Genomic DNA, 142,329 nt, shown 5'->3' on the forward strand with positions numbered 1-142,329 from the left:
GAGGAATTTATCACCAAGGTTGGAAGATACTCATCAAAGGAAATGATTCGGTAGACAAATCAGGGAAGGAAAACACTGAATATTGGGATTGAAGTGGCACAATTAGGTTCCCCAAGAATACCCTTATTTGAGAAAAGGCTACGAGTCTCAAACATGGAGAGACAGACTTCTTATCAGACACATATTGGTGAGGAAGTTTTTGGAATCAATTTCTTATCCTCTGATTGGATAAGTTTGCCAGGGGCAGTCTCTGAATATGATGTAACAAATTGGAAGAAGAAACTACAATTGACTTACTAAGTCACCAGGAAAGAGAATTAACTCAGAAATCTACAATCACTCTAAAGTTTTATCCAACCAAAAGCTTCATGTCTTACCTGTCTGAAAGAGATTTAGCAGTAGAAATTTACAAAATGTTTTTCTTTCCCTATAAGCTTTAATGGGGTTTAAGACAACTTGGTGAAAGTAATTTCTTATTGGGGTTTTATCATTATAATATAATAGCGCAATATGAATAAAATACCAAACAATATTAAGTTTTAAATGTCCAAAAGGGCCATGTATTTAGATGCCTGGATAATTTTTCAATTAAGAACATGGCAAAATTAGCTATATTTGAGATTATTCTGTGTGTCAATAATTCCCCTTTTGAATAAGATTGCCCTTTTGGAACCTTTAGAGATTAAGTATGTAAAACCCCCTTACTTCTTTTTATTAACCCCAATCTTTTTACTCTGATTTCTCTATTTTTCTTTTTGACACTTTTTCAACCTTCTGAAGATAGTGATTTAATCTGATTTTAGAATCACCAATAAATGGTTAGTACAATGTCCTCCAAGAAAATTGCATTATGTTCTTTTCTAGGATATATCCAACCTGAGTTGTGTGAAATACATACTATTTCTTATTCCTCTCACATGTAATATCTAGTCAGCAGGTGGAGTTTTGCTAAGCCATGGGCATGGAAAATCACTCATAACTATTTTCCTTACTCTTATGTAATTCTTTTCCTTTACAGATGACAAGATATTATGGCTCCTCATAGTCTTCCTTCAAAGTTGTACTCCTTTTAATCCTCCTATGAGTTGATAATTGTCTTCTTTTTTGCCAGAATTCCTTCATCTTGTCTTTATTATGAACTTACAGCTCTGAGGATAAAGTATTTTAGCAATCTAATTAGGTTTTGTTATGACTAAAGTATTTCTCCCAACTAATAACTGTCAAGATTCTCTTTTTAAACATCTTCAATGTTAGTTACTGACAATTCTGAATATAATGGGGAGGGCCCCAGTTTTTTCAATCAATATATCCCCCAAATGCAGTAATTTATGTTCCACCTTTTCTAAGGGCTTGGTGAATTACAAGAGTGCAATCCATCCTATTTTCCAAAGAAACAGAGCTAGAAAATTTTAATAAAAGAATGAATGTAAACTTAGGTCAAAAAACAGTCTTGGAAGAAGTGTGATGGCAAAGGAATCAAGTAAGGAGATACTTGGCTGTGTTATATACAGTCTTTACTTTGCCACTAAAATCAACAACACCAAAATAAAACAACTGACGTGGTAACAATGAGAAAATGTATTGGATAAATTTAGTAAAAATGAAACAATTGGAAGAGAAGAATTTTCTTATAGTACAAAGAATGTGAGGGTCTCTTAGTATAAAATTCTACTCCGACCACTATTAGTGGATTATGTTATATTCAGCATCATACAAAATTCAACAGAAGGTTGAAGAGGATGTGGAAACCTAGGGGAAATGTGTAACTGTTATCATGTACCAATGATGGGTGATTTGGACAACTCACTTCATTTTTTAAATTTTCTTGAATCAAGTCAATAAATATGAGAGCTGGTTTAAATTTGCCAACAGAGAAATTAGGGTTTTTAGAAAGAATGACCTCCTAATGGTTTAAGTGATGTAAATATTGAAGGAATTCCTTTTAGATATACTGGTGTCTTGAACATTGAAAGAAAGCACAAGACCTGATGTATCTTGGAAAGATTAGTTTTTGGTAGGAATGGTTGGGTCTTCACAAAGCTCCTGGAATAATGTTTGATGACAGGAGTGTTTGTGCCAATATTATTCCTTGGCTGGGGTGTATGGGGTGCTCAGGGAGGAGTAGTATCTTTGGTATGGAGGCCTTGTCGTGCCCTCCAAGGGCAGCTCTCCAGCCTCTGATCCTCAACTGATGCCTAGCTCTCACTTGTGGCTCCCAGAAGCTGTTAGCTTGTGGCAGCGGCCACACTCCGGGCAACGGCTTTGACAGGCCGGATAAACCTTGTGAGGGTAGCCATCAGGTCATCGTGGACCCCTGGTGAACTAGGGCTTTGCTCACCCTGCATGTGAAGACTGTTTTGGCCGAACAGGCGGAAGAAACGAACAAGAAGGTTCAACGGTTGAGATGGCGACGCAGCAAAGCACTGTGGAGTGCTTAGGGCGTGTTGGAGCACAAAAGACAACATGGCCATCCAATGCAGCTGAGGAAGTCTCCAGGTGTAATGACTTATCGTACCACTGGACCCAGGCTTCCAACAACGAGAGAGTGGGGCTGTCTCTGTGCATCAACTTTTCCACTTAAATCTTCACACATAAGTGTCTTTGTGCACAAAAATATACAAAGACAATTGTCATCCTCGGTTACCGAGAGACGACTACTATTCCTTGGCTCCAGGTAGAAAGGAACATCAATGGCTAATTATGGCCAACAGTACCAAATTAGAGCTCATCTATTGCAGTTTTAGAGCTTTTCAGGCTATGACTCAAAACAACTTTTCCTTTAATGATTTATTGCAGAACACTCCTTTTCAAGTTTTAGACAATGAGTCAAAATTGATTTTCTTGCTTTCCTTCACCCATGAAATCACAGCTCTTTCATGCTATTTCAACACAGTCTGTTACCTATGTCTAAATGATGCTCTCATGATTACTCTTTCTATCAAAATACTTTTTCTTCCATTAAAGCTGATCATGTGTACTACTTACAATGAGGATTTTATTTTGAGTCTTCAAGTTCTTTTAACTAAATTCCTGAAATTTCTTTGTTAACTTTTTTGTTTATTTAATTTGTACATTTATTGCATGTATATGTGTGTGTGAGTGTGTGTGTGTGTGGTATAAGTATATAAATTATTTCCTATAAATCAAATATATAGAGAAATATGAATAAGAATTTAAAGTTTATATTTAAAATTCTGGCTCCAAAAATGGTGTTTGGCACAGGAAAGGTATATTACAAATAAATATGTCAATAATATATGACGAAAAAAATCAGAGAAGAGGACAAGTGGTTATTCCTTTCCACTGTGGAATTTATGACAGCATGGCATCTCAAATAACAACAATCACTCATTTAAGTATTGTCAAACACCTACCCCAGATTATTATTAGCAATTATTGCTTTTCCTCCTACTCAGCTTCTTTAAATAAAAATGAGAATATCACAAATAGTTGCAGACTGATTTCACTACAAAATTACAAATGTACTGCTGTATAATGCTATGGGTGATTTCTTTTTCTTTTTTCCACAATAGCTATTCTAAATCTTATTCTAGGCTTTACAAACTTCCAATATCTCATTATTGTCCTAAACTTCAGTTGTGATCATTGCTTTACTACATGCTGAAAACAAAAGCCTTAAGGTTTATTTCCTAATCCCCCCACTCCATTCCAAATACACTATTCTCACAGCTGTCTCTCATTTATTCATTGATTTCAGTGTCTCATGAAGAGGTGTATACACTTACTTGCACACTCATAATTTCAACCAATATATTGTAAATTTTCCACTTACATATTTTTTCCTTCACTCAATGACAGCCCTATAAGGATCAGTCATGGTTTCTATATAGTCTTTGAAACATTCAGCTAATGACGCATATTTTATCCATCGTGATGCTTTGCCATTCCTGTGCCTGCCAAGTTGTGCCTAATTCTTACTTTTTCCTTGTCACATTAGTTACATGCTCAAACATTACCAACATTTTCTCACTGTCCAATTTGCTGTGGATGAGATCAACAAGGACCCCCATTTGCTGCCCAACATATCTCTGGGATACCAGCTGCTCAATAACTTCCATGAAAGTCGATTGGCTGTGGAGAACTCATTGATGTGGTTGTCAGGGAAGGGGCCAACGATCCCTAACTATAGCTGTGACGGGCAGCACAAATCAATGGTTGTCATTGGAGGGATGTCATCTACACTGTCCATGGCCATGGCCACTTTGTTAGGACTATATAAAGTCCCACAGGTAAGTGAGGTAATACTATTGCCCAATTTCAACCCATATGCTCTATGAGTTTATAATACACAATTCTTTATATAATCTGTACTGGCACCAGGGAGTCAATTCACATTCATCAAGAAGCCCTAGGCACAGATTTGAAATAAGAAATAGAAAAAGTAGAAAAAAATGTCCCTTCCATGAATGTACTAATTCTGTTCTTTAATTGAGGTGATACATCATTTCGAGCGATGATTTTGAATCAAATTTTCCCAAAAAGTAGTCCTATCGTCTCAGTTCACCTTTTTATTTGGGAGACAAATTCTGAAGAATTTGGAGAGTTCATTTCTTTTCCAGTTTCAAAACAGAAATTTGCCAGGGTAAAGACTATGCTTCTATATATTGTGAAATTAATTTGTACATTTATCCTACATATATGAAGCATTTGTCCATCACTTATGCTCTGTTTTAATAATTATTATCTAATTCTGTTTTTACAGTGATTTTAAAATTTCAGCTGAGAGTTTGGTCTCTTCTTTAATCTGGGCCTGATTTGTTAAATATCTGATGTATTCTTTAGACACAAATTTTTTATCTCTTCAAGTTAATTTATTTCTGGGGACTAAATAGCAAGTGCCTCATATGCATTTTCTAATTGGATGCTCAGAGAACATTATGATGAAGAAGAAAAAAAAAACCCTGGGTGTTCTGGATATAGAGTCATCATCATGACAATGAAGCAGAATCAAGAGCTGATTAAGTGCAAAGGCTGGTCTCCATTTACTTGGTTGTCCAAATGCATCCCTCCATAGGCAAGGAAGATGGGTATTTGCATTAGGAAAGTAAGAAATTACATATTTCAGCAAATTCCCTGATGTTTCCCTGTCACAACTTACTCATAATGTCATTCTTTCTTTACATTGCCCTTTGGTAGTTTCACAGTTTTCATTCTTCAAAGATCATGATGATGGTGATCCATCATCCAATTTTTTTAGCAAGTTCCTTTGAATAGCAATTGTGAATATCAACATTCCTTTGAAGTTAGTGTCAGTCAAATAAATGACTAATTTCTCAATTAGGATTCTGTACAATTGCATTCAAACCAAATTGAGTATACAGTGTCATGTGATATCCATAATACCAAAAATCACTAATATGGAAAATATAATTACTAAAACATAAAAGTATCCTCATTATTTTATGTAGTTTTTATTATTCTGTTGGGTCATAAAAGGGTACACTAATCATGTTATACCCATAAATTACTTTTGTACCACCTTTGAACAATAGCTACTGCATTAGCTGCCTTCATGGCCTTTGGAACCAATTGTTCTCATCATCCAATTTTGATGCAGTAGATTTTCATTCCTAACTGAGTCTATGCTTTGAGGCTGGACACATACCCTACACCAGGTTTAGACTGTCTGCCAATAAAGTTTTACTAGTATGTGGTCACGTTGCATGTTAGAGCTCCTAGTAGCTACAAATGAGTGTTGATAGACATCAAAAAGGTATTGGGTTTTCAGGGGGAGGATTAGCAACTCCTGTCAAGGCTGTCTTATTCAGGGTTGCCCAAATTATTCTTATATACATCTTATATACACTTGATTTGGAACTTTTGTGGTCCAGTGATTAAAAACTCTTCATCCATCAAATTTTCCTTCTTACCTTGACATGAATAAAATGCTTGACGCAGAAAGGCTGGATAAAGGATGGTTGTTGTATAAGGTTAAAAAGTGATGAGATCAATTAAGAGGACATATATCTATGCTATTAAACTCATGAGTTCATTCAATATACTTAGAGTCTGTTCTGTTTGCATCACGATAAAAGAATTTGGAGCAATGAGCAGATGTTCCAAAGAAACTGATTTTGAAAATGATGAATGTAAGAAAAAAGGGACTAATAGGAAGAGTTGTATAAAAGTAGAATAGTGTTTTTAGTGGAAGATGATATTACCTCATTACAAAGTTTCAAACAGAGATAATTGTTTGAGGAGATACAAGTAAAATGATCTTTTATACAGTAGAGATTAGGAGTTTCTTTCAAAATGTCTCACTTCTTAATTCTGTCATTTTGTGATCCAAATCTTGAATCCACCTAGAGAATTGCCTTCTGTTAAATCTATTCTAGCCAAGATCTATCCAATTATATTAAAGATAATTTATCAATACCTTCGATGTATGAGGCTTTGATATTTGCTTGAGATGAAATTTAAAGAATTCAGATATTGCTTCTATATCAGCACTTCATTTATTTCTTCTTTATATTCATGTAGCTCAGCTATGGCTCATTTGATCTTCTCCTCTCTGATGAGGTCCTGTATCCATATGTCTATCAGCTGGGCAGCAGGGAATCCACTCTGCACCTGGCAGCAGTTCAACTGATGCTACATTTTGGTTGGACTTGGGTGGGGCTGATAATTTCAGATGACCTGACAGGGGAACAATTCTTCAGGCATCTAAAAGAGGAAATGGCCTGGAATGGTTTATGTCTGGCTTTTATAGAACAAGTTTCTGAAAAATTTAAACAACAAGATGAAGATATTAAATTCTTGTCTAGGATCCTTGTGTCCTCATCCAATGTGATTTTCATCTATGGAAATACAGACTCCCTTAAAATTTTTTCTGAATTATTGATGATCTTTGCATTTTATGGGAAGATGTTCATCATCAGTGCTTCCTGGGATTATTCTGCATATTCTACTGATGAAATGATGAGCAATTTTCATGGTACATTAATATTTTCACAATACAAGAGGGAGATTCCTGGTTTCACAGATTTCCTAAAAAGTGTGCATCCCCGTGCCAACCCTGAGGACATTTTCCTAAAGTCTTACTGGGAGTTGGCCCTTAATTGTTTACTTTCAGAAAGAAAGAATTTAAATATGACTTATCGACAATGCGATGAAAGTTTGACCTTTGCAGATGTACCTCCTATTTTTTTTGACAAAACCACAATGGAACTGAGTTCTAATATCTACAATGGAGTTTATTTATTGGCTCATACTCTCCACCAAATGCTTCAGACTGAGGCAAAAGATCTATCAGAACTTCTAGCATACCCGCTTCTTTCTTGGAAGGTAACCATCCTCTTGCAACCTAGAATTTGGCACAGGCTACTCTCAACACTTGTTTTTGTATTATCCTTATTTTATTTTACTAACAAATTTTCATTTGTTTTCCAAATTATATTATTCATGACCTCTCCCTCTCTTTTCCCCTTCTTACTCCTAGAGTTGAGAAACAATTCAATCTGGGTCATACATATATTATTCCTCAAAATATATTTCCATAGTATACATATTTGGAAGGGAATAATCTTATAAAACCCCAAATCCAAACCATATACTAAAATACAAAATATATTATTCTATGATAAATAATCTATCTTTGTGTGACATTGCAATGATCTGAGACTTCAATATGACAACTTGCTCCCTATTTTTGTCTATTTTATTTGATTATATGACATTCTGTGTAAAAACCATGGCATTCTCTTAAATAATCAAATTTACTCCAATTCTAATATAATGATCTTGGGGGAAATATTGATGTTCTTCTTTATACACATTTTTTAGCATATAACTCTTTGTTGTAGGAGAGTTCCACTAACTAAACTCAAATTTAGGGTGTTTATTCTGTGCTGTATCACAATACTATTGTAAAAAATTAATTATAATTTCTAATAATAGAAATACTATATTTTAAGAGATTTATTAATAATAATTAGAAATCAAAGAATAAAGAATATACAAAATATAGACCATGTGTCCATGGCTGATCAGCCAGTTCAAACAACCCCCCTTATCATGATCAAGCTTAGGACAATAAGTAAAGAGCTGGGACCTTCCACATCCCCACCTAATGTCCTTTATCCAAAGGTAGAACATAATGACAGGAAGTCAGTGGGCTCCTAGGAAATGTAGGGGATTTTTTAGGGTAACAGATTTTCAATTACATATCCCCCCCAAGGAACAAAGGAAGACTGATATCTCCAATAGATCTTGTAAACATAAGCAACTTTGAAATCACCATAATTTGGGGAAAAAAGGAAAAGAGAACAAAATCAATTATTGCTAAGTGCATTTACAGAAACGCAGTTAGGAGGCAATGTCCTTTTGCATAAGAGGATACATACAAAACAAATAGATTCAATCCCACACAATTCAAATCACCATATCCCAAAGTTCACTCTGGATCTTCTGGTGAAATGTGTGGTCTGTGCAGGCATTTTCATGGTGCCTTTTCTAAACAGTTCACTTTCTGGATTTGGAGAGGTATCATGTTTCTTAACCTAAAATTTCTCTCAAAAAATAATTTAAACTTTGCAATTTAAAATAATACATTCCCCCCTGAAGAAGATGTTGAAAAACAGGGATCACTTAGGGATACATGACTGAGTTATGAGGTATATGAATCACTTATTAAAAGAAAAAAAGATGAACATAAAAGAAAAACAAATGGAAGAAAAATTAAAAATTTTTGGGAGAAAGAAAAAGTTCAAAATCAGAATGAAATAGCAAAAATTTATGTATATACCAATTTGAATAAACAAGAATAAATTGATAATACATCCTTATATTAGGATCCAATCAAAGTAATTTCTATCCCACAAATCTGTAGGACAAACCACAGTACTAATTTACTTGCAAATTTGCAGCCAAGTCTATAGGAAGTTACCACACTATGAAAGACAGAATAGAGACTAGATTATAAAAACCAGGTAGGAGCCAAATTTGAGATACTTGGTAGAATGTAGGAAAAGGAACACCTGCCTCTGATATATGTCAAACAGCCTCAACCTCACACCCCAAACAAGCTCAAGTCCTCTTGTCTTGCCTCAAAATTACATCAATCCCTTTTGGATTGGTTGGTCTCTTTGACTTTATGCTCAATTGGCATATGCAGTTTAGCTTTGTGTTTCTATGGCACTGTGCAAGGAGTCTTTGTATTCTCTTGTCCTGGAATCAGACAGGATCATTAAGCAAAGTCCCATAATTATTTTTAATAAATGGCAGGTTTCTATACACTAAAGGTTTTGGGTAAACATTCATATTATAGAAAATATATTTAAAACTTATATTACTCCTAATTAAAAAAAAGTAAAAGAAAAATCTTCTATATACTGTTGGCATGTGCTTCAAATAGTAAAAGGAGAGAAAAAATAAAACTGAAATAATGTATTGCACATGCAAGAAAAACAATAATAAAAGTGTTTTAAAATTCAAAAATATGTAGCTTACAATCATTAATACACTGTGTCAGCTAAGGAAATGTAGAGTACAAAGATTTTGCACCCAAAACATGAGATGCATTTCCTTTTTAACTTAACCACTGTGTGAGTACAAATGAATTTCAGAATAAAACAGTAATACAGTAGATAATGTGCATTCAAAGAAGTGCCAGAAAACCCCAAATACACATTAGCCCATTTAATGACAATAGCAAATAAACCCCACTATCATATTTCAAATAAATTGCTGTATAACAAAAAAAACCTATGAACTGATGGATATTTGTTATAATTTTTACAGATAAAGCAAATCTTTCAACCTTGGCAAATATATTTTTAAACAAAGTAAAACTTATTTGTGTCTAGAACATCACCAAGAAATCTACATTTTTCTGGTGAAGTAAACTAACTTGAAGAGATTTTTCAGGATCTCTCTTTTTGGTTTCCTTATTCATATAAACACTTTGATAGGAACATTTCTTTCTTTCTCTAACTTCAATACAGTATTCTTTAAAATATAAGTATGAAAAAGTTAATCCATTCAGAAACCACTAGTTAATTAAAATTATTTCTGAAGACCCCTTAAAATCACCATTAAATTCTTAGCTTATTAAATTCTCTAAAGGTTGTTAGCCAGGTTGAGTGTATCCAATATCAATGTGACAATTAAGAAATGAAAAATGGGGGAAAAACTGTTTATGGGCTTTTACAATATTTTCTTCAGTAGCCCTAGATGAAAGGTAACAGAATATATCTAATAGTTAAGACACAGTAGTAAAAATGATGCAGTTTAACAAAATAGTATAGAATACATTAATATAGGAACTTAAAACAAAATTAAATATTAAAGAAAACAGTCATAAAAATACAGTAAAATAAAGAGGATTTTATAAAACATTGGAGTCTGAAAAGGCCTTAAAAATTTCACCTCCAGTCTCTTTAAAGTTCCTTTTTTATCCCTTGAGATTCCTTTTATCAGTACAGGGAGAACATGGGTTTTAGAAATCTCAAACTGGGCAGTCCCAAATGGCAAAAAGTTGCAGGGAGATAAACTTCTCCCCTGAATCCCAGGTAATATAAGTAAAAGGATCACTGCACTCATGAATGGTAGAAGCTGATTGAAATAGGCAAAACACTGCTCTTTCATAGAAGATGCCATGCTTATAATCACATTCCTGTTCGGATGAGTCTCATCCTTCTCCTCATCCCCCCAACCTCCCCAAGTACCCTGCCAGGGGGAGGCTAATTGTTGCCTAAGGAAAGAACACCCCAGTTTTTTACCATCTGCCCTGACTCCTAGGTTCTTGGTGGCAACAATCAGTAACAGCAGTAGGGGTCAGGGTCTGTTCAGAAGGCCAATTTTATGAGCAGAGCCACGGAGGGACTGGGAATGGGGGTCAGATAAGTGATTGTGGTCAGGGACTGGAGGAAGTAGTATCAGCAAAGCCAGGATCATCAGCAAGGAACAAGGAATGAAGGAGGAACAAGGAATGAAGGACTCAGGCAGATGGGCAAGAGTAGTGTTCTAACTCTTCTTCACCAAGAGCCCCTGACTAAAAATAGCCAGACCAGTAGAGCCAGCAAGCAACCAGGCAAAAAGTAGGAAAAAATTTAGCAACAGTTCCAAAGAGATTTGGAGTTTGTGGGGGTGGTTAGGGAGGGTAAAAAGCCTTTGCAGGAGTAATGTGAATTTTAAAAAAAATTATCTAGGTTATCTTTAAAAAAATGAAAGAGGGGCAACTCAGTGGATTGAGAGTCAGGCCTAGAGATGGGAGGTTCTATGTTCAAATCTGGCCTCAGACACTTCCCAGCTGTGTGATCCTGGGCAAGTCACTTGACCCCCATTGCCTAGCCCTTACCACTCTTCTGCCTTCTGCCAATAATATGTATTGGCTTCAAGACAGAAGGTAAGGGTTTAAAAAAATGAGAGACTTTATTGTCCCTTTTGTTTGCCAACTCCAAAAATTCAATTATAATCACTAATAATAGAAATGTTATATTTTAAGAGATTTATTAATGACCATTAGAAATCAAGGAATAAAGAAGATATAAAATGAAGACCATGTGCCCATGGCTGATCAGCCCTTTCCCCACCAAAATCAGGACAGGAAGTAAAGAGCTGGGACCTTCCCTGTCCCTGCCTATTATCCCATATCTACAGGAAGTACATAATTACAGGAAGTCGATGGACTCCTGCGAAATATAGCTATTTTTTAGGGTAATACATTTTCAATTATACACTACCAATACTATGATGCTTATATACAGTATCTCATTGATCAATTTTGTTTTAACTTCTAACAACAAATGCATGCTGACCAAAATATGTTATATTTACACATGAATAATTATACACACAGTTGCAAGAAGGATACATTTATTTCTTAACAGGTAGAGAACCCATTAGTGAAAATTGTATTCTATGTCTTATTCCTACAGGCTAGAGTAACTGGTTGCTTTGGTGGACATGTTGGGAATCTGGAGGTGTATGGAATCATCTTAGCCTGGTAGAATTCATAAAATAAGTTCACGTATCTGGGTACAGAAAGCCTAGACTTTGCATCAGCATATTTAAAATACAATTATACAGAATATTTACTATGAACTAAAATTCTGTGGGATCAGTCACCACAGAACTGACTGGAAGATCAAAGAATTTTATTCATTGGTGATTAAGCAAAATTTAAGGAAGAAACATATGTCATTCTTATATACACTAATGATGAGGCAGAGAAACTTATGTACCATAGGAGATGTTTGTTACAAAATTAAGAGAAAGAAGTTTACCCAGGTAACAGATGATCCAGAAAAACAAAAACAAAAAAAAATGATGAATATCCTTTCCTTTGTGTACTGACTTCACTACCTCCCATCTCTTAAGTGACCAGTGTATTGATTTAGAATCTTGGACCTTAGAGACTACATTTCCCTCAATACCCTTTTCTTTTTTCTGTTTGTGTGTCTCCTTACATGGAGGGAGTTTTGAGTTCCTGTTTCTACCCACCAGTCTCTTGGATCCATGGTGGAGGAGGTAGGAGCAGTTCTTGGTTTTTGTTAGCCTTAATTCCTTATACTTCAAGATCAATATTTAATAAATATTATGAAATAGAATGCCTGGATTACTGGATATTAATTTTAATCTTTATATTTTTTGGCAGATGATGAAGAGATTTTTAAAGATTAAAAATAGGGAAACGAATTCAGGTAGAAATTAGTTTCTCTCTGCAAAGAGTACTGTATTTTTAGAGTTTTATTAAAGGCTGAGAATTTAAGAAAATACAAGTAAGAAAGCACATGACTAGGCACAGAGAGGCATAGACAACCTCTCCTACATTATGAAAAGAAACTCATCTGCTTGGAAGCAGCAACAGGAAAGAGAAGAGACCCTGCCTAAGGCGGAGACCCTTTAAATAATCATTTGCTCTTGGCCCAGATTAGAATTCATTGAGATTACAATGCATTCTGGGGAAGTAGAGTGCGACAAGGAAATCACTTTAAAAGACTGATATATATTAATTTAAGTTCGCCAAGGAATTCAGCTATGTAATTCTTAAATGAAAACTCAAGTCAGCCATCAGCCTTTTATAGAGTTTAATTACAAACAGGAGGAAGAAAGGAATGAGAGAGAGAGAGAGAGAGAGAGAGAGAGAGAGAGAGAGAGAGAAAGAGAGAGAGAGAGAGAGAAAGGGGAGAGAAGGGAATAGGGCTTAAATACCCCCTCTGTTTAGGCTGGGCCAAAAGGCCCAAGCCCTTAGATAGCTGGGGCAAAGAAAAGAGATCAGTCCCTATTACTCACGTGACCAAAATGGAGAAACAGTCTCAAAGGCCCCCACCTTCAGCTTCCTTCAGAGCAAGCTTCTCAGAGCACACTCCAACCACTCAGACAAACTCCTCAACCAACCCCCCTGAGTCTTCAGACCCCTCTATCTTTAAGGAACCATCCATGTTCCCTCCCCTCAGTCCTCACATCTACCAATCACTGTCCATCAATTTCCCTGTGCCAATGGAGGCTCTAGCTTAACCCAGGACCGCCCAGAGGTCTGGGCTTTGCACATGTCTGTTGGAGGTCATATTCTCAAATAATTAAATTTTGATCTATGCTGCAGCCCTTCCTAAATCCTGTTAGGACTGAGTGGGGTGGAAATTGTATTTTCCAAGACCTGATTCTGTCATTCCAAGTATCTCTATTGTATCAATTCTAAAATCAATCATGACTCAAAGAAATTCCTGTTCTGTGCTTAAGCATAGGTCAAAGCCCTTTCCATTGTTCAGCAAAAGGTTTCTGTCCTAAAGTAATCTTAAGAAGGGAGGAGAAGGAACCTCCCATGCCAATGGGGTTCACATTCCAATACACTATCAGTAAGAAATTTTCCAAGTATGAAATTTCCCAATGGTGAAATTTCCAACATTTATAAGTCTAAGAAATTTTAAGGTTTACAATCCCCCCTGATGATCATTGGGAGACTAGTCTCCCCATTGATCATTTAACATAATCATTTTGTAGTTCTAAATTCACTTCTAACTAAAGATATACACAATATTCAATTTTCTAAGAGAAATTAGAATAGTGAGAGAGGAAATAGAAAAGAAAAGAAACAAAACCAATGTTTGCTAGGCGCATTGACAGAAAGCCAAATTAGGGGCAGTCCCTTTTGGCATAAATGTGTACAGTTACAATAAATGTTCAATCAAAAGTTCAGTCCAATCAATCACATCCAAAGTTCATTCTTGGTCTTCTTGATGAAGTGTAGGTTTTCAGCATCTTTCTGCAACAGTTCATTCTCTGGATATAAAAGTTTCAAGCTTCTTTCTTGAAGATCTTTTCTCAAACAGAATCAAAATCTTTGAAATTTTTTTTTATAAAAGTAAAATCTTAAACAAAATTCTTGGATTTTTATAAAAATAAAATCTCAAACAAAAAAAATTCTTAGATTTTAAATTAAAATACAATCCCCCCTGAAGTAAGTATTTAAAAAAAAAATCAAGTTTAGCTCAGAATGCAATGTTCAGTTATGGGGGTGTATGTGTCAATTATCAAAAGAATAGAAAAATAATCAAAAACATAAGAAAAATTCAAAATAGACCTTGTATAGGTCCAGTTTAAAGTAATTTCTATCCCACAAGTATGTAGGACAGAATTCAGTAGTATTTCACTTAGCCATTTGTAGCCAAGACTACAGGAAGTTGCCATAATATAAGAAGAAAATAATTAGAATTCTATTTTGATGGGGAAATGTCATTCCCTTGTCTTATTTTTTCCTCAGGGATATAGGGAGCCAGCATGATAGTCAAGCTTTTGTACTTGTTTGAGTACTTCGAAAAGAGTGTAGATACAAGGAAGTCCTATGACTTAAATATAAGTTAAGCGTCGCAACCTCGAGTCTCACTTTAATATTTCTTGTGTGCTCTATTGGCACTATTCAGGTTTAGTCTGTGCTCCTTGTTTTTATTCCTTTTCCTGGGATCAGACACAAACATTAATCACAGTCCTATAATATTTTATCAATAAATGGCAGGTTCCCATAGTTTAAAGCTTTTAGGCATATATTGATATTATAGCAAGAGTATATATATTAACTTCTATTACTGCAGGGAAAAATAATATTAATATTAATTATGTGTGCCTTCAGTACAAAAAATGAGAAAAAAATCAAATATTCTGATCAAAAATAAAAGAAAAGAAATAAGAAAAAATAAGAAAAAATCAGTAATTCAATATATTCTTGAAAAAAAAACAGCATCCATTTGTCTATGGATTATTATCTCCAATTCATACGATAAGATAGAGTCACAATTCATATGATAGGATAGAGTCAATCAGTCTCAGCAGAAGATGCTTTCTTCACATGTGAGCAGTGAATGCAAGAGTCTCTTTCTCCAATCTTTATAGATGTTGGAGTAGTTAATAATATTTGGAATGGTCCTTCCCATGAAGGATGAGTTGCTCCAGTTCTCTTGAAATTCTTGATATAAACTTTATCTCCTGGGTTCAGGTCATGCAGAGAAAAGTCTAATGGTCCAGCTTGTACTGCAGCTCCGGATTCATGAAGTTCACGTAGTTTGTACTGTAACTCCTGTATATAGGAAGCAATAGTAATATCTCCCCCTAATAGCGATGTATAAGCCGGGGAGAAAGGCTTAGCCTGTATAGGTGGATGTCCAAAAAGCATCTCAAATGGTGAAATATGTAAGTCTCCTCTAGGCCTGCTTCTAAGATAAAATAGGGCCAGAGGGAGAATTTCAGGCCATTTTAAATGGGTCTCAGTGCATAATTTGCCAATCATAGTCTTAAGTTCTTTATTCATCCTCTCCACTTGGCCTGAGCTCTGGGGGTGATATGGAACATGGAATTTCGAAGTTATCCCCAAGCAAGAATATATTTGGTTTAAGACAGAATCGGTAAAATGACTCCCTCTATCAGAGTCAATACGTGCTGGCAGGCCAAAACGAGGAATGATTTCTTTTAAAAGTATCTTTGCAACAAAATCTGCTGTGGCTCGGGTCGTAGGAAATGCTTCCGGCCATCTGGTTAGTTGATCTAAAATTGCCAGACAAAATTTATAACGTCCAGCCTTTGGCATCGTTAGGAAATCTATCTGTAGATGTTCAAAAGGTGTGTAAGCCAGAGGACATCCCCCAAAGGCTTTTCCACAATATGCATGTTGGTTCTATGCCTGGCAGATAGGGCAGGCTGAACATACTTTAGAGGCTTTAGTAGTTATACCAGGGGCTATCCATACACTCTTGACAGAGTCCATGATGCCCTGGGTGCCAAAATGACCATTTTTATGAATAGATTGGCAAATTTGGTTATAGAAACTTCTATGGAGCAGGGGTTTTCCTTCAGATGACACCCATAATCCATTAATTTGTTTTGCTTTAAAATTTTGTTTCCATTTTTCCACTTCCTTTTCATTATAGGAAAGTGATACATTTAAATTATCAGTGGTTGTTAATGTTAAAATTAATCCAGGTCCTTCTATGGCTGCTAGATTTGCAGCGGCCTCTGCTCGGTCATTTCCTCTAGAGACAGGGTCAGAGCCACCTGTATGGGCAGATCAATGAACTACAGCTAGGGCTTTAGTCAGTTTGAGAGCAGAAAGAACTTCATTAATAATTTCAGCATTAGCTATGGATTTTCCAGCTGAGGTTAAAAATCCTCTCTGGAGCCATAGCATCCTGAATGAGTGACAAATGCCAAAAGCATATCTAGAATCCATATAAATTGTTGCCTTTTTATCCTTGGCAATTATACAAGCTTGTTTTAGAGCTATGAGTTCTGCTCCTTGAGCGCTAATGTTAGAAGGTAGTGAAGCTGACCATTCAGTGGCAAATTCTGAGACTATGGCAGCTCCAGTGTAACATATGCCATACCTCATAAAAGAGGAACCATCGGTAAATAAAATCAGATCTGCATTGTCTAAGGGAGTGTCCAAGAGATTATCTTGAGGCTTTTCTGCCATGGACACTAATGTTTCACAGTTATGTAATGGTTTTCCTGAAGTAGGTAAATCTGGAAGCAAGGTGGCAGGGTTAAGAGTTGAACAGCATTTCAAGGTAATATTTTCACTATTTAATAAGGTTATTTCATACCTTGAAATTCTCTGATCTGAGAATGCCTGTGTTCTATGTTTTATCAATAATGCTTCAATCTCATGTGGGCACATTATTGTTAATGGACATCCCAATACTAAATCAACGGTTTTTGTTACTAGTAAGGCTGTAGTAACTACTCCTCTAAGGCATGGTGTTGCTCCTGCTGCTACTGGGTCTAGCTGGGCAGAATAATAAGCAAATGGGCGCTGAGATGGTCCCAATGTCTGAGTTAACACACCAGAGGCTACTCCTCTTCGCTCATGCACATATAGAGTAAATGGCTTGTTGTAATCTGGGATGCCTAGAGCAGGGGCAGACAAGATAGCCTTTTTTAGATCTGATGGAGCTGACAAGTGTTCAGGCTCTAATTTGAGGGGTTCAGGAACCGAATCCTTTGTTAATGCTAAAAGGGGTTTAGTGATTTCCCCATAGCAAGGAATCCATTGTCTACAAAATCCTGTTGCTCCTAAAATTGCTCTCAGCTGTTTCTTAGTGGTAGGAGCACTCAATTTTTGAATGTTCTCAATTCGTTTTGGAGAAATATAACGAGCACCTGCAGTCAAGATGAATCCAAAATATTCTACTTTTTGGAGACTCCATTGAACTTTATCCTTAGAGATTTTATGTCCTCTTTTGTGCAATTCCAAAAGAAGGTGTTTGCTATCTTCTTGACATGTTTCTGCATCTGTTGAAGCCAAGAGTAGATCATCTACATATTTGATTAATTTGCTCTTTTTAAATGTTATATTGTCTGTGTCTTGGCTCAAAATTTGCTCAAATAAGCTCGGACTTTCGACATAACCCTGTGGCAGCCGACACCAGGTATATTGTGAGCCCTTCCAGGTGAAAGCAAAAATATGCCTGGAGTTCTCATGTATTGGTATGGAAAAGAAAGCTGAACACAAGTCTACTACTGTAAAGTATGTAGCTGTGCTAGAAATAGATGAAATAATAGTATGTATGTTAGAAACTACTGAGTGTCTCTTTATAACGTGATTATTCCCTGCCCTTAGATCCTGTACGAATCTATAGATGTGCTTGCCATAGGGCCCTTTTTTTGTTTTTTTAATTGGCAGGATGGGCATGTTGTATTCAGATTTGCAAGGGATTATTATTCCCTGTTCTATTAATGAGTTAATAACTGGTGTAATACCCTCAATTGCCTCCTTTGAGAGGGGATACTGAGGGATAGAAGGAGGTGGGATAGATTTAGTTTTTATCTGCACAGGAACAGCAGATTTAAGTAAGCCTACATCAGAAGAAGATGTGGCCCAAAGAGACTCTTGTATATCTTTAGGTATTTCAAAAATGGAAGGCTCTTTTGCCTCCTGGTTTTCCGAGAGAAGTACATGGAGTAAATTTAAAGATTCCTCTGGTACTTCTAATGATAATGAGCCATCTGAGGAGCAGGTTATTGTGGCTCTGAGTTTGCATAGAAGGTCCCTCCCCAGCAAATTTAAAGGGGAGTCAGGCATCAAAAGGAAGGAGTGTTGTACCTCTAGGGGTCCTACAGACACCATTCTAGGAGGAAGTCTTTTAACTCTTTGGGTTATTCATGATACTCCCATTACATTCTCTGAGCCAATAGAATAACATTGTAAATCAGGTGTTCTCTTTAATACAGACCAGGAAGCTCCAGTGTCTAATAGACAATCATAATAGGTGTTACCCACCTTTAAGGTAACATGGGGTTCATTAGTATGGGGAGGGCAGTGGATAGGGACAACGGGTAGTAGGATATCAGGGTCTGGGAAATCAAAGGTTGTATCCTCTGATTCCTGTGCCCCAGCCCCCCCCCCCCCGGACACCATCATTGTGTTTGGGATATTCCTTGGGCAACCCCTGAAGGGCACCTTTCTGAGGGTCATTAGTACCTCGAGTATTTTTTGGACGAGTGCCATTTCTCATATATTGTTGTTGTTCATTATCATTATAATTTTCTTCAATTTGAGCATTGTCATTAATTTCCCAATTCCTATTTCTATAATTCTGGTTTCTAAAGTTCTTATTTCTATATTCATTATAGTTATTTCCATAGTCATTGTTATAATTTCTAGAATTCTGGTTTCTATAACCATTATCATCATTTCTTTAGTTATTATTTCTAAAACTATTATTAAACTGTGTATTCCTTCCAAACATCTTAAGAAAGGTTCTACATTTCATCATTTTGTGGCCCTTCTTCTCACAGAAGTGGCAAGTAATGGATTGATAATTAGATTTCTGGAGAGGGGCAATTGTTGTTGGTTTATTATCTTGCCCATTTCTAATTTAGTCATCCTATCTATTAAATATCTCATTTTTTTCTTCATTTCCTCCATGTCATCATTATTTTCTTCCTCCTTTTCTTTGTTTCCCTTTAAAACATATATAGCTCTTTTTCGCTATTCTTCAAGGTTCATATCTGACCATCTTGGGCATTGTGTTCTAAAATAATTCTTAATCGCTTTGCAAGATTTATTGACAAAGATCCTTCTAACTTATCTTAAGCTATTCTCTTTAGTTAGGTCCCAATCTAAGTATCTGTCCCCAAACTCGATAATTCTATCCATAAATCTGAGGGTGTTTCTTCTTCCTTTTGCTTAATTTTTTCCTGTTCCATCCACTTATCTGTACTGTCTGCACATTCCTTCATGGCCATGAGGATGGCCTCTCTACAACGGTATAGTTGTAGATAATCCTCAGGATTGTTATAGTCCCATTTGGGATCCTGAGATGGCCAATGTGCTGCATTATGCCCCCGGGTTTTGTTGACATGAGCAATTATTTTATTTTTTTCACAATCACTTAAAAAAGCCTGTAGTCAGTTCTCAACGTCCTTGTAAGATGTATTATACTGAAAAAAATATGTCTCCCATCTTTTTTGTTACTAGAAAAGGATCTTGTTCATATGTGGGGATATTTCGTGTAAATTCATTTATATCTTGGGGAGTAAACGGTATCCTATGTCTTAAAGTCACCACATCCCCATTCCGTCCTATTTCAGGTACTTCTCTTAGAGGAAACAGGCCTCTAGTTGAATTTTGTACCTGTGGGTCAGTTTGACAAGGACAGGTTTCTCTAGGAGGACAAGATCTCCTTTGCTTTGGAATTTGGTTTTCTGTAGGAGAGGGAACATGAGAAACTGGGATTGCAGGGGAAGGGTTTTGGAGATTAAATTCAGTCAAGATTTGCACTGCATGAGAGAAGCAGTCTGTTAACTGGGCTATAGGAAAGATGTTTTCCATCTCTATTTCAGGGAAGGAAATTTCCTCATTCAAAGGTTCAGAAACAGGTCTGTTTCTGGTAGAGTGGTTGTTTGCCAATTGATCCTGTAAGAAACTATTTAGATCTTCTAATTGGGCTTGCATTTTATCCTCAATTTTTCCTTTTTAATCCTCCATATTTCCCATTTTATCCTCAATATTTCCCATTTTATACTCAATATTTCCTATTTTATCCTCAATTTTTTCTATTTTATCCTCAATTTTTTTTATTTTATCCTCAATATTTTCTATTTTATCCTCAATATTTTCTATTTTATCCTCATTTTTTAAAATTTTATCCTCATTTTTTTATTTTATCCTCAATTTTTTTTAATTTTAGCATCTCTAAATATAGTATTGAGGAGTACAAAGATGACAGTACCTATTAATATAAAAATTTGGAGGTATCCTGCATTCCTCGATGACCCTACTTCTTCAGCTGCCATATAATTGTCAAAGAATGTAGTACTCATTTATATATATATATATTTTGTAATTTCACAAAACACGTGGGGAGCAGGGCAAAGCCACAAACTTTCCACAAGGTTTTTTTTTTTTAATCCAGGAAGTTGTTCCTTAAGGGAAAGGATATTTAGAAACAGCTCTTCAAGCCAGGACTTTAGAGTCCTGTTGCTGAGATTTAAAAGAGCTGTTTTCTGTCTATCAGAGTCACACAGCTGGGAAGTAAAAGGGACTAAGTGGTGAGACGGTAGAGAAAAAAGGCAAGGAATTTCAGAATTTTATTGAGAGGATTCTTTAGACTCCCGTGTGGTCAGCCACAATGTGACAAGGAAATCACTTTAAAAGACTGATATATATTAATTTAAGGTCGACAAGGAATTCAGCTATGTAATTCCTAAATGAAAACTCAAGTCAGCCGTCAGCCTTTTATAGAGTTTAATTACAAACAGGAGGAAGAAAGGAATTAGAGAGAGAGGGGGGGGGAGAGAAAGGGGAGAGAAGGGAATAGGGCTTAAATACCCCCTCTGTTTAGGCTGGGCCAAAAGGCCCAAGCCCTTAGATAGCTGGGGCAAAGAAAAGAGATCAGTCCCTATTACTCACGTGACCAAAATGGAGAAACAGTCTCAAAGGCCCCCACCTTCAGCTTCCTTCAGAGCAAGCTTCTCAGAGCACACTCCAACTACTCAGAAAAACTCCTCAACCAACCCACCTGAGTCTTCAGACCCCTCTATCTTTAAGGAACCATCCAAGTTCCCTCCCCTCAGTTCTCACATCTACCAATCACTGTCCATCAATTTCCCTGTGCCAATGGAGGCTCTAGCTTAACCCAGGACCACCCAGAGGTCTGGGCTTTGCACATGTCTGTTGGAGGTCATATTCTCAAATAATTAAATTTTGATCTATGCTGCAGCCCTTCCTAAATCCTGTTAGGACTGAGTGGGGTGGAAATTGTATTTTCCAAGACCTGATTCTGTCATTCCAAGTATCTCTATTGAATCAATTCTAAAATCAATCATGACTCAAAGAAATTCCTGTTCTGTGCTTAAGCATAGGTCAAAGCCCTTTCCATTGTTCAGCAAAAGGTTTCTGTCCTAAAGTAATCTTAAGAAGGGAGGAGAAGGAACCTCCCATGCCAATGGGGTTCATATTCCAATACACTATCAGTAAGAAATTTTCCAAGAATGAAATTTCCAAATGGTGAAATTTCCAACATTTATAAGTTTAAGAAATTTTAAGGTTTACAAGAGCAAGGACTTCTGGGGATTGAAGTCCTGGATTCAAGTCTCCATTTTTATATCCCCACATTTGATCCTCTGGGAAGAAGGACTTCCCCAAAGGATCATAAAAACATAATCAATTTAAAGATTACATTAATTTGAGGATAAGAGAAAAAAAAGAACAAAACCAATAATTGCTGGATGCATTGACAGAAAGCCAGTTAGGGGGTAGTCCCCTTTGTCATGAAAGTATACATACAAATAAATGTTCAATCAACTACACCCAAAGTTCAATTTGGATTTCTTTTTTGTGAAGCTTATGATCTGGAGGCATCTTCATGGTGACTTCTCCAACATTTCAGTTTCTGGATTTAGAGAGGTAGCCTCTTTATTTACCTAAAATTCTTCTCAAAAGGAACTTAAACTTTGCAATTTAAATAATGATATATATTTTTTTTACTTTCCCTCCGTTAAGAGGGTGATTGAAAAAAAATAAACAACACAGGATTACTTAGGGATGCATGGATGAGTTATGAGCTATATGAATCAATTGGTAAGAGAAATCAAAAAGACATCAGAAAAATCCAACTAAAAAAATTTCTGGATGAAAATATAGACTATCAAAGTCTTATGTGTAAAAATTCTAAGTAAAAGAAAAAGAAATCTATAACAGGTCCTTGAATCAGGGCCCAATTAAAATGATCTAAGCAATGATGTATTTACCCAGACAGTAGCCAGGACTACAAAAAGTTACCATACTATGAAAGACAGAAAAAAGGGACTCTATTGTAGGAGCCAAATTTGAGATACTTGGTAGAATGTGGAATAAGGAAGAACTGCCTTTAACACATGTTAAACAGCCGCAACCTCGAACCCCAACACATTCAAGTCCTCTTTGTCTAGGCTCAAAATTACATCAATCCCACCAGGATTGGTTGGTCTCTTTCATGTTGTGCTCAATTGGCGCTATGCATTTTAGCTTTGTGCTTCTTTGGCACTGTGCAATGGCTCTTTTGTGTGTATCATGTCCTAGAATCAGACAGAATTATTAAGTAAAGTCCCATAATTTTTCTTTATTAATTAGTGCCATCATTTTTATAGTCCCAAGCTTTTGGGGCATGCATTAGCAAATTAATCTTAAACTTATAGTACTGCAAAATCAAAAAGTTAAAGAAAATCTTAATGCTGGTGACATGTGCTTCAAATATAAAAAGGAGAGAAAAAATTAAAAAATTACTGAAATAGTATATTGCACATGCAAGAAAATATAATAAAAGAGCTTTAAAAATTCAAAAATATAGCTTATAATCATTGACGCACTGTGTCAGCTATGAAAATAAAGATTACAAGGCTTTCTCACCAAAAATGAAATCCATTTCCTCTTCCTATCTGGCCATGATCCACTGTAACTATGAGCAAATAGATTGAATAAGGTAACATTTTCATTTTTAAAGAACAGTAGTACAAATATGTAGTTATCAATATCCCCAAAATTCTCAATAGCCTAATTAATTACAATAGCAAACAAACACACTATCATATTTCACAATAGTTGCTATATGACATTATAGAGCCTATGAATTGATAGATATTTGTCACAATTTTTTACAAACGTAGCAAATCTTTCAACCTTCGTAATAAACATATTTTTAAACAAAATAAAAGTCATTTTGGGTTTAGAACATCAAAAAGAAATCTAGATATCATTCTAAGTTAAGTAGTGAGCTGAAGAGTAAAAATGAAAGATGCTCCTTCTTGGAGGCTTTTTAGGGATACAAATTCCCTGAGATTAACTGCCCCAACTTCCATTCACATATTTAGAAATGCAGGAAGGTTGGGGTTTATAAAATGTATTTCACTTCAGCTACTAGAATGGGCCTTACCTCATGGTAGGGGCAGGCAAAAATTACCAGAGATTGTAAAAAAAATTTTTAAAATTCATGTTTAAAAAACCCTTAAAATCAGTTGAGATATTTAGCACATTAAATTTTCCAAAGGTTGTTATAGCAATTGTAACCAGTTCTGAAGTCCATCCATCCTCTATGTGACAATTTACAAAGGCAAAATAGAAAAACTGTTTTTTCATATATGGGATTAATTACAATGATATTTGTTCAATATGGTTATAGCGGAAAAGCAACAGAATTTAACAGTAGTCAAAACTCAGTACGTTAAAATGATTCAGTGTAACAGAGTAATATTGAATGCAGTAATATATGAATTTAAAATTACAAAGTTAAACCTTAAATAAAGCAAACAGTAAAATGCAATAGAAATACAGAGATTTATATAAACCATTGGAGTCTGAAATGCCTTAAAATATAGCCTCTAGTCTCTTCAAAGAACTTTGGGTGTTTCAGCCATTTAGATGTCTATTGTCGGAAGGCAGAGTGGTAAGGGCTAAGCAATGGGGGTTAAGGGACCCATCCAGGGCCCCACAGCTGGGAAGTATCTGAGGCCAGACTTCAACCCAGGACCTCCTGTCTCTCAGTTCTCTGAGCCACCTAGTTGCCCCTTCAAAGTTAAAGTTATAAGGAGTTGAATCTTTTTTCTGGCACACAGGTTAAATCAACGAAATTACCAGAACAGTCAAAAGGTATCCTTTTAAATAGTCCATTGCTTTTAAGTTCCTGTTTGGAAAAGACTGTTTCTTCTCCACCTTTAGTCACTCCACTCTGCCCACATGGCCAATACCCCTGCTTGTCACCAACTGGTATAAATGAGTCCTGAGCAAACTGTTCCAAGGATCTGGGTTGAAAAGGGAACAGGTGAGGGAGAGAGAGAGCACCGGGGTGGGCAGGTGAGCTGCAATCTGGACCTAACAGCAAACCATTCTGGAGCGGATGGCTGCAGCTGATAAAGATGGTTTTCTAAAAAGGCATCTTGGAAAAATGTGGCTTAAAAATTTTCTTGTCAGTAGCTATTAAAGGCTGAACTAAAGATCAGTAAAGAAAAGAATCAGAAGATTGAGATTATTTTGTTTTCCTGACTTCGTAAGCCAAAACTGTAAAGATTAAAAATAGGGAAACTGATGCTGGTAGAAATAAGTTTCTCTCTGAAAGGAGGATTATATTTTTAGAGTTTAATTAAAGGCTGAGAATTTAAGTAAATACAAGTAAGAAAGCACATGCCTAGGCCCAGAGAGGCATAGAAAACCTCACCTACATTATGAAAAGAGATGCATCTGCTTGGAAGCAGCAACAAGAAAGAGAAGAGACCCCACTTACAGCAGAGACCTATTAAATAATCCTTTGTTCTTGGCCCAGGTGAGAATTCAGTGAGATTACAAAGCATTCTGGGGAAGTGGAGCAAAGACTTCTGGGGATTGAATTCCTGTATTCAAGTCTCCATTTTTACAGATTTTAGACCTTGTTGTTTTTTGATTTTTATTTTTCCTTAAAAGGAAAGCTATCAGCCTGGGTCTTTAAAGCCTTCAGCCTGGTTAGAGCCCAGCATCCCAGCAGTTTTAAGACTGCTAACAAAGCTGCTTTTCAACTGGGAGTTTTCAAACCTTCTCTAGCTGCCCAACTGCAGCTCATTCCCATAGTTTTGCTTCTACCTTCTGAGCCTCTACATCTTCTGAGCCTATACATCAACATGTATATCATGATTACTAAATATAAAATGTGATTCTGAAATATAAAAAATGTAAAATATGTAGTATACTGTGTAATTATAAAATAGCATAATAGAAATATTACCCCCACACTATGACGATGATGATGACAATGATGATGACCACATCCACTATGATCACTACTTCTACCTTGACTAACACTATAAATATGATATTATTGCTACTACTACTATATTACTGCTACTACTGTGACTACTATTATATCTACTACTTCTAGGCAAGCAAATTTGTCCTTGAATCCTTGTAAACTTCTAGAATAGATTATCTTTTTGCTTTTATTTGAACTCTTGACTTATTGTTGACATTTAAAAATATCAATATATAACACTTTAAATTTAGAAATGTGTCAATGGAAGAGATTATGGAGAGAGAGAGAGAGAGAGAGAGAGAGAGAGAGTTGGTTGTTTTTAAGTATATTATTAACAGATATCTCCAGGGTTTTTACCCATAATATTTTAATACTTAAAATATATTGTTTATTTAATTGCAACATTCTTTTTATTTTATAGTTTGACTTCTGTGACAAGGAAATCACTTTAAAAGACTGATATATATTAATTTAAGGTCGACAAGGAATTCAGCCATGTAATTCCTAAATGAAAACTCAAGTCAGCAGTCAACCTTTTATGGAGTTTAATTAAAAACAGGAAGAAGAAAGGTATTAGAAATAGAGAGAGAGAGAGAGAGAGAGAGAGAGAGAGAGAGAGAGAGAGAGAGAGAGAGAGAGAGAGAGGAGAAAGGGGAGAGAAGGGAATAGGGCTTAAATACCCCTTCTGTTTAGGCTGGGCCAAAAGGCCCAAGCCCTTAGATAGCTGAGGCAAAGAAAAGAGATCAATCCCTATCACTCAAGTGACCAAAATGGAGAAACAGTCTCAGGGGCCTCCACCTTCAGCTTCCTTCAGAGCCCACTCTCAAAGCACCACCTCTCAGAGCCAAAACCTCTCCAACCAACCACCACCAGTCCTCAAACCCCTCTATCTTTAAGGAAACCATCCAAGTTCCCTCCCCTCAGTTCTCACATCTACCAATCACTGTACATGGCTTCCCTGTGCCAATGGTGGATCTAGCTTAACCCAGGACTGCCCAGACATCTGTGGCTTTGCACATGTCTGTTGAAGGTCATATTCTCAAATAATTAAATCTTGATCCTTTGCTGCAGCCCTTCCTAAATCCTGTTAGGACTGAGTGGGGTGGAAATTGTAGTTTCCAAGACCTGGTTCTGTCATTCCAAGTATCTCTGTTTTATCAATTCTAAAATCAATCATGATTCAAAGAAATTCCTGTTCTATGCTTAAGCATAGGTCAAAGCCCTTTCCATTGTTCAGCAAAAGGTTTCTGTCCTAAAGTAATCTTAAGAAGGGAGGAGAAGGAACCTCCCATGCCAATGGGGTTCACATTCCAATAGAGTTCCCACTATCAATAGGAAATTTTTCAAGTATGAAATTTCCCAATGGTGAAATTTCCAACATTTATAAGTCTAAGAAATTTTAAGGTTTACACTTCTGAACTCTCTCCACCTTCCTACCTTCCACCCCTACTTCCATTCACTAAGAGGAAAGATAAATAATTAAATATACATGTGAAATCATGCAAAACTGGTCTGTATTAGCCTTGTCTCTGAAGAAAAAGCAGGAAGAAGAAAATGAGTGAGGAATTAAACATCATTTTACAGTAGGAGTTCATCATTAATCTCTCTAGTAGTATGTAGTATGTTTTCATGTTATTGATCAGAGAAGTCAATTCTTTCACAATTAATCAACACAGCTACAGTGTTATACTGTGCATAATATCCTGGTCCTTCTTGTTTCACTTTCCAACAGTTCATAAAAGATTTTCCATGTTTCTCTAAAATCAACCCCATTGGTATTTCCCTTAGTACAATAGAACCCCATCACAACGATTTTCTATAATTTATTCAGTTTTTTTTTCCAATTGATGAACATTCCCTCAATTGGTAATTCTTTGTCACCTGGAAATGAGCAGCTATATACATTTTTATAAACATAGATCCTTTTTCATTTTCTTTGATATTTTCACCCAAAGATGTAGTATTTTTATAGATGGGTGAATGGGTATTAGTAATTTATATAAATTTGGGCATGAATACAAATTGTTCTGCAGTGTAAAGGGAGATGTTCATTGCTCCACTAATAAGTTACTAAATTATTTCCCTCATAATATTCAGAATATGTTTGTTTTTTCAATAATCTTAAATTGGCATACCCCAGATGATTCAAGATCTACTTTTTTAATTTATACTGAGATAGAGCATTTTCCCATATGATTGTGTTTAACTTAGATTTTTTATTCTTAAAAAAGTCTTTTTGAATTTTCTGACCATCTATCAAGTGAATATTTTAAATGTTATAATATTATTTCAGTTGTAGACTAAATGTATATTTCAGAAATGAAATCTTTACAAGAAAATCATGATGTTAAAAATTTTTATATTACTTGTTGCCCTTTGGCATAACATGATTTACCTAATTGTCTCTTTTAATTAGGTCTATTTTAGCTTTTGTTCTGTCAGAGATCTTGATTGGTACCTTTTGATTTTTGACCTAAGCAAATTTCTGTACATTCTGCTAAAGCCCTTATTTTAATTCTAAGAACTTTTTGGTTCCTGTATTTTTATGGCACACAATATATTGTCTGATATTGATTCCTTATGCATTGTGCTTTGATGCTATCTATGAGTGAATCTATATGATTTACACTCTTATTCATGATTACACTACTGTCTATTTCTCTCCATTATATATATTTTCTGTTTTTCTTTTGTATTCTTTTTGTGTCCTGTCTTTTCCTTAAAATTCTGTTTTCCCTTCTTTTTTTTGTATTTTACATTCTTTTATTCCCTTCCCTAGTACTTCTCAGTGGTTCAACCATTGCTTGCTCATTTTTCTTTTATTTCCACTGCAACAGTTCTTTCTTGGGTGCCTTTTTATGTAAATTAATTTCTCTATTTGTCCTTTTACTTCCAACAAAATATTTATTTTGGTATTTTTAAAATTGTTCTCTCTTAAATCTTCCTCAATTTTGTTATTATTTCATTTTCTTACAATCTATCATAATGCAACAACATCTTTCCTTTTCTCTTTTACTGGAATTATTTTCCTTTATTTTGTTTCAATGAACTTTTTCAAATTGTTTACTCTTTTAAGTATTTGTATTTTCCTTTTCTCCTTTACCTTGAATTTCAGCAGTATGAATTGAAAGAGTTCTTTAATCCTAAATTTACCTAATCAAATATTCTATAGATCTTGGATAGACTATTTTTTTCTTAGGAAAAAGACTTCTTGTTGAAAGCCATCCATTGTCTGTGAATACAGATTTTTACAAAAGAACTTGAAATGCCAGATATCAGAAGTATTTCAAAGAAATTCATGATATGTTGGAGGGAAGTTAAAATTATATCAGAGATTGGTTCATCATCTAGAAGATTACTCTTATGGCATCTATGACTTGCTAGGAAAAAAAAGTGAAATTGAGTGTGGAATGCTGGGTAAAACTCAGTAAGAAACATTTATGAAAAAAAAGAATGATAGCTTTTGTAAGCTTCAAACACATAGCCATTTTGTGTTGATTTTAAAGACTTAGAAGAGTGAATGAACCCTTCTTTCCTAAATGAGTAACAAACTTCTGCCCTTGCCTTCAGCTCCTCCACTTCCTGAAGTGCGTTAATGCTGTCACTGGATTCAAACCTGAGTTATGTGGGGATGGACCCTCCATGACTGCTGAGACATACGATATCCTGAATTTTAGATCATTCCCTGGTAAGATTTGGTCAGAGGTGAAAGTTGGAGAAGTGATTCCTCATGAAAAAGTATTAAGTATTAATGAAGAGGACATAGATTGGCCAGAAGATTTCCCTCAGGTAAGAGTCAAGTGAATGAGAGCTACATAGATGAGGCTGTTAGAAGCCTGGTCACTGTTGTCTATTCATTAGACCTTAAAACTTCTATGAAGACATTGTGAATGACGAGGACAGAACTGAAACATCTTCTTTCCTCTTTTGCTCTTAGTAAGACAGAAGTTTGATTCCTTATTTCCTTTTCTCAATAGTCCCTTAAAAGTCTTTCTGATTAAGTTATGTAATGATCTGAATTAATCACATGATGAAAATCTGGAAATACCTCAGATCAAGTGGAAAAGTTTGAATAGCAACAGAAGGAGGGAGAGTGGAAAAGTTTTACCCTCAAAAGAGAGCGGTAACACCAAAGTATAGCTTATATTAACATTTGATCATGAGTTTGTCTTCCCAAAAATTCCCATGTCTGCTTTTAGAGGCTCTTAATTAAAATGTGCCTGAATAATGGGAAGAGTGTCAGGAGTCAAGGAGGCTCCTTTTCTCCAGTTCAAATCTGGCTTCAAATACTTACTAGCTCTATCAGTCCGGGTGGTCACTGAATCCTTTTTCCTTCCATTTTTATTTTTGGTAAAATCTGATGAGGAAGGAAATGGTTAACCAGTCTGGTATCTTTGATAAGAAAATGCTAAGTAAATTCCTGAAAAATAGCACAAATGCAAAATAACCAAACAACAAATCGAATGTTGTTGGTATTTCCTCTTCCGATATAGAATATATATACATTCAATTCTATTTGTCTATGGGAAGTCATAAATCCCAGTTTCTCTGAATCATCAGAGGTACCTCCAGATGCCAGACTAAGAAACAAGATCAACCATTCAAATAACTTGATTCTTATTAATCCAGCAGATTCAATCCAACTTAAATATTAGTTAATTATTGCTTTAAATTTTGTAAATTAAAATTTTATTATAAACGGTCTAAAGTTATGACTCCCTGAGAAATTCAGGTTACTTTACTCAAATACCAAGAACAGGACTTTTTTAGTGAACAAAAATATAAAGAAATATTTCCTCTTCTGTAAGAAATATGTTACTGCAACATTCCTTGTACCAAATTAAGTTCACTGTAGAGATGTGCTGTCACATATTTGGTGGAAAATATGCTATCAACACATTTGTATTTTATAAATTGGAGCAGCTATAATGTGTCTAGAGTCAATTGTATTTATATTCATGTTTTTAGGAAGAGATGAGACTAAGTAGAAGAGGGAGAAATGGGAGAAAATCTCTGTTCAGAAATATATCATCCTTATATTTCCAAAACTCAAATATTTTATTCTAAATGTTTGCTATAGAAGAAGTCTTAAATCATCATTTCCTCATCTTGCACTGATATTTATTTCTCTTCCTTTTATGGAAACTCAGATTCCTAGTTCTACCTGCAGTGTAGCCTGTGGCCCTGGCTTCAGGAAGCAATTACGTGAAGGCCAGCCCATCTGCTGCTTTGACTGTACCTTATGCCCTGATGGGAAGATTTCCAACATAACAGGTAGGTGCATAAAGAGAAATAATTCTTCCAAATTATAAACATTCAATTTCTTTCTTTTTATTTAATTTTATTTTCATGGCTGAACCTGAGAAATTTGACTCTTACCAGAGTCATATGGAATATTTCTATGTCATATTGTGTCCTAACAATATTTACTTCAATTAGCAAAATTCCATTTACCATAGCTTAGACCTTGAAAATTATATTCCTATATTTTCTACTCAATTATGTTCTATTCATTTTTTACTTATGAATTAAATCTAATTTCATTTAGAGGTTTCAGAATGTAGAGAATACATTGTAGCAGATTGATATTTATGTATTGTCATTATACCTTTAAAGTATTCTATATATTTAAAAGGTTTTTTAATTATAGCAAAATGATTTTCAAATTAAGATTCTGTTTATTATTGTGAACTTAATATTTTCTTTAAAAATATTCCATTAAATATTCAATTGTGTTCAGATAACTGTTGGCATTAACATAGTTTAAAAAAGCCAATCTATAATCTAATAGCATCCCCTGTTTAAAATATATTTTAACTGTAATTCTGAAACAAAGATTTCTTATATATCAAAAGCACATGATAAATTAGAAATAGAGTATTAATGTATACAATGATATATTTAAAACTAAGTACAAATAACAGGAACAAAAACAATTCCTTATTCCCTGATAAGTATTTTGCATTTAAACAAGAAAGAGATGAAAGAATTATTGAGCATTTGAAACTAATGAATATACAATTTGCTTCACAACAGTTTATTTCACTTTCTGCTAAATCTGCCATTTGCAATGGATAGGCAGAATAGCGTATATAAGAAGTAGAATCATCTTTTATTGTGTTTGTTTCTTTTTATTTTTACCCAAGGCTCACTGGTATGAAATGTTTATATCCAATATTCCCATATCATGACTAAATTGACATCCACCCTCTAACTGAATAATGAATGATATCTAATCCACCAGTGTTTCAATAAATGTGATTTAATCAAATTCCTTTTCCTATAATATTTCTCTTGTATATATCTAAATTTCACTCTCCACCCAAATCTCATGAGCACAAATAAAAATTCTAGTTAATAAGTATATACTTTACTAATAGTTCAGGTAAAAAAAGAGCAAAGAATTAGTACTTATGTACATTTATAAGAAACACACTTGGTGAGAGTAATAGTCACTGATGACGAAATAATGCTAATGTATGCAATAAAATATCATCCTGATGAGTGGAAATTATGAAGAAGAAAGATTTGAAATCGACACTTGATAACCTGAAGAAAGTTTGCAGCCATTGCTATATATAAATGACAGTTTCTAATTTAAAAAATCACAATATTTATGAAAACTATCTTTAAAAACATTCAATCGGAAATGTTTGATTACTATCAAAAGAATCCTGGACCTAAAGAACACGGAGGACTTGCAATTGTGCATTTTCAGAAAAGAATTGTTATAATAAACAATGATTACAATATAAATTATTCTCTCCTTCATTACTCTTCTGAGAATACTATATACAAGTATAAAAATATACACAAATACTATATATATGTTTATATGTATGTATATATACACATATATATGTAGACATATATGTAGTCATCACTTAGGCCTTAAGGTTTTTCTGTGGAGAGTTAAATTTTGGAAAGTGTCATAGTTTAGTTTTCATTTAAGAAATATGTGACAGAATGAATAACTAACAAGTTTTTTTTTCCACAAGTAGAGATAAAGAGAAACTCAAATATGTTTTTTAAATTTTATTGACTCTCTAGAATTATTATTCTTCTGAAGAAAGAGGAGTCTAAAAAAACAGTTGAGCTTCATGAGGAATGTCTAATGTTGAAATTGCTGGAGAAAGAAAAATATAAAGCATATAAAACAGAGTGAGATTAATTTTTATTGTATTTCCAGATGCAGAAGAGTGCATGAAATGCCCTGAAGATCACTACCCAAGCAAGGAGAAAGATAGATGCCTGCCAAAGACAGTAACTTATCTGGCTTATGAAGAAACTCTGGGAAAATTTCTGGCCTCTTCAGCTTTCTGCTTCTCCATTCTCACCACCTTTGTCCTTGGAGTATTTGTTATGCACAGAGACACCCCCATAGTAAAAGCCAATAATCGCAGTCTCAGCTATATTCTGCTCATCTCTCTCACTCTTTGCTTCCTTTCTTCCTTACTCTTTCTTGGACGTCCTACACCAGTCACCTGCATCTTAAGACAAACCACATTTGCCATTGTGTTCACGGTGGCCATTGCTTCCATCTTGGCCAAAACCATCACTGTGGTTCTGGCCTTTAGGGCCACTAAACCAGGGAGCCAGCTCAGGAGGTGGCTGAGACCAGCAGTATCTCATTCCCTCATTTTCCTTTGTACACTTATCCAGATGTGCATCTGTGGCATCTGGCTGGGAACATATCCCCCATTCCTTGAGAAGGATACACACTCTGAGGCTTCCTTCATTGTCATTCAGTGCAATGAGGGCTCCCTTGTGACCTTCTACTGTGTCCTTGGCTACATGGGCTTCCTGGCCTTGGTCAGCTTTACATTGGCTTTCCTGGCAAGGAATCTGCCAGACACTTTCAATGAAGCCAAGTACCTGACCTTCAGCATGCTGGTGTTTTGCAGTGTTTGGATTGCCTTCTTGCCCACATATCAGAGCACCAAAGGGAAAGCCATGGTGGCCATGGAGATCTTTTCCATCTTGGTCTCCAGTGCTGGGATTCTCATCTGTATCTTTGCTCCCAAATGCTATGTGATCCTTCTGAGGCCTGACAGAAATACCCTGGAGATATTGAGAAACAAAGCTAGTCCTTGAGGAGCAATGTGTTCTCAAGCTCTTCCTCACAAATCTTAAAGATATAGCTCTTGCTTCTTAATAAATGATTTAAAATACTCTAGCTTTTATACCATTTATTTTCTGTTATCATCATGTCTTTCTTTTGTTCAAAATTCAAAAATTATATTGAAGAAAGTTGTATTGCTTGATTTCTGAAGAGAGTTAGAAGTAAATTACTATGTATACAAAATGGCCTCTAAAGAGCAGAACCTTAATATGTAGATATGTTGAGATCAGCATTTGTATTGAAACTGACTGCAACGCCTACTTGTGTCTCTCCACTTCTGTTTCTAAGCACACATGTCTCTGAAGATGTAGTAAGTGAAATTGAATGGGCTTGCCTGCCCTAGGTTTTTTTTTCTATTTTTGTATTTCTTTATTCTTGATTTCTAATAATCTTTAATAAAACTCTAAAAATATAATTATTTTAGTAGAGAAACTAATTTAACTGTTACAGTTCTGGCGACCACTAGATTGGATGATAACTTCTCAATATATATATTTTTTAAAGATAGCCTATATAATGATTATCAGGTACGAGCCAAATATTGAGATACTTGACTGTAAGTTTTTTCATTAAGAGTGTGGATAAAAGGAATGCCTATGTTTTAACGTATGTCAAGTGTCGCAACCTCAAGTCTCACGCTAGGTTCAAGTGCTTTGTAATGGCTTAGAAGTGCATCAATGCTACCTGGATTGGTTTCCTCTTTTTTTTTATTTTACCTATGTGCTCTTTTGGCACAATTCATCTTTAGCTTTGTGCTTCTTTAGCCCTATGCAATGGCTCTTTTAGTATTATCTTGTCCTAGAATCAGACAGAATCATTAAGCAAAGTCCCATAATTTTATTAAACAATTAGTGGCATTATTTTTATAGTCTCAAACTCTTGGGCCATGCATTGATATTATAGCAAATATATTTCAATCTTATATTACTGCTAAATCAAAAAAGTTAAAGAAAATCTTAATACTGATGGCATGTGCTTAAAATATAAAAAGGCGAGAAAAAATAAAAGCTGAAATAGCATGTTGCACTTGCAAGAAAAATATAATAATAAAAAAGTTTTAAAAATTAAAAAATGTAGCATATAATCATTGATACACTGTGTGGTATTTGGGGGCTGGAATCTGAAGTATTGAATTGGGCTGGTGTCAGTAGGTTGACTGTGGGTTGAAGGCTAATAGACACTCTGACCAGGGCAGAACCTGGTCTGAGATCACACACAAAAAAACTCAATAAAATTGGACAGTAGCTTAATGAAACAGGGAAAGGCTAAAAGGGATTGGAATAACTCTAATGCCAAATCCCTCTAACTAGAAGTTCCAGGATCTAATGTCTCCTCATGGAGATTCTGCTCAGAGGTTTTTGTCTACACTAATCCCTCTCTTCTCTGCCTAGATCAATTCCAGTCCCAGTCCTTGATAAGCTACAACTAAACCCCCTCTTAAATGATATGAAGGAACTGGTCTGTGTAAGCCTGGTAGGGCCCTAGGAAGGTCCGGGATCATAACAGGACCCAGAGCTGGTCTCACAATCACTGCAGATAGTTGCTCAGGATTCCCAGTTTTTTCTGTGATGAAATTAAGCACACAAGACCACAAGCAGAACAGGAATAAGGATAGGATGAGCCCCTGAGGAAAAGCAACCACACCCTCCAGGTACCTCCAGAGAGACAGCAACCCCCTCAGTTCCAGTCTAAGCCTTCCTTCAAAATTGCAGAATCTCTTCTTGCTGGTCTCATGCCGCTCTCCTTTGCAAACTGATACACTTTCCTATTAGACTTACCTTTTCCTTATAACAGTGGCCCACTTTGCACAAAGCCAAAATAGTGTTGAAAACAATATTTTGGCATTTGGACACCAATAAACTTAAATTACACCCAGACTAAAATTCTTACCCAAAATAATAAACAGCCCACACTGACTTGTCTCATCCTATCTAACACTACCTTATTCTAGGGATTCAAACAATGGAAAGGTAAAAAAAAAATTATATAATGCACTGTTCCAAAGCTCAAAATGCAAAATAAGCCTATGCAAAAGCAAAACAAGAAAAGAAAATATTGAAATAGAAATACAAACACAAACTTCATATAAAACAATGAAGTCAAATAGTACTATCTTTATAAACTTGAGAGAGACAACCCAAGTTTGGGGCTTAGGAACTTAGGCAAAGGTGCAAACTTTGTAAGTAATATTCCAGGTCTAAGGAGAAAGTTTGGAATGTAATCATCTCCCCAATCCCAGTAGACAATAAATATAATATTTGCATACATGTTATACACATAAATATTTTTATATTCATATACATACATTATAATACAATTTTCAACCCTAAGATTCACACTATTTACTTTATTTATATATCTATTTGCATATTTATGTGATCTAATCTAACTACATCGCTATATAGTACCTAATATCATCAAAATAGAATATCTGACCTTCGACATCCTCTCTTAATGTGTTCTAGTAAAAAACACCTATCTACCTATGCTACTACTATTCCAACCTATCTAAAATCTAAACAGTATAAATAAATCCTATAACAAGTAGTTTTTCATGTATTCACTACTTGAATCCATGTATACTAACCATGTTTATGTTTATGTTTATATCTATAGGTTTAGGTTGTGTTGTGTTATGTTTCTGTTGTATGCAACATACCTACCACAACTTCAGATCCTCCATCTTCTCATCTTCTCTGATGAAATCTCTTCTTCTCCAAAGTCTATCGTAGTAATATGTACTGCTGAATGCATTGCAATATGAATATGTAATATTACACTCCAAATTCTTACAAGCAATTGTCCATTAATCACCTGATCCTCTTCATTGAAAAATCTTTATGTGTATTTTTAATTTAATAATCCTTGAATCAGGTCCTTGAATCAGGGTCCAAATTAAATGATTTAAGAAATTATGCACTTAACCAATCAATAGCTAGTACTATAGAAAGTTTGCCATACCATGAAAGACATAAATGGAACTACATCATAGGATCCAGGTAGGAGTCAAATTTGAGATACTTGGTAGAATGTGGGACAAGGAAGACCTGTCTATAACACATGTTAAAGAGCCACAACCTCAAACCCCAAACAAGATCAAGTCCTCTTGTCTTGACTCAAAATTGCTTCAATCCCACTGGGATCTGATCTCCTTTACCTTGTGCTCATAGGCACTATGCAAGTGCTCTGTGTTTCTTTACCACTGTACAGAGGCTCTTTGGTATATTCCCTTATTCTGGAATGAGATAAAATCATGAAGCAAAGTTCCATAATTCTTTTAAACAATCATTGGTATTTTTTTTTATAATCTAAAGCTTTTTGGACATGCATTAGTATTAGAAAAATTTATTTAAAACTTATATTACTGAAAAATAAAAATAATTAAAGAAAAATCATCCCAATACTTTTTCCATGTGCTTCAAATACAAAAAGGAAAGAAAAATAAAACTCAGATATTATATTTCATATTCAAGGAAAAATCATAAAAATAAGTTTTAAAAATCAAAAATCTATAGGTTAAAATCAGTGACACTGTCAGTAATGTGTGAGTACAAATTATTTTCAGAATAAAAAAGTAACACATTAGATAATTCACATTCAAAGAAGTACCAAAGTCCCCCAAATTCACAATAGCCCAGTTAATTAAAATAGCAAATAAGTGCACTATAATATTTCACATAAATTGCTGTATGACATTAAAAATCCCTATGAAAGAATGGATATCTGTCACAATTTTTACAAATGTAGCAAATCTTTCAACCTTAACAAAAATATTTTTAAACAAAGTAAAATTAATTTGTGTCTAGAACATCATCAAGAAATCTAGTTAGTTCTGCTGAAAGTAAATTAAAATGAAGAGTTTGGCAGGAGGTCTTGTTTTCCCTGATTCATAGAAAAAGTTTGGTAAGGACATTTCTTTTCTCTTCTTTTAATACAAAATTCTTATATATATATATATATATATATATATATATATATATATATATATATATATATATATATATATATCATCATCATCCACCATACAGAAACTACTAGTTACTAAAATTATTTCTGAAGACCTCTTAAAATGACCATTTAAATTCTTAGCTCATTAAGTCCTCCAAATTTGGCACACAATTTAACCAGTTGTGTTGAAATCCATCCATCTTCATCTATGTGAAAATTCACAAAGGCAACATGTGATCTTCAATGGATCTAGTGACAAGAATTTTAGGCAAAATGTTCATGGGCTTATACATTGATATTTATTCTTCAGCAGATGTAAAAGTACAAATTAAAGATCCATATAGGTAAAACATAGTAGCTTAAAATAATTCAGTATTACAGAAAGTTATTGACTACATTAATATAGATGAACTTAAAGAAATTTAAACCTTAAAGCAATCAGTAAATATAATAATATAAACAAATGAGAAGGTGCAGGCAGTGCGGTCAAAATCCTTTTTTACCAATCCCAATAGATTTATTCTATATTATAGGAGGAGAATAAACTCAAAATATTAGCAATAAGTTTCTAGTTTTCTTTTAAAGTTTCCTCCCCTCCCCCCACATTTATGATCCATTTAGATTTCATTCATCAGAGGTCTGAATTTTCTCATAGAAGCACAAGGCAGAATCTCATCTCCGCCTATTGAGAGTAGTAAGGATTTTTAGAACTTTGTCAAAATATTTCAGGTGGTTTTGTATCATAAGCAGCCTAGCTTGTGGCATATTCTTGAGGAGAGGGAAATAAAGTAGGAAATCTCCAATGAAAATAAAAACTCCCAGGAAAAGAATTCAGTAGATCCAAACTGTACTTTATAGCTCTACCAACTCAAACTGTTCTTTCAGATTTCTTTTTTTCTGAAAGGGCCCCTTTCCAAAGCAAAAGGAGAGATTTATGGAACATAAATTACCTCTTTTTGGCAGAGGAGTTAGAAGTATTTTTTGAAAATGACCAATTAGGAAACAGGGATACAAAACTTATGACATAGACACACATTGAATCACAAAAATCAAACATGAAACACACACTAAGGAAAGTATGCTTCTAAGATTTAAGATGCTTTCTCAAGGTCTTGAGGAAGAAAGAAAAAGAAAGAAGAAATGAAAAATCTTATCTTGCTGTTTCCAAGTTATTGTCCCTTTAAAATTGTTAGCAGTGCAAAAAGATTTTTGACTCCAGGAGCCTTAAGTGTAAACATTTGAAAAGGTGACAAGGGATTGGAAAATGGGCTTTTCTCTGCTAGAGTCGAGGATCTGGGGTTCATGGAGGTGGAGGAAGAGGGGGACCCCTCATTCCTGACCATTCACTCCTCCTTCCTTCAGGTGGGGGCTTGTCGGCGGTTGTCTAGCCAGAACTGGAATGTTATAAGATTTTAAGTCGGAGCTAACTATTTCTTCTGGGTCTACATGTACCTTCCGCACATTGGGGAACCCCACAGACTGCATTATGAATAAACTCTAAGACTTTCTTCAGCCGTGACTTGCTTACTTTATCTCTCTTTTATTCCCCTTTTCTGAAAACTGTTTCATGATTTCAGTGAACAGCTTTCTTTCTTTCAATTCACCGTGTCCCGTGGAGGACCTTTTCTAACTCTAAGTTCTCCTGTTCTGAACCTCTCCTCCTACATTGGGAGCCCTGGGTTACTCCCCCCCAAAACCTACTCCATCCACATGGGGATCTGGAACTTCTTCCAGAGGTAGAACCTGATCCATTCTAAATTGATGGGGCTTTGCTGAAGAAGAATTACCTAGTCGGGAAAGGTCCTGTTCCATCACCAGAAATGTCATGGTCAATGTACAGGTGGCAAATGATCAGTCAAGAAAATACCAAACTGAAGACATCGTCATCATTATGGCCATGGGACTGCTTTGCGTCTGATAGCTGCTCCGCCATCCCCTGCCTCTGTGGCATCTGCTGGGCACATATGGCCCCATCCTCGGGAAGGATACACACTCTGAGGCTTCCTTCATTGTCATTCAGTGCAATGAGGGCTCCCTTGTGACCTTCTACTGTGTCCTTGGCTACATGGGCTGTAATAATTAAAATAGTGGAAGACATAAACTGTGGTAGATAAACGAGTTGTTGCTTAAATTGTGACCACAGAAAATAGTGATTTGTAGGGATTCTCTAAATACTTTAAATGATTTTCAGAAATTACTAGGTGATATTAACTGGCTTAGACCTTTTCTAAAAATTACTACAGGACAATTAGAAAATGTATATGCCACCTTGAAGGGAGACCCTGCCCTGTCTTCCCCCAGAATGCTGTCACCCAAAGCTGAAGAAGAATTAAAAATTTTGGAAGCAGCATTATCAGCAGATAGGTTATACAGGATTGACCCTTCCCTACCCTAAGTAGCATCATTCTTAAGTACTGGATACACACCCAAGGGTGCATTACATCAAGGGGAGCATATAATTGAGTGGATACATATAGCTAATCAGCAAACCAAATCTCTCACTAGTTTCTTAGAACTCATGTTCTTAACAATCACTCAGATAAGAAAACATCCCAGCAATTAGTAGGTGCTGACCCAGACACCATCCATGTTCCTATCACACGAGAACAGGTTCAGAATTTATTTGCAGTCACTACCGTGGCAAATTGCTTTTGTGGATTTTACAAGAAAGACTGATAATCACATTCCTGGTAATAAAATATTACAACTTGTGAAATTAACTGCTATCATTTTTCCAAAAATAACATCTATGCATCCTATTGCTAATGCTGTGAATGTCTTTACGGATGCATCAAAGAGTGGCAAGGCAGGAGCAGTGGTAGATGAGAATGTGATGTTGCTACACACCAAGTACGGTTCCCCACAAAAGGCTGAATTAGCAGCAGTCAGGAGTGTACTTAAGGATATAACACAAGCTTGCAACATCATATGTGATTCATTATATGTAGTAAATTTAGTTAACTCGCTGGAAACAGCTAAGATTAAACCTGTCTCTGATGAAGACTTATTTCTTTTATTTCTTACCACCCACACGGTGATACTACAAAGGCAAAACACATTGTTTATAACACATATTCATGTTCCCACACTAACCTCCCCAGACCTCTGTCTGAGGGAAATTCAGAGGTGGATGCATTAGTTGCCTCTGCCTTTCAAGAAGCAGTTAATTCACATTCCTTATTGCACCAAAATGCCAAATCTCTTAAGTGCCAATTTGATATAACCAAAGACAGGCAAAGGAAATCATCCAGCAGTGCAGTTCCTGTGCACCTTTCTCTTCAAATTCTCTCCCAGCAGGAGTTAATCCACGAGGTCTGAAAGCTAACCAGCTTTGGCAAATGGATGTAACTCAATATGCTCCTTTTGGAAGATGGAAACATGTACATGTGGTTGTTGATACATACTCCCATATCATGTGGGCCACAGCACAAACTGGAGAGAAAGTATCTCATGTTATTGCACATTTGCTGGAAGCATTTGCACACTTGGGCATTCCTACCCAAATAAAGACTGATCATGGAACTGCATATACCAGTAAAAGATTTGCAGAATTTTGCAAACTGGAGATTGTAGCCCATAAAACTGGAATTCTTGGCAACTCCACAGGACAAGCAATTGTGGAGAGGGCTAACAGGACTCTAAAAAACAAAATACAAAAACAAAAAGGAGAGTACCGAACCATTTATGAAGGTGATATTCTGAAACCTAAGCCTATCATTCCTAACAAATTGTTAAAAATGGTACTGCTAACCATCAATCACTTCTCCATCCCAGAAGGGCTGACTGCTACTCCTATGCAAACACATTTTAAGTGTCATGACAAAATGGACACAACTCAGCAGCCCTGGATCTTTTGGAGATTGCCAGGAGAAAAAGATTACAAGGGTCCAAACAGACTAATAACAATGGGTCTAGGATATGCTTGTGTTTCCATAGATAATGGAGACGTCTGGACTCCCAGTAAGCATCTCAAACCATGGAAAGGACCAGATCCAAATGCTCAGGGAGCAGAGAGGCAGCTGGAGCAGAGCACCACTCCTCTGGCAACCCGAGACCAGGAGGAGAAGCAGACAAATATCACTGCTGGCACCAGCTAACTGCATGCCGGACACACTCAAGGCACCAGGGACGAAACTATCATTGGTGAATGCACACACACCAAAGACTGACATTACATTACTTTTAATGACATTTACTATTATCACACTGATGGACATTTGTCATGCTGAAGTCTATTGGTCCTTCATACCTAAACCTCCTATATTAAGAATGTTAACTTGGATGGACAAACCCCCACTTGTATATGTTAATGATACTAAATGGATACCGGACCCCGTTCTAGCCAGAAATCTTCCTCTGGAATCTGAAGGGGCAAATTACAACTATTCAGGCTCTTCTGTAAACCCTTGACATCATATCAAAGGGAATTCTTTTGGTGTACCTCACAGAAATCAAGCTTGGATAGTAAAAAAGGCTAGTGACAACACTTACATAGCAATTGGTATGGGTATGATAGGACAAGGAGATGATACACCACATCCATCATTTAAACCTAACCATCCCAAGAATACGAACTTATGTCCAAACCAGATAGGAACATTGTCCAGGGATTTACCATGGGTAGATTGTTCTGTCCAACCTCTAGAAAGGTTAAGATGGCAGCAACAGTAACCTTTAAGATTTACAATTGGGGACCCAGAATGCGATGTGGTCATTCTGATCAATTGACACGTTTAGACAGAAATAGCAAATATGAGATGTGGCACATGCCATGCCATACACTACATAGATTGAAGACTTGCTAGAAGTTGATGTAGCTGGTCCTAGACTTGCTAAGGAAGCAGGTCCCATTCAGAATACTCAATGGAAGATAGTGGCTGCCACACATCCAATACATAAATTTAAGGTCAATGTAATGAATTCAGGAATTTATTTTGAAGATGCCACTCACATCAATGTCACTGCATGTGTATTTGCTCCATATGTAATGTTAGTGGGTAATAATCTTAGCATTTCTAGGAACAAACAAAGACTATATGAGATTCAAATGCATTAAATGTCACCTACATCAATGCATAAATTCTAATAAAGATTCATATATAGCTATTATGTACCAACCACCATTGGTGTGGTTACCTGTGTATCTTACAGAGATGTGGGCAAATACGCCTACTCTACATATTGTTCAAAAAAGCATTTAATATCATTATGCATCGCAGCAAACGAATGGTATTAGCAGTCATAGGAGCAGTAGTGTCCATTGTTGCTTTGATTACATGATTATGGCATTGACCACAGCATCAATGCCATTAACTACTTCTATTCAGAACCAAGAGTTCATACAAGAAATGGTATCTAATTCATCTGAATGACGGCACACTCAGCAAAGCATAGACTTAGCTTTTAGAGATGAACTGGAAACTTTGAAAGATGCTGCATTTTGGTTAGGAAAAGAGGTTGAAGCTTTAAACACAAGAATTACTTGTCCATGTCATTTTAATCAAACTGGTTATTGTATTACACCTTTGCTATATGATAATGTCTCATATGAATGGCAAACTGTGGTAGAGCATATTAAAGGTGCTTGGGGAAATCATAACAGCACATTGGACATCATATGGCTACAACACGAAATTAATAAGGTAGACCAAATTTTGTATGAACAGGAAGCTGTAAAGATAGCATCCAAATGGGAAGCAACTTTAGCTTCCATGGATCCTAGAAATTGGTTTGGTAAAACTAACTTAACCAGTATTGGCACTATCATACTCTTCATAATTTTGGTTATTGGTTTGAAAATACTTTGCAGAAAAAGTTGGAAAAATAGGGCTTATATCCAAAATATGCAGCCAGATTGCCGCTATTTCGTCATTCTCAGAACTTATTACATGACTATATTGAAGTGCAAGCAATCAGGGTGTGATGTTCAGGAGAATGATACTTTTTCCCTGATGTTTTTTAAGATGTAAAAGATGCTGATATATTTTGTATATTTTATACATGCTTATTAATCCTCCAAGATTACTCAGAGAGGATGCATTTTTTTAAACAGGATCTCTCCCAATCAAAAAAAAAAAAGAAGGGAGAAGAAGTTTAAGGATATCAGTATTCTCATTTTAATTGAGCACTTTTTGATTTACTTTTGATTATTTAATTTTGTTTTTCTTTTTCACAACTTTTGCTAATATTTGTAGTAAATTGCAAATACTTTTAATGCTCTAATCCTGAGTTATGAAGGTGTAGAATTTTTATTTTTGCAGATACCCAAAAATCTGAAACTACAAGAACATGACAGCATTTGTTAAATTTCAGATGACTATTCTGGGAGATTATGTCTGATTGCATTAAAAAGGGATCACAATGGATACCTCATACTTAACCAGACAGCCAAAGCCACACACAGATGCGTATTCCATATGAGATGGATATCTAAGGTTGGAGATGCAGGGATGTGGTGCTTTGACACCTTCATTCATAGGTCACCCTGGTACTAAATTTTCAAATATATTTCTATGTGACAGGCATATGGGCATATATATATATATATATATATATATATATATATATATATATATATATATATATATATATATATCCCTAAGATGCATGATCAGTACAAGAAAAAGGAAGAAATTATCCTTCATCTCTGGATATAGTCATTTTTCTTTTATTATTGCAAGATCTGACAACTTCTTATAGTCCTGACTCTTCATGGGTAGTATGATTGACTAATGCACCTGTCCTATGGGCTATGGGACTAATACCACATTAAACCAGGATCATTAGGGACTTTCGGTCAAGATGGCAGCTTAGAGAGAGCTAAAGTTCTGATCTCCGGAAACCCCTTCCTTACCTATCTCAAACTGTATGCTCCTAGGACGTTGAAATTCAAAACAAACAACAGGATAGATCCCAGGAACCCTCCTCCTGGAATTGGATCAAAAGGTATGGCCCCCAAAAGCCAGAACCTGAGATCACTCAGATCTAAGGGGTAGGCAGAAGGAAGGTCCCAGGACCCATCCTCCCCAACCCAGACCTCTGAGTCAGAGGCAGCAGCGGGAAACTAAGAGCCAGGAAAAGGGACCCCAGGGCTGGCTATTCTGAAGGCCTCATCCTGAAAACAACCTGACACAGTCGCAGGGGCACCCAGATAGCAGGGAAACAGAAAGAGAATAGTATACATGTCAGAACTTTGGGCAAGACATAGAAAGAGTCACAAAATGTAAAATAAATAATTTTGACTACATCAAATTAAAAAGTTTTTGTACAAACAAAACCAATGTAACTAAAAATTAGAAGGAAAGCAACAAATTGGGAAACAATCTTCATAACAAAAACCTCTGACAAAGGTCTAATTACTCAAATCTATAAAGAGCTAAACCAGTTGTACAAAAATCAAGTCATTCTCCAATTGAAAAATGGGCAAGGGACATGAATAGGCAATTTTCAGTTAAAGAAATCAAGACTATTAATAAGCACATGAAAAAGTGTTCTAGATCTCTTATGATCAGAGAGATGCAAATCAAAACAACTCTGAGGTGTTTCCTCACACCTAGCAGATTGTTCAACATGACAGCAAAGGAAAGTAATGAATGGTAATGAATGTTGGAGGGGATGTGGCAAAGTAGGGACATTAATGCATTGCTGGTGGAGTTGTGAATTGATCCAACCATTTTGGAGGGCAATTTGGAACTATGCCCAAAGGGCGATAAAAGACTTCTGCCCTTTGATCCAGCCATAGCACTGCTGGGTTTCTACCCCAAAGAGATATTAAGGAAAAAGACTTGTACAAGAATATTCATAGCTGCGCTCTTTGTGATAGCCAAAAATTGGAAAATGAGGGGTGTGAAAAGGGAATCACATTAAAAGACTGATATATATTAATTTAAGGTCGCCAAGATATTCAGCTATGTAATTCCTAAATGAAAACTCAAGTCAGCAGTAAATCTCTTATGGAGTTTAATTACAATAGGAGTAAGAAAGGAATTAGAGATAGAGAGAGAGAAAAAGGGAGAGAAGGGAATAGGGCTTAAATACCCCTTCTGTTTAGGCTGGGCCAAAAGGCCCAAGCCCTTAGATAGCTGGGGCAAAGAAAAGAGATCAGTCCCTATTACTCACGTGACCAAAATGGAGAAACAGTCTCAGAGGCCCCCACCTTCAGCTTCCTTCAGAGCAAGCTTCTCAGAGCACACCACAACCACTCCGGCCAACTCCTCAACCCCCCGAGTCTTCAGACCCCCCTGATCTTTAAGGAAAACCATCCAAGTTGCCTCCCCTCAGTTCTCACATCTACCAATCACTGTCCATCAATTTCCCTGTGCCAATGGAAGCTCTAGCTTAACCCAGGACCGCCCAGAGGCTTTGCACATGTCTGTTGAAGGTCATATTTTCAAATAATTAAATCTTTGCTCCTTTGCTACAGCCCTTTCTAAATCCTGTTAACCTGAGTAGGGTAGAGATTGGAATAATTAAATTTTGATCTAGGCTGTAGCCCTTACTCAATCCTGTTAGGACTGAATAGGGTGGAGATTGATTCTAAGTATCTCCATTGTATCAATTCTAAAATCAATCATGACTCAAAGAAATTCCTGTTCTATGCTTAAGCATAGGTCAGTCCTTTCCATTGTTCAGCAAAAGGTTTCTGTCCTAAAGTAATCTTAAAAAGGAAAGAGAAGGAACCTCCCATGCCAATGGGATTCACATTCCAATAGTCAAGACCCACTATCAATAGGAAATTTTTCAAGTATGAAATTTTCCAATGGTGAAATTTCCAACATTTATAAGTCTAAGAAATTTTGAGGTTTACAGGGGATGCCCTTCAATTGGAGAATGGCTGAACAAATTGTGGTCTATGTTGGTGATGGAATACTATTGTGCTAAAAGGAATAATAAAGTGGAGGCAATTCCATGGACACTTGAACAACCTCCAGGAAGTGATGCAGAGTGAGAGGAGCAGAATCAGGAGAACATTGTACACAGAGACAGACACATTGTGGTACAATAGAACATAATGGACTTCTCCAGTAATGGCTTTACAACATCCTTGAACAACCTGCAGTGATCTATGAGAAAAAAAAAAAAACTATCCTCAAGCAGAGAACAAACTGAGGGATTAAAAACACGGAGGAAAACAACTGCTTGACAACAGAGGTTGAGGGGACATTATCGAGGAGAGACGCTAAATAAGCACCCTAATGCAAATACCAACATTAACTGCTCATGGATAGGACAAGCCAATATAATAAAAATGAACACCCTACCCAAACTTATTTATCTATTTAGTATCATACCCAGTGAACTCCCAAAAAATGTCTTTACTGATTTAGAAAAAAACATAACAAATTTCATTTGGAATAACAAAGGATCAAAGATATCCAGGGAAATAATGAAAAAAAAACACAAATGATGGGGGCCTTGCAGTCCAGGCCTCAAACTGTATTACAAAGCAGCAGTCATCAAAACAATTTGGTACTGGCTAAGAGACAGAAAGGAGGATCAGTGGAATAGACTGGGGGAAAGTGACCTCAGCAAGACAGTATACAATAAACCCAAAGATCCCAGCTTTTGGGACAAAAATCCACTATTTCATAAAAACTGCTAGAAAAATTGGATGACAGTGTGGGAGAGATTAGGAATTGATCAACACCTCACCCTACACCAAGATAAATTCAACATGGGTGAATGATTTAAACATAAAGAAGGAAACCATAAGTAAATTGGGTAAACACAGAATAGTATATATGTCAGAACTTTGGGAGGGAAAAGACTTTAAAACCAAGCAAGACATAGAAAGAATCACAAAATGTAAAATAAATAATTTCGACTACATCAAATTAAAAAGCTTTTGTACAAACAAAACCAATGTAACTAAAATCAGAAGGAAAGTAACAAATTGGGAAGCAATCTTCATAAAAACCTCTGACAAAGGTTTAATTACTCAAATTTACAAAGAGCTATATCAATTGTACAAAAAATCAAGCCATTCTCCAATTGATAAATGGGCAAGGGACATGGATAGGCAGTTCTCAGATAAAGAAATCAAAACTATTAATAAGCACATGTAGAAGTGTTCTCAATCTCTTATAATCAAATGGATGCAAATCAAAACAACTCTGAGGTATCACTTCACACCTGGCATATTGGCTAACATGACAGCAGAGGAAAGCAGTGAATGCTGGAGGGGATGTGGCAAAGTAGGGACATTAATTCATTGCTGGTGGAGTTGTGAACTGATCCAACCATTTTGGAGGGCAATTTGGAACTATGCCCAAAGGGAGATAAAAGACTGTCTGCCCTTTGATCCAGCCATAGCACTGCTGGGTCTGTACCCCAAAGAGATAATGGACAAAAAGACTTGTACAAAAATATTCATAGCTGCGCTCTTTGTGGTGGCCAAAAACTGGAAAATGAGGGGATGCCCATCAATTGGGGAATGGCTGATCAAATTGTGGTATATGTTGGTGATGGAATACTATTGTGCTAAAAGGAATAATAAAGTGGAGAAGTTCCATGGAGACTGGAACAACCTCCAGGAAGTGATGCAGAGCGAGAGGAGCAGAACCAGGAGAACATTGTATACAGAGACTAATACACTGTGGTATAATCGAACGTAATGGACTTCTCCATTAGTGGCGGTATAATGTCCCTGAACAATCTGCAGGGATCTAGGAGAAAAACACTATCCATAAGCAGAGGACAAACTGTGGGAGTAGAAACACCGAGGAAAAGCTACTGCCTGAATACAGAGGTTGAGGGGACATGACAGAGGAGAGACTGTAAACGAATACTCTAATGCAAATACTAACATGGCAATGGGTTCGAATCAAGAACACATGTGATACCCAGTGGAATCATGTGTCGGCTACGGTGGGGGGTGGGGGAGGAAAAGAAAATGATGTTTGTCTCTAATGAATAATGCTTGGAAACAATCAAATAAAATATTATTTAAAAGAAAACCAGGATCATTAGAGTGAAAATTATTTTCTTATTATTTTTATCATTACTGAAACTTTTACCTTTGACTTTGATAAGTAGATAGCATATCAGTTTTACTTTACAGAATTAATACTAATTCAGTCTTTTACTGACAATCACACTTCATTTTTACATTTAAGTTTTTGCAATCCAATTTGGTTTTCACTTTTGAATTATGGTTTGATTATGTACCATTATATTTATATTTGTTGAAGTTATAATTTTTGTTACATTTTTAATATTACACATTTTTTATGTTAAACAAAAAGGGGGAGATGTAACAGTCCTTTGTAGAATGAGAAATAATATTGTACTACAGAGTTCTTCATAAGAGGGTAATTTAGAGTAGAACCAACATTCTTATTCTTACAAGACATTTCTCTTCCCTTACTTCAGTACCAGGTTAGTATTTTTCAGTGATACATCACATTGCTCACTCACATTGAGCTTATGGTCAACTGAATACTTTGATTTTTTTATCTTATGTATATCTTTATAACCACGACTTTCCTATCATGTACAGGCTTAGATGTCCTTTTTTAAAACTAAATGTTATTCTTCTTTACATTTATCTATCTTGAATTTCACCATAACTTCCTCTGCCCAAACATTTAAATTGTTGAAGTTATTTGAGTCATCACAAGTGTTTGTTATCTCTCCCAGAGATTTGTAATTTCAATGAATAGGCCATCTATGCTTTTGTACAAATCACTGACAAAAATGGAACTTGACCAATTTCATTTAGGGGTAAATAATTGTGATATAATTTCATTGGGGGCACTTCTCCTTAAGTAGAACATTCAATAATAAATTGACCATCTTTTTAGCTAGGAAAACACTAAGAGTTTTTGATAGTGATCTGATCTTGGCAAACTCTAAAAAATATTTGGTAACACAGACATCTTTCTGCCCCCCTTCTGAAATCAGATGTGTCTCTTGAATAAATGCATTGTACAGGGGCTTATTGGAAAGAAAATTGCAAACCATTTCCATGTCTTTGTCAAAAAAAATGCTGAGTGGGGTCAAAAAGCACCACATTCCACTGACATGACCACAGAACAGAAGGGCCTGCGAGAATATGACTTGAGCCTTGCTTCTGGGAGCTCCACAAATCCATAGGCTTAAAAAAGCATAACTACTGGATAGGGCACAATAGTATTGGTGTCTTGACCTTTTCTTTTCTTTTTTAAACCCTGATCTTCCATCTTGGAATCAATAGTGTGTATTGGTTTCATGGCAGAAGAATGGTAAGGGTTAGGCAATGGGGGTTAAGTGACTTACACAGGGTCACACAACTAGGAAGTGTCTGAGGCTAGATTTGAATGTTGGACCTGCCATTTCTAGGCCTGGCTTTCAATCCACTGAGCCACCCAGCTTCCCCCTTGACCTTCTTTTCTAGAGGCAAATTTTTGTCTGAGAGTTTCTGTTACTTGATGAGCTATGTCAGCTCTGGTCTGTCCCTTTCTAATTTGATTTGCATATAACAACTTCAGATTGGTCTTTAGGATATATATATATGATTGGAAAAATCAAGGTATCCTTTAAGACTTTTTAGAACTTGAAATTTTATTCTTAGTGACACGTTCATTGAGGATGGGTAGGAGGGCAGTTTTCCTATCTCTTAGACTCAAGCCAGATACAGTGACCTCACTCAGAGAATGAATTACTATGGGAACTTGTCTTGCCCTGGAGCTCTGCACCTGGGTCTCTTATTCTTAATGATAAAGAAATAGAAAATTTACTTGGAAATAGGTCCAAATATGCTTTCAATCATCTGGGATTTGGCTAATCTCATAAATTATGAGAAAATTGCAAGACCCAATGACATCCCTTGCGAGTTAATACTACTCTTTCTATCAACACATAGTCTGCTGCAGTCATTATAGATTTCCATGAATAACATCAGGCCTGGGTCAATGTGATATGGCGAGGTCACAAATTATGATCCTCTGGGATTGGGACTGGTACTTTAGGCTCCAAAATCAGATGGATTTTAGACCTTCATATCCCTTGCATACACTACTACAGTGTTTCATCTATGGTAAACATTTAATAAATATTCATTGAATAAAAGGAAAGGACTAATAATAAAATCTAGCATTTATATAAACATACATTATTAATATTATATATATATATATATATGTATATCCATTTACAGATGCCATCTCATTTGGTTCTTAAGATAATCTTGCAAAGGAAGTAGCATTTTTCTCCCTATTTTGAAAGTGAAGAAAACAAGAATATATAGGCAGGATGTTAGAAATGTTCTTGTTATATTCATTTAGCTGTAAGAAGTAGAGAAGCTGGCTTGAGAAAGGATTGGAGTTTGAAAGTTGATCTGAGATTTAGATGTACACATGAATGTATATGTTTCTGTTATAACTGTGTAATACAGATGAATGCATACATATGAACATATACAATAATGTGGTTAAAAACTCTTTTATACCACATTTTCTTTTTTACTTCTTCCCATAACAGAAGTTTCCCATGATTAAATTTTGACAAAACCCAAGTTCAGCCTTGCTCCTTGTAGCTGCACAAATGCACAATCATTGATCCATGTAGCATGTCATTAAACATTGCTTGGCACCTGCTTACCTGCCTTGTATTATGTAGAGGGAATTTCCTCACGTCCCCCTCCTGAATTGCCAGCCCTATTTATCTCGTTTTTCATATGCCAATACGCAGGGTGGGAGGATGGAGAATCCTGAAGGATGGGCTACGTGTGGTCACACATAGAGTAAGAAAGAGACTTTAAATAGACTTTGGAACAAAGAATTTCTCCTCTACTTCTTCTCCCTGCAATAAGCTATCTTCTAAATGGAATGGTAGAAAATCCTACATGTGAAAGGAAATGAAAAACTACTCTAGTACCTTTGGGATCAGAAATACATTCTTGACTGAAATGAACAAAAACAACAGAAAGTCCTGAGAGAACAAAAATGTATTCTGGACCCTACTAGCAATGAGCATCTAGTATCTTAGAAAGCAGAGCCAGTGGATAGGGCTTGAGAGGATTCATAGTATCTTGCCCCACTTTTCTATAAGAAATTTCTTCTATAATGAAAGTTTCTCTTTGTGCTGACATATATCAATTCTAGCCTGTTCCTTTCTAATCTAATTTGTTTAGAAAAACATTATGTGGGCCTTTATCCTGGACCAAGTTGGCAAACCTATGGCACATGTGCTGGAGGAGGATGCTCCTCTCACTCTCTCCCTGCATGCTTGAGGACATTTCTCACATCACACCTCCCACTGAAAAGCAGCCTCATGGGAATGTTTCCTCCTCTCCTTCTCCAATTTGGGGTAAAGTGGGTGTAAAAAATAGACTCGAATATGGGACTACAGTCCCCACAAGCCTTTGCTCCACTTCCCCAAAATGCTTTGTAATCTCACGGGAATTCTCAGGTGGGCTGAGATCGAGAAGGTACTTAAGGGGATGTAAAGGCTCTTCTTTTTTTCTTCTTTTTTATTTTTTATTTGATCATTTCCAAGCATTATTCATTAAAGACCTCGATCATTTTCTTTTCTTCCCCCCACCCCCCATAGCCGATGTGTAAATCCACTGGTCATTACATGTTTTCTTGATTTGAACCCATTGCTATGTTGATAATATTTGCATTAGAGTGTTCATTTAGAGTCTCTCCTCTGTCATGTCCCCTCAACTGCTGTATTCAGGCAGTTGCTTTTCCTCGGTGTTTCTACTCCCACAGTTTTTCCTCTGCTTATGGATAGTGTTTTTCTCCTAGATCCCTGCAAATTGTTCAGGGACATTACACCGCCATTAATGGAAAAGTCCATTACATTCGATTATACCACAGTGTATTAGTTTCTGTGTATAATGTTCTCCTAGTTCTGCTCCTCTCGCTCTGCATCACTTCCTGGAGGTCATTCCAGTCTCCATGGAACTCCTCCACTTTATTATTCCTTAAAGGCTCTTCTTGTCGCTTGAACTTCTGTTTTGGGGCAGACATGGCTCTTTCCATAATGTAGGTGAGGTTGTGTGTCTAGGTCTCCCGATGGCCTAGACACGTGTTTCTTATCCTGTATTTTCTTTAATCCTTAATCTTCAATAAACCTATAAAATATAATACTCTTTGCAGAGAGAACTAATTTCTACCTGCCTCAGTCTCCCCATATTCCTTAAATTTTAATCTTTACATGGGGGACTCACATGTAGCATGAGGTTTGCAGTTTGGGCACTCAGTCTCTAAAAGGTTAAACACCAATGGTCTAGGACATAGACAAGACTGGGAAAATTAAGATGTTTTTTAAGTTTTATAGAACTTAAAAGTTCATCCTTAGTGTCTCTTGTCAATGTGGATGGGCAGGAGACCAGCTTCCATTTCTTAAGTTCCAGTAAGATATAAGGATATCATTCAGAGAATGATTGACTTCGGAATCCTACCTTTCCCTGCAGCTCTGCACCTTGTTCTCTACTTCTTAGTAATAAAGAAGTAGAACATTTGCTTGATAATGTAATTTCCATTATTCCTTCCCTCTTCTGTGATTTTCTTAATATCACAAGTTATGAGGATCATAAATTGCACTTATGCCTCTTGAGAATGGATTTGTTATTTTGAGAAACTCCCAGTGTTGTATTTCTTTTGTTTACAAACAGGAATCTATGTTGATTACGTGTTTCCTAAAATTTCATGAGGCAAGGACCTGTGTGACTTGAAAAGGCCAGAAATTCATGTCATTTGTGACAGGGGCTGCAATTCAGGTTTCTAAGTAAGATGGATTTTTTCTCTTTTCTATCATTCATGTATTCTACCATAATGCTTTGCCTATAATAAATACTCCGATACTTATTAAGTGAAAATAGTACTTATGCTAAGAATAAAAACTAGTATGTGTAGAGTCATTTACAAATTCCATTTCATGTTAAGAATTCATTTCATGTGAATGAGTTAACATCCCTACTTTGAAAATGAAATACTAAAGATGAATGAATGCCTTGCCCAAGGCTACATAGCTAGTAAGTGTCAGAGGCACATATGGGGCTTTGGCTTTAGCAGTAATCATGGATACTTCTGACTGCCCAGTTCCAGAAAGGAGATGGTAATGCCAACTCTACTTCAAGCAACTGAAAGGAGAACAAGTTTATGGGGAGAAGCCAGCCTGAAAGGAGTTAACAGTCTATTATGTCCATATATCCAACTTGCTAGACTAAAGACTACAGGGTGAGATCTAAGAACTCTCTTGGATGATCTGAATTACCTTCATTCTGTATTGTCTAGTACACATTCTCCTGTGTATGCTTTCTTATTTTTTGTGTTATTCTCAATGTGGATTAAAGGGATTCTTTTCTACTTCCAAAGTCTGTTCATTTTGGAATCTCTACCTAGAATGCAGGGAATTAAACCAGTGATGCTCTTTCTCCTTATTGAACAGTGAAAAGTATGTCAGGGGGTGGAGTCAAGATGGAGGCTTAGCAAGCAGCAAAAGTTCAGACCGCATGGAAGACCCTTCCTTACTGATACAGACTGAATGCTCCTAGGGCGCCGAAACCCAAGCTGAACAACAGGACAGAAGTGGGGAACCCTCTTTCTGGACTCAAATCAAAAGGTACGCCCCCCAAAAGCAGGAATCCAAGAATACTCAGGGCTAAGGGAAAGGCAGAGGGTAGGTTCCAGGACACCTCCCCCACAACCCAGAGTGCTGAGCCCACAGCGGTAGCAGTGGGAACCTTTGAGTGGGCAAAGGTGCTGGTTTGGAGGGTCTACCTTGGGAGCAGCAGGGAGCCTGGCTCGGAGAATCCAGCTTGGACAGCCGGGAGGAAGCCAGGGAGGGAGGGGGCCGTGGCTGGGTCCCTCCATCCCACCGGAACTCAATCCAATCAAAAGCCTCCAGAGGACAGGGAAGCTAACATTCCTCCCGTAGAGACTGTACCAAGAGATCTGACAAAGCTCCAAGAGGGGAGACTGACAGCCCCAAAACCAAAACAAAATGAGAGGAGCAAGAGCACAGCCGAATACGGGGAGCAAAGAAGAGGTAAACTCGAGCAAACAACAGAAAAAGAAGAAGGAAATTACAATAGACAGCTTCTGCACAGGTAACAAGAAAAGAGCAAATGAAACAGAGGGGGAGGACCCAGCAAAGGAAAAATCAGAAATCCCAGCGAATTGGATACAGGCTTTGGAAGAACTCAAAATGCAATTCAAAACACAATTAAGAGAGGCTGAAGACAATTGGGAAAAGAACTTAAAAACTAAGATAAGTCATCTGGAAACAGAAAATAGTGTCTTGAAAGCCAAAATCAACCAGCTGAAAATGAGGCAAAGGAGATGAAAGATGACCACCAAAGAAAATCCGACCAAAAGGAAAAGGACGAACAAAAAACTAAGGATGAAATCCAGTCTTTAAGAACTAGAATACAACAATTAGAATCGAGCTACTTCACAAGGCAACAGGACTCTATAAAACAAAACCAAAAGAATGAAAAAATTGAGCAAAATATGAAGCACCTCATTCACAAAACAGAGGATTTAGAAAATCGTTCAAGGAGAGACAGAAGGAGTCAACTCTGAATGTGAATGGAATGAACTCACCAATAAAAAGCAAGCGAATAACCGAGTGGATTAGAGTCCAAAACCCTACCATATGCTGTCTACAAGAAACACATATGAGAAAGGTAGACACACATAGAGTGAAAGTAAGAGGGTGGAGCCAAATCTATTGGGCATTAACTGACAAAAAGAAGGCAGGAGTCGCAATCATGATATCCAAGAAAGCCAAAGTAAAAATAAACCTAGTTAAAAGAGATAGGGAAGGTAATTGCATCCTGATAAAAGGCAGTATAGACAATGAGGAAATATCCATACTCAATATGTATGCACCTAATGGCAGAGCATCCAAATTTTTAAAAGGAGAAACTAGGGGAGCTCAAGGATGAAATAGATAGAAAAACTATACTAGTGGGAGATCTGAACCTTCCCCTATCTGAACTAGATAAATCAAACCAAAAAATAAATAAGAAAGAGGTAGGAGAAATGAATGAAATCTTAGAAAAATTAGAGTTAGTAGACATGTGGAGAAAAATAAATAGGGACAAAAAGGCATATACCTTCTTTTCTGCAGCACATGGTACATTCACAAAAATTGACTATGTATTAGGGCATAAAAACATTGCAAACAAGTGCAAAAGAGCAGAAATAATAAATGCAACTTTCTCACATCACAATGCAATGAAAATAATAATTAGTAAGGGAACATGGAGAGGTAAATCAAAAATTAATTGGAAATTAAACAATATGAATCTCCAAAACCAGTTAGTTAAAGAACAAATCATAGAAACAATTAGTAACTTCATTGAAGAAAATGACAATGGTGAGACATCCTTTCAAAACCTTTGGGATGCAGCCAAAGCAGTACTCAGGGGGAAATTTATATCCTTGAGTTCATATATAAACAAATTAGGAAGGGCAGAGGTCAATGAATTGGGCATGCAAATTAAAAAATTAGAAAGTGAACAAATTAAAAATCCTCAGATGAAGACTAAATTAGAGATCCTAAAACTCAAAGGAGAAATTAATAAAATTGAAAGTCAAAGAACTATTGATTTAATAAATAAGACTAGAAGCTGGTACTTTGAAAAAAAAAACAAATAAAATAGACAAAGTACTAGTCAGTCTAATTAAAAAAAGGAAAGAAACAAACCAAATTGATAGTATCCAAGATGAAAAAGGAGACCTCACCTCTAATGAAGAGAAAATTAAGGCAATCGTTAAAAACTACTATGCCTAATTATATGGCAACAAATGTAGCAATCTAGGTGATATGGATGAATACCTACAAAAATATAAATTGTCTAGACTAAAAGTGGAAGAAATACATTACTTTAACAACCACATTTCAGAAAAAGAAATTGAAGAAGCCATCAGAGAACTCCCTAAGAAAAAATCCCCAGGTCTAGAAGGATTCACAAATGAATTCTATCAAACATTCAAAGAACAACTAATCCCAATATTAAACAAACTATTTGATAGAATTGACCAAGAAGGAATTCTACCAAATTCATTCTACGACACAAACATGGTACTGATCCTAAAGCCAGTCTGGTCAAAAACAGAGAAAGAAAACTATAGACCAATCTCCCTAATGAATATAGACGAAAATATCTTAAATAGGATACTGTAAACCTCAAATTTCCTTAGACTTATAATTGTTGAAAATTTCACCATTGGGATATTTCATACTTGGAAAATTTCTTACTGATAGTGTATTGGAATGGGAACTCCATTGGCATGGGAGGTTCCTTCTCTTCCCTTCTTAAGATTACTTTAGGACAGAAAACCTTTTGCTGAACAATGGAAAGGACTTTGACCTATGCTTAAGCATAGAACAGGAATTTCTTTGAGTCTTGATTGATTTTAGAATTGATACAATGGAGATACTCCACCCTATTCAGTCCTAATAGGATTGAGTAAGGGCTGCAGCCTAGATCAAAATTTAATTATTCCAATCTCTACCATACTCAAGTTAACAGGATTTAGAAAGGGCTGTAACAAAGGAGTATAGATTTAATCATTTGAAAATATGACCTTCAACAGACATGTGCAAAAGCCAGAAACCTCTGGGCGGTCCTGGGTTAAGCGAGAGCCTCCATTGACAGGGAAATTGATGAAGAGTGATTGGTAGATGTGAGGACTGAGGGGAGGCAACTTGGATGGTGTCCTTAAAGATAGGAGGGTCTGGAGACTCGAGAGGGGGGTTGAGTTTTTGGAGCGGTGTGGTTCCTGGGCTCTGAAGGAAGCTGAAGGTGGGGGCCTCTGAGACTGTTTCTCCATTTTGGACACGTGAGTAATAGGGACTGATCTCCTTTCTTTGCCCCAGCTATCTAAGGGCTTGGGCCTTTTGGCCCAGCCTAAACAGAAGGGGTATTTAAGCCCTATTCCCTTCTCTCCCCTTTCTCTCTCTCTATATATCTCTAATTCCTTTCTTGCTCCTATTGTAATTAAACTCCAAAAAAGGCTGACAGCTGACTTGAGTTTTTCATTTAGGAATTACATAGCTGATTCCTTGGCGACCTTAAATTAATATATATCAGTCTTTTAAAGTGATTCCCTTGTAACATTGTGGCTGACCACACGGGAGTCTAAAGAATCCTCTCAATAAAACTTTTTCCTTGCCTTTTTACTATACTGTTTCACCACTTAGTCCTTTTTTAAAAAAAAAAAAAAAAACTTGGCTTAAAGACACAGCTGCTAGAACACGTGAGTATAAAAAACTTTTTCTCTTTTCTCCTTAAGTTAAATTGGAATCAGCAGTTTTTTCTTTTTCTTCCCTTTAATCTTAAGGGACAGCTGGGTAGCTCAGCGGATTGAGAGCCAGCCCTAGAGGCAGAAGGTCCTGGGTTCAAATCGGACCTCAGATACTTCCCAGCTGTGTGACTCTGATAGACAGAAAACAGCTGTTTTTAAATCTCAGCAACAGGACTCTAAAGTCCTGGCTGGAAGAACTGTTTCTAAATATCCTTTCCCTTAAGGAACAACTTCCTGGATTAAAAAAAAAAAAAAAAACCCTGTGGAAAGTTTGTTGCTTTGCCCTGCTCCCCACGTGTTTTGTGAAATTACAAAATATACATATAAAAATGAGTACTACATTCTTTGACAATTATATGGCAGCTGAAGAAGTAGGGGCATTGAGGAATGAAGGATACCTCCAAATTTTTATATTAATAGGTACTGTCATTTTTGTACTCCTCAATACTATATTTAGAGATGAAAAAATAAAAAATATTGAGGATAAAATAAAACAAAATGAGGATAAAATAAAACAAAATGAGGATAAAATAAAACAAAATGAGGATAAAATAAAACAAAATGAGGATAAAATAGAAAATATTGAGGATAAAATAGAAAATGTTGAGGATAAAATAGAAAAAAATGAGGATAAAATAGAAAATATTGAGGATAAAATAGAAAATATTGAGGATAAAATAGAAAAAATTGAGGATACAATAGAAAAAATTGAGGATACAATAGAAAAAATTGAGGATAAAATAGGAAATATTGAGAATAAAATAGAAAAACTTGAGGATAAAATAGGAAATATTGAGAATAAAATAGGAAATATTGAGGATAAAATGGGAGATATGGAAGATAAAATAGGAAAAATTGAGGATAAAATGCAAGCCCAATTAGAAGATCTAAAATGTTTCTTACAGGATCAATGGGCAAACACCCACTCTACCAGAAACAGACCTGTTTCTGAACCTTTGAATGAGGAAATTTCCTTCCCTGAAATAGAGATGGAAAACACCTTCCCTATAGCCCAGTTAACAGACTGCTTCTCTCATGCAGTGCAAATCTTGTCTGAATTTAATCCCCAAAACCCTTCCCCTGCAATCCCAGCTTCTCATGTTCCTTCTCCTACAGAAAACCAAATTCCAATGCAAGGGAGATCTTGTCCTCCTAGAGAAACCTGTCCTTGTCAAACTGACCCACAGGTGCAAAATTCAACTAGAGGCCTGTTTCCTCTAAGAGAAGTACCTGAAATAGGACGAAATGGGGATGTGGTGACTTTAAGACATAGGATACCGTTTACTCCCCAAGAAATAAATGAATTTACACGAAATATCCCCACATATGAACAAGATCCTTTTCTAGTAACAAAAAAGATGGGAGACATATTTTTTCAATATAATCCGTCTTACAAGGACGTTGAGAGCTTACTACAGGCTTTTTTAAGTGAACGTGAAAAAAATAAAATAATTGCTCATGTCAACAAAACCCGGGGGCGTAATGCAGCACATTGGCCATCTCAGGATCCCGAATGGGACTATAATAATCCTGAGGACTATCTACAACTATACCGTTGTAGAGAGGCCATCCTCACGGCCATGAAGGAATGTGCGGACAGTACAGATAAGTGGATGGAACTGGAAAAAATTAAGCAAAAGGAAAACGAAACACCCTCCAGATTTATGGACAGAATTATCGAGTTTGGGGACAGATACTTAGATTGGGACTTAAATAAAGAGAATAGTTTAAGACAAGTTAGAAGAATATTTGTAAACAATTGTTGCAAAGTAATTAAAAATTATTTCAAAACACAATGCCCAAGATGGTCAGATATGGACCTTGAAGAATTGCGAAAAACAGCTATATATGTTTTTAAGGGAAACGAAGAAAAGGAGAAAGAGAATAATGATGACATGGAGGAAATGAAGAAAAAAATGAGATGTGTAATAGATAGGATAACTAAATTAGAAAGTGGGCATGATAATGAACCAACGACAATTGCCCCTCTCCAGAAATCCAATTATCAATCCATTACTTGCCACTTCTGTGAGAAGAAGGGCCACAAAATGATGGAATGTAGAACCTTTCTTAAGATGTTTGGAAGGAATACACAGTTTAATAATGGTTTTAGAAATAATAACTATAGAAATTATGATAATGGTTATAGAAACCAAAATTCTAGAAATTATAATAATGACTATGGAAATAACTATAATGAATATAGAAATAAGAGCTTTAGAAACCAGAATTATAGAAATAGGAATTGGAAATTTAATGACAATGTTCCAATTAAAGAAAATTATAATGAAAATGAACAACAACAATATATGAGAAATGGAGCTCGCCCAAAAAATGCTCGAGGTGCTAATGAACCTCAGAGAGGTGCCCTTCAGGAGGGTGCCCAGGGAACTTCCCAGTATAATGAAGATGATTCTTCTTAGATTGTATTGACTTTGTTGATATTAATTAACCTTTTTCAGTTTTTTTTTTCTCCTCTCCAAATAGTAGGAAAGATGAATAAAGAACTTCACCATTTGAGATGTTTTTTGGACATCCGCCTATACAGGCTAAGCCTTCCTCCCCGGCTTATACATCGCTATTAGGGGGAGATATTACTATTGCTTCCTATATACAGGAGTTACAGCACAAACTACATGAACTTCATGAATCCGGAGCTGCAGTACAAGCTGGACCATTAGACTTTTCTCTGCATGACCTGAACCCAGGAGATAAAGTTTATATCAAGAATTTCAAGCGAACTGGAGCAACTGAACCTTCATGGGAAGGACCATTCCAAATATTATTAACTACTCCAACATCTATAAAGATTGGAGAAAGAGACTCTTGGATTCACTGCTCACATGTGAAGAAAGCATCTTCTGCTGAGACTGATTGACTCTATCCTATCATATGAATTGTGACTCTATCTTATCATAAGAATTGGAGATAATAATCCATAGACAAATGGATGCTGTTTTTTTTTTTCTCTCAAGAATATATTGAATTACTGATTTTTTTCTTATTTTTTCTTATTTCCTTTTTTTTATTTTTTATCAGAATATTTGATTTTTTTCTCATTTTTTGTACTGAAGGTACACATAATTAATATTAATATTTTTTCCCTGCAGTAATACAAGTTAATATATATACTCTTGCTATAATATCAATATATGCCTAAAAGCTTTAAACTATGGGAACCTGCCATTTATTGATAAAATATTATAGGACTGTGATTAATGTTTGTGTCTGATTCCAGGAAAAGGGATAAAAACAAGGAGCACAGACTAAACCTGAATAGTGCCAATAGAGCACACATGAAATATTAAAGTGAGACTCAAGGTTGCGACGCTTAACTTATGTTTAAGTCGTAGGACTTCCTTGTATCTACACTCCTTTCGAAGTACTCAAACAAGTACAAAGCTTGACTATCATGCTGGCTCCCTATATCTCTGAAGAAAAAAAAATCAGACAAGGGAATGACATTTCCCCATCAAAATAGAATTCTAATTCTTTTCTTCTTATATTATGGCAACTTCCTGTAGTCTTGGCTACAAATGGCTAAGTGAAATATTACTGCATTCTGTCCTACATACTTGTGGGATAGAAATTACTTTAAACTGGACCTATACAAGGTCTATTTTGAGTTTTTCTTATGTTTTTGATTATTTTTTCTATTCTTTTGATAATTGACAAATACAACCCCATAACTGAACATTGCATTCTGAGCTAAACTTGATATTTTTTTTTAATACTTACTTCAGGGGGGATTGTATTTTAATTTAAAATCTAAGAATTTTTGAATTTTTTTGTTTGAGATTTTATTTTTATAAAAATCCAAGACTTTTGTTTAAGATTTTACTGTTATAAAAAATTTTCAAAGATTTTGATTTTGTTCGAGAAAAGATCTTCAAGAAAGAAGCTTGAAACTTTTATATCCAGAGAATGAACTGTTGCAGAAAGATGCCGAAAACCTACACTTCATCAAGAAGATCAAGAATGAACTTTGGATGTGATTGATTGGACTGAACTTTTGATTGAACATTTATTGTAACATTTATGCCAAAAGGGACTGCCCCTAATTTGGCTTTCTGTCAATGCGCCTAGCAAACATTGGTTTTGCTTTCTTTTCTTTTCTATTTCCTCTCTCACTATTCTAATTTCTCTTAGAAAATTGAATATTGTGTATATCTTTAGTTAGAAGTGAATTTAGAACTACAAAATGATTATGTTAAATGATCAATGGGGAGACTAGTCTCCCAATGATCATCAGGGGGGATTGTAAACCTCAAATTTCCTTAGACTTATAATTGTTGAAAATTTCACCATTGGGATATTTCATACTTGGAAAATTTCTTACTGATAGTCTATTGGAATGGGAACTCCATTGGCATGGGAGGTTCCTTCTCTTCCCTTCTTAAGATTACTTTAGGACAGAAAACCTTTTGCTGAACAATGGAAAGGACTTTGACCTATGCTTAAGCATAGAACAGGAATTTCTTTGAGTCTTGATTGATTTTAGAATTGATACAATGGAGATACTCCACCCTATTCAGTCCTAATAGGATTGAGTAAGGGCTGCAGCCTAGATCAAAATTTAATTATTCCAATCTCTACCATACTCAAGTTAACAGGATTTAGAAAGGGCTGTAACAAAGGAGTATAGATTTAATCATTTGAAAATATGACCTTCAACAGACATGTGCAAAAGCCAGAAACCTCTGGGCGGTCCTGGGTTAAGCGAGAGCCTCCATTGACAGGGAAATTGATGAAGAGTGATTGGTAGATGTGAGGACTGAGGGGAGGCAACTTGGATGGTGTCCTTAAAGATAGGAGGGTCTGGAGACTCGAGAGGGGGGTTGAGTTTTTGGAGCGGTGTGGTTCCTGGGCTCTGAAGGAAGCTGAAGGTGGGGGCCTCTGAGACTGTTTCTCCATTTTGGACACGTGAGTAATAGGGACTGATCTCCTTTCTTTGCCCCAGCTATCTAAGGGCTTGGGCCTTTTGGCCCAGCCTAAACAGAAGGGGTATTTAAGCCCTATTCCCTTCTCTCCCCTTTCTCTCTCTCTATATATCTCTAATTCCTTTCTTGCTCCTATTGTAATTAAACTCCAAAAAAGGCTGACAGCTGACTTGAGTTTTTCATTTAGGAATTACATAGCTGATTCCTTGGCGACCTTAAATTAATATATATCAGTCTTTTAAAGTGATTCCCTTGTAACAATACTAGCAAAAAGACTCCAGCAAGTCATCACAAGGGTCATCCACTATGACTAGGCAGGATTCATACCACTAGGCAAGAAAACCATCCACATAATTGACCATATTAACAAACTGACAAAATCACATGATTATCTCAATAGATGCAGAAACAGCCTTTGATAAAATACAACATCCATTCGTATTGAAAACACTAGAAAGTATAGGAATAGAAGGGCCATTCCTAAAAATAATAAACAGTATATATCTAAAACCATCAGCAAACATCATCTGCAATGGGGATAAACTAGAAGCTTTCCCAATAAGGTCAGGAGTAAAACAAGGATGCCCATTATCACCTCTATTATTTAATATTGTACTAGAAACACTAGCAGTAGCAATTAGAGAAGAAAAAGAAATTGAAGGTATTAAAATTGGCAATGAGGAGACTAAGCTATCACTCTTTGCAGATGATATGATGGTTTACTTAAGGAATCCTAGAGAATCAACCAAAATGTTACTTGAAATAATCAACAACTTTAGCAAAGTTGCAGGTTACAAAATAAACCCTCATAAGTCATCAGCATTTCTATATATTTCCAACACATCTCAGCAGCAAGAAATAGAGAGAGAAATTCCATTTAAAATCACCCTAGATAATATAAAATACTTAGGAATCTATCTGTGGAAACAAACACAGGAACTATATGAACACAACTATAAAACACTTTACACACAGCTAAAACCAGATCTAAACAATTGGAAAACAAATTTTTGCTCATGGGTAGGATGAGCTAATATAATAAAAATGATAATCCTACCCAAATTAATTTACTTATTTAGTTCTATACCCATTGAACTACCAAAATCTTCTTTACTGAATTAGAAAAAAACATAACTAAGTTCATTGGGAAGAACAAAAGATCAAGGATATCCAGGGAAATCATGAAATAAATGGAAAGGAAGGAGGACTTGCAGTCCCAGATCTCAAACTATACTATAAAGCAGTGGTTATCAAAATAATTTGGTACTGGCTAAGAGACAGAAAGGAGGATCAGTGGAATAGACTTGGCGTAAATGATCTCAGCAAGACAGTCTATGACAAACCCAAAGACCGCAGCTTTTGGGACAAAAATCCATTATTTGATAAAAACTGCTGGGAAAATTGGAAGACAGTGTGGGAGAGACTAGGTTTGGATCAACACCTCACACCCTACACCAAGATAAATTCAGAATGGGTGAATGACTTGAACATAAAGAAGGAAACTATAAGTAAATTTGGTGAACACAGAATAGTATACCTGTTAGACCTTTGGGAAGGGAAAGGTTTTAAAACCAAGCAAGACTTAGAAAGAGTCACAAAATGTAAAATAAATAATTTTGACTACTTCAAATTAAAAAGTTTTTGTACAAACAAAACCAATGTAACTAAAATCAGAAGGGTAGCAACAAATTGGGAACCAATCTTCATAAAAGCCTCTGAGAAAGGTTTAATTACTCAAATTTACAAAGAGCTAAATCAATTGCACAAAAAACCAAGCCATTCTCCAATTGATAAATGGGCAAGGGACATGAACAGGCAGTTCTCAGCCAAAGAAATCAAAACTATTAATAAGCACATCAAAAAGTGTTCTACATCTCTTATAATCAGAGAGATGCAAATGAAAACAACTCTGAGGTATCACCTCACACCTAGCAGATTGGCTAACATAACAGCTATGGAAAGTAATGAATGCTGGAGGGGATGTGGCAAAGTAGGGACTCTAATTCATTGCTGGTGGAGTTGTGAATTAATCCAACCATTCTGAAGGGCAATTTGGAACTATGCCCAAAGGGCGATAAAAGACTCTCTGCCCTTTGATCCAGTCATAGCACTACTGGGCTTGTACCCCAAAGAGGTAATAAGGAAAAAGACTTGTACAAGAATATTCATAGCTGCAAGCTTTGTGGTAGCCAAAAACTGGAAAATGAGGGCTTGCCCTTCAATTAGGGAATGGCTGAGCAAATTGTGGTATATGTTGGTGATGGAATACTATTGTGCTAAAAAGAATAGTAAAGTAGAGGAATTCCATGGAGAATTTTAGGTGGTATGAAAAGATCTAGAGAAATCTCTACAGCTATATACGTAGGAGGTTTCCATTTTCATTACTTTATTCACCAATGTGTTTGGGGAATATCAAGAATGAATCAAAGAGAATTCACAGTACTCTACATTGGAGGGAATATTCCAACCATAAAGTCTTCAGCTCTATTTGAGAATCTGAGTCCTTGAAAATTCATCTGCTATTTTTCAACCACCAAATGTGCCCTTTAAGCCCTGAATTATACAAGAAAACAAAACAAACACAAGAAATTCATCTGCTAAAAAATAAATGTTAGGAAACACAAAAGAAAAACATATGGTTGATCACATGTTTTGATGGAGATGTGATTGTTGTTTTGATGTCAAAAGATGACTCTATTGCAAATGTTAATAATATGGAAATAGGATTCAACAATGATACATGTATAATACATTGGAATTGCTTGTCAGTTCAGGGAATGGGAAAGAAGAGGAGACAGAAAGGACATGAATCATGTAACCATGGAAAAATGGTCTAAATAAATTAATTAATTTTAAAAGATGAATGTTAAAATGACACTTTTTTTTTTGCCTCAGCACACCCTGAGCTGGCTAGAATCCATGTAATTAGATTGTAAGTCTTGGCTCCCAGACAAGGAGACCAAATAGAGGAGGGGGGGGGAGTCACATGTTAGGAATTTATAAAATGTCTGTTTTTTGCACCCAGGAATTTTTTGCATTGGGGCATTTACTTTTTCTCATGAGAAAAAAATAAAATGCTGGCTCTTTTTCTCTTATTTTTGAAATTCCAGGTTTTGTTTATTTAAGTGAGTGAGGCATTCATGCTCATGTTTATCTCATTCATCTATAACCATCTCCAGAGGGATAAAGATAAATATAAATAAATAAGACATCATTTTGTATAGACATATATGTTTTTGTCAAAGGATGCCTTTCAAAATGGAGGAGAGGGAGAGAGTTAATTGGATATTTTTATGTACAAAAAAGTTAAGACAACATTAATATTGAAGTGCCCCTGAACCTGTCATACTCTCTAAAGTCAGTACACTGAATATGGGCCCATAATCAGGCAAATGTGAGAACATTGATCTCTTTCCCCTCAATGAGCATGAGAGAATTGACAGCTCAAATCCATCCCTAAATTGAGGCCTTTTTTTCTGTAGTGGGTGAGATAATGAAGTTTGTGGAAAGGTTGTTTGAATTCAATGAGTAGTGATTATGTCCCAAATCAAGGAGGAAATCTATCTGGTCATGTAAGTAGTTACCCTGAAGGGGAAAGTCAAAATATAATTGTCCATTTTCTTGAATTATATGATCATCTAAATGATTATAAACCATTTGGAGAATTTAGCCAAGTAAAATATTTATTGCCTCTCCCTTCTACAGGCCACAATATCCTTCACAAGACTTTTCTCCATTTTAAACACCCTCAGTTCTTTCAATGAACTCTACTGTATTTTTGTCCAAATCAGTGACAAAAATGGCACCTGAAAATTTTCACTTAGAAACATACAAGTGTGAGCTTCCTTTGTGGTTCTTCCCTTTGGTTATAGAAGTCACCAATGAACTGACAATCTTCTAAGTAAGGGCTCTTTATTTTGGGCTGTGATATAATCTTGGCAAACTCCAACAAATCTTTTATAACACTTTATCTGGTACTTCATTCCAAATTACAAATACTTCTAGAATAAAGACGTGGAAAAGAAAAAGGTCTGATTGGAAACGGAAATAGGAAACTACTCGAGGGTTTTTGCCAAGAAAATGCCAGCTGCTTTTAGAAAGAGTCAGGTTCTATTGAAATGACTGAATAACAGAAAGACCTGAGATAATGTGACTCCAGCCTTGCTCCTAGAACCTGCACAAATACAGTGACTAAAAAAGGAAAGCAAATGGATAGGGCACAATAGCTTCACTGTCTTGACCCACTTTTCTAGGGACAAATTATTTTGAAATGAGAATTTCTGTTATGTGATGAGCCTCATCACATCACATCTATGCCTCATCAGTACATTTCTAATCTGATTTGCATATATAACTTCATAGTTAGTAAATGTTCAAGTCAGGCTATGAACCCATCTCTTCCTAATTCCAAATCCAGAGGTGTGTCCACTATGCCACCAAACTTCCAACTAGAAGAAGAACTGAAATGTTCTAAAGTGACAAGCCAATTTTCCCACACCTAGCCAAGATCACAGGAAACAGTGGGCATACAACCAGCTTTATAGGATAAATGAAGGAAATCAAGGAAGAATTTGGGTAATCCCCAGAACTATTACACTTGAAAATGTCTACATGCAAATTTTCTTCCTGCTCACAGTTTATATATATGCAGGAATTGTAAAGGATAATTTAGCGCTGTGGCCTAAACTTAGTTAATTGTTTGGTCACCATGGATAACCCAAAAATAAAAGAAATATAACCAAGTCAGCTAGAAATTTATGGTAATTTAATTGATATAGTGGAAAGAAATTAATTAAGAAGAAGGAAAAGGGTGTAGGATTTCTCCCACCTGGCTAGTGCCAGGATGAAGAACAGAGGCTCTAGGAAGAAAAGGTTTTGAAGAGTAAGGAGGAAAGAATCAGGCTGAACTCCAAAGGGATCAGCCAAGATGCCTGAACCTGAATCAGCTCACGGGCAAACTCACTGCCAAACCCAGAAAATAGCGGCAACCATGCCAAGATGTTGGAAGTCTTAGCATGCTGCCAGCCAGAGTAATCTCTCTGGGGAAAGAGAGAACAAGTGATGTGGCCTTATATAGATGGTTTTACGTCACTTTCCTGCCTCTCATATGTACCAATTAGGGCTTATTTTCACTTAGGACAGCCCAGTGATCTGTCTGCTTTTTTTGCACAATTCTTTTGAAGGCCATTTCCTCAGATAATTAAATCTTTTAGTATGGTGAAGGCTTTTCTGACCTTGTTAAACTAAGTAGGGTGGAGAAATGTATAATTCCCAAGACTTGATTCTGTTAACCCAAGTATCTGCATTGTTACTAATCAGGAAATAGCTAAATCAGATCTTCTAAAGTACAGCCTGAGTAGGGTGGAGTAGTTTTAAATTTCACAGGATGTATGTCTCTACATAAAGATAGAAGATCTATGCATATAGGTATGCATGCTCTTGTTACATGTGTAATATAAGTTTTTATGCATATGTGTAGATATAATTTAATATGGCAATAAATGCTTTATAACTGATATTTTTTACCTCTTCCCATGCAGAAAGTGCCTTAGAATTAAAGCTAGAACAGAAATTCCCAAGAACTCTTGAGTCCCACCTAAACCTAGTAGCTGTAGTATTCTAGATTCCTTAACACAGCATCTCATTAAACATAGCCTATGTGTCACCATATCAAAACACATGTATAACATCATTCAGAGTAGGAATTAATGGAAAGGGAAGTCATATTTCAAGTTTCACCCAATGCCTTGACTATATCTATTTTCTGATGCAGAGAAGAATCATATCCAGGCCCGAGATTACCTTTCATTTATTCTATATATCTTGAACATACATGTAGATGGATGTTTGCATATTGTTCCCATCCCCATAAGAATGTGAGCACTTTGAGGGCAGAGGTTATGTTTTTGCTTTGATTTGTATTTCCTATAACTACCAGAGTGTGTGTCAGTTGACTGACACTCTGACTGATAGATGTCAGTAAAATTGAGGAAGTGGTAAAGAAGCAGAATATATCAAAAACACACAGCCAGTATATCTTTTCTATTGTGCCTTAATATTACAATAATATTTTCCTGAATTTTCTCACATGGTGAGTGTATTGATTAAGAGATTACTTTTTTTCATACATTCATGTGAGTGTAATGAACAAAAAGAAAAAGCAGAAATAGCCCATCCTTTAGCAATTCTAAATACTTTAATTGGCATGAGCCACTAGCTTGAATAGAATAATAGGCCTGGAGTCAAGAGGATCTGATTTCAAATCCAGTCACTAGATGTGTGGCCCTGATCAAGTCACGTAACCCTTTTTACCTCCATTTCCTCCTCTGTAAAAGGATCTGGAGAAGGAAACATCAAGGCATTCTAACATCCTTGCTAAGAAAAACTCAAATGCAGTCTTGAAGAATGGGACACAATTGAATGAATCAACATTCTAATGGAATTACTAACAAACTCACCTTTGAGTCCATATGCTACGTAGAGAGATAGTAGATCAGTCTTAGAAAGGAAGGCACTACCAGCTTGGTAGATTGGAAAAGGTCTCCTGGAGAACATGGATTTCCAAAAGAGGCTTGATGTGCCTTCTTCCTGAGATCATGTTCTCTTTATGTATCTTGTACACACATATAATCCAGTGTTTGCATGTTGATCTCCTTCCTTTAGAATTTGAGCTCATTGTACAAAGAGATTATGTTTCTGCTTTGCCTTGTACTCCCTATGTATAGTCCAGTTCCTGGCGTTTTGGAAATGGTTTCTATAACTTTGTCAACTTACAAACTGATGGATTAAAGGAAGCCCGTAAAACTGAGAAAGAGCACTGATGATGTGGAACTTTTGAAACATGGAAAGTGAGTGAGAAGAAAGACACTGAGCAAACAACTGGGCTGTAATGTCTGAAGATCAGCAAGTATGCCAGTATAGATGGATGTTTGCACAGGGAAGCAAAGTATCAGAATGACAAGGAAAAGAAGAGCCAGATTGGGAAGGGTTTCTAGTCCCCAAAAGACGTCCTTTTTTATCCTGGTAGGAATAGGGAGCCATGACAGTTCATTGAGTTGGATGATCTTAGTAAATTTGCCCTTTAGGTAATCACTTTGATGATTTTGACTAGATGGAAGCTAAAAGAGGGAAAAACTTATTACTTGATTGCAATAGACTACATGGAGCTGATGAACTATTTTGCTAGTGTGAGTAGATGGAAAGTGATAGAAACAAGAAATCTCTGGGAACCTAAATGATATTGACATGCCATTCTGAATATTAGGCCAAGGTGACCTTGGGCCCATCCTATGCCCACATCCTTATAACTTTTAGTAGGCTATAACTCATGTCAGGACATCTTTAAGTCTGAAATGCCGATCTGGTGACTAAGATATCCAGCTTCAGCAGGAAAGCAATGAATTAACAAAAGCATTCCATAAAGAGAACAATGTCATTCACTAATGTAACAAATCATAATAATCTAAATCCAGTATGTCATTAATGTCATAACTAATGATGTGAATTTGTTCTGCCATTTGTATGCTTATAAAAGTGTATCACACTCCCAATTCGAAGTCTTTTGGTTGCTTGAGGAGCCTAGGTCTACCTTCTTGTTGGGAAGTGCCCTCTCCAATAAAATGTGACTTTGATCTTTGAATGCATGAATAAACTGAAAAAGAAATAATTAAAACAGTTTTGAGTGTTAGGAAGTTTCTATATCCCATTTCCTCTTTGTGGATTAGGCTCCACTTGGGCTATTTCCCCTCCCAACTCAAACAAACTCAAAAAAATTTTCTCAAACCTGTGTTGTACCTTTAAAGTCAAATTGACATTACTGATATATGCATTTGCCAATGTCAGTAATACCAGTATATTGGTTGACATTTAGGAAGTGCTTAACAAATACATTTGAAACGTCAGTTTAACTTTAAAGGAATAGCAGGGATGTGAGTAAAAGGGTGAGGGTATGAAGACAGTATATAGGAGCCCTAATATAAGACATCCCTTCGAATACAAATTTCTCTATTTCTTAAGTTAGGTTTTTCTGCATCCATTGAGATAATCATGTGATTTTGATTGTTCTCATCTTAATATGGTTAATAATGTGGATGATTTTCCTAATATTGCACCATCCATGCATTCCTGGCATAAATCCCTACTGATCATAATGAATAATCCTTGTGATCATTTGCTGGACTCTTTTTGCTAGTAATCTATTTAAGAATTTTGCATCTACCTTCATTAAGGAGATTGATGTGTAGTTTTCTTTTTCTGTTTTTGATCTGCCTGGCTTTGGATTCAGTACAATATCTGTGTCATTAAAGGAATTTGGTAGAACTCCTTCTTTGTTGATCTTGTCACAAAGTTTATGTAGTGTTGGGAATACTTGTTCTTTAATTGTCTGTTAGAATTGAATTGTGAATCAATTTTGCCCTGGAGATTTTTTTCTTAGGAGGTTCATTGATGGCTTGTTCAATTTCTTTTTGTGATATGGGGTGTAGTACTCCATATCTTCTTCTCCAAAATGGAAGTTAGTCTTTAGAAAACTAGGAAAAGGGTCAGCCCTGTTTACTCACCCAATGAAGTAGTCCAGGAGTCAGAATCTATGTTGAAGCCACAATTTACAATGCAGGCTCCAGTGAAGTTCCCTTTAAGACTATCTCCAAGAGGCACTCTCCATAAGACTCAAATAGACCAGAATGTCTCAGCCAAAGTATTTTGTGGATTTAATGGTGGTCTCCTGTCTCCTCTTTTCAGGGGCCAATTCTGTGGGATTGGCTTAACACCTCTATAGGTGTTAACTCTTCTCCTAGAATTCACACATTTCTGAGTGTGTAAACTCTCATGTATGAACTCAAAAGATTCTGACCATTTGAGATAGTGAAAAAGGTGGAGCTCTCCAGTATCTTACTGGCTTCCCATCTAATTCAAGCTTATGTTGATTCAATCAAAAGGTAGACAGAGGAGAGTTAATTCTATCCACACAATCTTGTAAGGTACTAAGTAGGGGTACTTAAGTTATTGTTAACAGAAAGTTTAACTCCAACTAGACCATGAAAATAAAGAATTCCTTTGCATAAGAGTGAACTCAAAGAGATCAAAAAGGACAATGAATTTTCTTTCACAGCTTCTCAGCTTTAACTCTTGAAAAGAATATCTTCTTTTCTTTAAACTGTAAAAGAAAGTAACCCAAATTCTCTAAAAATCTCATAGAAGACCGAATTTTTTTCATATGTCCATACCTGAATTCAAGAGCTTTTATTTAGCCATACTCTACTACAGAATACAGTCAAGGTATTTTGTCTTCTTCCAAACATGATTTTGATAGCAAGAAGCCAGCCAGCATTTATTCATCACCTATTACATATAAAACAATGTTCTAGACATTATGAATAAAATGGTTGGCCATTGTCCAGTGTAGCTCTAGGTAATCATGGGCTGTGAATGACATTGTTCCTAAGTAGTTAATTCAGGAGTGGTCACAGCAATGAATTGATAGAACACTACAAAGAAAACTATAATTCTTTAATGAAAAGAGCAATATTTTAAATAGAAATAATTTTAATAGGTATTATCAAAGTGTGATTTGCTATAATAAAGTTTATATAAAGGAAACTAATGTAGACATCATCATTCCTTATTTGCAGGTGAAAAACATAAGTAGCCTGGATCACATGATATCTGTAGCAAATAGATGAAGTGATAACATATTCTTTGGTGACATCTGACTGTATTGAGAAATTAGGTATACAAGTAGAATAAGTGGTGGTCCCACAAAGGGAAACTGAGGGGAAGATGAAGAAAAGAGTCTTCCAGAATGGACAGGTATATCTGGGTTTTGATCAAAATCTCTAGAAGAAAAATTCATGGTAAGGCTATCATCAAGCATTGAAATTCTTTTTGTTATTATTATGTATATGTTCATTCAGGATTCACTTAGTGTGTGTTATCACAGCTAGATTCAACACAATCTAGGAACTGTTGGGCCTTGTCATGGAAACTATCACTGACACTTTCTGCCTTTTCATCTAAAACTGGATTCTGCCAGATGTAATATCTGGAATAGTGTCATTGCAAAGAATTAGTTTGGTGAGTGGATGTATCACTCCAGAAGTCCTTCAGCCAACAGTACTTTTGACTCCTTAAACCCCAGGGAAGCTGCTAATACAGCAGAGATTGAAACAAGGAAGCTGGTGGCCAAACTTATTTTATCACTTGAGTTTTTAACTCTGGAAGGAGGATGCAGGTGGGGAGTTGCAGGCCAGGACAGTCCCCAGATGCTCTAACTGTCAGACTCTGGTCAACATATTTTTTGACTAACACTCCAGAGGCATAAAGATGAGGCCATTTTCACTCCCTATCCATAGGGAACACGGTGAAAAATATCCAGAAGGCAAAAATGTCTCATAAATATACCCAATTCAGCTACCTTTTTTCCTTTATCATCAATAGAAGCCTGTGTCATGTCTCCTATTAGTATTTCCCAAATATGAGGAACTGTTCAAAATAGAACAGTTTAAATGATTATTAGAAAATCAAAATGTTTAGAAACAGAGAATGTGTCTGTAGATTCATGAAAAAAGACACCCAATCCTATTAGATTTCTCTTTTCTTTAATAATTCATAGATTTTGCAGTTTGACCATGGGATTGGGGAACCTGGGGCTCATTTTCTCTAGATTATTTGTGATCCTGATTTTTCAGTTTTCATTTTCTAAATATCAGATGCAGGAGCATCCTTGTCACTTAAGAAGAGATTTCAGCCTCACGTATACAAAGAAAGGAGACATAGTTATAGGGGCCTTCCTGTCCTTATCTTCAAACCCTGTATTACATCTTGACAAGAAGTCTTTCAAATGCCCTCCAGCATCGTTAGCTGTAGAAGCAGAGTAAGTTGATATTTCTGTGTTATTTTTGTCATTGCTGAAATGTCATCATTCACATTCCTGATGGGATTCTTGTGGGCAGAATTGTATTTTACCTGGCCTCACACCTTTGGGTGAAGAAAAGATTTGGGTTTGAATGTTAGGAGGAAAATAGTATTCAGGAAGCTGGTAAAATCATAGACTTTTCCAAGGTATATTATGGAGCAAAGAGACAGACAGAAAGTATATATACATACTATGTGGCAACACAGATAATGAGGAATTTGTCACCATGGATGGAAGATACTCATCAAGGGAACTGATTAGGTAGACATATCAGGGAAGGAAAACACTGAATATTGGGATTCAAGTGGCACAATTAGGTTCCCCAAGAATACCCTTATTTGAGAAAAGGCTACGAGTCTCAAACATGGAAAGACTTCTTATCAAACACATATCGGTGAGGAAGTTTTTGGAATGAATTTCTTATCCTCAGTTTTAATAAGTTTGCCAGGGGAAGTCTCTGAATCTGATGTAACAAATTGGAAGAAGAATCTACAATTGACTTACTAAATCACAAGAAAGGAGAATTAATTCAGAAATCTACAATCACTCTAAAGTTTTATCCAACCAAAAGCTTCATGTCTTACCTGTCTGAAGGAGATTTAGCAGTAGAAATATAGATAATGTTTATCTTTCCCTATAAGCTTTTGTGAAGTTTAGGACAAATTGGTAAAAGTAATTTCTTATTGGGGTTTTATCATTATAACATAATAGCAAAATATGAATAAAATACCAAACAATGTTAAGTTCTAAATGTCCAAAAGGGCAACGTATTTAGATGCCTGGATAACATTTCAATTAGAATATGACAAAATTAGCTATATTTTAGATTATTGTTTGTGTCAATAATTCTGGTTTTGAATAAGATTGCTCTTTTGGTACCTTTAGAGATAAAGTATGTAAAAACCCCTCACTTCTTTTTATTAATCTCAATCTTTTTACTCTGATTTCTGTATTTTTCTTTCCAAATCTTTTTCAACCTTCTGATTTCTTTCTTTAGTTTTAAGAGAGAATATAGTGATTTAATCTGATTTTAGAATCACCAAAAAAGGGTTATCACAATGTCCTCCAAGAAAATGGCATTGTGTTCTTTTCTAGGATATATCCAACCTGAAATGTGTGAAATGCGTGATATTTCTTTTTTTTTAAATTTAAACCCTTACCTTCCTTCTTGGAGTCAATACTGTGTATTGGCTCCAAGGCAGAAGAGTGGTAAGGGCTAGGCAATGGGGGTCAAGTGACTTGCCCAGGGTCACACAGCTGGGAAGTGTATGAGGTCAGATTTGAACCTAGGACCTCCAGTCTCTAGGCCTGGTTCTCAATCCACTGAGCTACCCAGCTGCCCCCTGCATGATATTTCTTATTCCTGTCACATGTAATATCTAGTCAGCAGGTGTAGTTTTGCTAAGCCATGGGCGTGGAAAATCACTCATAACTACTTCCCTTACTCTTATATAATTCTTTCCCTTTACATATGACAAGATATTATGACTCCTCATAGTCTTCCTTCAAAGTTGTACTGCTTTTTCAACCTTCTATGAGTTGATAATTGTATTCTATTTGGTCAGAATTCCTTCATGTTGTCTTTATTATGAACCTACAACTCTGAGGATGGAGAAAGTATTTCAGCAATCTCATTAGGTTTTGTTATGACAAAAGTATTTCTTCAAAGTAATAAATGCCTGTATTCTCTTTTTAAAAATCTTCAAAGTTATTTACTGACAATTCTTCTGAATATAATTGGAGGGGCCCCCAGTCTTTAAAATCAATATGTCCTCCAAAGGCAATAATTTGAGTTCCAACTTTTCTAAGGGCTTGGTGAAGTACAAGAGTACAATCCATCCAATTTTCAGAAGAAACAGAGCTAGAAAGTTTTAATAAAAGAATGAATGTAAACTTAGGTCAAAAGCAGTCTTGGAAGATGGGTGATGGCAATGGAATCAAGTAAGGAGATACTTGGCTGTATTATATGCAGTCTTTACTTTGCCACTAAAATCAAGAATACCAAAATAAAACAACTGACATGATTAAAATGAGGAAAAAGTATTGGATAAATTTAGAGAGAAATGAAATGATTGGAAGTGAAGAATTTTCTTATAGTACAAAGAATGTGAGAGTCTCTCAGTTTAAAATTCTAGTCTGACCACTATTGGTGGATTGTGTTGTAGTCAGCATTATAGAAAATTCAACAGTCGGTTGAAGAGGATGTGAAAACCTAGGGGAAATGTGTAAATGTTATCATGTACCAATGATGGTAGATTTGGACAACTCACTTCATTTTTTTTATTCTCTTGAATTAAGTCAATAAATATGAGAGCTGGTTTAAATTTGCCAACAGAGATATTTAGGGTTTTTAGAAGGAATGACCTCCTAATGGTAAAAGTGATGTAAGTATTGAAGGAATTCCTTTTGGATACAGTGGTGTCTTGAACCTTAAAAGAATGCAGAAGACCTCATGAATCTTGGAAAGATTAGTTTTTGGTAGGAATGGTTGGGTCTTCACAAAGCTACTGGAATAATGTTTGATGACATGAGTGTTTGTGCCAATATTATTCCTTGGCTCCAGGTACAAAGGAACATTAATGGCTAATTATGGCCAACAGTACCAAATTAGAACTCATCTGTTGCAGTTTTAGAGCTTTTCAGTCTCTGACTCAAAACAAATTTTCCTTTAAAGATTTATTGCACAACACTCCTTTTCAAGTTATTGTCATTGAGTCTAAACTGATTTTCTTGCTTTCTTTCACCCATGAAATCACAGCTCTTTCATGCTATTTCAACACAGTCTGTTGCCTATGTCTGAAAGATGCTCTCATGATTACTCTATTTATCAAAATACTTTTTTTTTCCATTAAAGCTGATCATGTGTACTACTTACAATGAGGATTTTATTTTGAGTCTTCAAGTTATTTTAACTAAATTCCTGAAATTTCTTTGTTAACTATTTCATGTGTTTAATTTGTACTTTTATTGCATGTATATTTATATGTGTTGTATATATATATACATATATATAAAGTAGACAAGTTATTTCCTATGAATCAAACATATAGAAAACATGAAATAGAATTTAAATTTTATATTTAAATTTCAAGCTCCAAGAATGGTGTTTGGCAGAGGAAGAGTATTTAACAAATAATTATATAAATAATATATGAAAGAAAATATCCGAGAATAAAACAAGTGGCTAGTCATGTCCACTGTGGAATTTCTGATAGCATGACTTCTCAAACTTCAATAATCACTCATTTAAGTATTGACAAACACCTACCCCAGATTATTCATAGCAATTACTGCTTCCACTCCTGGTCAGCTTGTATATAAAAAAAAATTGAGAATATCACAAATAGTTGCAGACTGATTACACTACAAAATTACAAATGTACTGCTGGATACTTCTATGGGTGATTTCTTTTTCTTTTTTCCACAATAGCTATTCAAATCTTATTCAGGGCTTTACAAAATTCCAATATCTCATTATTGTCCTAAATTTCAGCTGTGATCATTGCCTTACTACATGCTGAAAACAAAATCCTTGAGGTTTATTTCCTAATCCTCCCACTCCATTCCAAATACATTATTCTTACAGTTGTCTCTCCTTTAATCACTGATTCCAGTGTCTGATGAAGAGGTGTATACACTCACTTGCACACTCATAATTCCAACCAATGTGTAAATTTTCCACTTACATTTTTCTTCCTTCACTCAATGACAGTCCTTTTAGTATCAGTCAGGGTTTATATATTGTCTTTGAAACATTCACTAATGACCCATATTTTATCCATCGTGATACTTTGCCATTCCTGTGCCTGCCAAGTTGTGCCTAATTCTTACTTTTATCTTGTCACGTTAGTTACATGCTCAAACATTACCAACATTTTCTCACTGTCCAATTTGCTGTGGATGAGATCAACAAGGACCCCCATTTGCTGCCCAATGTAACTCTGGGATACCAGTTGCTCAATAACTTCCATGAAAGTCGATTGGCTGTGGAGAACTCATTGATGTGGTTGTCAGGGAAGGGGCCAACGATCCCTAACTATAGCTGTGACAGGCAGCACAAATCAATGGTTGTCATTGGAGGGATGTCATCTACACTGTCCATGGCCATGGCCACTTTGTTAGGACTCTATAAAGTCCCACAGGTAAGTGAGGCAATACTATTGCCCATTTTCAACCCATATGCTCTATGAATTTATATTACACAATTCTTTATATAATCTGTACTGGCATTAGGGAGCCAATTCACATTCATCAAGAAGCCCTAGGCACAGATTTGAAATAAGAAATAGAAAAAGTAGAAAAAATATTCATTCCATGAATGAACTTGCTCTGTTTTATAATTGAGGTGAGGCTATATTGAATTATTCATTTTGAGTGATGATTTTGAATTGAATAAATATCTTCCCAATAAGTAGTCCTATCCTCTCATTTCACCTTTTTATTTGGGAGAAAAATTCTGAAGAATTTGGAGAGTTTATTTTTTTCTAGTTTTAAAACAGAAATTTGCCAGGGTAAGGACTATGCTCCTATATATTGTGAAGTTAATTTGTACCTTTATCCTATATCTATGAAGCATTTGTCCATCCCTTATCCTCTGTTTTAAAAATTATTATCTAATTCTGATTTTACAGTGATTTTAAAATTTCAGCTGAGGGTTTGTTCCCTTCTTTAAGCTGGTCCTGGTTTGTTAAATATGTGATGTATTCTTTAGACACAAATTTTTTTTTCTCTTCATGCAAACTTATTTCTGGGGACTGAATATCAAGTTCCTGATATGCATTTTCTAATTGGATACTCGGAGAATATTATGAAGAAGAAGAAAAAACCCTGATTGTTATGGATATAGAATCATCATCATGACAATGAAGCAGAATCAAGAGCTGGTTAAATGCAAAGGCTGGTCTCCCTTTACTTGCTTGTCCAAATGCATCCCTCCATAGGCAAGGAAGATGGGTATTTGCATTAGGAAAGTAAGAAATTACATATTTCAGTAAATTCCCTGATGTTTCCCTGCCACAACTTACTCATAATGTCATTGTTTCTTTACATTGCCCTTTGGTAGTTTCACAGTTTTCATTCTTCAAAGATCATGGTGATGGTGATGCATCATCTACCCCTTTTTTAGCAAGTTCCTATGAGTAGCAATTGTGAATATCAACATTCCTTTGAAGTTAGGGTCACTCAAATAAATGACTAATTTCCCAACTAGGAATCAGTACAATTCCATTGAAACCACATTTAGTATACAGAGTCATGTGATACCAATAATGCAAAAAAAGTCACTAATAATGAAAATAAAATTACTAAAAAATAAAAGTATCCTCATTATTTTATGTTGTTATTATTATTCTGTTGGGTCAGCAAAGGGTGCACTAATTATGTTATACTCATAAATTACATTTGTACTACCTTTGCTCAATAGCTACTGCATTAGCTGCCTTTCTGGCCTTTGGAACAAATTGTTCTCATCATCCCATTTAGATTCAGTAGCTTTTCATTCCTAACCGAGTCTGTGGATGGGGCTGGACATTACCCTACACCAGGTTTAGACTGTTTGCCAATAAAGTTTTACTAGTATGTGGTCCCTTTGCATGCTAGAGATCCTAGGAGCCACAGGTGAGTGTTGATAGACATCAAAGAGGTATTGTGTTTTCAGGGGGGAACTAACAACTCCTAAGGCTGAGTCTCATTCAGGGTTGCTCAAATTATTCTTATATACATCCTATTTACAATTGATTTGGAACATTTGTGGTCCAATGATTAAAAACTCGTCCTTCAAATTCTCCTTACCTTGACATGAATAAAATCCTTGATGCAGAAAGGCTGGATAAAGGAATGGTTGTTGTATAAAGTTAAAAAAAATGATGAGATCAATTAAAATAATATATTAAGATATATAACTGTGCTCCAATATTAAACACATAAGTTCCTTCAAGAGATTTAAAATCTGTTCTGTTTTCATCACAATAAAAGAATTTTGAACTATGAGCAGATGTTCCAAAGAAGCTGATTTTGAAAATAAAGAATGTAAGAAAAATGGACTTATAGGAAGAGTTGTATTGTTTTTAGAGGAAAATGATATTACTTCATTTCAAAGTTTCAAACAGAGATTATTGTTAGAGGAGATATGAGTAAAAGGATATTTTATACAGTAGAGATTAGGATTTCCTTTCAAAATGTCTCACTTCTTAATTCTGTCATTTTGTGATCTGAATCTTGAATCCACCTAGACAATTGAACTCTATTAAAACTATTGTAGGCAAGATCTATCCAATCATATTAAAGAGAATTTATCAATACTTTTAATGTATAAGGCTTTGATATTTTATTTAGATGAAATTTAAAGAACTCAGAAATTGCTTCTATATCAGCACTCCAGTTATTTTTTCTTTATATTCATGTAGCTGAGCTATGGCTCATTTGATCTTCTCCTGTCTGATGAGTTCCAGTACCCATATGTCCATCAACTGGGCAGCAGGGAATCCACTCTGCACCTGGCAGCAGTTCAACTGATGCTACATTTTGGTTGGACTTGGGTGGGACTGATTATTTCATATGACCTAACAGGGGAACAATTCTTCATGCATCTAAAAGAGGAGATGGCCTGGAATGGATTATGTCTGGCTTTTACAGAACAAGTTTCTGAAAAAATTAAAGATTACGATTATTATATTAAATTTCTGGCTAGGATCCTTGGGTCCTCATCCAATGTGATTTTCGTCTATGGAAATACAGACTCCCTTAAATATTTTTCTGAATTATTGATGATCTTTGAATTTTATGGGAAGATGTTCGTCATCAGTGCTTCCTGGGATTTTTCTGCATATTCTACTGATGAAATGATGAGCAATTTTCATGGTACATTGATATTTTCACACTTCAAGAGGGAGATTCCTGGTTTCACAGATTTCCTAAAAAGTGTGCATCCACTAGCCAACCCTGAGGACATTTTCCTAACATCTTACTGGGAGTTGGCCTTTAATTGCTTACTTTCAGAAGTAAAGAATTTAAATTTGACTTATCGACAATGCCGTGATCGTTTGACCTTTGCAGATGTACCTCCTATTTATTTTGACAAGACCATAATGGAACTGAGTTCTAATATCTACAATGGAGTTTATTTATTGGCTCATACTCTCCACCAAATGCTTCAGACTGAGGCAAAAGTTCTATCAGAATTTCTAGCATATCCACTTCTTTCTTGGAAGGTAACCATCCTCTTGCAACCTACAATTTGGCACAGGCTACTCCCAAAACTTGTTTTTTTTATCATTATTTTATTTTAATAACAAAATTGTATTTGTTTTACAAAATTATATTATTCATGCTCTCTCCCTCTCTTTTTCCCACCCCTCTTCTGGAGTTGAGAAACAATTCAATCTGGGTAATACATATATTATTACTCAAAACATATTTCCATAGTATTTAGAAGTGAAGTGAATTTCCATAGTATTTAGAAGTGAATAATCTTATAAAAACCAAAACCCAAACCATATACTAAAATAAAAAATACATTATTCTATGATGAATAATCTATCTTTGTATGATATTGCAATAATCTGCGTCTTCAATATGACCACTTACTTCCAATTTTTGTCTATTTGATTATATGACATTCTGTGTAAAAACCATGATATTCTATTAGATAATCACAATTTAGTCCAATTATGATATAATGATCTTGGGGAAAATATTGATGTTCTTCTTTATACACATTTTCAGCATATAACTATGTGGTTGAAGAGTTCTATTAACTCAACTCAAATTGAGGGTATGTATTCGGTGCTGGATCACAATACTACTGTAAAAAAATTAATTATAATTTTTAATAATAAGAATTCTATATTTTAAGAGATTTATTAATGATAATTAGAAATCAAGGAATAAGGAAGATACAAAATATAGACCATGTGTCCATGGCTGACCAGCCAGTTCAAACAACCCCCCTTATCAAAACCAAGCTTAGGATATTATGTAAAGTGCTGGGACCTTCCACATCCCCACCTAATATTCTTTATCCAAAGGAAGTACATAATGACAGGAAGTCAGTGGGCTCCTTGGAAATGTAGGGTTTTTTTAGGGTAACAGATTTTCAACTATATATCCCCCCCAAGAAACAAGGAAGACTGATTTCTCCAATAGATCTTGTAAACATAACCTACTTTGAAATTACAATAATTTGGGGAAAAGAACAAAAGAGAACAAAATCAATTATTGCTAAGTGCATTTACAGAAAGGCAGTTAGGGGGCAGTCCCCCTTTTTTTTATTTAAACATTTTTTATTTTATTAATTTAGAATATTTTTCCATGGTTACATGATTCATGTTCTTTCCTTCCCCTTCTTCCTACCCCCCCACCCCAGTAGCTAATGAGAAATTGCACTGAATTTTACATGTGTTATTAATCAAGACTTATTTCCATATTATTGATATTTACACTAGGGTGATCACTTAGAGTCTACACCCCCAATCATATCCCTATCAACCCATGTAATCAGGCAGTTTTTTTTCCTGTGTTTCTGCTCCCCCAGTTCTTTTTCTGGATATGGATAACATCTTTCTCATAAGTCCCTCAGAATTGTCCTGGATCATTGCATTGCTGCTAGTAGAGAAGTCCATTACATTCGATTGTACCAAAGTGTATCCATCTCTGTGTACAATGTTCTCCTGGTTCTGCTCCTCTCACTCTGCATCAGTTCCTGGAGGTCATTCCAGTCTCCATGGAATTCCTCCACTTTATTATTCCTTTCAGCACAATAGTATTCCATCACCAACATATACCACAATTTGTTCAGCCATTCCCCAATTGAAGGGCATCCCCTCATTTTCCAATTTTTTGACACCACAAACAGTGCAGCTAGGAATATTCTTGTATGAGTCTTTCCCCTTATTATCCAGCATATACTATTAAAAATATTGATTAATAGCTTAAGGCCAACCTGGAAAAAAATTTCTAGTGACAGGCCCATGGATACTGCCTCAGCTTAGTTCTAACATTTTTTTTTAAATGGATGGATGGGTGAATGCAGAGTGGCTTAGTAGTTAAGAGCATTGGTCAGGCTAGCTGGGTGGCTCAGTGGATAGAGAGCCAGGCCTGGAAGATGAATGATTCTTGGTTCAACTCTGACCTTGGGCACTTCCTAGATGTATGATCTTGGACAAGTCATTTAATACCAATTACCTAGCCTTTATCGTTCTTCTGCCTTGGAACCAGTATTTAATATTGATTCTAAAATGGAAGGCAAGGATTTAAAAAAAAGCATTGGTCATGGAGTCAGGAAGATAAGTTCAAATCCAGTCTAAGACAATTCTTAGCTTGGTGACTTGGGCAAGTCACTTAACCTCTGTATGCCTAGGGGACAGTTAAGTGGCTTGGGAATCACAACTTCTCTGAGCAGTAAGAGACCTTAGGAAAGGCACTTAGTAAATACCTACTGATTTGGTGTCAGACATGTTATATGAATTGGCTTGGGAATCACAACTTCTCTGAGCAGTAAGAGACCTTAGGAAAGGCACTTAGTAAATACCTACTGATTTGGTGTCAGACATGTTATATGAATTTTATCTCATTTGATAATCACAATACCCATTTTTCAATTGAGAAATTGAGACAGATGAAAGTGAAGTGATTCATCCAAAATCCCACAACTAGTGGGTGCCTCAGGTTAGATTTGAATTCAGATCTTTCATTTCTTTAATCTCTGACCCAAGTTTTTGCTCTTCGGGGTGGGGTGGGGCATATGGCCACAGATGCCCAGATCTTCTCCCAGAGTCTAGTTTCCTGTAATTTTTTTTTCTTTCCCTCTTTACTTTTGGAATACATGACTTTCCTTGTTTCCCAGCAAATTCATGTTCTCAGGACTCCCCATCTTCTAGCTTAAATGTAGAAAAGCTCCATCGCGTGTGGCCCTCAGTAACCCAAGATTTGTCCTTTTATTTTTTTATTTTTTTCTTTTTATATTTTATTTGATCATTTCTAAGCATTATTCATTAAAGACATAGATCATTTTCTTTTCCTCCCCCCACTCCCCATAGCCGACGCGTAAATCCACTGGGCATTACATGTTTTCTTGATTTGAACCCATTGCTATGTTGATAATATTTGCATTAGAGTGTTCATTTAGAGTCTCTCCTCTGTCATGTCCCCTCAACCACTGTATTGAGGCAGTTGCTTTTCCTCGGTGTTTCCACTCCCATAGTTTATCCTTTGCTTATGAATGGTGTTTTTTTCTCCTGGATCCCTGCAAATTGTTCAGGGACATTACACAACCACTAATGGAGGAGTCCATTACGTTCGATTATACCACAGTGTATTAGTCTTTGTGTACAATGTTCTCCTGGTTCTGCTCCTCTCGCTCTGCATCACTTCCTAGAGGTTGTTCCATTCTCCATGGAACTCCTCCACTTTATTATTCCATTTAGCACAATAGTATTCCATCACCAACATATACCACAATTTGCTCAGCCATTCCCCAATTGATGGGCATCCCCTCGTTTTCCAGTTTTTGGCCACCACAAAGAGCACAGCTATGAATATTTTTGTACAAGTCTTTTTGTCCATTGTCTCTTTGGGGTACAGACCCAGCAGTGCTATGGCTGGGTCAAAGGGTAGATATTCTTTTGTCGCCCTTTGGGCATAGTTCCAAATTGCCCTCCAGAATGGTTGGATCAGTTCACAACTCCACCAGCAATGAATTAATGTCTCTACTTTGCCACATCCCCTCCAGCATTCATTATTTTCCTTTGCTGTTATGTTATCCAATCTGCTAGGTGTGAGGTGATACCTCAGAATTGTTTTGATTTGCATCTCTCTGATTATAAGAGATGTAGAGCACTTTTTCATGTGCTTATTAATAGTTTTGATTTTTTAACTGAGAAATGCCTATCCATGTGCCTTGCCCATTTATCAATTGGAGAATGGCTTGATTTTTGGTACAATTGATTTAGCTCTTTATAAATTTGAGTAATTAAACATTTGTCAGAGGTTTCTATGAAGATTTTTTCCCAATTTGTTGTTTCCCTTCTGATTTTAGTTACATTGGTTTTGTTTGTACAAAAGCTTTTTAGTTTGATGTAGTCAAAATTATTTATTTTACATTTTGTGATTCTTTCTATGTCTTGCTTGGTTTTAAAGCCTTTCCCCTCCCAAAGGTCTGACATTTATACTATTCTGTGTTTAACCAATTTACTTATGGTTTCCTTCTTTATGTTTAAGTCACTCACCCATTTTGAATTTATCTTGGTGTAGGGTGTGAGGTGTTGATCTATTCCTAGTCTCTCCCACACTGTCTTCCAATTTTCCCAGCAGTTTTTATCGAATAGTGGATTTTTATCCGAAAAGCTGGGATCTTTGGGTTTATCATATGTTGTCTTGCAGAGGTCCCTTTCCCCCAGTCTATTCCACTGATCTTCCTTTCTGTTTCTTAGCCAGTGCCAAATTGTTTTGATGACTGCTGCTTTGTAATATAGTTTTAGGTCAGGGACTGCAAGGCCCCCATCATATGTGTTTTTTTTTCATTATTTCCCTGGATATCCTTGATCTTTTGTTCTTCCAAATGAATTTTTTTATGTTTTTTTTATAAATCAGTGAAGAAGTATTTTGGTAGTTCAATGGGTATGGCACTAAATAGATAAATTAGTTTGGGTAGGATGGTCATTTTTAGTATATTGGCTCATCCTATCCATGAGCAGTTAATGTTTTTCCAATTGCTCAAGTCTAGTTTTAGATGTGTGGTGAGTGTTTTGTAGTTGTGTTCATATAGTTCCTGTGTTTGTCTCGGGAGGTATATTCCTAGGTATTTTATTTTGTCTAAGGTGATTTTGAATGGGATTGCTCTTTCTAGCCCCAGCCCAGCCTGGACAGCATCATTGTGTTTGGAATACTCCTTGGGCACCCCCCTGATGGGCACCTCTCTGAGGGTCATTGGTACCTCGAGTATTTTTTGGACGATCGCCATTTCTCATATATTGTTGTTGTTCATTATCATTATAATTTTCTTCATTTGGAGCATTGTCATTATTTTTCCAATTCCTATTTCTATAATTCTGGTTTCTGATGTTCTTATTTCTATATTCATTATAGTTATTTCCATAGTCATTATTATAATTTCTAGAATTATGGTTTCTATTATCATCATTTCTATAGTTATTATTTCTAAAGCTATTATTAAACTGTGTATTCCTTCCAATCATCTTAAGAAAGGTTCTACATTTCATTATTTTGTGGCCCTTCTTCTCACAGAAGTGGCAAGTAATGGATTGATAATTGGATTTCTGGAGAGGGGCAATTGTCGTTGGTTCATTATCATGCCCACTTTCTAATTTAGTTATCCTATCTATTAAATATCTTATTTTTTTCTTCATTTCCTCCATGTCATGATTATTTTCTTCCTCCTTTCCTTTGTTTCCCTTTAAAACATATATAGCTGTTTTTCGCAATTCTTCAAGGTCCATGTCTGACCATCTTGGGCATAGTGTTCTAAAATAATTCTTAATTGCTTTGCAAGAGTTATTTACAAAGATCCTTCTAACTTGTCTTAAGCTACTCTCTTTAGTTAGGTCCCAATCTAAGTATCTGTCTCCAAACTCGATTATTCTATCCATGAATCTAGAGGGTGTTTCTTCCTCCTTTTGCTTAATTTTTCAAGTTTCATCCACTTATCTGTACTGTCTGCACATTCCTTCATTGCCGTGAGGATGGCCTCTCTACAATGGTATAGTTGTAGATAATCCTCAGGATTGTTAGAGTCCCATTCGGGATCCTGAGATGGCCAATGTGCTGCATTAAGATGACTCCTATGAATGCTTTTTCCCATTAAGGGAAGTGCTGAAATAGGAAGCAATGTGGATGTGGTGATCCTAAGAAATCATATTCCTTGTACACCCCAAGCAATTAGAGAAATGAAACATAATAAACCTTCATTTGAATATGAAACTTTGGTCATGACCAAGAAGATGACTGATATTTTTTATGAATATGGCCCATCCTATAATGATGTTGAGAATTTGTCTAATGCTTTTTTAATGTTATGTTAGAAAATTAAATCATCTCTGATATTAACATAGTCCAGGGGAATAATGTAGCACTCTGGCCAGCTCAGGATCTTGCATGGGATTATAAAAGTACCGTGGACTAGTTGCAATTACATTGTTGTTGAGATGCCATTATAACAGGTATGCTAGAATGCTCCGAGGATATGGAAGCATGGTTAAAATTTGAAAGGCCCAAACAATGAGATAAAGAGACATCCTCACACCTCTTGGATAGGGTCATTGACCGGCGGGTCAATATCTAGTCCATGATATTTCTAAAGACAAAGATATGGAGCAAATAGAGATTTTGACAACAACTCTTGCTGGATGGTCCAAGATTATTTTAAGATGCCTTGCCCATGGTGGACTCAGATGAACCTTGAAGAGTTGATAAAGACTGCTTCTTATGTCTTTAAGGGCCAAAAGGAAAAACAGGAAGAGGCTAATAATATCATAGAAATGCCAAGAAAATAAATCAAAATTTTGGAGGATAAAAATTGATAAATAAACCAAAGGGCCTGATGCTCAACTAATGGCACTAGCCCCTCACCAAGAACCTAAATATCAGTCCCTTACCTGCCAATTCTGTCATAAGAAGGGTCACATAATGATGAATGGAAGGAATTTTTTCAGGTTTATGATGAACTATACCCATCGAATAATTTCTTATAGGAATAATTACAGGAATGATAATTATTTTGGTGATTTCAGGAATCACAGTTTTAGGACTGTTAATAATCTTATGGACATAATTTAAGTGAAGTTCACCCCTGAACCACACAGGGAGCTACTGCCCTTCAGGGCTCAGTCCAAGGTACTACCAAAAGATTATGAAGGTGTATGGGGATAAGGGGAGCACAGGAATAGGCGGCTACAAACTTTGATTGTCAAGATCTTGATATCTTATTGCTCATTTTCCCTATCCTTCCCCACCACCCATACTAATAAGCCCCATGTAACATTAAAGGTTGGTAATACCTATTATGGTTGCCTTTGGACATGGACACTGGAGTTTCACAGTCAGTATTGAATAGAACACCTGATTCGCATTGCAGTTCCATTGGCTCAGTTAATATAGGGAGGTATCAGGGACACTCTTAAAAGTTCACAAGCTTTCCCATAGAATAGTGTTTTTAGGACCCCCTAGTATGGAACACTGTCTCCTCTTAATGCCTAGCTCCACTATAAATTGGCTGGGGAGAGAACTATTGTGCAATCTTAGGGCCACAAAACTTGCTTTGCAGATGGCTCTATGACAATGGATCTGCCTAAGGAATCCTTAACTTTACACTCTGTAATTCTTTCAGATACTCATGAAATGAAGGAAACTCATGTTTTTGAGATCCCTGATGATATACTTGAATATCTCTGGGCCACATCATCTTCTAATGTTGGCCTACATAAATCGTCTATCTCTGCCCAAATTTAAACAAAATCTAGCCCAACTCCTTCCATTCCTCAGTACCCTCTTTTGAAGGGGGCAATTGATGGCATTAAGCCAGTAATAAATGCCCTGATTGACCATGACATCATAATCCCCTGTAAATCTGAATACAATACACCCATCCTGCCTATTAAAAAGCCAAAACTGGGGCCCGATGGCGAGCATCACTATAAATTTGTCCAGGATTTGAGAGCTGTGAACAATCACATCATAAAGAGGCACCCTGTAGTTTCCAACATAAATACTGTTATTTCTTCTGTTATTAGCACAGCTACATACTTAACAATACTAGACTTGTACTCAACTTTCCTTTCTATAGCCATACATGAGAATTCCAGGCATATCTTTGTTTCACCTTGAGGGGCTCACGGAGGATCAGGACTAATCTTCACCAAGGGTATGTGGACAGCCCTACTTTGTTTACACAATTCTTAACTGCTGAGAAAGATGCCATACAATAAAATATAGTCTTTTCAGTTTGTATATGGATGATTTACTCTTGGCCTTACCGAACACTGAAGCATGCCAAATGGAGAGTAAACACCTCCACTTAGAGCTACATAGGAGAGGCCACAAGGTCTCCAAGGACAAAATTCAGTGGTGTCTCCCAAAGGTACAATATTTAGGCTTTATTGTAATGCTGGGTCCTGTTTATTGTCTCCCAATCATATTGAAAATATCCAAAAGTTAAGTGCTCAGACCACTAAGAAGCAATTGATAACTATTCTTGGAGCAACAGGATTTTGTTGGCAGTGGTTCCTTTGCTATGGGGAAATCACTAAGCCCTTTGTAGCATTCACACAAAAAAAGTTGTTCTGTATGTCCCTGCCATAGGCATACCAAATTATGATAAACCATATACCTCACATGTCCATTAAAAAGGCATAACTTTAGGCATTCTAACTCAAATTTTGGTTCCTGCTCAATTCCCAGTAGCCTATTTATTATTCAGCTCATAGCTCAGTGACTATGTCTAATCCGAGGCCAAATGGAGCACATTGAACTTGACTTGCAAAGTGCCAAATGAGCACAAAATGGTGAAAGAAACCAAATCAATCCTATAGGAATTGATGACATTCTGCCCAAAAAGCACAATGACTTGATCATATGTGAGACTCAAGGTTGTGGCTGTTTAAAATATGTAAATTGAAGGACTTCCTTGTACCACATGTTATGTCATAAATATAAAATTGATTGCTCTGACTCCATTCTCCCGAAAAGAACGAAGAAAAGGGTTGAACCAGGAAATTCTATTTCCCATTTGGCTTGATATCTAGTCTCTTTTTCCATTTTCTCTAATGATGTGACAACTTACTGTATCCCAGACTGCTAAACTGGGTTAGTGATTAATTATGGTTCCACACCTATGGGACACAGAACACTACAAGAACCTATTGTGAGGTATGATATTTTTTTTCCTTTTTCTTTTTTTTCCGTCTTCCCAGGATTATTTTTCAAGTTTTCTTTTTATATATATTTTATCTGACTCAGAAGTCATTTTTTTATTTTAATTTCTTTAATTACTTGATGTCTTTTTTTATGCTTAATTCATATGTCTTATAACTCAACCTTTTATCCATTGTAATTCCTACATAAATCCCTGTATCCTCCCGGGGGGTGAGGGGGAGGAATGTGTTATTATTTTTCTCAGAGGGGACTATGTTATTGTTGTGATCTTTGACTTGAATTAGAGACAAAGTTAGAATAGGAGACTACCTCCCAGAATTTAGAAGGCATTATGAATTTGCCTGCAGAGACCACACTGTACCAGAAGACCCAGAGTGAACTTTGAGATACGGTGATTTTGAACTTTGAGGGGGTTGTAACAGTTAAAAACAAACAAAAAAGACCCCAAAAACCTTTGCTACCAGCTTAAATCCTTCTTCGATCTCGGCCTACCTCAGAATTTTTATAAGATTACAAAACATTTTGGGGAAGTGGAGCAAAGGCTTGTGGGGATTGTAGTCCAGAGTTCAAATCTCAATTTTACATTCCCCCCGTTTGATCCTCTGGGAAGAAGTCCTTCCCTAAAGGATCATAAAAACATAATCAATTTAAAGATTACAATAATTTGAGGATGAGAAAAAAAGAACAAAACCAATCATTGCTGGAAATATTGACAAAAAGCCAGGTTGGGGGCAGTCCCCTTTGGGATGAAAGTATACATACAAATAAACGTTCAATCAACTACACCCAAAGTTCATTTTGTGCAGCTTGTGGTCTGGAAGCTTCTTCATGGTGGCTTCTCCAACAGTTCAGTTCTGGATTCAGAAAGGTAGCTTCTTTTTTTACCTAAATTTTCCTCAAAAGGAATTTAAACTTTGAAATGTAAAATAATAATATTTTTTTTACATTCCCCCTGTTAAGAGGGTGATTTAAAAAAAAAAAGGATCACTTAATGATGCATGGCTGATATATGACATATATGAATCAACTGGCAAGAGATATTAAAAGACATCAGAAAAATCGAAATAAAAAAAGAAAATTTTCTGAATGAAAATATAGACTATCAAAGTCTTATGTGTAAAAATTCCAAGTAAAAGAAAAAGAAATCTATAACAGGTCCTTCAATCAGGGTCCAATTAAAATGATCTAAGCAATGATGCATTTACCCAGTCAGTAGCCAGGACTACAGAAAGGTACCACATTATGGAAGGCAGAAAAGGGGACCAGATTATATGAGCCAAGGTTCTGGGAGCCAAGTTTGAAGTACTTGGTAGAATATAGAACAAGGAAGACCTGCTTTTAACACATGTTAAACAGCCTCAACCTGGAACCCCAAACACGTTCAAGTCCTCTTTGTCTAGGCTCAAAATTACATCAATTTCACTAGGATTGGTTGGCCTCTTTGACCTTATGCTCTATTGGCCCTATGCAGTGCCTCTTTTGTGTATATCTTGTTCTGGAATCAGACAGAATCATTAAGCAAAGTCCCATAATTTATTACATAATTAGTGGCATCGTTTTTATAGTCACAAGCTTTTTGGGGCATGCATTAGCAAATGTATTTCATACTTGTAGCACTGAAAAGTGAAAAAGTTAGAGAAAATCTTAATACTGGTGACATGTGCTTCAAATATAAAAAGGAGAGAAAAAAATAATAAAAAACAACTAGTATATTGCACATGCAAGAAAAATATAATAATAAAAGAGCTTTTAAAAATTCAAAAATATAGCTTATAATCATTGACACTCTGTGTCAGCTCAGAAAATATAAAATGCAAGGCTTTCTCACAAAAAATGAGATCCATTTCCTCTTAATATCTGGCAATGCTCCACTGTGAGTAGAAGGCAAATGAATTGAACAAGGTTAACAATTTTTCATTATTTAAAATACAATAGTACAAATATGTAGTTATCAAAATCCCCAAAATTCTCAATAGCCCAATTAATTACAGTAACAAACAAACACACTTTTATATTTCACATAAGTTGCTGTATGACATTTTTAAAACCTATGAATTGATGGACATTTGTCACAATGTTTACAAACATAGCAATCTTTCAACCTTGGTATTTAAACATATTTTTTTTAAACAAAGTAAAACTCATCTTGGGTTAAGAACATAATCAAGAAATCTATATATCATTCTGGTAGAAGTAAAGTAGTATAAAAAATAGACTCGAATACAGGACTACAATCCCCATGAGCCTTTGCTCCACTTCCCCAGAATGCCTTGTAATCTCACCTGGGCCGAGATCAAGAAGGTATTTAAGATGATTCAAAGGCTTTTGAGGGGCTCTCTCGGCTCTTTTGGACTTCCGTTTTGGAGCAGAGGCATCTCTTCCATGATGTGAGGTTATTTTGTCTAGGCCTCTAGCCTAGGCACATGTTTCTTACTTGTATATTTTTTAATCTTTAACCTTTAATAAACCTCTAAAAAATATAATACTCCTTGCAGAGAGAAACTAATTTCTACCTGCCTCAGTCTCCCCATCTCCCCTAAATTTTAATCTTTACAGTTATGGTGACCTATTGGGGAAAAAAAAAACAACTCAATCTTCTGAATTCTTTTCTGATCTTTAATTCAACTTTTAATAGCTAGTACCTAGAAAAAAAAATTTTTTTGAGCCATATCTCTCTGGCCAAGATTTTCTACCCTCACAAAGCTGCTACAGGCTCCAGACCTGCTGCCCACCCCACCTGGCTCGGCCCTGCCGCTTCCTGCCTGCAGCCTGCAGCCCTGATCGTCCTCACCTGGTACCTGGTCCCGGCCTTGCCCACCCCCACAGCTGCTCCAGCTCCTGCTCCTGGCCTCTCACTGGCCCGCTGCCTGCCTATTTCTGCGCCCCAGACCCACGAGCACGACCCCAGCCGGCTCATCACCCAGATCCTTGGAGCAGATCGCTCAGGACTCATTGCGACCAGCTGGTAACAGTATTGGCCACGTGGGTGGAGGGGAGAGAGAGAGGGAAAGGAGACCGGGTAATTTTCCCTTAGGCTAAGCCTCCACATGGATGGGGGTATTGGCCACAGGGGGATCAGAGCAGGGGAGAGAGAGAAAAGACTAGAGAGAAGAAACAGATCTTTTCAAACAGAAACCTAAAAAGCAATGGGCTGTTTAAAAGGATTTTTGACTCTTCTGGCAATTTAATTCATTTTGCCTGACTGTCTGGGAGCAGACTCAGCCCAAAGATTCAACTTTAACTTTGGGCAGGAAAATGGGTGGCCCAGCGAACTGGAAGCCAGGTCCAGAGACCGGAGGTCTCTAGTTAAAATCTGGCCTCCGATGCTTCCCAGCTATGGGGCCCTGGATGGATCCCTTGAACCCCATAGCCTAGCCTTTACTACTCTACCTTCGGACAATAGACATTTAAATGGATAATTAAAAACAAACAAACAAAAAAAAAACCCCAAGGAACTTTGAAGAGACTAAAGGCTATATTCTAAGGCATTTCAGACTCCAATGGTTTATAAAAAAATCTCTGTACTCTATTGCATTTTTTGTTATGGTTTAACTTTGTGATTTTAAGTTCATATATTACTGGATTGAATATTATTCTGTGAACTGAAGGTTGATTGAATTTATTTTGAATGTACTGAGTTTTAAAATTCTGTTGTTTTCCCCCTATAACTGTGTTGAACAAATATTATTGTGAATAAGCCCATATATGAAAAAACAGCTTTTTTAAAAATTTTGCCGAGGATAGATGGAATTCAGAACTGGTTATAATTATATTAACAACCTTGGAAATTTTAATGTGCTAAATGCCTCAAATGATTTGATTTTAAGGGTTTTTTAAAATATGATTTTTTAAATTTTTTTAAACAATCTCTGGTTATTTTTGCCTGCCCCTACCACGAGGTAAGGCAAAGAGTAGCTGAAGTGAAATACATTTTATAAACCCCAACATTCCCACATGTGAATGGAAGTTGGGCAGTTAATTTCAGGGCATTTGTATCCCTATAAGCCTCCAAGAAAAAGGAGCACCCCTTTATTTATGCTCTTCAGCTCACTATTTTACTTGCACCAGAATGATATATAGATTTCTTGATTATGTTCTTAACCCTAGATGAGTTTTACTTTGTTTAAAAAAAATATGTTTATTACCAAGGTTGAAAGATTGCTATGTTTGTAAAAATTGTGACAAATGTCCATCAATTCATAGGTTTTAAAAATGTCATACAGCAACTTATGTGAAATATGAAAGTGTGTTTGTTTGCTATTGTAATTAATTGGGCTATTGAGAATTTTGGGGATTTTGATATCTACATATTTGTACTACTGTATTTTTAAAGATGAAAAAATTGTTAACCTTGTTCAATTCATTTGCCTTCTACTCACAGTGATCATGGCCAGATACAAAGAGGAAATGGATCTCATTTTTTGGTGAGAAAGCCTTGCATTTTATATTTTCTTAACTGACACATAGTGTCAATGATTATAAGCTATATTTTTGAATTTTTTAAAGCTCTTTTATTATTATATTTTTCTTGCATGTGCAATAAACTTTTTCAGTTTTTTTTTATTATTTTTTCTCTCCTTTTTATATTTGAAGCACATGTCACCAGCATTAAGATTTTCTTTAACCTTTTGATTTTTCAGTACTACAAGTGTAAGATACATTTGTCAGAGCATGCCCAAAAAGCTTGTGACTATAAAAACGATGCCACTAATTATTTAAATAAATTATGGGACTTTACTTAATGATTCTGTCTGATTCCAGGACAAGATATACACACAAGAGCCATTGCACAGAGCCAAAGAAAGGCCAATCCAAGATGGATTGATGCACTTCTAGGCCAATACAAAGGTCTTGAACCTAGTGTGAAGACTCGAGGTTACTATGTTTAACATGTGTTAAGACATAGGTTTTCCTTGTATCCACACTGACCCTGAAGATACTCACAGACAAGTATCCCCCAAACCTTGGCTCCTACTTGGCTTCTATAATCTGGTCCCTTTCTTTTCTGCCTCTCATAGTGTGGTACCTTTCTGTAGTCCTGGCTACTGACTGGGTAAATGCATCATTGCTTAGATCATTTTAATTGGGCCCTGATTGAAGGACCTGTTATAGATTTATTTTTCTTCTACTTGGAATTTTTACACATAAGATTTTGATGGTCTATATTTTCATCCAGAAATTTTTATTTTCTTTTGGATTTTCTGATATCTTTTTAATATCTCTTACCAATTGATTCATATACCTCATACCTCAGCCATGCATCCCTAACTGATTCTGAATCTTTCAATCACCCACAACACGGGGGAATGTAAAAAAAAAATCATTATTTAAATTGCAAAGTTTAAATTCCTTTTGAGAAGAATTTTAGGTAAAGAAGATGCTACCTCTCTGAACCCAGAAACTGAACTGTTGGAGAAGCCACCATGAAGAAGCCTCCAGACCACGAACTGCACAAAATGAACTTTGGGTGTAGTTAATGAACATTTATTTGCATGCATACTTTCATGCCAAAGGGGACTGCCCCCTAACTGGCTTTCTGTCAATGCGTCCAGTAATTATTGGTTTTATTCTTTTCTTTCTCTTATCTTCAAATTATTGTAATCTTTAAATTGATTATGTTTTCGTGATCCTTTGGAAAAAAATTAATTTTTTTGCAAACCATCAAAGGGGGGTATGTAAAAAATAGACTCGAATACAGGACTACAATCCCCATGAGCCTTTGCTCCACTTCCCCAGAATGCCTTGTAATCTCACCTGGGCCGAGATCAAGAAGGTATTTAAGATGATTCAAAGGCTTTTGAGGGGCTCTCTCGGCTCTTTTGGACTTCCGTTTTGGAGCAGAGGCATCTCTTCCATGATGTGAGGTTATTTTGTCTAGGCCTCTAGCCTAGGCACATGTTTCTTACTTGTATATTTTTTAATCTTTAACCTTTAATAAACCTCTAAAAAATATAATACTCCTTGCAGAGAGAAACTAATTTCTACCTGCCTCAGTCTCCCCATCTCCCCTAAATTTTAATCTTTACAGTAGTGAGCTGAAGAGTATAAATAAAGGGGTGCTCCTTTTTCTTGGAGGCTTTTAGGGATACAAATGCCCTGAGATTAACTGCCCAACTTCCATTCACATATTTAGAAATGCGGGAAGGTTTGGGGTTATAATATGTATTTCACTTCAGCTACTATTGGCCTAACCTTGTGGTAGGGGCAGGCAAAAATAACCAGATTGTTAAAAAAAATTCCAAAATCATATTTAAAAAACCCTTAAAATCATTTGAGATATTTAGCACATTTATATTTATATTTCATAATTATATTATATAATAATATTATATATCATATGTCATATATAATAATATATTTATTACATTTTCCAAAGTTGTTAATACAATTATAACCAGTTCTGAAGACCATCCATCCTCTATGTCAATTTACAAAGGCAAAAATAGAAAGGCTGTTTTTTCATAAATGGGCTTATTCAATAATATTTTTTTCAGCACAGTTATAGGTGAAAAACAACAGAATTTCAAACTCAGTACATTCAAAATAAATTCAATCAACCTTCAGTGTAAGAGAATATTGAATCCAGTAATATATGAACTTAAAATCACAAAGTTAAACCTTAAACAAAACAATCAGGAAAAATGCAATAGAATATAGAGATTTGTATGAACCATTGGAGTCTGAAATGCCTTAAAATCTCCAGTCTTTAAGTTCCTTGGGTTCTTATCCATTTAAATGTCTATTGTCCGAAGGCAGAGTAGTAAGGGCTAGGCAAGGAGGGTTAAGGGATCTGGTCAGGGCCCCACAGCTGGGAAGTATCTGAGGCCAAATTTAACCCAGGACCACAAGTCTTTAGGCCTGGCTATCAGTTTGTTGAGCCACCCAGCTGCCTCCTCAAAGGTAAAGTTGCACACAAGTGAAATCAATGAAATCACCAGAACAGTCAAAAGGTATCCTTTTAAATAGCCCATTGCTTAAAAATCTGTTTGAAATGTCTGTTTCTTCTCTTTGGTCTCTTTTTCTCTTTCCCCTGATATGATACCTCCTGCTGTCCCAGTCCAGGTGGAGCCAGGCCGCCCACGTGGAGCCAATACCCCTGTGCACTCGGGGGCTTAGCCTAAGGGAAAATTACCCGTACTCCTTTCCCTCTTGTCTCTCCCCTCCACCCACATGGCCAATACCCCGAGTTTGTTTGTTACCAGCTGATAGAAATGAGTTCTGAGCGATGAGTGAATCTGCTCCGAGGATCTGGGTGATAAGCCGGCTGGGGTCACCCTAGGGGGTCTGGGGAGATCGGGTACCAGGTGATTGCAATCTTGGTTGAATTAGGTGAGCCAGGTGAGCGAGAGAAAAAATGCGCGGGGTTGAATCAGGTCTGGATCAGGGGCTGAACGCCCTCAGATAAAAGTGGCTGAGCCGGGTGGGGTGGGCGATAAACAGGTCTGGATCGAGCAGCAGCTTTTCCAGGTTAAAAAAAAAAACATGGGCGAGAGAACTGTGGCTCAAAATAAAAGCTGAACTAAAGATCAGAAAAGAAATCAGAAGATTGAGACTTTTTTTTTCCCCATTAGGTCGCCAAAACTGTAACAGCTAAAATTTAGGAATATGGGGAGACTGAGGCAGGTAGAAATTAGTTTCTCTCTGCAAGGAGTATTATATTTTTTAAAGGTTTATTAAGGTTAAAGATTAAAGAATATACAAGTAAGAAACATGTGCCTAGGCCAGAGGCCTAGACAAAATAACCTCACATCATGGAAGAGATGCATCTGCTTCAAAACAGAAGTCCAAAAGAGGAGAAAAGACCCCAAAAACCTTTGCACCAGCTTAAATCCTTCCTCTATCTCGGCCCACCTCAGAATTCCTGTGAGATTACAAAGCATTTTGGGGAAGTGGAGGAAAGGCTTGTGGGGATTGTAGTCCAGAGTTCAAATCTCAATTTTACAGGGTTGAATGATTTATTTTTGAATGTACAATCTCATGGCAAAGAGGACTGCCCTCTAATTGGCTTTTTGTTAATGTACCTATTATTGGTTTTGTTCCTTTTCCCTTTTATTTTCCTCTTATCCCCAAATTATTATAATTTCCTTTTAAAAAACTGAAATATTTTTATATGCATCTAGTTTAGTTTATAAGTTATATTTTCATGATCAATTGAGGAGAATGGTCTCCCAAAGGATCACAGGGGAATATGTATTGATTTTGAATCTGGAACCCTAGACACTTCATTTCCCATAATCCCCTTTTCCTATTCCTGTTTCTTTGTCTCCTTATGTGGGGGGAGTTTTGAGTTCCTGTTTCCACCCACGTGGTCTCTTGGAATCAATGGTGGAGGAGGAGGGTGGAATGGCTCTTGGTTTTTGCTAGCCTTACTTCCTAATACTTCAAAATAAATATTTAATACACATTATTAAATATTATACTTGGAGTACAGGATATTAAATTTAATCTTTACATCAGACATCTATGACATCTGACTGAATTAGAAAGATCCTATTTAAAACCAAGCCTCAGATATGTAATAACTCCGTGACTCTGGACAAGTCACTTAATCTCTTTATTTCTCATAGTCCACAACTACAAAAGAGGGATAAAATAGCAACTTACTTTCTAGATGGTCATGATAATAAAAGTATCTCTAAGTCATGGTGTTCATGGTGTCTGAAATTCAGTTAGCGGTATGTAAAAGCTAGTTTAAATGAAAGATGATAACTTTTTATCAACATGTATATCATGATTACTAAATATAAAATGTGATTCTGAAAAATAAAAGTAATGTAAAATACATAGTATAATGTGTAATTATAAAACAGTACAATAGAAATATTAACCCCACACTATGATGATGATGATGACAATGATGATGACCACATCTACTATGATGACTACTTCTACCTTGACTAAGACTACAACTATGATATTATTACTACTGCTACTACTGTGACAACAATTACATCTACTAATTCTAGGCAAGCACACTTGTCCTTGAATCCTTAAAAACTTCTAGAATAGATTATCTTTCTGCTCTTATTTGAACTCTTCACTTATTGTTGACATTTAAGAAAATGAAAATATAGCAGTTTAAATTTGGAAATGTATCAAGGGAAGAGATTATGGAGAGAGAGAGAGTTGGTTGTTTTGAAGTAAATCATTAACAGATATCTCCTGGGTTTTATTCCCATAACATTTTAATACTTAAATATATTGTTCATTTAATTGCAACTTTCTTTTCATTTTATTGTTTGACTTCTGAACTCTCTCCACCTTCCCACCTTCCACCCTTACTTACATTCACTAAGAGGCAAGATAAATGATCAAATAAACATGTGAAATCATGCAAAACTGGTCAGTATTAGCCTTGTTTCTGAAGAAAAAGCAGGAAAAAGAGAGTGAGGAATTAAACTTCATTTTACAGTAGGAGTTAATCATTAATCTCTTTAGTTGTGGGTAGTATGTTTTCATGTTATTGATCAGAGAAGTCAAGTCTTTCACAAGTAATCATCACAGCTACAGTGTTATGACTGTGCACAATATCCTGATCCTCCCTGTTTCACTTTCCAACAATTCATAAAAGCTTTTCCATGTTTCTCTAAAACCAAGCCCATTGGTATTTCCCTCAGTACAATAGAACCCCGTCACAATTATTTGCCATAATTTATTCAGATTTTTTTTCCAATTGAAGATCATTCCCTCAATTGGAAATTCTTTGTCAGCTGGAAATGAGCAGCTATATACATTTTTATAAACACAGATCCTTTTTCATTTTCTTTAATATTTTTTCACCCATAGATCTAGTATTCTTATATCTGGGTGAATGGGTATTAGTAATTCATATAACTTTGGGCATGAATCCAAATTTTTTTTTTCTGCAGTGAAAAGGGAGATATTCATTGCTCCACTAATAGTTACCAAAATATTTCCTTCATAACCTTCAGAATATATTATTTTAATAAACTTAATTTGGCACACCCCAGTTGATTCAAGATCTCCTTTTTTTTTAATTCATACTGAGATAGAGCATTTTTCCATATGATTGTAATTAACTTTGATTTCTTATTCTTAAAAGTCTTTGAATTTTCTGACTGTCTATCAAGTGAATATTTTAAATGATATAATCTGAGTTGTAGACTAAATACATATTTCAAAAAAGAAATCTTCACCAGAAGATCATGATGTTAAAATTTTTTATATTACTTGTTGCCCTTTGGCATAACATAATTTCCCTAATTATCTCTTTTAATTAGGTCTGTTTCAGCTTTTGTTTTGTCAGAGATCTTGATTGGTACCCTTTGATTTTTGACCTCAGAAAAATTCTGTACATTCTGCTAAAGCCCTTATTTTAATTCTAAGAACTTTTTTTTTCCTGTATTTTTATGGCACACAATATATTGTCTGATTTTGTTTATTTATGCATTGTCATTTGATACTATCTATGAGTGAATCTATCTCATTTATACTCTTATTCATGATTACACTACTGCCTATTTCTTTTCATTATACATTTTTGTTTTTCTTTTGTATTTTTCTTTGTATCCTGTCTTTTCCTTAAAATTCTGTTTTCCCTTCATTTGCTTTGTATTTTACTTTCTTTTATTCCCTTCCCTAGTCCTTCTCTGAGGTTCAACCATTGGTTGCTCATTTTTCTTTTATTTTCACTGCAAAAGTGCTTTCTTGGGTGCCTTTTTATATGATTTATTTCTTTATTTGTCCTCTCACTTCCAACAATATAATTATTTGTTATTTTAAAAATTGTTCTCTCTCAAATATCCTTCAATTTTGTTATCATTTCATTTTCTTACTATCTATTATAATGAATAACATCTTTCCTTTTCTCTTTTATTGGAATTATTTTCCTTTATTTTGTTTCAATAATTCATGACTTGTTGGAGGGAAGTTAAAATTACATCTGAGGTCGGTTCATTATCTAGAACATTATTGTTATGTCACCTGTGACTTCCTAGGAAAAAAGTGAAATAGAGGGTGGAGTGCTAGGTAAAACTCAGTAAGAAGAATTTAAGAAAAAAAAAAGAATGATGGCTTTTGAAGCTTCAAACACATAGCCATTTTGTGTTGATTAGTAGAAGTAGTAGTCTCTCGGTAACAGAGGATGACTATTGTCTTTGTGCGCTTTCATCTGTGATGTAGATGAGTGTACACAAAGACACTTGTGCATGAAGGAGATTTAAGTGGAAAAGTTGATGCACAGGGACAGTCCCACTCTCTCGGCGCTGGAAGCCTGGGTCCAGTGGCAGAAAAAATTCATTACACCTGGAGGCTTCCTCAGCTGCATTGGATGGCCATGTTGTCTTTTGTGCTCTAACATGCCCTAAGCACTCCACAGTGCTTTGCTGCATTGCCATATCAGCCATTGAAACTTCTTATTGTGTTGATTATCAAGACTTAGAAGAGCGAATGAGCCCTTCTTTCCCAAAGAGTAACAAACTCCTGCCCTTGCCTACAGCTCCTCCACTTCCTGAAGTGTATTAATCCTGTCACTGGAATCAAAGATGCATTATGTGGGGATGGATCCTCCATGACTGCTGAAACATATGATATCCTGAATTTTAGATCATTCCCTGATAAGATTTGGTCAGAGGTGAAAGTTGGAGAAGTGATTCCTCAGGAAAAAGTGTTAAGCATTAATGAAGAGGACATAGATTGGCCAGAAGATTTCCCTCAGGTAAGAGTCAGGTGAACAGGGGCTACATAGATGAGGCTGTGAGAAGCCTGGACACTGTTGTCTTTTCATTAGACCTTAAAACTTCCCTGAAGACATTGTGAATGACTAAGATATGACTTAAACATCTTCTTTTCTCTTTTGCTCTCAGTAAGACAGAAGCTTAATTCCTCTCATTTCTTTTTCTCAATATTCCTTTAAAAGTCTTTCTGATTAAGTTATATAATGATCTAAATAAATCTTATGATGAAAATCTTGAAATGCCTCAGATCAAGTGGGCAAGTTTGAATCACAACAGAAGGAGGGAGAGTGGAAAATGTTAACCCTCAACGGATACCTGTAACACCAAAGCATAGCTGATGTGAACATTTGATTATGAGTTTGTTTACCCAAAAATTCCCATGACTGATTTTAGAAGATCTTAATTAAAATGTTCCTACATAATGGGAAGAGTGTTAAGAGTCAAGGAGGCTCCTTTTCTCCAGTTCAAATGTGCCTTCAAATACTTACTAGCTCTATTAGTCTGGGTCAGTCACTGAATCCTTTTTCCTTCACGTTTTATTTTTGGTAAAATCTTCTGGAGAAGGAAATGGTTAAATACTCTGGTATCTTTGGCAAGAAAATCCCAAGTAAGTTTGTGAAAAGTGGCACAAATGCAAAATGACCAAACGACAAATTGAATATTGTGGGTATTTCCTCTTCTGATATAGAACTTCTTTATAGATTCAATTCTATTTGTCTATGGGAAGTCATAAATCCTACCTTCTCTGAATCATCAGAGGTAGCTCCAGATGCCAGACTAGGAAATAAGATCAACCACTCAAATAACTTGATTCTCATTAATCAAGCAGATTCAATCAAACTTAAATATTAATTAACTATTGCTTTAAAATTTTAAATTAAAAATTTATTATAAACTCTCTAAAGTTATGACTCCCTGAGAAATTCAGGCTACCTTAATCAAATACCAGGAACAGGACTCTTTTATAGAACAAAAATATAAAGAAATATTTCCTCTCCTGTGAGCAATATGTTACTTCAACATTTCTTGTACCAAATTAAGTTCACTGTAGAGATGTGCTGTCACATATTTGGTGGAAAATATGCTATCAACACATTTGCATTTTATAAATTGGAGCAGCTATAGTGCATCTTGTGTAGATTCTGCCCATATTCATGTCTTTAGGAAAAGATGAGATGGAGTAGAAGAGGGATAATTGGGAGACAATCTCCATTCAGAAATATGACATCCTGCACTTCCAAACTTCAAATATGTTATTCTAAAAATCTTCCATAGAAGTAGTCTTAAATGATCATTTCCTCAGTGATTCTCCCTTTTAGTAATCATTCTTACACTGATTTTTTTTCTCTTCCTTTTATGGAAAGTCAGATTCCTAGTTCTATATGCAGTGTAGCCTGTGGCCCTGGCTTCAGGAAGCAATTTCGTGAAGGCCGGCCCATCTGCTGCTTTGACTGTACCTCATGCCCTGATGGGAAGATTTCCAATAAAACAGGTGGGTGTCTAAAGAGAAAGAGTTCTGCCAAATTATAGGCATGAGATTTCTTTCTCTTTATTTATTTTAGTTTCACATTTGAACCTGATAAATTTTTCTCTCACCAAAATAATATGCAATATTTCTATGTTATATGGTAATCCTGAGAATATTTACTTTATTAGCAAAATTCTTTTCACCACAGCTTAGAACTTGAAAATTATATTTGTATATTTTCCACACAGTTATCTTCCATTCATTTTTTACTTATCAGTTAAAACTAACTTCATTTTGAGGTTTCAGAATACAGAGAATACATTGTGTCATATTTATATTTATGTATTTACATTATACCTTTAAAATATTCTATATATTTTAGAATGTTTTGTAAATTATAGCAAAATTACTTTCAAATTAAAATTGTGTTTATAATAGTGAACTTAATATTTTCTTTAAAAATATTCAATTAGACATTTGTGTTCAGATAACTGTTGGTATTATCTTATTGTTAAAAAACGGTCAATCTGAAATTCCGGTCAAGATGGTGGCTTAGAGAAAGCTAAAGTCCAGATCTCCACAAACCCTTCCCTACCGATCTCAAACTATATGCTTCTAGGGTGCCGAAATTCAAAACGATCAACAGCATAGACCCTGGGAATCCTCCTCCTGGACCTGTACCTGGATCAAAAGGTAAGGCCCCCCTCAAAAGCCAGAACCCGAGATCACTCGGACCTAAGGGGTAGGAGGGCCGAGTCCAAGGCTACAGAGGGAAACTTAGAGCCTAGATTGTAACCCCCAGGCCGGATCCTTCCATCGGAGTCCCAGTGAAAGTCACTGCCCTCGGAGCTCCAGGAAGCCGTGGCCCCTCCCCCCTCAGAGAGCAGGGTCCTCTGAAACAACAGTAAACCTCAGGGCCAACAAGACAGCCTCGGGGCCAGCTATTCTGAAGGCAACTTCCAGAAAGCAATCCGAACCAGTCGAGGGGGCACCCAATCATCAGGGAAACAGAGAGAGCCGGGGGAGAGAGTAACCCCCTGGCCGGATCCTTCTATCCAAGTCTCAGTGAAAGTCACTTAACAACTGGCGTCCCATGCCCCATGTGCCACACACTCTGCGCCTCAGCCTTTGGACTTCAAAGCCACATGAGGGTACATCAGTAGATGGTAATGCACAAAGACAATCATCTTTCTCGATCACTGAGAGACCACCACTACTATGCAATAAAAGTACCATCCTGATGAGTGGAAATCATCAAGAAGACAGATTTGAAATCGACACTTGATAGATAACCTGAAGAAAGTTTGGAGCCATTGCTATACATGCATGACATATTTTCTAATTTAAAAAATCACAACTTTTATGAAAAATATCTTTAACAACATTCAATGGGACATGTTTGATTACCATCAACAGAATCCTGGAACTAAAGGAACCGGAGGACTTGCAATTGTACATTTTCATAAAAGAATTGTTATAATAGACAATGATTACAGAATAAATAATTCTCTATTTCTTTGCTATTGTGAGAATACTATATACAAGTATAAAAATATACACATATAATATATATATATGTATGTATATATATATATATATATACGGTCATCACTTAGGCCTTAAGGTCTTACTGTGGAGAGTTAAATTTTGGAAGGGGTCATAATTTAGTTTTCATTTAAGAAATATGTGACAGAATGAATAATTAACAAGTTTTTTTTCCCCACAAGTAGAGATAAAGAGAAACCCAAATATGTTTTTTTAATTTTATTGACTGTCTAGAATTCTTATTTTTCCGACTGAAGAGGAGTCCAAAAAATAGTTGAGCTTCATGTGGAATGTCTAATATTGAACTTACTGGAGAAGGACAAATATACAGCATATAAAACAGAATGAGATTAATTTTTGTTGTATTTCCAGATGCAGAACAGTGCAGGCAATGCCCTGAAGATCAGTACCCAAGCAAGGAGAAAGATAGATGCCTGCCCAGGACAGTAACTTATCTGGCTTATGAAGAGACTCTGGGAATGATTCTGGCCTCTTCAGCTTTCTGCTTCTCCATTCTCACAAACTTTGTCCTAGGAGTATTTGTTATGCACAGAGACACCCCCATAGTAAAAGCCAATAACTGCAGTCTCAGCTATATTCTGCTCATCTCTCTCACTCTTTGCTTCCTTTCTTCTTTACTCTTCATTGGTCGTCCTACACCAGCCATCTGCATCTTAAGACAAACCACATTTGCCATTGTGTTCACGGTGGCCATTGCTTCTATCTTGGCCAAAACCATCACCGTGGTTGTGGCTTTTAGGGCCACTAAGCCAGGGAGCCAGCTCAGGAGGTGGCTGAGACCAGCAGTATCTCATGCCCTCATTTTCCTTTGTACACTTATACAGATGTGCCTCTGCAGTATCTGGCTGGGGACATATCCCCCATTCTTTGAGATGGATACACACTCTGAGGCTTCCTTCATTGTTATTCAGTGCAATGAGGGCTCCCTTGTTGCCTTCTACTGTGTCCTTGGCTACATGGGCTTCCTGGCCTTGGTCAGCTTTACATTGGCTTTCCTGGCAAGGAATCTGCCAGATACTTTCAATGAAGCCAAGTACCTGACATTCAGCATGCTGGTGTTTTGCAGTGTCTGGATTTCCTTCTTGCCTACATATCAGAGCACCAAAGGGAAGGCCATGGTGGCCATGGAGATCTTTTCCATCTTGGTCTCCAGTGCTGGGATTCTCATCTGTATCTTTGCTCCCAAATGTTATGTGATCCTTCTGAGGCCTGACAGAAATACCCTGCAGATATTAAAAATCAAAGCTAATCCTTGAGGATCAATGTGTTCTCAAGCTCTTCCTCACAAATCTTAAAGATATAGTTCTTGCTTCTTAATGAATGATTTAAAATACTCTAGCTTTTATACCATTTATTTTCTATTGTCATCATGTCTTTCTTTTGTACTAAATTCAAAAATTATATTGAAAAAGTCATATTGCTTGATTTCTGAAGAGAGTTAGAATTAAATAACTAAGTATATAAAATTGCCTCTAAAGAGGAGAACCTTAATATGTTGATAAAATGAAAACAATATTCTAAAAATAAATTATATATGTGTGTCTAAGTGTGTGTGTGTGTCTGATTTTTAATTCTTGGTTTAGTATTTTTCAATTCCTAACTGTAAAAATGGATATTTGAACTCCAGACTTCAATCCCCAGAAGTCTTTGGCACTTCCCTAAATGCCCTATAATCTCATCTGAGTCCTCAAATGAGTGAGAGATCAGCATTTGTATTTAAACTGACTGCAAAGCCTACTTAGGTCTCTCTGCTTCTTCTTCTAAGCTCACATATCTCTCAAGATGTAGTAAGTGAAATTGAATGGGCTTGCCTGCCCTAGGTTTTTTTTCTATTTATGTATTTCTTTATTCTTGATTTCTAATAATCTTAAATAAATCTCTAAAATACAATTCTTTTAGTAGAGAAAATAATTTAACTGTTACAGTTCTGGCAACCACTAGATTGGATGAGAACTTCTCAATATATATTTTTTTAAAGATAGCCTAGATAATCATTTCTCTGCCACATTTATCCAAGGCTTTTAGAAAAGCATCTTGATCACCTCGAGCCTGCTTGCTGGGGCTCCTACCTGAAGCCATCTGCTTCAGACTTTCTTGATTCATATTGCTCACCTGGTCCCAGTTCTGAACACCAAGCCCTGCTTCTGGGCTCCTGCAATCTGGACCTGTTTGACCAAGTTCCGCTCTTCCAGTCCTGACCCACCTGGCCCCAGCAACTCTGTCCTCCAAGCAGATTGCTCATTGCCCCAGACCCAGGACTCACTTCCACCAGCTGGTAAAAAACAGGGGTGATTTTTCATTAGGCTATGATTAGCCTCCATGTGACAAGGGCTAGGGGATCACAGGTGGGGAGAATGAAGAGAAGGAAGAGAATTTTCCAAATAGGAACTTACAATTGTGGTATTAAATAGATATATTTTGAGTGCACTGGTCCTTTCATTTATTTCCCCAAATGGTTCCTAATCATTGGAAATGCCTAAGGAATCTTTAAATTTACTCCCTGTAATTCTCTCCGATATTCAGGGGAAAAATTTCAGCTCCCTGCCATTCTTTGGCCCAATTTGAAATTTCAACAACCTACCCTCACTGTGGGGAGGCAGCTCAGTGGCTCAGTGAATTGAAAGCCAGGCCTAGAGATGGGAGATAATGGGTTGAAATCTGGCATCACATACTTCTTGGAGGTGTGGCCCTGGACAGGTCATTTAACCCCCATTGTCTACCCCTTACCATTTTTCTGCCTTCTGACAATAGGCATCTAAGTGGATAAAAAACCAAAGAATTTTAAAGAGACTGGTGGTTATATTTTTAAGGATTTTTAGACTCCAATGTTTTATAAAAATCTCTGTATTTTATTGCATTTTGCCAATTTTTTTGTTTAAGATTTAACTTTTTGGTATTACGTTCATATATTAATGCATTCAATAGTATTCTGTTACACTGAATCATTCTAATGTACAGTTTTAACTACTGTTTAATTCTGTTGCTTTTCCCCTATAACTATACTGGACAAATATTATTGAGTAAGCCCATATACAAACAGCTTTTCTATTTTTAACTTTGTAAATTGTCACATAGAGGATAGATGGACTCCATCAGAACAATGTTTAATTGTATAACAACCTTTGGAAAATTTAATGAGCTAAATATCTCAAATTGATTTTAAGGGTTGTTTAGGATTTTTTTTCCAAGTCTGGTCATTTTGCCTACCCCTAACAGGAGGTAAGGTCCATTTTAGTAGCAGAAGCAAAACACAAATTGAATCCCCACCTCCCACATTTATAAAAATGTGAATGGAAGCCAATACAAAGCACTTGAACCTAGTGTGAGCTTTAGGGTTGCGACAATTGACATACCTTATGATATAGGCCTTCCTTTTATGCACACTCTTCATGAAAATACTTATAGACAAGTATATAATATTTGGCTCTTACCTGGACCCTATAATCCATTCCCTTTTCTCTCTTTCATAGTGTGTCAACTTTCTGTAGTCTTGGCTACTGACTGGGTAAATGTTTATTTGCTTATATCATTTTAATTGGGCCCTGATTCAAAGATCTGTTATAGATTTACTTTTCCTTAGAATTTTTACACATAAGGCTTTGATAGTCTAAAGTTCATCCAGAAATTATCTTTCTTTCATTTGGATTTTTCTGATGGCTTTTGTTATTTCTCTTGCCAATTGATTCATATACCTCATAACTCATCCACGCATCTCTAAATGATCTCTGTGGTTTCCAATCACCATCTTTCAGGGGGTAATTTAAATTATTTTTATTCTAGATTATATCAAGTTTAAATTCCTTTTGAGAGTAATTTAGGTTAAGAAACAAGCTACCTCTGAATTCAGAAACTGAACTGTTTGGAGAAGACATGTAGATGCCTCCACAGACCACAAACTGCATGAGAAAGATCAAGAATGAACTTTGGGTGTGGTTGATTGAACATTTAATTTGTATGTGTACTTTCATGCCAAAGGTGACTACCCCCTAACTGGATTTTTGTCAATGTGCCTAGCAATCACTGGTTTTGTTCTCTTCCCCCTTATCCTCAAGTTATTGTAATTTCAAAGTTTCTATGTTTACAAGTGTAAAAGGGTGGTATTTGGGGCTGGGATCAGAAGGATTGAATTGGGCCGGTATCAGTAGGTTGTCTGTGGGTTGAAGGCTAATAGACACTCTGACCAGGGCAGAGCCTGCTCTGAGATCACACACAGACCACTCAATAAAATTGGATGGTAGCTTAATGAAACAGGGAAGGGCTAAAGGGGATTGGTATAACTCTAATGCCAAACCCCTCTAACTAGATCACAGGAGCTAATGTCTCCTCATGGAGATTCTTCTCAGAGGTTTATGTCTACACTAATCCCTCTCCTCTCTGCCTAGATCAATCCCAGCCCCAGTTCTTGATAAGCTACATCTAAACCCTCTCTTAGATGATATGAAGGAACTGGTCTGTGTAAGCCTGGTAGGGCCCTAGGAAGGTCCGGGATCATAAAAGGACCCAGAGCTGGTCTCACAATCACTGCAGATAGTTGGTCAGGATTCCCAGGTTCTTCTGTGATGAAATTAAGCACACAAGACAACAAGTAGGACAGGAATAAGGATAGGATGAGCCCCTGAGGAAAAGCAACCACACCCTCCAGGTACCTCCAGAGAGACAGCAGCCCCCTCAGTTCCAGTCTAACCTTCCTTCAAAATTCCAGGATATTTTCTTACTGGTCTCATGCTGCTCTCCTTTGCAAACTGATATACTTTCCTACTAGACTTAAATTTTCCTTATAACAGTTGCCCACTTTCCACAAAGCCAAAATAGTGTTGAAAATAATGTTTTGGCATTTGTGTACCAATAAACTTGACTTACACCCAGACTAAAATTCTTACCCAAAATAATAAACAGCCCACACTAACTTGTCTCATTCTATCTAACACTACCTTATTCTAGGGATTCAAACAATGGAAAGGTAAAAGAAAAATTATATAATGTATAATGCAAAATAAGCCTATGCAAAACCAAAACAAGCAAAGAAAATATTGAAATAAAAATACAAACACAAAACATCTTGTAAAACAGTAAAGTCAAAAAGTACTATCTTTATAAACTTGAGAGAGATAACCCAAGTTTGGGGCTTAGGAACTGAGGCAAAGGTGCAAACTTTGTAAGTAATATTCCAGGTCTAAGGACAAAGGTTGGAATGTAATCATCTCCCCAACCCAGTAGACAATAAATATAATATTTACATACATGTTATACACATAAATATTTGTATATGCATATACATACATTAGAATACAATTTTCAACCCTAAGATACACACTATTTACTTTATTTATACATCTAATTACATATTTATGTGATATAATACATACTATATACTATATACAATGTATTGTGTAAAATCAAATGTATGTTGCAACATAATTTTCTACCCTACTTTACCATATCATCCCTAAACTCTAATCTAACTACATCGCTATATACTACTTAATATTATCAAAATAGAACATCTGACCTCCGACATCCTATCTTAATGTGATCTAGTAAAAAACACCTACCTACCTATGCTACTACTATTCCAACCTATCTAAAATCTAAACAGTATCCATTTATCTACATGACATTTATATATAAATAAATCCTATAACAAGTAGTTTTTCATGTATTCACTACTTGAATCCATGTATACTAACCATGTTTATGTTTATGTTTATATCTATAGGTTTAGGTTGTGTTGTGTTATGTTTCTGTTGTATGCAACATACCTACCACAACTTCAGATCCTCCATCTTCTCATCTTCTCTGATGAAATCTCTTCTTCTCCAAATTCCATGGTAGTAATATGTACTGCTGAATGCATTGCAATATGAATATGTAATATTACATACCAAATTCTTTCAAGCAATTGTCCATTAATCACCTGATCCTCTTCATTGAAAAATCTTCTTTATGTGTGTTTTAAAATTAATAATCAATCATGAAATATTATATTTTATGAAGTTTTATTAATAATAACTAAAACAAAAGAACTGCCTCACTTCAGCTCATTTGCAGTTCACAAGTCCAAGAGAGAGATGAGGGAGGAATTACAGCCACTTAAATACAATCACAAAAAATGTGGGAATGAAGGAAAAGGGAATTTGGGGAAATACTTCAGGACTTCTGGGTAATGAAGCCAAAGGCTGAAAGTCTCCATTTACACATAAACCCCTTGTGATCCTGTTAAGAAAGTGGTTTCCGGAAAAGGATCATGGAAACCTAATCAACTTAAAAATTGCAATAATTGTTGGATAAAAGGAAAAGAGAACAAAAACAATGATTACTAGGTAGACAAAAAGCCAATTTGGTAGCAGTACCATTTGGTATAAGAGGATACATTCAAAACAGAGGTATTTCAAACCCTTTATAGTTCAATTCACATCCAAAATTTCACTCTGGATCTTCTGGTGAAGCATGTGGTCTCTGCAGGCATCTATCTTCATGGTGCATTCTGGATTCTGGGAGGTAGCAAGTTTCTTATCCTAAACTTGCTTACATTTAAATCAAAGTTCCCAACAATAACTTGCCCCCCCCCCCAGGTGAATAATAACAAACATAGGGATCACTCAAAGATGCATGGCTGTGATATGAGGTATATGGATCAATTTGCAAAAGAAAATTAAAAACATGAAAAATCCAAATAAAAGAGAAAAATAACTTGTGGATGAAATACAAAATGTAAAAATCTTATGTCTAAAAAAATCTAAGTAAAGGAAAAACAAATCTATAACAGGTCCTTGTATCAGGGTCCAATTTAAATGATTTAAGCAATTATGCATTTAACCAATCAATAGCTAGTACTATAGAAAATTTGCCACACCATGAAAGACATAAATGGGACTACATCATAGGATCCAGGTAGGAGTCAAATTTGAGATACTTGGTAGAATACAGGGCAAGGAAGACCTGCCTGTAACACATGTTAAAGAGCCACAACCTCAAACCCCAAACAAGTTCAAGTCCTCTTGTCTTGACTCAAAATTGCTTCAATCCCACTGAGATCTGATCTCCTTTACCTTGCGCTCATAGGCACAATGCAAGTGCTCTGTGTTTCTTTACCACTGTACAGAGGCTCTTTGGTATATTCCCTTATTCTGGAATCAGATAAAATCATGAAGAAAAGTTCCATAATTCTTTTAAATAATCATTGGCATCATTTTTATAATCTAAAGCTTTTTGGACATGCATTAGTATTAGAAAAATTTATTTAAAACTTATATTACTGAAAGATAAAAATAATTAAAGAAAAATCATCCCAATACTTTTTACATGTGCTTCAAATACAAAAAGGAAAGAAAAATAAAACTCAGATATTATATTTCACATTCAAGGAAAAATCATTAAAATAAGTTTTAAAAGTTAAAAATCTATAGGTTAAAATCAGTGACACTGTCAGTAATGTGTGAGTACAAATTATTTTCAGAATAAAAAAGTAACACATTTGATAATTCACATTCAAAGAAGTACCAAAGTCCCCCAAATTCACAATAGCCCAGTTGATTAAAATAGCAAATAAACGCACTATAATATTTCACATAAATTGCTGTATGACATTAAAAATCCCTATGAAAGAATGGATATCTGTCACAATTTTTACAGATGTAGCAAATCTTTTAACCTTAACAAAAATATTTTTAAACAAAGTAAAATTAATTTGTGTCTAGAACATCATCAAGAAATCTAGTTAGTTCTGCTGAAATTAAATTAAAATGAAGAGTTTGGCAGAAGGTCTTTTTTCCCCTGATTCATGGAAAAACTTTGGTAAGGACATTTTTTTTCTCTACTTTTAATACAAAATTCTTATATATGTATACATACATACATATATATATACATATATATATATATAATCATCCACCATACAGAAACTACTAGTTACTAAAATTATTTCTGATGACCTCTTAAAATGACCATTTAAATTCTTAGCTCATTAAGTCCTCCAAAGTTGGCACACAATTTAACCGATTGTGTTGAAATCCATCCATCTTCATCTATGTGAAAATTCACAAAGGTAACATGTGATCTTCAATGGATCTAGTGACAAGAATTTTAGGCAAAATATTCATGGACTTATACAGTGATATTTTATTCCTCAGCAGATGTAAAAGTACAAATTAAAGATCAATAAAGGCAAAACATAGTAGCTTAAAATGATTCAGTATTACAGAAAGTTATTGACTACATTAATATAGATGAACTTAAAGAAATTTAAACCTTAAAGCAATCAGTAAACACAATAATATAAACAAATGAGAAGGTGCAGGCAGTGCAGTCAAAATCCTTTTTACCAATCCCAATAGATTTATTCTATATTATAGGAGGAGAATAAACTCAAAATATTAGCAATAAGCTTCCAGATTTCCCTTAAAGTTTCCTTCCCCTCCCCCCACAGTTATTCTCCATTTAGATTTCATTCATGAGAGGTCTGAATTTTTTCATAGAAGCACAGGGCAGAATCTCATCTCTGCCTATTGAGAGCAGTAAGGATTTTTAGAACTTTGTCAAAATATTTCAGGTGGTTTTGTAGCATAAGCAGCCTAGCTTGTGGCACATTCTTGAGGAGATGGAAATAAAGTAGGAAATCTCCAATGAAAATAAAAACTCCCAGGAAAAGAATTCAGTAGATCCAAACTGTACTTTTTATCTCTACCAACTCAAACTGTTCTTTCAGAATTTTTTTTTCTGAAAGGGCCCTTTCCAAAACAAAAGGAGAGAATATTTATGGAACATAAATTACCTCTTTTTGGCAGAGGACTTTTTTTTATAAATGACCAATTAAGGAAACAAGGACATAAAACTTATGACATAGACACACATTGAATCAAAAAAGCAAACATGAAACACACACTAAGGAAAGCATGCTTCTAAGATTTAAGATGCTTTCCCAAGATCTTGAGGAAGAAAGAAAAAGGAAGAAGAAATGAAAAACCCCTTCTTGCTGTTTCCAAGTTACTTTCCCTTTAAAATTGTTAGCGGTGCAAAAAGTGTTTTGCCTCCAGGAGCCTTAAGTGTAAACATTTGAAAAGGTGACAAGGGATTGGAAAATGGGCTTTTCTCTGCTACAGTCGAGGATCTGGGGTTCATGGAGGTGGAGGAAGAGGGGGACCCCTCATTCCTCACCATTCACTCCTCCTTCCCTCAGGTGGGGGCTTGTCGGCGGTTGTCTAGCCAGAACTGGAATGTTATAAGATTTTAAGTCCGGGCTACCTTTTTCTTCTGGGTCTGCATGTACCGCCCCCACATTGGGGAACCACAGACTGCAATTCTGAATAAACTCCAACACTTTCGTCAGCCATGACTTGCTTACTTTTCTCTCTTTTATTCCCCTTTTCGGAAAACTGTTTCATGATTTCAGTGAACAGCTTGCTTTCTTTCAATTCACCGTGTCCGGTGGAGGACCTTTTCTACCTTTAATTTCTCCTGTTCTGAACCTCTCCTCTTACATTGGGAGCCCTGGATTACTCCCAACCCAACCCTGCTCCATCCACAGGGGGATGCGGAACCTCTTTCAGGGGTAGAACCTGATGGGTTCAAAACTGATGGGGCTTTGCCAAAGGGGAATTACCTAGTCGGGAAAGGTCCATATCCATCACCAGAAATGACACGGTCAAGGTCAGGCGGCCAATGATCAGTCAAGAAAATACCAAACTGAAGACATCGTCATCATTATGGCCATGGGACTGCTTTGCGTCTGATAGCTGCTCCGCCATCCCCAGCCTCTGTGGCATCTGCTGGGCACATATGGCCCCTTCCTGGAGAAGGATACACACTCTGAGGCTTCCTTCATTGTCATTCAGTGCAATGACGGCTCCCTTGTGACCTTCTACTGTGTCCTTGGCTACATGGGCTGTAATAATGAAAATAGTGGAAGACATAAACTGTGGTAGATAAAAGAGTTGTTGCTTAAATTGTGACCACAGAAAATATGTTTTCAAGACAGTGTATTGTTTTAAATCACATATAAGGTGGTTGCCAGGGAAAAATTCCCAATTATTAAATATACCCAAGTCAGCTGGGTTTTCTAGAGATTTTAATTAATACAAATGAGGGATTAAGAAAGAGAGAAAGAATAAGAGAGGAATAAGTATGAAGGGCCTTAGCCAACATGGCCTAGACCTGAGTCTTCAGAGAGAGATCAGTCAGTCTTAAATCACTCACCACAAGATCTGTCCAAGCAAGGAAACTAGTGTTCAGAGATACCAGTTCAGCCAAATATCCATCTCCAGAGAGAGATTCTTCTGACTGTCCTGAGACTCAGCTTTTCCTCTCCTTATAAAGAGAATTTTCTCCTATGTCACCTCCCCTAAGTTCTCCCATCTACCCATCGCAGTAGACATTTTTCAAAGGACAGACCATTCTTAGTTCACAGCTAAGAAGGCTTTAAATTTTTTATTAAGTTCACACCAGAAAACCTCTGAGAAAGTTTCTCACCTCTTTGCTCAGTGTAAATTCACAAGTTGCCTGACCTTTATAGGTACTTAGCATCCTTTTGTATTAGATCTAAAAATAGGCACAGCTTAAGAACTTTTGCCTTACTATAAGTATGGATTTAAGTATTTTTCATTGTTCAGCAAGGAGTTTCTTCCCCTAAAGCAGGCTTAAGTAGGGGTGGAGTAGAGGTCTCACATTCCTGATCTAAGTTCCTTCATTGTTTAAAATGGGGAATGGTCTTAACCCAACCTTATGAAGTACAGTCTGAGAATCTTTAAGGTTCACAGGCTTCCTGGCCTTGGTCAGCTTTACATTAGCTTCCTGGCAAGGAATCTGCCAGACACTTTCAATGAAGCCAAGTATGTGACATTCAGCATGCTTGTGTTTTGCAGTGTCTGGATTGCCTTCTTGCCCCCATTTCAGAGCACCAAAGGGAAGGCCATGGTGGCCATGGAGATCTTTTCCATTGTGGTCTCCAGTGCTGGGATCCTCATCTGTATCTTTGCTCCCAAATGCTATGTGATCCTTCTCAGGGCAGACAGAAATACCCTGGAGATATTAAAAAACAAAGCTAATTCCTGAGGAGCAATGTGTAATCTCTTAGAGATGTAGCTCCTGCTTTCTAATTACTGATTTAAAATACTCTAGCTTTTATACCATTTATTTTCTCTTATCATGTCTTTCTTTTGTACTAGACTTGAAAAGTATTTTGAAGAAAGTCATATTCCTTGATTTCTCAATAGATGTAGAATTAAATTAATAATTATATAAAATACCCTCTAAAGAACAGACCCTTAATATGTTGATGAAGATTAAAATAATAGTATAAAAATAAATTAATTATGTGGGGGGGCATGATTTCTAATTCTTGGTTTAGTATTTTCCCACTAACCTTGGAAGGGTTCATCTAGGATTTTGATACCAACATATCTTATTTGAAAGGTGGAAGTGTTATCTTTCCCAACTTGGTTATGGGTATCATATCAGTCATTATATTTGTCAACTAACATTTGAAGAATTAAACAAAAAGAACAGAGATGATTTTCTGAGGAATTATTACTAGTCAGTTTATTTGTTATGGTAGATTATTTATCCTAAATAAACAAACATAAGAAGTTATACCTCCCATTCATTTAAAAAAATTTCATTGTGGAATTATGGTCTGTTTGGATAATTCTTTGTCAGTGATTCATTGTTCTTTTCTCATTGTTTCCTGAATGGTATCTTGAACATAATGGCAGTTGTTTATGATAAGATGTAATAAAAATGAGAAAATGACCATGCATTGATAATCATTCAATGTTCTTGTTTTTAATACCCTTATCTTTTATCCTAGAATCAATACCATGTATTTGTTCCAAATGACTTGGTAAATGAGATGCTATTAGTGTTAAGAGACTTGTTCAGGGTCTCAAAAAATTTGAATTTATTGAAATGCCAACCACAGGCACTGAACAAGTTTATAGCCAAATCGCCCTCGCGCCCAAAGGGCATGGCAAGCTCTGCCAGGCAAGGACACGGCTGCGAACTCTTATATAGAAATCACGCAGAAACAAAATGAAAGCTTTGCGGATTTTGTAGACAGATTATCCGTGGAAACAAGGAGACAAATACCACATGAAGGAGCAGCCCAGGTGTTAATTAAAGATCTTGCCTATAGAAATTCAAACGCAGAGTCTAGAAAGGCTTTAGCTCCCATCAAAGCTATGGGTACTTTGACTGATTTTTTAAGAGCCTGCCAGGACATAGGCACTTTTGAGCATCAATCTGTCTTGGCAGTGCAGGCTAGAACACCTAATGGTCAGTGTTTCTCCTGTAGCCAGACAGATCACTTTCAAAATGCTTGTCCAAATCCAAGAGCTAGGAGAACTCCAGGAATATGCCTTAGTAGCAAAAGGGGCAAGCACTGGGCTTCTTCATGCATAAACAGCCCCCCCAAGAATCATTTCTACAAATGACCCACACACATGGCAAAAAACTAGATTGTGGGCAAGCCTTGAGCCCAGGGATAAATTGAGGCATTAATCAGACAAATGCTGCTAGGAACCTGGAATCAGCTATGAATTCCTATCCACAGTTTCCAATAACAGCAGATTTGGATGTTCTAGTGGAAAGGCAAAAGGCACTCTTTCAAATTCCTACAGACTTTGCTTTTTCTGTGCCTGGAGGTTATATAGGATCAGTCTTAGGCACACCAGAGTTCTTTGTTAAAGGGCTGGAAATTCTACCACAAGTTCCTAAGGTCATAAATTTTACATCTTAGCTACAGCTAGGTCTGCATTTGGCACCACAAAAGGAATGGAGAGAGCCTCATTACTTTTGTTACCTGAGACAACTTGCTTTCAAAAAAGCATTCAGGAAAAAAAGCCAAACTGAATCACAGACTCACAGTTTATTTTGGACTCAAAAATCACGCAGGATAGATTAATGATGAGTCTTTACACAGAAGAGAAGATTGTAACAGGCATTTTAGATTATGGTGCAGACATTTCTGTAATTTCTGCTAATGATTGGCCACAATCTTGGGCAGTTATTGAACCTCACCAATGGTTAATAGGCATAGGAACTCCTGAAAAAGTTTTGCAATCTGCCAAGATTTATCATGGTGTGATGATGAAGGACACAAAGGTATATTTAATCTTATGTTTTAGACATTTCCCAATCTCTTTGGGGCACAGAAGTCATGGCTGATATGAATATAACACTGACTACATCGAGTCAGGTACAATCAGAATTTGTAGGTTCTGTAAAGACCTCTTAAGCAAAATATGCTGATCCAATAACGTGGATTGACTCTAAGCCCATATGGATCAATCAATGGCCTATTTCTAAAGAAAAGCTAGTACATGTAGATGAAATAATACAAGAGCAATTACAATTGGGTCATATTTGGGAGTCAAATACTCCTTGGAAAACCCCAATATTTTTGGTACCCAAAAAGTCATGAAAATGGAGGCTGGTTCATGATTTACGGAAGGTAAACAAAGAAATGATTGACATGGGCACTCACCAACCAGGCCTACCTTCCCCTAGCCCCATTACCATAAATTGGAACTTGGTAGTAATAGATTAAAAAGTCTGTTTTTTCAACAATCTGCTTTCCCCACAGGACTGTCACAGATTTGTGTTCTCAGTCCCATCCATAAATTTTAATAGTCCATTCAAAATGTTAGAATGGATTGTCCTTCCAAAAGGAATGAAGGTCAGCTCTTGCCTGTGTCAAAAATTTGTGGCACAAGCCCTGGAAGAAATTAGAAAAAAATAGGAATTTCTATATATTTGTCAATACTTAGACGATATTTTGCTAGCAGCACCATCTAGTGGCAAAGTTAAGGAACTGCTAGCAGAGACTACAAAGGCTCTTAGGAAAGCACAATTGGTCCTTATAAATATCTGGGAACAATCGTGCATAATCAAGAAATTAGATCTCAAAAAATAGTGATGCGTAGGGATTCTCTAAACACTTTAAATGATTTTCAAAAATTACTAGGTGATATTAACTGGCTTAGAGCTTTTCTAAAAATTACAACAGGACAATTAGAAAATGTATATGCCACCTTGAAGGGAGACCCTGCCCTGTCTTCCCCCAGAATGCTGTCACCCAAAGCTGAAGAAGAATTAAAAATTGTGGATGCAGCATTATCAGCAGATAGGTTATACAGGACTGATCCTTCCCTACCCTAAGTAGCATCAGTCTTAAGCACTGGATACACACCCAAGGGTACATTACATCAAGGGGAGGATATAATTGAGTGGATACATCTAGCCAATCAGCAAACTAAATCTCTCACTAGTTTCTTAGAACTCATGATCTTAACAATCACTCAGATAAGAAAACATCCCAGCAATTAGTAGGTGCTGACCGGGACACCATCCATGTTCCTATCACACGAGAACAGGTTCAGAATTTATTTGCAGTCATTATCGTGGCAAATTGCTCTTGTGGATTTTACAAGAAAGATTGATAATCACATTCCTGGTAATAAAATATTACAACTTGTGAAATTAACTGCTATCATTTTTCCAAAAATAACATCTATGCATCCTATTGTTAATGCTGTGAATGTCTTTACGGATGCATCAAAGAGTGGCAAGGCAGGAGCAGTGGTAGATGAGAATGTGATGTTGCTGCACACCAAGTATGGTTCCCCACAAAAGGCTGAATTAGCAGCAGTCAGGAGTGTACTTAAGGATGTAACACAACCTTGCAACATCATATGTGATTCATTGTATGTAGTAAATTTAGTTAACTCGCTGGAAACAGCTAAGATTAAACCTGTCTCTGATGAAGACTTATTTCTTTTATTTCTTACCACCCACACGGTGATACTACAAAGGCAAAACACATTGTTTATAACACATATTCACATTCCCACACTAACCTCCCCAGACCTCTGTCTGAGGGAAATTCAGAGGTGGATGCATTAGTTGCCTCTGCCTTTCAAGAAGCAGTTAATTCACATTCCTTATTGCACCAAAATGCCAAATCTCTTAAGTGCCAATTTGATATAACCAAAGACAGGCAAAGGAAATCATCCAGCAGTGCAGTGCTTGTGCACCTTTCTTTTCAAGTCCTCTCCTAGCAGGAGTTAATCCATGAGGTCTGAAAGCTAACCAGCTTTTGCAAATGGATGTAACTCAATATGCTCCTTTTGGAAGATGGAAATATGTCCATGTGGTTGTTGATACATACTCCCATGTCATGTGGGCCACAGCACAAACTGGAGAGAAAGTATCTCATGTTATTGCACATTTGCTGGAAGCATTTGCACACTTGGGCATTCCTACCCAAATAAAGACTGATCATGGAACTGCATATACCAGTAAAAGATTTGCAGAATTTTGCAAACTGGAGATTATAGCCCATAAAACTGGAATTCTAGGCAACTCCACAGGACAAGCAATTGTGGAGAGGGCTAACAGGACTCTAAAAAACTAAATACAAAAACAAAAAGGAGAGTACCGAACAATTTATGAAGGTGATATTCTGAAACCTAAGCCTATCATTCCTAACAAATTGTTAAAAATGGTACTGCTAACCATCAATCACTTCTCCATCCCAGAAGGGCTGACTGCTACTCCTATGCAAACACATTTTGAGTGTCATAACAAAATGGACACAACTCAGCAGCCCTGGGATTTTTGGAGATTGCCAGGAGAAAAAGATTACAAGGGTCCAAACAGACTAATACCAATGGGTCGAGGATATGCTTGCGTTTCCACAGATAATGGAGATGCCTGGCCTCCCAGTAAGCATCTCAAACCATGGAAAGGACCATATCCAAATGCTAAGGGAGCAGAGAGGCAGCCAGAGCAGAGCACCATTCCACTGGCAACCCGAGACCAGGAGGAGAAGCAGACGAACATCACTGCTGGCACCAGCTAACTGCATGCTGGACACACTCAAGGCACCAGGGATGAAACTATCATTGGTGAATGCACACGCACCAAAGACTGACATTACATTACTTTTAATGACATTTACTATTATCACACTGATGGACATTTGTCATGCTGAAGTTTATTGGTCCTTCATACCTAAACCTCCTATATTAAGAAAGTTAACTTGGATGGACAAACCCCCACTTGTATATGTTAATGATACTAAATGGATACCATACCCTGTTCTAGCCAGAAATCTTCCTGTGGAATCTGAAGGGGCAAATTACAACTATTCAGGCTCTACTGTAAACCCTCCATTTTGTATATTTTCTTGACATCCTAACAAAGGGAATTCTTTTGGTGTACCTCGCAGAAATCAAGCTTGGATAGTAAAAAAGGCTAGTGACAACACTTACATAGCAATTGGGATGGGTATGATAGGACAAGGAGATGATACACCACATCCATCATTTAAACCTAACCATCCCGAGAATACGAACTTATGTCCAAACCAGATAGGATTGTCCAAGGATTTGCCATGGGCAGATTGTTCTGTCCAACCTCTAGAAAGGTTAAGATGCCAGCAACAGTAACCTTTAAGATTTACAATTGGGGACCCAGAATGCTATGTGGTCGTTCTGATCAATTGACACTTTTAGACAGAAATAGCAAATATGAGACGTGGCACATGCCATGCCATACACTACATAAGATTGAAGACTTGCTAGAAGTTGATGTAGCTGGTCCTAGACTTTCTAAGGAAGCAGGTCACATTCAGAATACTCAATGGAAGATAGTGGCTGCCACACAACCAATACATAAATTTAAGGTCAATGTAATGAATTCAGGAATTTATTTTGAAGATGCCACTCACATCAATGTCACTGCATGTGTATTTGCTCCATATGTAATGTTAGTGGGTAATAATCTTAGCATTTCTAGGAAAGAACAAAGACTATATGAGATTCAAATGCATTAAGTGTCACCTACATCAATGCATAAATTCTAATAAAGATTCATATATAGCTATTATGTACCAACCACCATTGGTGTGGTTACCTGTGTATCTTACAAAGATGTGGGCAAATATGCCCACTCTACATATTGTTCAAAAAAGCATTTAATATCATTATGCATCGCAGCAAACAAATGGTATTAGCAGTCATAGGAGCAGTAGTGTCCATCGTTGCTATGATTACATGATTATGGCATTGACCACAGCATCAATGCCATTAACTACTTCTATTCAGAACCAAGAGTTCATATAAGAAATGGTATCTAATTCATCTGAATTACGACATACTCAGCAAAGCATTGACTTAGCTTCTTTTTCACACCTTTTGCTAATATTTGTTGAGTTATGAAGGGATAGAATTTTTATTTTTGCAGATACCCAAAAGTCTGAGACTACAAGAACATGACAACATATGCTAAATTTCAGATGACTATTCTGGGAGATTATGTCTGATTGCATTAAAAAGGGATCACAATGGATATCTCATACTTAACCAGACAGCAAAAGCCACACACATGCATATTCCATATGAGATGGATATCTAAAGTTGGAGATGCAGAGACGTGGTGCTTTGACACCCTCATTCACAGGTCACCCTGGTACTAAACTTCCAACTATATTTCTATGTGGCAGGCATATGGCACACATATACATATCCCTAAGATGCATGATCAGTACAAGAAAAAGGAAGAAATTACCCTTCATCTCCGGATATAGTCTTTTTCTTTTACTATTGCAAGATCTGACAACTTCTTATAGTCCTGAGTATTCATGGGTAGTATGATTGACTAATGCACCTGTCCTATGAGCTATGGGACTAATACCAAATTAAACCAGGATCAGTAGAGTGAAAATTATTTTCTTATTATTTTTTATCATTACTGAAACTTTTACCTTTGACTTTGATAAGTAGATAGGAAGATAAGTTTTATTTTACAGAATTACTACTAAATCAGTTTTTTACTGACAATCATACTTGATTTTTACATTTAAGTTTTTGCAATCCAATTTGGTTTTCACTTTTGAATTATGGTTTGATTATGCACCATTATGTTTATATTTGTTGAAGTTATAATTTTTGTCACATTTTAGTATTGCACATCTTTGTTTTTATGTTAAACAAAAAGGGGGAGATGTAACAGTCCACACATGGTATGTATAAGATATATGTTTGATGTATGGGGATTGTAAAAAGAAATGCATGATCAAGACCTGTGCATGAGCAGTGAGGGTCTCCCTAGGCCATGGGACCTTTGATCTCAGCATTCTTAACATTCTGGCAAGAATCCATTTTCTTTGTCTTTCACAGGATGAAGTTATGCATGCGTGGAACTTATCGTAATTTACATTTAAACCAAAGGCAATCCACTGTGTGCTGTTACATACGAATTAAGTGCTTCCCACTCATTACCTTAATAAAGACAGGAATGGCTTGACTCCTCCCTCTTTTTCTCCCTCTGAACTTGGCTGCTTGCCATAGGAAAGGCTCCTTCTCTGGAGCCCCACTGTGAGCTCTACAGATCTTCTTTCTTTGTTCTTTTGTTCCCCTCTCACCTGACCCCTTGCCCATGCTCCTGCACCAGGAGCTCAGGCTTCCACCTCTGCCAGTGGTACTCTGCCTTCATCTGATTTCTATCCTCACACCTGATTTCTATTCCTATCTAGGAACTCTCCATTCCAGGTATTCTTGGTTATTCATATCTTCCTTCACTGAATACCCTACAAAGGAAGATTTCAAAGGAACAGAGTTCCTTACCATTCATTGATCTGTGTGTCTCTCAATTTATTAACCCTTTCTCCCCACTTCTTTTCTCCTCCTCAAGTTACCACCCACTATAATTTCCTTTATGCAAGGTTGCTGGCTGGCCGATGTAAGACCTCATCTGGTCCCTGTCTTGTGTTTAATACCATTTTTCATTATGAGTCCTGTGGAATTATGTTGTTTTTTTTTTAAATAATATTTTATTTTATCATTTCCAAGCATTATTCATTAAAGACAAAGATCATTTTCTTTTCCTTCCCCCCCAACCCCCATAGCAAACGCGTGATTCCACTGGGTGTCACATGTGTTCTTGATTCGAACCCATTTCCATGTTGTTAATATTTGCATTAGAGTTTCGTTTAGAGTCTCTCCTCTGTCATGTCCCCTCAACCCCTGTAGTCAGGCAGTTGCTTTTCCTCGGTGTTTCTATTCCCATAGTTTATCCTTTGCTTATGAATAGTGTTTTTTCTCCTAGATCCCTGCAGATTGTTCAGGGACATTTCACCACCACCAATGGAGAAGTCCATTACATTCGATTATACCACAGTGTATTAGTCTCTGTGTACAATGTTTTCCTAGTTCTGCTCCTCTCGCTCTGCATCACCTCCTGGAGGTCATTCCAGTCTTCATGGAATTCCTCCACTTTATTATTCCTTTTAGCACAATAGTATTCCAACACCAACATATACCACAATTTGTTCAGCCATTCCCCAACTGATGGGCATCCCCTCGTTTTCCAATTTTTTGCCACTACAAAGAGCGCAGCTATGAATATTCTTGTACAAGTCTTTTCCCTTATTATCTCTTTGGGGTACAGACCCAGCAGTGCTATGGCTGGATGGAAGGGTAGACATTCTTTTGTCGCCCTTTGGGCATAGTTCCAAATTGCCCTCCAGAATGGTTGGATCAAATCACAACTCCAACAGCAATGAATTAATGTCCCTACTTTTCCACATCCCCTGCAACATTCATTATTTTCCTTTGATAGCCAGTCTGCTTGGTGTGAGGTGATACCTCAGAGTTGCTTTGATTTGCATCTCTTTGATTATAAGAGATTGAGACAACTTCTTCATGTGCTTATTAATAGTTTTGATTTCTTTATCTGAGAACTGCCTATCCATGTGCCTTGCCCATTTATCAATTGGAGAATGGCTTGATTTTTTGTACAGTTGATTTAGCTCATTATAAATTTGAGTAATTAAGCCTTTGTCAGAGGTTTCTATGAAGATTTTTTCCCAGTTTGTTCTTTCCCTTCTGATTTTAGTTACATTGGTTTTGTTTGTTCAAAAGCTTTTTAATTTGATGTAGTCAAAATTATTTATTTTACATTTTGTGATTCTTTCTGTCTTGCTTGGTTTTAAAGTCTTTCCCCTCCCAAAGGTCTGACATGTATACTATTCTGTGTTTACCCAATTTACTTATGGTTTCCTTCTTTATGTTTAAATCATTCACCCATTTTGAATTTATCTTGGTGTAGGGTGTGAGGTGTTGATCTATTCCTAATCTGTCCCATACTGTCTTCAAATTTTCCCAGCAATTTTTATCGAATAGTGGATTTTTGTCCCAAAAGCTGGGATCTTTGGGTTTATCGTATACTGTCTTACTGAGGTCTCTTTCCCCCAGTCTATTCCACTGATCTTCCTTTCTGTTTCTTAGCCAGTGCCAAATTGTTTTGATGACTGCTGCTTTGTAATATAGTTTAAGGTCTGTGACTGCAAGGCCCCCATCATATGTGTTTTTTTTTTCATTATTTCCCTGGATATCCTTGATCTTTTGTTATTCCAAATGAATTTTTTCATGGTTTTTTCTAAATCAGTAAAGAAATATTTTGGTAGTTCAATGGGTATGGCCCTAAATAGATAAATAAGTTTGGGTAGGATGGTCATTTTTATTATATTGGCTCGTAATATCCATGAGCAGTTAATGTTTTTCCAATTGCTCAAGTCTAGTTTTAGTTGTGTGGTGAGTGTTTATTAGTTGTGTTCATATAGTTCCTGTGTTTGTCTCAGGAAGTAGATTCCTAGGTATTTTATTTTGAAAAGGTGATTTTGAATGGGATTTCTTTCTAGTTTTGCTGCTGAGCTGTGTTGGAGATATATAGAAAAGCTGATGATTTATGTGGGTTTATTTTGTATCCTGCAACTTTGCTAAAGTTGTTGATCATTTCACTTAGCTTTTTGGTTGAATCTCTAGGATTATTTAAGTAGACCATCATGTCATCTGCAAAGAGTGATAACTTGGTCTCCTCCTTGCCTATTTTGATGCCTTCAATTTCTTTTTCTTCTCTAATTGCTACTGCTAGTGTTTCTATTACAATGTCAAATAGTAGAGGTGATAATGGGCATCCTTGTTTTACTCCTGATCTTATTGGGAATGCATCTAGTTTATCCCCATTGCAGATGATATTAGCTGTTGGTTTTAGATCTATACTGTTTATTACTTTTAGGAACGACCCTTCTATTCCTATGCTTTCTAGTTTTTTTAATAGGAATGTGTGTTGTATTTTATCAAAGGCTTTTTCTGCGTCTATTGAAATAATCATGTGATTCTTGTTGGTTTGTTTGTTGATGTGGTCAATTATGTGGATGGTTTTCCTAATATTGAACCAGTCCTGCATCCCTGGTATAAATCCTACTTGATCATGGTGGATGACCCTTCTGATCACTTTCTAGAGTCTTTTTGCTAGTATCCTATTTAAGATTTTTGCATCTACATTCATTAGGGAGATTGGTCTATAGTTTTCTTTCTCTGTTTTTGACCTGCCTGGTTTGGGAATCAGTACCATGTTTGTGTCATAAAAGGAGTTTGGTAGAACTCCCTCTTTGCTTATTATGTCAAATAGTTTGTAGAGTATTTGGATTAACCATTCTCTGAATGTTTGATAGAATTCACTGGTGAATCCATCAGGCCCTGGGGATTTTTTCTTAGGAAGTTCTTTGATGGCTTGTTGGATTTCATTTTCTGATATGGGATTATTTAAGAATTCTATTTCCTCTTCTGTTAGTCTAGGCAGTTTGTCTTTTTGTATATATTCATCCATATCACCTAAATTGGTGTATTTATTGCCGTATAATTGGGCAAAGTAATTTTTAATGATTGCCTTAATTTCCTCTTCATCGGAGGTGCTGTCCCCCTTTTCATCTTAGATGCTGTTAATTTGCTTTTCTTCCTTCCTTTTTTACATTAGATTGACCAGTACTTTGTCTATTTTGTTTGTTTTTTTTTTCAAAGTACTAGCTTCTTGTCTTATTTATTAAATCAATAGTTTTATCACTTTCAATTTTTTAATTTCTCCCTTAATTTTTAGGATTTCTAGTTTGGTTTTCTGCTGGGGGTTTTTAATTTGATCGCTTTTGAGTTTTTTTATTTGCATTTCCAATTGATTGATCTCTGCTCTCCCTAGTTTGTTGATATATGCACTCAGGGATATGAATTTACCTCTGATTACTGCTTTGGCTGCATCCCAAAAGTTTTGAAAGGATGTCTCACCATTGTCATTTTCCTTGATAAAATTATTAATTGTTTCTATGATTTCTTTTTTAACTAAATGTTTTTGGAGTATCATATTGTTTAATTTCCAATTAGTTTTTGATTCAGATTTCCATGTACCTTTAATGATCATTATTTTCATTGCCTTGTGATCTGAGAAGGCTGCATTTATTTTTTCTGCTTTTCTGCATTTGTGTGCTATGTTTCTGTTACCTAATATATGGTCAATTTTTGTGAATGTGCCATGTGGTACTGAGAAGAAGGTGTATTCCTTTTTGTCCCTATTTATTTTTCTCCATATGTCTATTAATTCTAATTTTTCTAAGATTTCATTCACTTCTTTTACCTCTTTCTTATTTATTTTTTATTTGATTTATCTAAATTTGATAATGGTTGGTTTAAGTCTCCCACTAATATGGTTTTACTGTCTATTTCTTCCTTCAATTCTCCTAGTTTCTCCATTAGAAATTTGGGTGCTATATTATTTGGTGCATACATGTTGATTAGTGATATTTCCTCATTGTCTATAATCCCTTTTAACAAAATATAATTACCTTCCCTATCCCTTTTGATCAGGTCTATTTTTGCTTTGGCTTTATCAGATATCATGATTACCACTCTTGCCTTCTTTCTGTCAGTTGAGGCCCAGAAGGTCTTACTCCATCCTTTAATTCTGACCTTGTGGGTGTCAACCCTCCTCATGTGTGTTTCTTGAAGACAACATATGGTAGGATTTTGGATTCTAATCCATTCTGCTATTAGTCTACGTTTTATGGGTGAGTTCATCCCATTCAAGTTCAAAGTTATGACTGTCATTTGTGGACTCCCTGGCATTTTGATATCCTTCCCTCGTTCTAACCTTTTCTTCTTTGGCTCTACCTTTAGTCCAGTGATTTACTTTAAATTGGTCCCCCTTGTCCTCTCCCTTGATATGTTTCACTTTTTAGTCCCTCCCTTTTTGTTCCCTTCCCTTCGCCCCCTCTCTTTCCCTCCCTTTTTGTTTTCCTTCCCCCCTCCTTGGTTTTCCCTTCTCCCTACCCTTGTTGGGTAAGATAGAATTCAAGATCCCAATGGATCTGGATGTTTTTCCCTCTCAGAGTTGATTTCCCTGAGATTAAGGTTTAAGTAAAAAAAACCCCTCTCTTCCTCTCCTTCTTATAGGAGTTTTCTTCCCCTCCCCTTCCCATGTGAATCTTTGTGTGTGAACGATTAATCTATTGGGTCTTTCTTTTCCCCCTATTTACACATTACATTTTCCCCACATGTTAGTATACATAGATTGATATAAATGTAGTCCTTATAGAAGAGAGTTTGAGTAAAAGAAGAAGATAACATTTTTCTTCTTTTCCCTTTCCTTCATATTTACCTTTTCAGGTATTCCACGCTCTTTGATTTTCAATATCGAACTTTCCACAAAGCTCTGGTCTTTTCTTTGCAAAAAGTTGGAAATCTTCTATTTTGTTGAATGCCCATACTTTCCCTTGGAAGTATATAGTCAGTTTTGCTGGATAGCTGATTCTTGGTTGAAGATCCAGCTCTCTTGCCTTTCTGAAGATCATGATCCATGCCTTACGATCATTCAGAGTAGAATTTGCAAGGTCTTGTGTGACCCTGACTGGCATTCTTTTATATCTAAATTGTCTTTTTCGGGCTTCCTGTAGGATTTTTTCTTTTGTTTGATAGCTTTTGAATTTGGCAATTACATTCCTGGGCTTTGTCTTTTGGGGGTTTAGTGTAGAAGGTGTTCTGTGAGCTCTGTCAGTGGCTGTATTGCCCCCTTGTTCTAGAATCTCTGGACAATTTTCTTTGATTATATCTTGTATCATGATGTCGAGTTTGGTGCTTATTTCTGGCTTTTCTGGAAGTCCAATTCTTCTTAAATTATCTCTTCCCCCTCTATTTTCCAAATCTGTCACTTTGTGAGTGAGATATTTTATGTTCTCTTCTAATTTCTAGGTCTTTTGGCTTTGCTTTATTAGTTCTTGCTTTAAAGCCTGGTTTTCTTTTACAGTTTGGTCAAACTGGTTTTGTAGATGTGTGAATTTCTTTTGCATTATTTCCCAGTTTTCCTCCCAGAAGGCTTCCATCTTTTTGATCATTTCAGATTCAAATTCTTCATGGGTTTGTGGAGAGTTTCCATTTCCTTTGGAAGGTTTCAGAGCATTTGCTTGTGTTTCCTCTTCTATCTCCTCTGTGTTTTGTATTTTTGCTCCATAAAATGTGTCCAAAGTCGCCCCCTTCTTCTTGTTTTTTTTTTTTTTTAATTTTGGGACTTTTGTGCTTCTGTGGAGTTTGCCATCTCTTTCTGAGTGGGGCGGGGGGGACTAGCTTTTCTTATCTCTGTCTGGCGTTCAGAGGTTTTAGCCCTAGGCAGATTGTCTGTTCTATGCAGTTGTTGTTCTGCCTTCCCGGGAAGCCAGGAATCGGTGGTGTGTTCCTGTTACTTCCCTCCTCTCCTCGGCACCCTCCTGATGCTTCTCCATTGCCTTACTTCCATGATCTAAGCCTGGGTTAGCCTTGTTCCTGTGCCTTAGCCGGCCAGCACACTGCGGGGGGAGGGGCTGCGGCTTCCAGGAGCTCAGAGGGCTCCTAATGAGATTAGCTTTCCCTGGGTTGAATTTAGTATGCCTTGAGTCAGGGACTTTTTCCTTGAGACTCCGATGGAAGGATCCAGCCAGGGGGTTACAAGCTCCCCCCTCTCTCTCTGTTTCCCTGCTGTCTGGGTGCCCCCTCGACTGGGTTAGGTTGTTTTCAGGATGTGGACTTCAGAATACCCGGCTCCCAAGGCCCTTTTGCCAGCCCTGAGGATTGCTGTTGTTACAGACGACCCTGCTCTCTGAGGGGGAGGTGCCGCGGCTTCCCGGAGCTCTGAGGGCTCCTCCCAGGGGGTTACAAGCTCTCACGTCCCTCTCTGTTTCCCTGCTGTCTGGGTGCCTCCTTGACTGGGTTAGGTTGTTTTCAGGATGTGGCCTTCAGAATAACAGGCCGTGGGGCTCTGAAGTTGCCTCTGCTGCCTCTGACTCGGACTCGGCGCTCTGGGTCTGGGGGGATGGGTCCTAGGACCTTCCTTCTGTCTACCCCTTAGGTCCGAGTGGTCTCGGGTTCTGTCTTTTGGGGGGGCATACCTTTTGATCCAGGTCCAGGTCCAGGAGGAGGACTCCTGGGGTCTATGCTGTTGATCGTTTTGAATTTTGGTGCCCTAGGAGCATTCGGTTTGAGATCGGTAAGGAAGGGTTTCAGGAGATCTGGACTTTAGCTTTCTCTAAGCCTCCATCTTGACTGGAAGCCCTATGTTGGGTGTCTATAGTGTTGATAGTAGCTATGTCTCTGACAGTTGATTGGTTAAAATATTGTTTCTGTGACCAATGAACTTATTCTATTTGTTTGCTTCAGTTCATGTAAGAATTCTAAGGCTTTCTGAAAACTTTTCTTCCATATTCTTACAAAACATTAGTAGTACATCTTAACAAAATGCTCAACGTGTTGTCCATTCCAAAAGTCATGCCTTCCCATCAGTTTCCATTTTATTGCTATCACAAAAACACAGCTGAAAATAGGATAATAGATTGCTGTGTTAGGATAATGGAGAAGAAATAGGGATTCTCCTTATCTTTCCTACATGTCCTTAATAAAACTTTGATGTTTCACTTTCAAAATAATACACAATCAGTATATTACCAAGCAAATGATAGCATGGACCACTATTTCTACACAAAACAAGTGAGAGGACTATATGGGACTGAGGCCATAGTAGCAGGGTGGGAAATTGTGCTTGTAGGCTCTCATAGGCTTGAAAAACTTGAGGAAGCTTTGAAACAACCTTGTCCTTAGGTCATATCATCCTGGAACAGCATCTCCAGAGCTAGCTCAGAAAGTACTTGAAAAAATAAACTGAAACTTTTCACCACAGGAACAGAAATCTAGTTTAACAGTTATTTTTAAAATAAGAACCAGGAAAAACATTATAAAATGAATGAAAAAAAATTTGGTGATAGTGGAGACCAGAACACAAACACAGAAGAAAAGAAAATCAGGATTGTAGAACAGATTTATCAACGGAAAATATTAAATTTTTCTTAAGTCCAAAATTGATTCAAGGAAGAACTCATTTCCCTTATTTTGTGCAAAATTATTAGAGAACTTGGCATACAAATTATGGTAGTAAGTAGCAGTTTTCTGTTTTCCTTCTCACTTGCTAAGGCTGTGAGTTTTAAGTGAGGCTAGGTCCTTTCATTGGCCTGGTATCCCATCTTGGTACCTTCTTAGTATTTTTCATTGATATATTTCATTGCTCACACATTGAGTTTATGGTCAATTGAATACTTTGATTTTTTTTATCTTATGTATATCCTCATAACCATGACTTTTTTTATCATGTACATGCTAAGATGTCCTTTTTAAAACTAAAATGCTATCCTTTACATTTATCTATCTTGAATTTCACTATAACTTCCTTGGCTCAAACATTTAAATTGTTGAAGTTATTTGAGTCCTGGCTTTGTCATCACAAGTGTTTGCTATCTCTCCCAGAGATTCGTAATTTCAATGAATAGGCCATCTATGCTTTTGAACAAATCACTGACAAAAATGGAACTTGATGAATTTCATTTAGGGGTATATAATTGTGAAATTCCATTGGGGCACTTCTCCTTAAGTAGAACATTCAATAATAAATTGACCATCTTTTTAGCTAGGAAAACACTAAGAGTTTTTGATAGTGATCTGATCTTGGCAAACTCTAAAAGATATTTTGTAATACAGACATCTTTCTGCACCTCTTCTGAAATCAGATGTGTCTCTTGAATAAATACATGGTTGAAGGACTTACTGGAAATGAAAATGCAAACCATTTCTGTGTCTTTGTCAATAAAATGGTCAATGGGGTCAAAAAGCGCCATATTCCACTGACATGACTACAGAACAGAAAGGCCTGAGAGAATAGGGCTTAAGCCTTCCTTCTGGGAGCTCCACAAATCCACAGGTTTAAAAAAGCATAACTACTGGATATGGCACAATCGTATTGGTGTCTTGACCTTTTCTTTTCTTTTTTAAACCCTGACCTTCCATCTTGGAATCAATAGTGTGTTGGTTTCATGGCAGAAGAATGGTAAGGATTAGGCAATGGGGGTTAAGTGACTTACACAGGGTCACACAACTAGGAAGTGTCTGAGGCCAGATTTGAATGTTGGACCTGCCATCTCTAGGCCTGGCTTTCAATCCACTGAGCTCCCCAGCTTCCCCCTTGACTTTCTTTTCTAAAGGCAAATTTTTCTCTGAGAGTTTCTATTACATGATGAGCTATGTCAGCTCTGGTCTGTCCCTTTCTAATTTGATTTGTATGCAACTACTTCAGATTGGTCTTTAGGATATAGATATGATTGGAAAAATGAAGGTATCTTTTAAGACTTTTTAGAACTTGAAATTTAATTCTTAGTGACATTGAGGATGGGTAGGAGGGCAGTTTTCCTATCTCTTAGACTCAAGCCAGATACAGTGACATCACTCAGAGAATGAATTACTATGGGAACTTGCCTTGCCCTGGAGCTCTGCACCTGGGTCTCTTATTCTTAATGATAAACAAGTAGAAAATTTACTTGGAAATATGTCCAAATATGCTTTCAATCATCTGGGATTTGGCTAATCTCATAAATTATGAGAAAATTGCAAGACCTAATGACATCCCTTGAGAGTTAATTCTGCTCTTTCTATCAACACATAGTCTGCTGCAATGATTATAGATTGCCAGGAATTACATCAGGCAGGAAACTTTGAGAGGTGACAAGGTTAGAAAGTGTGATTATCTGTGATAGGGCCTGGCACCTCAGGATCCCCAATTATGGAGTTTTTAGACCTTTACATCCCTAAGATACTCTGCCACAGTGCTTTGCCAATGCTAAATATTTAGCCAATATTTATGAGCAAATGGACAGTACCACTATCATATCACATTTACTGTCTCATTTGATTCTTATGATAACCATACAAAGGAGGTAACTTTCTTATTTATGTTTCAAGAGGGAGAAAGTGAAAATGAGAGACCTAAACTGCCTTGTCCACAGCTTAATAGTTAGTAAATGTCCAAGTCAGGCTATGAACCCATCTCTACCTAATTCCAAATCCAGAGGTGTGTCCACTATGCCACCAAACTTCCTACTGGAAGAAGTACTGAAATGTTCTAAAGTGACAAACCAATTTTCCCACACCAAGCCAAGATCACAGGAAAGAGTAGGCATACCACCAGCTTCATAGGGCAATTAAGGAAATCAAGGAAGAATTTGTGTATTCCCCAGCACTATTATTCTTGAAAATGTCTACATTCAAATTTTCTTCCTGCTCACAGTTTGTATATATGCAGGAATTGTAAAGGATAATTTAGCATTGTGACCTAAACAAAGTTAATTATTTGGTCACCATGGATAATCCAAATATAAAAGAAATATAACCAAGTCAGGAGGAAATTTATGGTGATTTAATTGATATAGTGAAAAGAAATTAAGAAGAAGGAAGAAGGAAAAGGGTGTAGGATTTCTCCCACCTGGATAGTGCCAGGAGGAAGAACAGAGGCTCTAGGAAGATAAGGTTTTAAAGATTAAGGAGGAAAGAATCAGCCAGAACTCCAAAGGGATCAGCCGAGATGCCTGAACATGAATCAGCTCAAGGACAAACTCAACGCCAAACCAAAAGAATAGCTGCGACCAGGCCAAGATGTAGGAACTCTTAGCTTGCTGCCAGCCAGAGTCACCTCTCCAGGGAAAGAGCAAGAGAGAGCAAGTTACATGCCTTATATAGATGGTTTTACATCACTTTCCTGCATCTCATCTGTACCAATGAGAGTTTAGCTTGACTTAGGACAGCCCAGGGGTCTATCCACTTTTTCTGCACATGTCTATTGAAGGCTATTTCCTTAGATAATTGAATCTTTGAGTATGGTGCAGCCATTTCTGACTTGTTAAACTAAGTAGGTTGGAGAAATGTATAGTTCCCAAGACTTGATTCTGTTAACCCAAGCATCTCCATTGTTACTAATCAGGAAATAGCTAAATCAGATCTTCTAAAGTACAACCTGAGTAGGGTGGAGTAGTTTTAAAATTCACAGAATGTAGGTCTCTACATAAAGATAGAAGATCTATGCATATATGTAGGGATGCACATGTTACATGTGTCTTATAAATTTTTATGCATATGTGTATATATTACTTAATATGAAAATAAATGCTTCATAACTGATATTTTTTACCTCTTCCCATGCAGAAAGTGCCTTATAATTAAAGCTAGAACAGAAATTCCCAAGAACTCTTGAGTCCCACCTTAATCCTAGTAGCTGCAGGATTCTAGATTCATTAATCAACACAGCATCTCATTAAACATAGTCTATGTGTCTCCATATGAAAGCACATGTATAGGATCATTCAGAGTAGGAATTAATGGAAAGGGAAGTCGAATTTCACGTTCCACCCAATGCGTTGACTATATCTATTTTCTGATGCAGAGAAGAATCAGATCCAGGCCCGAGGTTACCTTTCCTTTATTCTATTTATTTATTATTCTTTGTATCTTGTAAATACATGTAGATGGATATTTGTATGTTGTTCCCATCCCCATAAGAATGTGAGCTCTTTGAGGGCAGAGGTTATGTTTTTGCTTTGATTTGTATTTCCTATAACTAGCAGTGTGTGTGGCATTTGGCTGACACTCTGACTGATAGATGTCAGTAAAATTGAGGAAGTGGTAAGGAAGTAGAATATATCAAAAACACACAGGCAGTATATCTTTTCTATTGTGTCTTAATATTACAATAATATTTTCCTGAATCTTTCCACATGGTGAGTATATTGATTATATGATTACTTTTTTTCATACATTCATGTGAATACCATGAACAGAAAGAAAAAGCAGATATAGCCCATCCTTTAGCAATTCTAATACTTTAATTGACATGAGCCAATAGCTAGAATAGAATAATAGGCCGGGAGTCAGGAGGATCTGATTTCAAATGCAGACTCAGATAATTACTAGATGTGTGGCCCTGACCAAGTCATTTAACCCTTTTTACCTCCATTTCCTCCTCTGTAAAAGGATCTGGGGATGGAAACAACAAGGCATTCTAACATCAGCATGTTAGAATAACATCCTAAGAAAACCTCAAATGCAATCATGAAGAATTGGACAAAATTGAATGAATAAACATTCTAATGGAATGATTAACAAACTCACCTTTGGGTCCATATGCTATATAGAGAGATAGGAGATCAGTCTTAGGAAGGAAGACACTACGAACTTGGTAGATTGGAAAAGGCCTCCTGAAGAATATAGACTTCCAAGTGAGCCTTGAAGTACCTTCTTCCTGAGATTATGTTCTCTTTATATATCTTGTACACACATATACTCAGGTGTTTGCATGTTGATCTCCTTCCTGTAGAATTTGAGCTCATTGTAGGAGGAGATTATGTTTTTGCTTTGCTTTGTACTCCCTATTTATAGTCCAATTCCTGGTGTTTTGGATATAACTTTGTCAACTGACAAACTGTTGGATTAAAGGAAGCCCGTAAAACTGAGAAACAGCACTGACAATGTGGAACATTTGAAACATGTAAAGTGAGTAAGAAGAAAGACACTGAGCAGACAACTGGGCTGTAATGTCTGAAGATCAGCAAGTATGACAGTATAGATGGATGTTTGGGGAGGTAAGCAAAGTATCAGAATGACAAGGAAAAGAACAGCCAGATTTGGAAGGGCTTATAGTCCCCAAAAGAGGTCCCTTTTTTATCCTGGTAGTAATAGGGAGCCACTACAGTTCCCTGAGTTGGATGATCTTGGTAAACTTGTCCTTTATGTTATCACTTTGATGATTTTGACTAGTGTAAACTTTAAAATTTCACAGACTTATGAATCATAGAAATTTTACTCCACATTGAGGAATCCTCCAATTCCCTACTTGAAATAATTCCCTACCAGATAGTGAGAATTCTACTTGAATGTGAAACCTCCTTGCCTTGGGAATATCCCTACTCCACCCCTACTTAAGACTGCTTTAGGGCAGAAAACTCCTTGCTAAACAATGAAAGTACTTTGACCCATGCTTATGAAAAGGAAAGGAGTTCTTGAGCCAGGCTTGTTTTTAGAATTGATACAATGGGATACTAGGTACCTATAAAGGTGGGGCAACTTGTAAACTTACGTAAACCTAAAAGGATGAAAACTTATTCAGAGGTTTTTTCTTAATGAAATTAGTAGACACAGCAGCATTTTTTTCTGACTTACTAAAGAGATTAAATCTACTCAGCTGTGAATTCAAAATGGGCTGTCTTTTAGAAACATCTACAGTGACTGGTAGATGTAAAGACTTAGGGGAGGTGACATAGGAGATTTTGTCCTTAAAAATAAGAGCTCAGAGAAGAGCTGGGGTCTCATTCTGAGGGACTCATTCCCTTGAGGATTGATGCTTGAGGAGAAGTGCTCTTGGAGGAAATCTCATTCTGAAGGAGAGCTCTTTGAGGAGCTCCTCTGAGGGGGCTCTGTCCCTCTGGAGGCTCTTGAGAGAGACCCTTTGAAACAGTCTCTGGCTGGAAGGCTCTTTGAGGAAGGACGCTGGCCTGGTGTCATTAGAATCCTTGCTTAGACAGATTTTGTGGTGAGTAACAAAAAACTGACTGATTTCTTTCTTAAGACTCAGGTCTAAGTCATATTGGCTTAAGGCCCTTCATACTTATTCCTTTCTTACTCTCTCTCTCTTTCTTTGATTAATCATTATATTATTAATTAAATTCTCTATAAAACCCAGTTGACTTGGGCATATTCATAATTGGGAATATATTTCCCTATCTCCCAATAATTTTAATTATTACAGTTTAAACTAAAAGAGGGAAATACTTATCATTTGATTGCAATAGACAACATGGAGCTGATGAACTATTTTGCTAGTATGAGTAGACAGAAAGTGATAGAAACAAGAAATCTCTGGGAACCTAAATGATATTGACATGCCATTCTGAATATTAGACCAAGGTGACATTAGGCCCTCCTATGCCCACATCCTTATATATTTCAGGAGGCCAAATCTCATGCCAGGACATCATTAAGTCTGAAATGCCTATCCGGTGACTAAGATATCAAGTTTCAGCAGGAAAGCAATGAATTAACCAAAACATTCCTTAAAGAGAGCAAGTCATTCACTAATGTAACAAATCATAATAACCTAAATCCATTATGTTATTAATCTCATAACTAATGATGTGAACTCGTTCTGCCTTTTATATGCTTGTAAAAGTCTATCACACTCCCAATTTGCGGTCTTTTGACTGCTTGAGGAGCCAAGATCTACCTTACTCTTGGGAAGGCAGGCCCTCTCTAATAAAATGTGACTTTGTTCTGAGAATGTATGAATAAGTTAAAAAAGAAATAATTAAAAGAATTTTGAGTATTAGGAAGTTTCCATATCCCATTTTCTCTTTGTGGTTCAGCCTCCACTTGGGCTATTTCCCCACTCAACACTATTTTCTCACAGCTTTGTTGTATCTTTAAAGTCAAATTGACATTACTGATATATGTAATTGCCAATGTAAATAATGCCAATATATTGTTTGACATTTAGTAAGTACTTAACAAATACATGTTAAATGTCAGTTTAACTTTAAAGGAATAGCACAGATGTAAGTAAAAGGGTGAGGGTGTGAAGACAGCATGTAAGAGCCCTAATATAAGACATCTCTTTGAATACAAATTTCTCTATTTCTTGTTAGGTTTTTTTTTTTTTTTGCATTTATTGAGATAATCATGTGATTTTGTTTGTTTGCTTCTTAATATGGTCAATTATGTGGATGGTTTTCCTAATATTGCACCATCCATGCATTCCTGCAATAAATCGCAACTGATCATGATGAATAACCCTTGTGATCACTTGCTGGAGTCTTTTTGCTAGAGTTCTATTTAAAAATTTTTTGGATCTATGTTCATTAAGGAGTTTGATGTGTAGTTTTCTTTCTCTGTTTCTGATCTGCCTGGCTTTGGAATCAGTACCATATTTGCGTCATTAAAAAAAATTTGGTAGAACTTCTTTGTTTATTTTTTCATATAGTTTATATAATATTGGGATTATTTGTTCTTAATTGTTTAATAGAATTCACTTGTGAATCTATCTTTCGCTGGGGATTTTTTCTTAGGGAGTTCATTGATGGCTTGTTCAATTTCTTTTATTGATGTGGGATTATGTGTTCCCTATCTTCTTCTCTTAATCTAGGAAATTTATATTTTTGTAATAATTCAACCTGTCAAAGTTATAATTAAATCTCAATAATAAAAATATTATTGTTATGGGTGTGGAAGGATACCCTTGGGGTTTGGGAAGGATACCTTTTGCAAGCATGCAATGACTCCAAACTTAGCTTAAAAACAAAAAGAGATTTATTAATTTAGAGAGTAATGTTGAGAGTGGCCAGGCTGATAGCAAGGTAGAACAGCAAGGTGGGGGGAAGTTCCTTGGGAGGACAGCATCAAAGGAAAGGCTGTTCCTCCATGGGGACAGCATGGATGGAGAGGATGTCCCCCAGACGACATCAGTTCTGGGGATTATATACTCTTTAGATGCTATGTCCTGGTGTGGACATGACCAGAATGTTAGTCTCTCAGGCATTTGGTGGGGTGGGGTGGTCATCTGACTGGGGTCTGCCTGGAGGCATAAAGATTCATTTCTTTGTCTACCTTAAATCTAGAGGACAAAAGAGGGTAAACATCTCAGGACCCTGGGTGGGGTCATTGGGTGTTTCTAGGTTAAGAGTCACAAGGATGCAAGGGCAAAGGAGTTTTCCCTGACAATAGTTGGCCTGGGTTTCTGGGGGTACAGTGCCCATGTCATCTCCCCTCTCTCCTAATATGTAAGGGAAAACAGGACGGCGATCTGTCTTCTGTAACTTCTTCAGAGCTGAGAATGGGCGTAGAGAGGTCCTTAGGAGAGAGAGGCATTAACTGTAGGCAGTGTCCAGAGCATCAAGCTGGGATGGTTGCTGGGTTATGGTGGAATCTGGTATCTGGGTGACTCCCATGAGCGCTTTTACCCTAGAAGCAACTAGAGATGACAAGGTTACAAGTACAACCTCAGATCTTGGATAAACCTCAGAGGCACTGGGATCTTGGGCTAGAGGCTTGGGGTTCTCTCCACTTGGGGGGGTGCTTCATACAAACCCAACAGTTAGAGGGACCCACTTTGGCTAACACTTCCCCAAGCTGAATCAGAGAATTATACGTCCGGCTGGCTGGGTATGCATGATTTGAAACATAGAAGAAGACCCAAATTTTAAGGAAAGAAAGTTATGTCCAGGTAGTTAGAGGATAAAGTAAAAGGGGTTGAAGATAACAGGGACAGAAAGGCTGTGGGCACAGGGTCTTAGGGACATGTCCTCAGTGAGTGCCTGTGTCCTAGGTAGCTGGAAACCTGCTTCGGGATGTGAGGGATGTTCAGCGAGGAGAGTCAGTCCCTAATGGTAGAAGTATAGAAAACCAGGCCTGGGGAGATAGAAACAAGGAAAATTACTACAATAACAAGTGGCATTACACATTTGCATTTAGGTATCTTAGCCAACAGACTTCTTCAGAAACCATCTTCTGACAGGAATAAGATCCCTTTAGGAAATTGGATTCCTGAGTTGTTTGCAGAACTGGTATGTGATGTTTCTGTTAAAAAATATCCTTTTGCAAAGTACACATTAACTATAACATCTATAAACACTTGAGTAACAATATTTTACAGTTGAATTTCTTTACTTCAGATTCTGGGGAAAATTCAGGAGAGCTTTGAGCTATATTTCCAAGCTCAAGATCCAAACTTCAACTGTGGTAAATTAAGGCTATAAATACAAGCCATCAATTCATAAACTTCACCTACTTCTCAAAGTATGTCCCTAACAATTTGAGAATGTCCAATTAACCTGATAGTTTGTTTGGGGAAATGGAAACTTTAATTTTCCAATTTGTGTTATGTGCTGATTATGGGGATGTCACAAAGGAAGAAGGTCCAAAAGGGAAAATATCTCGACATGAGACAAAGGACACAGTGAGTGGCTTCGTGTACCAAGCAAGGCTGGCACTGCCATTGTTGTTTCACTCAAGGATTCTCAGCCTAGATGGTCAGGAAAATTCAGTCCACAGTGAGCCTTGGGCTGCCTTCTCTATAATCATCCTAGGACTTTCTCTCCTTAGAGCAGTTGCCACTAGATGCCAGAAGCCTTCTTTTCCTTAAAGGACAAGTCTCACCCATTAACAGCTCAGAGAAATTCTGCTTGTTGGCAGTCCAAAAACAAATTTCCATACCCTCAAACAAGCTTTTCTGACCATTTGTCTTCTCTAAGGATTCCTTAAAGCCTATGAGTCTACATTATAGCAATTATTCTTACATATTTTGGCAATAATTAATTTGTCACAATTTAGTAATAAAACCTAAACAGGAACGTTGAATTCATTAGCTCTACAGTAAATACAAATCAAGGCTAGATCATATCCTGACCTTAGGCCATCTGAAGGAACTAAGACAAGACCAGTTAGGAATCTCTCTAAGGAATTTTGATTTTCCAAAACTACATACATCAATTCTAGAAATGATCCCTAAGTTAAAGATCCAATTATGAGAGCAAAACATCTGTTTTCTTTCACCTTTTCTCTCTCTCTCTCTCTCTCTCTCTCTCTCTCTCTCTCTCTCTCTCTCTCTCTCTCTCTTCCTTCAAAACCCTCTGCTTAAAAAGGCAGAACACAACTTCCATTCTTCCTTCACAAATCTGCATACTCAAGCTTTATGGACTTTAGAGCAAAGTCCCTCTTTTTTCTGAATTCAAACCCAACATAACTCTTCACCTTCTCTGACCTGCTTTTATCATCATAAGTCAAACATTCTATTGATATCACTTCAATTGCTAATCAGTAACCCAAAGAATTCTGATTCAAAGGATCATTGAAATACTGTAACTTTAGCATAGTACTCATCAGTTATAAATTTTAGTTCATAGAACAAATTGGTAAACTGAGGTAACCACCAAGTATTGAACAAAATCTATGGTTTGCAATGAGCTTGTTTACATCCAAACAATATTTAAAATACATATTTCAACAGCAACTCACATAACATTTCAAAATTTCATAAAGCATTTAGTATTACAGGATTTATTTTAAATTTAGAGATTTGAAACCTTTTAAGGACTGTAAACCTTAAAGCAAGCCTTTTGACAAGCAGGCTGATTATCTATTTTCAAGACCAAGAAGTTAAATGCAATAATAAAGTTATTCCAACTTTAATACACTGGTATGAAAAAATACACTGGGATGAAAACCATTGAGAAGAAAATCATTTGATAATTTTAAACAAAAACCCATTTTTGGTCAATTTAAACACTTTAACAAATTTTTCCTTTAAACCTCTTATGATGGAAAGGTAGATAAGGATGGAATGCAGTCTTTTCAAGGCTATACTGCTAAAAACCTATTTTACAAAACCAATCTGTGGCTTTTCTATACAAACAAATTTCACTGTCTGACAAAATTAAAATTAGGATATTATTTTTTTTAAAACCCATATGAATACATGATCACAATTTTGAAATAAAATACCAATAAATACCTCTAGACAAATTTTAGCATTACTTCCTTTTGGCTAGCAGACAGGGAAAGGAGATTTATCAGGTCTTCTTATCTCTCCCTGTTTACCCCAAAACAGAAGATAATTAATAGGTTGTTCTACAAGTTAAAAAACCTTAGTTCTAAAAGTGTAAGACATTAAAAAATCCCCCAAATAGGGGTATCTCACCAGTTTTTCTGTTCAGAATCAATCCTTCTTCCTCTCTGCAGCAGAGGAGGAAGGAAAATCTGATCAGTGAAATGAAAAGCTTCCCCTTTTCCTTCACCCCATCTTCACCTGGATTTTTTGGGTGGGCCCTTTGCCTTAAAATCCAAGTGAAGAATAGAGTTGAGAACTGGGAGCCTGGTGAAAGAATAAAGCTAAAAGGTACAGAGCTTCTGTCCACAAAATATGTCTAATTGACACCTGGTGTTGGAACTTTTAGGGTAACAAAAAGTCAATTTCCTCATCGTTTTCGTCATTTTTTGATGTTGCTCAGCTATTTAACATGAGAGAAAACAAACAAACAATCCAACTGAATTTTCTCTCAGGCTCTTAGACTTGATTGCTTCCCAATAGGAGAGGCCTGCAAGCATGCTTCTCCCTTTGTCTTAATTGGGTTGGCTAGTCCCTATCTGGCTTGACCTCAGGCTGAAAAAAGAAAAAAGGATTTGCCATGAATAGGCCATGCCTCTTGCTTATCAAAAATGTATGATGGCCAGTCAACATTACAAAAAGAAATTGGTTGCTTTTTCTTTAGTGCCAATTTTTTCCAATTTTTAAGTATATGCCCCAAAGGGGAATCTCGGTGTTCTCTCTGTCCCTGTCCCATTTAGATGCAGAATTGGTCAATTCTACACTACAATTCTACAATTCTACAGCTATGCATGCATAGGTTGCCCAACCAAAAAAGCGCTCAGTTGAAAACTGAGGTGGCAAAAAGACTTTCCCACACAACTAATATGTCTTTTAGTATACGGGGAAGCCGACAGATAGACCCCAAACTCCAGTGGCCAGACTGATGTGGGGCCGATGGGAGAGAGAGCACAAAATAGTTCCCACAGAGATATCACCCGAAAGATGGGGGTTTCAGGAGTCAAAGAAAAGGCTCCTTTCCTACCTGAGAAGCCATGTCCTT

General features: G+C 36.4%; 2 protein-coding genes and 1 pseudogene across 2 annotated transcripts; all 3 read left to right on the plus strand.

Annotated features, from left to right (window-relative positions):
* Positions 1-3,950: 3,950 nt before the first annotated feature.
* VN2R629 (vomeronasal 2 receptor 629) lies at positions 3,951-33,797 on the plus strand. Its single transcript, NM_001102427.1, has 5 exons — positions 3,951-4,259; positions 6,502-7,305; positions 29,274-29,492; positions 30,854-30,977; positions 32,893-33,797. Exons 1-5 carry the CDS (start codon positions 3,963-3,965, stop codon positions 33,795-33,797), a joined length of 2,349 nt encoding a protein of 782 aa, NP_001095897.1. The 5' UTR covers positions 3,951-3,962.
* On the plus strand, positions 39,728-39,847 carry VN2R628P (vomeronasal 2 receptor 628 pseudogene; annotated as a pseudogene).
* On the plus strand, positions 43,566-105,739 carry VN2R627 (vomeronasal 2 receptor 627). The gene is given in 6 exon segments (NM_001102422.1): positions 43,566-43,738; positions 77,722-78,013; positions 80,276-81,079; positions 101,212-101,430; positions 102,818-102,941; positions 104,835-105,739. Coding segments are annotated over 6 exon segments (2,466 nt in total). The 5' UTR covers positions 43,566-43,616.
* Positions 105,740-142,329: the final 36,590 nt, after the last annotated feature.

Source organism: Monodelphis domestica, chromosome 6 (assembly GCF_027887165.1).
Source record: "Monodelphis domestica isolate mMonDom1 chromosome 6, mMonDom1.pri, whole genome shotgun sequence".
Lineage (NCBI taxonomy): Eukaryota > Metazoa > Chordata > Mammalia > Didelphimorphia > Didelphidae > Monodelphis > Monodelphis domestica.

Coding starts and splice junctions, on each gene's coding strand:
- VN2R629 (NM_001102427.1), top strand. CDS start 3,963: ATGCTCAAACATTACCAACATTTTCTCACTGTCCAATTTGCTGTGGAT. Junction 7,306..29,273: donor ACCCGCTTCTTTCTTGGAAG/GTAACCATCCTC, acceptor CCTTGCCTTCAG/CTCCTCCACTTCCTGAAGTG. Junction 30,978..32,892: donor GAAGATTTCCAACATAACAG/GTAGGTGCATAA, acceptor TTGTATTTCCAG/ATGCAGAAGAGTGCATGAAA.